Below are 142,993 nucleotides of genomic sequence, written 5' to 3'. Positions count from 1 at the left end.
CGAAAAAACACGTACGGTGCCACTTTCTGCCATCAAAAAGTGCTCTCAGCGGAACCCTTTGGGTACACCTGAACTCCCTGGGGGAGCCTTTACGCAACCCCACACTCAACAGGACTCTGCGTCTTCACTCTTTCCTAACAACCCTAAACATAACCCTAACCGCAACAAGAAGCTGAACCCGAGTTAGACCCGAAAAATCACGTACGGTTCCACTTTCTGCCATCAAAAAGTGCTCTCAGCGGAAGCCTTTGGGTACACCTGAACTCCCTGGGGGAGCCTTTACGCAACCCCACACTCAACAGGACTCTGCGTCTTCACTCTTTCCTAACAACCCTAAACATAACCCTAACCGCAACAAGAAGCTGAACCCGAGTTAGACCCGAAAAAACACGTACGGTGCCACTTTCTGCCATCAAAAAGTGCTCTCAGCGGAAGCCTTTGGGTACACCTGAACTCCCTGGGGGAGCCTTTACGCAACCCCACACTCAACAGGACTCTGCGTCTTCACTCTTTCCTAACAACCCTAAACATAACCCTAACCGCAACAAGAAGCTGAACCCGAGTTAGACCCGAAAAAACACGTACGGTGCCACTTTCTGCCATCAAAAAGTGCTCTCAGCGGAAGCCTTTGGGTACACCTGAACTCCCTGGGGGAGCCTTTACGCAACCCCACACTCAACAGGACTCTGCGTCTTCACTCTTTCCTAACAACCCTAAACATAACCCTAACCGCAACAAGAAGCTGAACCCGAGTTAGACCCGAAAAAACACGGACGGTGCCACTTTCTGCCATCAAAAAGTGCTCTCAGCGGAAGCCTTTGGGTACACCTGAACTCCCTGGGGGAGCCTTTACGCAACCCCACACTCAACAGGACTCTGCGTCTTCACTCTTTCCTAACAACCCTAAACATAACCCTAACCGCAACAAGAAGCTCAACCCGAGTTAGACCCGAAAAAACACGTACGGTGCCACTTTCTGCCATCAAAAAGTGCTCTCAGCGGAAGCCTTTGGGTACACCTGAACTCCCTGGGGGAGCCTTTACGCAACCCCACACTCAACAGGACTCTGCGTCTTCGCTCTTTCCTAACAACCCTAAACATAACCCTAACCGCAACAAGAAGCTGAACCCGAGTTAGACCCGAAAAAACACGGACGGTGCCACTTTCTGCCATCAAAAAGTGCTCTCAGCGGAAGCCTTTGGGTACACCTGAACTCCCTGGGGGAGCCTTTACGCAACCCCACACTCAACAGGACTCTGCGTCTTCACTCTTTCCTAACAACCCTAAACATAACCCTAACCGCAACAAGAAGCTGAACCCGAGTTAGACCCGAAAAAACACGGACGGTGCCACTTTCTGCCATCAAAAAGTGCTCTCAGCGGAAGCCTTTGGGTACACCTGAACTCCCTGGGGGAGCCTTTACGCAACCCCACACTCAACAGGACTCTGCGTCTTCACTCTTTCCTAACAACCCTAAACATAACCCTAACCGCAACAAGAAGCTGAACCTGAGTTAGACCCGAAAAAACACGTACGGTGCCACTTTCTGCCATCAAAAAGTGCTCTCAGCGGAACCCTTTGGGTACACCTGAACTCCCTGGGGGAGCCTTTACGCAACCCCACACTCAACAGGACTCTGCGTCTTCACTCTTTCCTAACAACCCTAAACATAACCCTAACCGCAACAAGAAGCTGAACCCGAGTTAGACCCGAAAAATCACGTACGGTTCCACTTTCTGCCATCAAAAAGTGCTCTCAGCGGAAGCCTTTGGGTACACCTGAACTCCCTGGGGGAGCCTTTACGCAACCCCACACTCAACAGGACTCTGCGTCTTCACTCTTTCCTAACAACCCTAAACATAACCCTAACCGCAACAAGAAGCTGAACCCGAGTTAGACCCGAAAAAAAACGTACGGTGCCACTTTCTGCCATCAAAAAGTGCTCTCAGCGGAAGCCTTTGGGTACACCTGAACTCCCTGGGGGAGCCTTTACGCAACCCCACACTCAACAGGACTCTGCGTCTTCACTCTTTCCTAACAACCCTAAACATAACCCTAACCGCAACAAGAAGCTGAACCCGAGTTAGACCCGAAAAAACACGTACGGTGCCACTTTCTGCCATCAAAAAGTGCTCTCAGCGGAAGCCTTTGGGTACACCTGAACTCCCTGGGGGAGCCTTTACGCAACCCCACACTCAACAGGACTCTGCGTCTTCACTCTTTCCTAACAACCCTAAACATAACCCTAACCGCAACAAGAAGCTGAACCCGAGTTAGACCCGAAAAAACACGGACGGTGCCACTTTCTGCCATCAAAAAGTGCTCTCAGCGGAAGCCTTTGGGTACACCTGAACTCCCTGGGGGAGCCTTTACGCAACCCCACACTCAACAGGACTCTGCGCCTTCACTCTTTCCTAACAACCCTAAACATAACCCTAACCGCAACAAGAAGCTGAACCCGAGTTAGACCCGAAAAATCACGTACGGTGCCACTTTCTGCCATCAAAAAGTGCTCTCAGCGGAAGCCTTTGGGTACACCTGAACTCCCTGGGGGAGCCTTTACGCAACCCCACACTCAACAGGACTCTGCGTCTTCACTCTTTCCTAACAACCCTAAACATAACCCTAACCGCAACAAGAAGCTGAACCCGAGTTAGACCCGAAAAAACACATACGGTGCCACTTTCTGCCATCAAAAAGTGCTCTCAGCGGAAGCCTTTGGGTACACCTGAACTCCCTGGGGGAGCCTTTACGCAACCCCACACTCAACAGGACTCTGCGTCTTCACTCTTTCCTAACAACCCTAAACATAACCCTAACCGCAACAAGAAGCTGAACCCGAGTTAGACCCGAAAAAACACGTACGGTGCCACATTCTGCCATCAAAAAGTGCTCTCAGCGGAAGCCTTTGGGTACACCTGAACTCCCTGGGGGAGCCTTTACGCAACCCCACACTCAACAGGACTCTGCGTCTTCACTCTTTCCTAACAACCCTAAACATAACCCTAACCGCAACAAGAAGCTGAACCCGAGTTAGACCCGAAAAAACACGTACGGTGCCACTTTCTGCCATCAAAAAGTGCTCTCAGCGGAAGCCTTTGGGTACACCTGAACTCCCTGGGGGAGCCTTTACGCAACCCCACACTCAACAGGACTCTGCGTCTTCACTCTTTCCTAACAACCCTAAACATAACCCTAACCGCAACAAGAAGCTGAACCCGAGTTAGACCCGAAAAAACACGGACGGTGCCACTTTCTGCCATCAAAAAGTGCTCTCAGCGGAACCCTTTGGGTACACCTGAACTCCCTGGGGGAGCCTTTACGCAACCCCACACTCAACAGGACTCTGCGTCTTCACTCTTTCCTAACAACCCTAAACATAACCCTAACTGCAACAAGAAGCTGAACCCGAGTTAGACCCGAAAAAAAACGTACGGTGCCACTTTCTGCCATCAAAAAGTGCTCTCAGCGGAAGCCTTTGGGTACACCTGAACTCCCTGGGGGAGCCTTTACGCAACCCCACACTCAACAGGACTCTGCGTCTTCACTCTTTCCTAACAACCCTAAACATAACCCTAACCGGAACAAGAAGCTGAACCCGAGTTAGACCCGAAAAAACACGTACGGTGCCACTTTCTGCCATCAAAAAGTGCTCTCAGCGGAAGCCTTTGGGTACACCTGAACTCCCTGGGGGAGCCTTTACGCAACCCCACACTCAACAGGACTCTGCGTCTTCACTCTTTCCTAACAACCCTAAACATAACCCTAACCGCAACAAGAAGCTGAACCCGAGTTAGACCCGAAGAAACACGTACGGTGCCACTTTCTGCCATCAAAAAGTGCTCTCAGCGGAAGCCTTTGGGTACACCTGAACTCCCTGGGGGAGCCTTTACGCAACCCCACACTCAACAGGACTCTGCGTCTTCACTCTTTCCTAACAACCCTAAACATAACCCTAACCGCAACAAGAAGCTGAACCCGAGTTAGACCCGAAAAAACACGTACGGTGCCACTTTCTGCCATCAAAAAGTGCTCTCAGCGGAAGCCTTTGGGTACACCTGAACTCCCTGGGGGAGCCTTTACGCAACCCCACACTCAACAGGACTCTGCGCCTTCACTCTTTCCTAACAACCCTAAACATAACCCTAACCGCAACAAGAAGCTGAACCCGAGTTAGACCCGAAAAAACACGTACGGTGCCACTTTCTGCCATCAAAAAGTGCTCTCAGCGGAAGCCTTTGGGTACACCTGAACTCCCTGGGGGAGCCTTTACGCAACCCCACACTCAACAGGACTCTGCGTCTTCACTCTTTCCTAACAACCCTAAACATAACCCTAACCGCAACAAGAAGCTGAACCCGAGTTACACCCGAAAAAACACGTACGGTGCCACTTTCTGCCATCAAAAAGTGCTCTCAGCGGAAGCCTTTGGGTACACCTGAACTCCCTGGGGGAGCCTTTATGCAACCCCACACTCAACAGGACTCTGCGCCTTCACTCTTTCCTAACAACCCTAAACATAACCCTAACCGCAACAAGAAGCTGAACCCGAGTTAGACCCGAAAAATCACGTACGGTGCCACTTTCTGCCATCAAAAAGTGCTCTCAGCGGAAGCCTTTGGGTACACCTGAACTCCCTGGGGGAGCCTTTACGCAACCCCACACTCAACAGGACTCTGCGTCTTCACTCTTTCCTAACAACCCTAAACATAACCCTAACCGCAACAAGAAGCTGAACCCGAGTTAGACCCGAAAAAACACATACGGTGCCACTTTCTGCCATCAAAAAGTGCTCTCAGCGGAAGCCTTTGGGTACACCTGAACTCCCTGGGGGAGCCTTTACGCAACCCCACACTCAACAGGACTCTGCGTCTTCACTCTTTCCTAACAACCCTAAACATAACCCTAACCGCAACAAGAAGCTGAACCCGAGTTAGACCCGAAAAAACACGTACGGTGCCACTTTCTGCCATCAAAAAGTGCTCTCAGCGGAAGCCTTTGGGTACACCTGAACTCCCTGGGGGAGCCTTTACGCAACCCCACACTCAACAGGACTCTGCGTCTTCACTCTTTCCTAACAACCCTAAACATAACCCTAACTGCAACAAGAAGCTGAACCCGAGTTAGACCCGAAAAAAAACGTACGGTGCCACTTTCTGCCATCAAAAAGTGCTCTCAGCGGAAGCCTTTGGGTACACCTGAACTCCCTGGGGGAGCCTTTACGCAACCCCACACTCAACAGGACTCTGCGTCTTCACTCTTTCCTAACAACCCTAAACATAACCCTAACCGCAACAAGAAGCTGAACCCGAGTTAGACCCGAAAAAACACGGACGGTGCCACTTTCTGCCATCAAAAAGTGCTCTCAGCGGAACCCTTTGGGTACACCTGAACTCCCTGGGGGAGCCTTTACGCAACCCCACACTCAACAGGGCTCTGCGTCTTCACTCTTTCCTAACAACCCTAAACATAACCCTAACTGCAACAAGAAGCTGAACCCGAGTTAGACCCGAAAAAAAACGTACGGTGCCACTTTCTGCCATCAAAAAGTGCTCTCAGCGGAAGCCTTTGGGTACACCTGAACTCCCTGGGGGAGCCTTTACGCAACCCCACACTCAACAGGACTCTGCGTCTTCACTCTTTCCTAACAACCCTAAACATAACCCTAACCGCAACAAGAAGCTGAACCCGAGTTAGACCCGAAAAAACACGTACGGTGCCACTTTCTGCCATCAAAAAGTGCTCTCAGCGGAAGCCTTTGGGTACACCTGAACTCCCTGGGGGAGCCTTTACGCAACCCCACACTCAACAGGACTCTGCGTCTTCACTCTTTCCTAACAACCCTAAACATAACCCTAACCGCAACAAGAAGCTGAACCCGAGTTAGACCCGAAGAAACACGTACGGTGCCACTTTCTGCCATCAAAAAGTGCTCTCAGCGGAAGCCTTTGGGTACACCTGAACTCCCTGGGGGAGCCTTTACGCAACCCCACACTCAACAGGACTCTGCGTCTTCACTCTTTCCTAACAACCCTAAACATAACCCTAACCGCAACAAGAAGCTGAACCCGAGTTAGACCCGAAAAAACACGTACGGTGCCACTTTCTGCCATCAAAAAGTGCTCTCAGCGGAAGCCTTTGGGTACACCTGAACTCCCTGGGGGAGCCTTTACGCAACCCCACACTCAACAGGACTCTGCGCCTTCACTCTTTCCTAACAACCCTAAACATAACCCTAACCGCAACAAGAAGCTGAACCCGAGTTAGACCCGAAAAAACACGGACGGTGCCACTTTCTGCCATCAAAAAGTGCTCTCAGCGGAAGCCTTTGGGTACACCTGAACTCCCTGGGGGAGCCTTTACGCAACCCCACACTCAACAGGACTCTGCGTCTTCACTCTTTCCTAACAACCCTAAACATAACCCTAACCGCAACAAGAAGCTGAACCCGAGTTACACCCGAAAAAACACGTACGGTGCACCTTTCTGCCATCAAAAAGTGCTCTCAGCGGAAGCCTTTGGGTACACCTGAACTCCCTGGGGGAGCCTTTATGCAACCCCACACTCAACAGGACTCTGCGCCTTCACTCTTTCCTAACAACCCTAAACATAACCCTAACCGCAACAAGAAGCTGAACCCGAGTTACACCCGAAAAAACACGTACGGTGCCACTTTCTGCCATCAAAAAGTGCTCTCAGCGGAAGCCTTTGGGTACACCTGAACTCCCTGGGGGAGCCTTTATGCAACCCCACACTCAACAGGACTCTGCGCCTTCACTCTTTCCTAACAACCCTAAACATAACCCTAACCGCAACAAGAAGCTGAACCCGAGTTAGACCCGAAAAATCACGTACGGTGCCACTTTCTGCCATCAAAAAGTGCTCTCAGCGGAAGCCTTTGGGTACACCTGAACTCCCTGGGGGAGCCTTTACGCAACCCCACACTCAACAGGACTCTGCGTCTTCACTCTTTCCTAACAACCCTAAACATAACCCTAACCGCAACAAGAAGCTGAACCCGAGTTAGACCCGAAAAAACACATACGGTGCCACTTTCTGCCATCAAAAAGTGCTCTCAGCGGAAGCCTTTGGGTACACCTGAACTCCCTGGGGGAGCCTTTACGCAACCCCACACTCAACAGGACTCTGCGTCTTCACTCTTTCCTAACAACCCTAAACATAACCCTAACCGCAACAAGAAGCTGAACCCGAGTTAGACCCGAAAAAACACGTACGGTGCCACTTTCTGCCATCAAAAAGTGCTCTCAGCGGAAGCCTTTGGGTACACCTGAACTCCCTGGGGGAGCCTTTACGCAACCCCACACTCAACAGGACTCTGCGTCTTCACTCTTTCCTAACAACCCTAAACATAAACCTAACTGCAACAAGAAGCTGAACCCGAGTTAGACCCGAAAAAAAACGTACGGTGCCACTTTCTGCCATCAAAAAGTGCTCTCAGCGGAAGCCTTTGGGTACACCTGAACTCCCTGGGGGAGCCTTTACGCAACCCCACACTCAACAGGACTCTGCGTCTTCACTCTTTCCTAACAACCCTAAACATAACCCTAACCGCAACAAGAAGCTGAACCCGAGTTAGACCCGAAAAAACACGGACGGTGCCACTTTCTGCCATCAAAAAGTGCTCTCAGCGGAACCCTTTGGGTACACCTGAACTCCCTGGGGGAGCCTTTACGCAACCCCACACTCAACAGGGCTCTGCGTCTTCACTCTTTCCTAACAACCCTAAACATAACCCTAACTGCAACAAGAAGCTGAACCCGAGTTAGACCCGAAAAAAAACGTACGGTGCCACTTTCTGCCATCAAAAAGTGCTCTCAGCGGAAGCCTTTGGGTACACCTGAACTCCCTGGGGGAGCCTTTACGCAACCCCACACTCAACAGGACTCTGCGTCTTCACTCTTTCCTAACAACCCTAAACATAACCCTAACCGGAACAAGAAGCTGAACCCGAGTTAGACCCGAAAAAACACGTACGGTGCCACTTTCTGCCATCAAAAAGTGCTCTCAGCGGAAGCCTTTGGGTACACCTGAACTCCCTGGGGGAGCCTTTACGCAACCCCACACTCAACAGGACTCTGCGTCTTCACTCTTTCCTAACAACCCTAAACATAACCCTAACCGCAACAAGAAGCTGAACCCGAGTTAGACCCGAAGAAACACGTACGGTGCCACTTTCTGCCATCAAAAAGTGCTCTCAGCGGAAGCCTTTGGGTACACCTGAACTCCCTGGGGGAGCCTTTACGCAACCCCACACTCAACAGGACTCTGCGTCTTCACTCTTTCCTAACAACCCTAAACATAACCCTAACCGCAACAAGAAGCTGAACCCGAGTTAGACCCGAAAAAACACGTACGGTGCCACTTTCTGCCATCAAAAAGTGCTCTCAGCGGAAGCCTTTGGGTACACCTGAACTCCCTGGGGGAGCCTTTACGCAACCCCACACTCAACAGGACTCTGCGCCTTCACTCTTTCCTAACAACCCTAAACATAACCCTAACCGCAACAAGAAGCTGAACCCGAGTTAGACCCGAAAAAACACGGACGGTGCCACTTTCTGCCATCAAAAAGTGCTCTCAGCGGAAGCCTTTGGGTACACCTGAACTCCCTGGGGGAGCCTTTACGCAACCCCACACTCAACAGGACTCTGCGTCTTCACTCTTTCCTAACAACCCTAAACATAACCCTAACCGCAACAAGAAGCTGAACCCGAGTTACACCCGAAAAAACACGTACGGTGCACCTTTCTGCCATCAAAAAGTGCTCTCAGCGGAAGCCTTTGGGTACACCTGAACTCCCTGGGGGAGCCTTTATGCAACCCCACACTCAACAGGACTCTGCGCCTTCACTCTTTCCTAACAACCCTAAACATAACCCTAACCGCAACAAGAAGCTGAACCCGAGTTAGACACGAAAAAACACGTACGGTTCCACTTTCTGCCATCAAAAAGTGCTCTCAGCGGAAGCCTTTGGGTACACCTGAACTCCCTGGGGGAGCCTTTACGCAACCCCACACTCAACAGGACTCTGCGTCTTCACTCTTTCCTAACAACCCTAAACATAACCCTAACCGCAACAAGAAGCTGAACCCGAGTTAGACCCGAAAAAACACGGACGGTGCCACTTTCTGCCATCAAAAAGTGCTCTCAGCGGAACCCTTTGGGTACACCTGAACTCCCTGGGGGAGCCTTTACGCAACCCCACACTCAACAGGACTCTGCGTCTTCACTCTTTCCTAACAACCCTAAACATAACCCTAACCGCAACAAGAAGCTGAACCCGAGTTAGACCCGAAAAAACACGGACGGTGCCACTTTCTGCCATCAAAAAGTGCTCTCAGCGGAACCCTTTGGGTACACCTGAACTCCCTGGGGGAGCCTTTACGCAACCCCACACTCAACAGGACTCTGCGTCTTCACTCTTTCCTAACAACCCTAAACATAACCCTAACCGCAACAAGAAGCTGAACCCGAGTTAGACCCGAAAAAACACGTACGGTGCCACTTTCTGCCATCAAAAAGTGCTCTCAGCGGAAGCCTTTGGGTACACGTGAACTCCCTGGGGGAGCCTTTACGCAACCCCACACTCAACAGGACTCTGCGTCTTCACTCTTTCCTAACAACCCTAAACATAACCCTAACCGCAACAAGAAGCTGAACCTGAGTTAGACCCGAAAAAACACGGACGGTGCCACTTTCTGCCATCAAAAAGTGCTCTCAGCGGAAGCCTTTGGGTACACCTGAACTCCCTGGGGGAGCCTTTACGCAACCCCACACTCAACAGGACTCTGCGCCTTCACTCTTTCCTAACAACCCTAAACATAACCCTAACCGCAACAAGAAGCTGAACCCGAGTTAGACCCGAAAAATCACATACGGTTCCACTTTCTGCCATCAAAAAGTGCTCTCAGCGGAAGCCTTTGGGTACACCTGAACTCCCTGGGGGAGCCTTTACGCAACCCCACACTCAACAGGACTCTGCGTCTTCACTCTTTCCTAACAACCCTAAACATAACCCTAACCGGAACAAGAAGCTGAACCCGAGTTAGACCCGAAAAAACACGTACGGTGCCACTTTCTGCCATCAAAAAGTGCTCTCAGCGGAACCCTTTGGGTACACCTGAACTCCCTGGGGGAGCCTTTACGCAACCCCACACTCAACAGGACTCTGCGTCTTCACTCTTTCCTAACAACCCTAAACATAACCCTAACCGCAACAAGAAGCTGAACCCGAGTTAGACCCGAAAAAAAACGTACGGTGCCACTTTCTGCCATCAAAAAGTGCTCTCAGCGGAAGCCTTTGGGTACACTTGAACTCCCTGGGGGAGCCTTTACGCAACCCCACACTCAACAGGACTCTGCGTCTTCACTCTTTCCTAACAACCCTAAACATAACCCTAACCGCAACAAGAAGCTGAACCCGAGTTAGACCCGAAAAAACACGTACGGTGCCACTTTCTGCCATCAAAAAGTGCTCTCAGCGGAAGCCTTTGGGTACACCTGAACTCCCTGGGGGAGCCTTTACGCAACCCCACACTCAACAGGACTCTGCGTCTTCACTCTTTCCTAACAACCCTAAACATAACCCTAACCGCAACAAGAAGCTGAACCCGAGTTAGACCCGAAGAAACACGTACGGTGCCACTTTCTGCCATCAAAAAGTGCTCTCAGCGGAAGCCTTTGGGTACACCTGAACTCCCTGGGGGAGCCTTTACGCAACCCCACACTCAACAGGACTCTGCGTCTTCACTCTTTCCTAACAACCCTAAACATAACCCTAACCGCAACAAGAAGCTGAACCCGAGTTAGACCCGAAAAAACACGTATGGTGCCACTTTCTGCCATCAAAAAGTGCTCTCAGCGGAAGCCTTTGGGTACACCTGAACTCCCTGGGGGAGCCTTTACGCAACCCCACACTCAACAGGACTCTGCGCCTTCACTCTTTCCTAACAACCCTAAACATAACCCTAACCGCAACAAGAAGCTGAACCCGAGTTACACCCGAAAAAACACGTACGGTGCCACTTTCTGCCATCAAAAAGTGCTCTCAGCGGAAGCCTTTGGGTACACCTGAACTCCCTGGGGGAGCCTTTATGCAACCCCACACTCAACAGGACTCTGCGCCTTCACTCTTTCCTAACAACCCTAAACATAACCCTAACCGGAACAAGAAGCTGAACCCGAGTTAGACACGAAAAAACACGTACGGTTCCACTTTCTGCCATCAAAAAGTGCTCTCAGCGGAAGCCTTTGGGTACACCTGAACTCCCTGGGGGAGCCTTTACGCAACCCCACACTCAACAGGACTCTGCGTCTTCACTCTTTCCTAACAACCCTAAACATAACCCTAACTGCAACAAGAAGCTGAACCCGAGTTAGACCCGAAAAAACACGGACGGTGCCACTTTCTGCCATCAAAAAGTGCTCTCAGTGGAACCCTTTGGGTACACCTGAACTCCCTGGGGGAGCCTTTACGCAACCCCACACTCAACAGGACTCTGCGTCTTCACTCTTTCCTAACAACCCTAAACATAACCCTAACCGCAACAAGAAGCTGAACCCGAGTTAGACCCGAAAAAACACGGACGGTGCCACTTTCTGCCATCAAAAAGTGCTCTCAGCGGAAGCCTTTGGGTACACCTGAACTCCCTGGGGGAGCCTTTACGCAACCCCACACTCAACAGGACTCTGCGTCTTCACTCTTTCCTAACAACCCTAAACATAACCCTAACCGCAACAAGAAGCTGAACCCGAGTTAGACCCGAAAAAACACGGACGGTGCCACTTTCTGCCATCAAAAAGTGCTCTCAGCGGAAGCCTTTGGGTACACGTGAACTCCCTGGGGGAGCCTTTACGCAACCCCACACTCAACAGGACTCTGCGTCTTCACTCTTTCCTAACAACCCTAAACATAACCCTAACCGCAACAAGAAGCTGAACCCGAGTTAGACCCGAAAAAACACGGACGGTGCCACTTTCTGCCATCAAAAAGTGCTCTCAGCGGAAGCCTTTGGGTACACCTGAACTCCCTGGGGGAGCCTTTACGCAACCCCACACTCAACAGGACTCTGCGCCTTCACTCTTTCCTAACAACCCTAAACATAACCCTAACCGCAACAAGAAGCTGAACCCGAGTTAGACCCGAAAAATCACATACGGTTCCACTTTCTGCCATCAAAAAGTGCTCTCAGCGGAAGCCTTTGGGTACACCTGAACTCCCTGGGGGAGCCTTTACGCAACCCCACACTCAACAGGACTCTGCGTCTTCACTCTTTCCTAACAACCCTAAACATAACCCTAACCGCAACAAGAAGCTGAACCCGAGTTAGACCCGAAAAAACACGTACGGTGCCACTTTCTGCCATCAAAAAGTGCTCTCAGCGGAACCCTTTGGGTACACCTGAACTCCCTGGGGGAGCCTTTACGCAACCCCACACTCAACAGGACTCTGCGTCTTCACTCTTTCCTAACAACCCTAAACATAACCCTAACCGCAACAAGAAGCTGAACCCGAGTTAGACCCGAAAAAACACGGACGGTGCCACTTTCTGCCATCCAAAAGTGCTCTCAGCGGAAGCCTTTGGGTACACGTGAACTCCCTGGGGGAGCCTTTACGCAACCCCACACTCAACAGGACTCTGCGTCTTCACTCTTTCCTAACAACCCTAAACATAACCCTAACCGCAACAAGAAGCTGAACCCGAGTTAGACCCGAAAAAACACGGACGGTGCCACTTTCTGCCATCAAAAAGTGCTCTCAGCGGAAGCCTTTGGGTACACCTGAACTCCCTGGGGGAGCCTTTACGCAACCCCACACTCAACAGGACTCTGCGTCTTCACTCTTTCCTAACAACCCTAAACATAACCCTAACCGGAACAAGAAGCTGAACCCGAGTTAGACCCGAAAAAACACGTACGGTTCCACTTTCTGCCATCAAAAATTGCTCTCAGCGGAAGCCTTTGGGTACACCTGAACTCCCTGGGGGAGCCTTTACGCAACCCCACACTCAACAGGACTCTGCGTCTTCACTCTTTCCTAACAACCCTAAACATAACCCTAACCGGAACAAGAAGCTGAACCCGAGTTTGACCCGAAAAAACACGGACGGTGCCACTTTCTGCCATCAAAAAGTGCTCTCAGCGGAAGCCTTTGGGTACACCTGAACTCCCTGGGGGAGCCTTTACGCAACCCCACACTCAACAGGACTCTGCGTCTTCACTCTTTCCTAACAACCCTAAACATAACCCTAACCGCAACAAGAAGCTGAACCCGAGTTAGACCCGAAAAAACACGTACGGTGCCACTTTCTGCCATCAAAAAGTGCTCTCAGCGGAAGCCTTTGGGTACACCTGAACTCCCTGGGGGAGCCTTTACGCAACCCCACACTCAACAGGACTCTGCGTCTTCACTCTTTCCTAACAACCCTAAACATAACCCTAACCGCAACAAGAAGCTGAACCCGAGTTAGACCCGAAAAAACACGGACGGTGCCACTTTCTGCCATCAAAAAGTGCTCTCAGCGGAAGCCTTTGGGTACACCTGAACTCCCTGGGGGAGCCTTTACGCAACCCCACACTCAACAGGACTCTGCGTCTTCACTCTTTCCTAACAACCCTAAACATAACCCTAACCGCAACAAGAAGCTGAACCCGAGTTAGACCCGAAAAAACACGGACGGTGCCACTTTCTGCCATCCAAAAGTGCTCTCAGCGGAAGCCTTTGGGTACACCTGAACTCCCTGGGGGAGCCTTTACGCAACCCCACACTCAACAGGACTCTGCGTCTTCACTCTTTCCTAACAACCCTAAACATAACCCTAACCGCAACAAGAAGCTGAACCCGAGTTAGACCCGAAAAAACACGGACGGTGCCACTTTCTGCCATCAAAAAGTGCTCTCAGCGGAAGCCTTTGGGTACACGTGAACTCCCTGGGGGAGCCTTTACGCAACCCCACACTCAACAGGACTCTGCGTCTTCACTCTTTCCTAACAACCCTAAACATAACCCTAACCGCAACAAGAAGCTGAACCCGAGTTAGACCCGAAAAAACACGGACGGTGCCACTTTCTGCCATCAAAAAGTGCTCTCAGCGGAAGCCTTTGGGTACACCTGAACTCCCTGGGGGAGCCTTTACGCAACCCCACACTCAACAGGACTCTGCGCCTTCACTCTTTCCTAACAACCCTAAACATAACCCTAACCGCAACAAGAAGCTGAACCCGAGTTAGACCCGAAAAATCACATACGGTTCCACTTTCTGCCATCAAAAAGTGCTCTCAGCGGAAGCCTTTGGGTACACCTGAACTCCCTGGGGGAGCCTTTACGCAACCCCACACTCAACAGGACTCTGCGTCTTCACTCTTTCCTAACAACCCTAAACATAACCCTAACCGCAACAAGAAGCTGAACCCGAGTTAGACCCGAAAAAACACGTACGGTGCCACTTTCTGCCATCAAAAAGTGCTCTCAGCGGAACCCTTTGGGTACACCTGAACTCCCTGGGGGAGCCTTTACGCAACCCCACACTCAACAGGACTCTGCGTCTTCACTCTTTCCTAACAACCCTAAACATAACCCTAACCGCAACAAGAAGCTGAACCCGAGTTAGACCCGAAAAAACACGGACGGTGCCACTTTCTGCCATCCAAAAGTGCTCTCAGCGGAAGCCTTTGGGTACACGTGAACTCCCTGGGGGAGCCTTTACGCAACCCCACACTCAACAGGACTCTGCGTCTTCACTCTTTCCTAACAACCCTAAACATAACCCTAACCGCAACAAGAAGCTGAACCCGAGTTAGACCCGAAAAAACACGTACGGTGCCACTTTCTGCCATCAAAAAGTGCTCTCAGCGGAAGCCTTTGGGTACACCTGAACTCCCTGGGGGAGCCTTTACGCAACCCCACACTCAACAGGACTCTGCGTCTTCACTCTTTCCTAACAACCCTAAACATAACCCTAACCGGAACAAGAAGCTGAACCCGAGTTAGACCCGAAAAAACACGTACGGTTCCACTTTCTGCCATCAAAAATTGCTCTCAGCGGAAGCCTTTGGGTACACCTGAACTCCCTGGGGGAGCCTTTACGCAACCCCACACTCAACAGGACTCTGCGTCTTCACTCTTTCCTAACAACCCTAAACATAACCCTAACCGGAACAAGAAGCTGAACCCGAGTTTGACCCGAAAAAACACGGACGGTGCCACTTTCTGCCATCAAAAAGTGCTCTCAGCGGAAGCCTTTGGGTACACCTGAACTCCCTGGGGGAGCCTTTACGCAACCCCACACTCAACAGGACTCTGCGTCTTCACTCTTTCCTAACAACCCTAAACATAACCCTAACCGCAACAAGAAGCTGAACCCGAGTTAGACCCGAAAAAACACGTACGGTGCCACTTTCTGCCATCAAAAAGTGCTCTCAGCGGAAGCCTTTGGGTACACCTGAACTCCCTGGGGGAGCCTTTACGCAACCCCACACTCAACAGGACTCTGCGTCTTCACTCTTTCCTAACAACCCTAAACATAACCCTAACCGCAACAAGAAGCTGAACCCGAGTTAGACCCGAAAAAACACGGACGGTGCCACTTTCTGCCATCAAAAAGTGCTCTCAGCGGAAGCCTTTGGGTACACCTGAACTCCCTGGGGGAGCCTTTACGCAACCCCACACTCAACAGGACTCTGCGTCTTCACTCTTTCCTAACAACCCTAAACATAACCCTAACCGCAACAAGAAGCTGAACCCGAGTTAGACCCGAAAAAACACGGACGGTGCCACTTTCTGCCATCCAAAAGTGCTCTCAGCGGAAGCCTTTGGGTACACCTGAACTCCCTGGGGGAGCCTTTACGCAACCCCACACTCAACAGGACTCTGCGTCTTCACTCTTTCCTAACAACCCTAAACATAACCCTAACCGCAACAAGAAGCTGAACCCGAGTTAGACCCGAAAAAACACGGACGGTGCCACTTTCTGCCATCAAAAAGTGCTCTCAGCGGAAGCCTTTGGGTACACGTGAACTCCCTGGGGGAGCCTTTACGCAACCCCACACTCAACAGGACTCTGCGTCTTCACTCTTTCCTAACAACCCTAAACATAACCCTAACCGCAACAAGAAGCTGAACCCGAGTTAGACCCGAAAAAACACGGACGGTGCCACTTTCTGCCATCAAAAAGTGCTCTCAGCGGAAGCCTTTGGGTACACCTGAACTCCCTGGGGGAGCCTTTACGCAACCCCACACTCAACAGGACTCTGCGTCTTCACTCTTTCCTAACAACCCTAAACATAACCCTAACCGCAACAAGAAGCTGAACCCGAGTTAGACCCGAAAAAACACGTACGGTTCCACTTTCTGCCATCAAAAATTGCTCTCAGCGGAAGCCTTTGGGTACACCTGAACTCCCTGGGGGAGCCTTTACGCAACCCCACACTCAACAGGACTCTGCGTCTTCACTCTTTCCTAACAACCCTAAACATAACCCTAACCACAACAAGAAGCTGAACCCGAGTTAGACCCGAAAAAACACGTACGGTGCCACTTTCTGCCATCAAAAAGTGCTCTCAGCGGAAGCCTTTGGGTACACGTGAACTCCCTGGGGGAGCCTTTACGCAACCCCACACTCAACAGGACTCTGCGTCTTCACTCTTTCCTAACAACCCTAAACATAACCCTAACCGCAACAAGAAGCTGAACCCGAGTTAGACCCGAAAAAACACGGACGGTGCCACTTTCTGCCATCAAAAAGTGCTCTCAGCGGAAGCCTTTGGGTACACCTGAACTCCCTGGGGGAGCCTTTACGCAACCCCACACTCAACAGGACTCTGCGTCTTCACTCTTTCCTAACAACCCTAAACATAACCCTAACCGCAACAAGAAGCTGAACCCGAGTTAGACCCGAAAAAACACGTACGGTTCCACTTTCTGCCATCAAAAATTGCTCTCAGCGGAAGCCTTTGGGTACACCTGAACTCCCTGGGGGAGCCTTTACGCAACCCCACACTCAACAGGACTCTGCGTCTTCACTCTTTCCTAACATCCCTAAACATAACCCTAACCGGAACAAGAAGCTGAACCCGAGTTAGACCCGAAAAAACACGGACGGTGCCACTTTCTGCCATCAAAAAGTGGTCTCAGCGGAAGCCTTTGGGTACACCTGAACTCCCTGGGGGAGCCTTTACGCAACCCCACACTCAACAGGACTCTGCGTCTTCACTCTTTCCTAACAACCCTAAACATAACCCTAACCGCAACAAGAAGCTGAACCCGAGTTAGACCCGAAAAAACACGTACGGTGCCACTTTCTGCCATCAAAAAGTGCTCTCAGCGGAAGCCTTTGGGTACACCTGAACTCCCTGGGGGAGCCTTTACGCAACCCCACACTCAACAGGACTCTGCGTCTTCACTCTTTCCTAACAACCCTAAACATAACCCTAACCGCAACAAGAAGCTGAACCCGAGTTAGACCCGAAAAAACACGGACGGTGCCACTTTCTGCCATCAAAAAGTGGTCTCAGCGGAAGCCTTTGGGTACACCTGAACTCCCTGGGGGAGCCTTTACGCAACCCCACACTCAACAGGACTCTGCGTCTTCACTCTTTCCTAACAACCCTAAACATAACCCTAACCGCAACAAGAAGCTGAACCCGAGTTAGACCCGAAAAAACACGTACGGTGCCACTTTCTGCCATCAAAAAGTGCTCTCAGCGGAAGCCTTTGGGTACACCTGAACTCCCTGGGGGAGCCTTTACGCAACCCCACACTCAACAGGACTCTGCGTCTTCACTCTTTCCTAACAACCCTAAACATAACCCTAACCGCAACAAGAAGCTGAACCCGAGTTAGACCCGAAAAAACACGTACGGTGCCACTTTCTGCCATCAAAAAGTGCTCTCAGCGGAAGCCTTTGGGTACACCTGAACTCCCTGGGGGAGCCTTTACGCAACCCCACACTCAACAGGACTCTGCGTCTTCACTCTTTCCTAACAACCCTAAACATAACCCTAACCGCAACAAGAAGCTGAACCCGAGTTAGACCCGAAAAAACACGTACGGTGCCACTTTCTGCCATCAAAAAGTGCTCTCAGCGGAAGCCTTTGGGTACACCTGAACTCCCTGGGGGAGCCTTTACGCAACCCCACACTCAACAGGACTCTGCGTCTTCACTCTTTCCTAACAACCCTAAACATAACCCTAACCGCAACAAGAAGCTCAACCCGAGTTAGACCCGAAAAAACACGGACGGTGCCACTTTCTGCCATCAAAAAGTGCTCTCAGCGGAACCCTTTGGGTACACCTGAACTCCCTGGGGGAGCCTTTACGCAACCCCACACTCAACAGGACTCTGCGTCTTCACTCTTTCCTAACAACCCTAAACATAACCCTAACCGGAACAAGAAGCTGAACCCGGGTTAGACCCGAAAAAAAACGTACGGTGCCACTTTCTGCCATCAAAAAGTGCTCTCAGCGGAACCCTTTGGGAACACCTGAACTCCCTGGGGGAGCCTTTACGCAACCCCACACTCAACAGGACTCTGCGCCTTCACTCTTTCCTAACAACCCTAAACATAACCCTAACCGCAACAAGAAGCTGAACCCGAGTTAGACCCGAAAAATCACATACGGTTCCACTTTCTGCCATCAAAAAGTGCTCTCAGCGGAAGCCTTTGGGTACACCTGAACTCCCTGGGGGAGCCTTTACGCAACCCCACACTCAACAGGACTCTGCGTCTTCACTCTTTCCTAACAACCCTAAACATAACCCTAACCGCAACAAGAAGCTGAACCCGAGTTAGACCCGAAAAAACACGTACGGTGCCACTTTCTGCCATCAAAAAGTGCTCTCAGCGGAACCCTTTGGGTACACCTGAACTCCCTGGGGGAGCCTTTACGCAACCCCACACTCAACAGGACTCTGCGTCTTCACTCTTTCCTAACAACCCTAAACATAACCCTAACCGCAACAAGAAGCTGAACCCGAGTTAGACCCGAAAAAACACGGACGGTGCCACTTTCTGCCATCCAAAAGTGCTCTCAGCGGAAGCCTTTGGGTACACGTGAACTCCCTGGGGGAGCCTTTACGCAACCCCACACTCAACAGGACTCTGCGTCTTCACTCTTTCCTAACAACCCTAAACATAACCCTAACCGCAACAAGAAGCTGAACCCGAGTTAGACCCGAAAAAACACGTACGGTGCCACTTTCTGCCATCAAAAAGTGCTCTCAGCGGAAGCCTTTGGGTACACCTGAACTCCCTGGGGGAGCCTTTACGCAACCCCACACTCAACAGGACTCTGCGTCTTCACTCTTTCCTAACAACCCTAAACATAACCCTAACCGGAACAAGAAGCTGAACCCGAGTTAGACCCGAAAAAACACGTACGGTTCCACTTTCTGCCATCAAAAATTGCTCTCAGCGGAAGCCTTTGGGTACACCTGAACTCCCTGGGGGAGCCTTTACGCAACCCCACACTCAACAGGACTCTGCGTCTTCACTCTTTCCTAACAACCCTAAACATAACCCTAACCGGAACAAGAAGCTGAACCCGAGTTTGACCCGAAAAAACACGGACGGTGCCACTTTCTGCCATCAAAAAGTGCTCTCAGCGGAAGCCTTTGGGTACACCTGAACTCCCTGGGGGAGCCTTTACGCAACCCCACACTCAACAGGACTCTGCGTCTTCACTCTTTCCTAACAACCCTAAACATAACCCTAACCGCAACAAGAAGCTGAACCCGAGTTAGACCCGAAAAAACACGTACGGTGCCACTTTCTGCCATCAAAAAGTGCTCTCAGCGGAAGCCTTTGGGTACACCTGAACTCCCTGGGGGAGCCTTTACGCAACCCCACACTCAACAGGACTCTGCGTCTTCACTCTTTCCTAACAACCCTAAACATAACCCTAACCGCAACAAGAAGCTGAACCCGAGTTAGACCCGAAAAAACACGGACGGTGCCACTTTCTGCCATCAAAAAGTGCTCTCAGCGGAAGCCTTTGGGTACACCTGAACTCCCTGGGGGAGCCTTTACGCAACCCCACACTCAACAGGACTCTGCGTCTTCACTCTTTCCTAACAACCCTAAACATAACCCTAACCGCAACAAGAAGCTGAACCCGAGTTAGACCCGAAAAAACACGGACGGTGCCACTTTCTGCCATCCAAAAGTGCTCTCAGCGGAAGCCTTTGGGTACACCTGAACTCCCTGGGGGAGCCTTTACGCAACCCCACACTCAACAGGACTCTGCGTCTTCACTCTTTCCTAACAACCCTAAACATAACCCTAACCGCAACAAGAAGCTGAACCCGAGTTAGACCCGAAAAAACACGGACGGTGCCACTTTCTGCCATCAAAAAGTGCTCTCAGCGGAAGCCTTTGGGTACACGTGAACTCCCTGGGGGAGCCTTTACGCAACCCCACACTCAACAGGACTCTGCGTCTTCACTCTTTCCTAACAACCCTAAACATAACCCTAACCGCAACAAGAAGCTGAACCCGAGTTAGACCCGAAAAAACACGGACGGTGCCACTTTCTGCCATCAAAAAGTGCTCTCAGCGGAAGCCTTTGGGTACACCTGAACTCCCTGGGGGAGCCTTTACGCAACCCCACACTCAACAGGACTCTGCGTCTTCACTCTTTCCTAACAACCCTAAACATAACCCTAACCGCAACAAGAAGCTGAACCCGAGTTAGACCCGAAAAAACACGTACGGTTCCACTTTCTGCCATCAAAAATTGCTCTCAGCGGAAGCCTTTGGGTACACCTGAACTCCCTGGGGGAGCCTTTACGCAACCCCACACTCAACAGGACTCTGCGTCTTCACTCTTTCCTAACAACCCTAAACATAACCCTAACCACAACAAGAAGCTGAACCCGAGTTAGACCCGAAAAAACACGTACGGTGCCACTTTCTGCCATCAAAAAGTGCTCTCAGCGGAAGCCTTTGGGTACACGTGAACTCCCTGGGGGAGCCTTTACGCAACCCCACACTCAACAGGACTCTGCGTCTTCACTCTTTCCTAACAACCCTAAACATAACCCTAACCGCAACAAGAAGCTGAACCCGAGTTAGACCCGAAAAAACACGGACGGTGCCACTTTCTGCCATCAAAAAGTGCTCTCAGCGGAAGCCTTTGGGTACACCTGAACTCCCTGGGGGAGCCTTTACGCAACCCCACACTCAACAGGACTCTGCGTCTTCACTCTTTCCTAACAACCCTAAACATAACCCTAACCGCAACAAGAAGCTGAACCCGAGTTAGACCCGAAAAAACACGTACGGTTCCACTTTCTGCCATCAAAAATTGCTCTCAGCGGAAGCCTTTGGGTACACCTGAACTCCCTGGGGGAGCCTTTACGCAACCCCACACTCAACAGGACTCTGCGTCTTCACTCTTTCCTAACATCCCTAAACATAACCCTAACCGGAACAAGAAGCTGAACCCGAGTTAGACCCGAAAAAACACGGACGGTGCCACTTTCTGCCATCAAAAAGTGGTCTCAGCGGAAGCCTTTGGGTACACCTGAACTCCCTGGGGGAGCCTTTACGCAACCCCACACTCAACAGGACTCTGCGTCTTCACTCTTTCCTAACAACCCTAAACATAACCCTAACCGCAACAAGAAGCTGAACCCGAGTTAGACCCGAAAAAACACGTACGGTGCCACTTTCTGCCATCAAAAAGTGCTCTCAGCGGAAGCCTTTGGGTACACCTGAACTCCCTGGGGGAGCCTTTACGCAACCCCACACTCAACAGGACTCTGCGTCTTCACTCTTTCCTAACAACCCTAAACATAACCCTAACCGCAACAAGAAGCTGAACCCGAGTTAGACCCGAAAAAACACGGACGGTGCCACTTTCTGCCATCAAAAAGTGGTCTCAGCGGAAGCCTTTGGGTACACCTGAACTCCCTGGGGGAGCCTTTACGCAACCCCACACTCAACAGGACTCTGCGTCTTCACTCTTTCCTAACAACCCTAAACATAACCCTAACCGCAACAAGAAGCTGAACCCGAGTTAGACCCGAAAAAACACGTACGGTGCCACTTTCTGCCATCAAAAAGTGCTCTCAGCGGAAGCCTTTGGGTACACCTGAACTCCCTGGGGGAGCCTTTACGCAACCCCACACTCAACAGGACTCTGCGTCTTCACTCTTTCCTAACAACCCTAAACATAACCCTAACCGCAACAAGAAGCTGAACCCGAGTTAGACCCGAAAAAACACGTACGGTGCCACTTTCTGCCATCAAAAAGTGCTCTCAGCGGAAGCCTTTGGGTACACCTGAACTCCCTGGGGGAGCCTTTACGCAACCCCACACTCAACAGGACTCTGCGTCTTCACTCTTTCCTAACAACCCTAAACATAACCCTAACCGCAACAAGAAGCTGAACCCGAGTTAGACCCGAAAAAACACGTACGGTGCCACTTTCTGCCATCAAAAAGTGCTCTCAGCGGAAGCCTTTGGGTACACCTGAACTCCCTGGGGGAGCCTTTACGCAACCCCACACTCAACAGGACTCTGCGTCTTCACTCTTTCCTAACAACCCTAAACATAACCCTAACCGCAACAAGAAGCTCAACCCGAGTTAGACCCGAAAAAACACGGACGGTGCCACTTTCTGCCATCAAAAAGTGCTCTCAGCGGAACCCTTTGGGTACACCTGAACTCCCTGGGGGAGCCTTTACGCAACCCCACACTCAACAGGACTCTGCGTCTTCACTCTTTCCTAACAACCCTAAACATAACCCTAACCGGAACAAGAAGCTGAACCCGGGTTAGACCCGAAAAAAAACGTACGGTGCCACTTTCTGCCATCAAAAAGTGCTCTCAGCGGAACCCTTTGGGAACACCTGAACTCCCTGGGGGAGCCTTTACGCAACCCCACACTCAACAGGACTCTGCGTCTTCACTCTTTCCTAACAACCCTAAACATAACCCTAACCGCAACAAGAAGCTGAACCCGAGTTAGACCCGAAAAAACACGGACAGTGCCACTTTATGCCATCAAAAAGTGCTCTCAGCGGAAGCCTTTGGGTACACCTGAACTCCCTGGGGGAGCCTTTACGCAACCCCACACTCAACAGGACTCTGCGTCTTCACTCTTTCCTAACAACCCTAAACATAACCCTAACCGCAACAAGAAGCTGAACCCGAGTTAGACCCGAAAAAACACGTACGGTGCCACTTTCTGCCATCAAAAAGTGCTCTCAGCGGAAGCCTTTGGGTACACCTGAACTCCCTGGGGGAGCCTTTACGCAACCCCACACTCAACAGGACTCTGCGTCTTCACTCTTTCCTAACAACCCTAAACATAACCCTAACCGCAACAAGAAGCTGAACCCGAGTTAGACCCGAAAAAACACGTACGGTGCCACTTTCTGCCATCAAAAAGTGCTCTCAGCGGAAGCCTTTGGGTACACCTGAACTCCCTGGGGGAGCCTTTACGCAACCCCACACTCAACAGGACTCTGCGTCTTCACTCTTTCCTAACAACCCTAAACATAACCCTAACCGCAACAAGAAGCTGAACCCGAGTTAGACCCGAAAAAACACGGACAGTGCCACTTTATGCCATCAAAAAGTGCTCTCAGCGGAAGCCTTTGGGTACACCTGAACTCCCTGGGGGAGCCTTTACGCAACCCCACACTCAACAGGACTCTGCGTCTTCACTCTTTCCTAACAACCCTAAACATAACCCTAACCGCAACAAGAAGCTGAACCCGAGTTAGACCCGAAAAAAAACGTACGGTGCCACTTTCTGCCATCAAAAAGTGCTCTCAGCGGAAGCCTTTGGGTACACCTGAACTCCCTGGGGGAGCCTTTACGCAACCCCACACTCAACAGGACTCTGCGTCTTCACTCTTTCCTAACAACCCTAAACATAACCCTAACCGCAACAAGAAGCTGAACCCGAGTTACACCCGAAAAAACACGTACGGTGCCACTTTCTGCCATCAAAAAGTGCTCTCAGCGGAAGCCTTTGGGTACACCTGAACTCCCTGGGGGAGCCTTTACGCAACCCCACACTCAACAGGACTCTGCGTCTTCACTCTTTCCTAACAACCCTAAACATAACCCTAACCGGAACAAGAAGCTGAACCCGAGTTAGACCCGAAAAAACACGTACGGTGCCACTTTCTGCCATCAAAAAGTGCTCTCAGCGAAAGCCTTTGGGTACACCTGAACTCCCTGGGGGAGCCTTTACGCAACCCCACACTCAACAGGACTCTGCGTCTTCACTCTTTCCTAACAACCCTAAACATAACCCTAACCGCAACAAGAAGCTGAACCCGAGTTAGACCCGAAAAAACACGTACGGTGCCACTTTCTGCCATCAAAAAGTGCTCTCAGCGGAAGCCTTTGGGTACACCTGAACTCCCTGGGGGAGCCTTTACGCAACCCCACACTCAACAGGACTCTGCGTCTTCACTCTTTCCTAACAACCCTAAACATAACCCTAACCGCAACAAGAAGCTGAACCCGAGTTAGACCCGAAAAAACACGTACGGTGCCACTTTCTGCCATCAAAAAGTGCTCTCAGCGGAAGCCTTTGGGTACACCTGAACTCCCTGGGGGAGCCTTTACGCAACCCCACACTCAACAGGACTCTGCGCCTTCACTCTTTCCTAACAACCCTAAACATAACCCTAACCGCAACAAGAAGCTGAACCCGAGTTAGACCCGAAAAATCACATACGGTTCCACCTTCTGCCATCAAAAAGTGCTCTCAGCGGAAGCCTTTGGGTACACCTGAACTCCCTGGGGGAGCCTTTACGCAACCCCACACTCAACAGGACTCTGCGTCTTCACTCTTTCCTAACAACCCTAAACATAACCCTAACCGCAACAAGAAGCTGAACCCGAGTTAGACCCGAAAAAACACGGACGGTGCCACTTTCTGCCATCAAAAAGTGCTCTCAGCGGAAGCCTTTGGGTACACCTGAACTCCCTGGGGGAGCCTTTACGCAACCCCACACTCAACAGGACTCTGCGTCTTCACTCTTTCCTAACAACCCTAAACATAACCCTAACTGCAACAAGAAGCTGAACCCGAGTTAGACCCGAAAAAACACGTACGGTGCCACTTTCTGCCATCAAAAAGTGCTCTCAGCGGAAGCCTTTGGGTACACCTGAACTCCCTGGGGGAGCCTTTACGCAACCCCACACTCAACAGGACTCTGCGTCTTCACTCTTTCCTAACAACCCTAAACATAACCCTAACCGGAACAAGAAGCTGAACCCGAGTTAGACCCGAAAAAACACGTACGGTGCCACTTTCTGCCATCAAAAAGTGCTCTCAGCGGAAGCCTTTGGGTACACCTGAACTCCCTGGGGGAGCCTTTACGCAACCCCACACTCAACAGGACTCTGCGTCTTCACTCTTTCCTAACAACCCTAAACATAACCCTAACCGCAACAAGAAGCTGAACCCGAGTTAGACCCGAAAAAACACGGACGGTGCCACTTTCTGCCATCAAAAAGTGCTCTCAGCGGAAGCCTTTGGGTACACGTGAACTCCCTGGGGGAGCCTTTACGCAACCCCACACTCAACAGGACTCTGCGTCTTCACTCTTTCCTAACAACCCTAAACATAACCCTAACCGCAACAAGAAGCTGAACCCGAGTTAGACCCGAAAAAACACGGACGGTGCCACTTTCTGCCATCAAAAAGTGCTCTCAGCGGAAGCCTTTGGGTACACCTGAACTCCCTGGGGGAGCCTTTACGCAACCCCACACTCAACAGGACTCTGCGTCTTCACTCTTTCCTAACAACCCTAAACATAACCCTAACCGCAACAAGAAGCTGAACCCGAGTTAGACCCGAAAAAACACGGACGGTGCCACTTTCTGCCATCCAAAAGTGCTCTCAGCGGAAGCCTTTGGGTACACGTGAACTCCCTGGGGGAGCCTTTACGCAACCCCACACTCAACAGGACTCTGCGTCTTCACTCTTTCCTAACAACCCTAAACATAACCCTAACCGCAACAAGAAGCTGAACCCGAGTTAGACCCGAAAAAACACGTACGGTGCCACTTTCTGCCATCAAAAAGTGCTCTCAGCGGAAGCCTTTGGGTACACCTGAACTCCCTGGGGGAGCCTTTACGCAACCCCACACTCAACAGGACTCTGCGTCTTCACTCTTTCCTAACAACCCTAAACATAACCCTAACCGCAACAAGAAGCTCAACCCGAGTTAGACCCGAAAAAACACGGACGGTGCCACTTTCTGCCATCAAAAAGTGCTCTCAGCGGAAGCCTTTGGGTACACCTGAACTCCCTGGGGGAGCCTTTACGCAACCCCACACTCAACAGGACTCTGCGTCTTCACTCTTTCCTAACAACCCTAAACATAACCCTAACCGGAACAAGAAGCTGAACCCGAGTTAGACCCGAAAAAACACGGACGGTGCCACTTTCTGCCATCAAAAAGTGGTCTCAGCGGAAGCCTTTGGGTACACCTGAACTCCCTGGGGGAGCCTTTACGCAACCCCACACTCAACAGGACTCTGCGTCTTCACTCTTTCCTAACAACCCTAAACATAACCCTAACCGCAACAAGAAGCTGAACCCGAGTTAGACCCGAAAAAACACGGACGGTGCCACTTTCTGCCATCAAAAAGTGCTCTCAGCGGAAGCCTTTGGGTACACCTGAACTCCCTGGGGGAGCCTTTACGCAACCCCACACTCAACAGGACTCTGCGTCTTCACTCTTTCCTAACAACCCTAAACATAACCCTAACCGCAACAAGAAGCTGAACCCGAGTTAGACCCGAAAAAACACGTACGGTGCCACTTTCTGCCATCAAAAAGTGCTCTCAGCGGAAGCCTTTGGGTACACCTGAACTCCCTGGGGGAGCCTTTACGCAACCCCACACTCAACAGGACTCTGCGTCTTCACTCTTTCCTAACAACCCTAAACATAACCCTAACCGCAACAAGAAGCTGAACCCGAGTTAGACCCGAAAAAACACGTACGGTTCCACTTTCTGCCATCAAAAAGTGCTCTCAGCGGAAGCCTTTGGGTACACCTGAACTCCCTGGGGGAGCCTTTACGCAACCCCACACTCAACAGGACTCTGCGTCTTCACTCTTTCCTAACAACCCTAAACATAACCCTAACCGCAACAAGAAGCTGAACCCGAGTTAGACCCGAAAAAACACGGACGGTGCCACTTTCTGCCATCAAAAAGTGGTCTCAGCGGAAGCCTTTGGGTACACCTGAACTCCCTGGGGGAGCCTTTATGCAACCCCACACTCAACAGGACTCTGCGTCTTCACTCTTTCCTAACAACCCTAAACATAACCCTAACCGCAACAAGAAGCTGAACCCGAGTTAGACCCGAAAAAACACGGACGGTGCCACTTTCTGCCATCAAAAAGTGCTCTCAGCGGAAGCCTTTGGGTACACCTGAACTCCCTGGGGGAGCCTTTACGCAACCCCACACTCAACAGGACTCTGCGTCTTCACTCTTTCCTAACAACCCTAAACATAACCCTAACCGCAACAAGAAGCTGAACCCGAGTTAGACCCGAAAAAACACGTACGGTGCCACTTTCTGCCATCAAAAAGTGCTCTCAGCGGAAGCCTTTGGGTACACCTGAACTCCCTGGGGGAGCCTTTACGCAACCCCACACTCAACAGGACTCTGCGTCTTCACTCTTTCCTAACAACCCTAAACATAACCCTAACCGCAACAAGAAGCTGAACCCGAGTTAGACCCGAAAAAACACGGACGGTGCCACTTTCTGCCATCAAAAAGTGCTCTCAGCGGAAGCCTTTGGGTACACCTGAACTCCCTGGGGGAGCCTTTACGCAACCCCACACTCAACAGGACTCTGCGCCTTCACTCTTTCCTAACAACCCTAAACATAACCCTAACCGCAACAAGAAGCTGAACCCGAGTTAGACCCGAAAAAACACGTACGGTGCCACTTTCTGCCATCAAAAAGTGCTCTCAGCGGAAGCCTTTGGGTACACCTGAACTCCCTGGGGGAGCCTTTACGCAACCCCACACTCAACAGGACTCTGCGTCTTCACTCTTTCCTAACAACCCTAAACATAACCCTAACCGCAACAAGAAGCTGAACCCGAGTTAGACCCGAAAAAACACGTACGGTGCCACTTTATGCCATCAAAAAGTGCTCTCAGCGGAAGCCTTTGGGAACACCTGAACTCCCTGGGGGAGCCTTTACGCAACCCCACACTCAACAGGACTCTGCGTCTTCACTCTTTCCTAACAACCCTAAACATAACCCTAACCGCAACAAGAAGCTGAACCCGAGTTAGACCCGAAAAAAAACGTACGGTGCCACTTTCTGCCATCAAAAAGTGCTCTCAGCGGAAGCCTTTGGGTACACCTGAACTCCCTGGGGGAGCCTTTACGCAACCCCACACTCAACAGGACTCTGCGTCTTCACTCTTTCCTAACAACCCTAAACATAACCCTAACCGCAACAAGAAGCTGAACCCGAGTTAGACCCGAAAAAACACGTACGGTGCCACTTTCTGCCATCAAAAAGTGCTCTCAGCGAAAGCCTTTGGGTACACCTGAACTCCCTGGGGGAGCCTTTACGCAACCCCACACTCAACAGGACTCTGCGTCTTCACTCTTTCCTAACAACCCTAAACATAACCCTAACCGCAACAAGAAGCTGAACCCGAGTTAGACCCGAAAAAACACGTACGGTGCCACTTTCTGCCATCAAAAAGTGCTCTCAGCGGAAGCCTTTGGGTACACCTGAACTCCCTGGGGGAGCCTTTACGCAACCCCACACTCAACAGGACTCTGCGTCTTCACTCTTTCCTAACAACCCTAAACATAACCCTAACCGCAACAAGAAGCTGAACCCGAGTTAGACCCGAAAAAACACGGACGGTGCCACTTTCTGCCATCAAAAAGTGCTCTCAGCGGAAGCCTTTGGGTACACCTGAACTCCCTGGGGGAGCCTTTACGCAACCCCACACTCAACAGGACTCTGCGCCTTCACTCTTTCCTAACAACCCTAAACATAACCCTAACCGCAACAAGAAGCTGAACCCGAGTTAGACCCGAAAAATCACATACGGTTCCACTTTCTGCCATCAAAAAGTGCTCTCAGCGGAAGCCTTTGGGTACACCTGAACTCCCTGGGGGAGCCTTTACGCAACCCCACACTCAACAGGACTCTGCGTCTTCACTCTTTCCTAACAACCCTAAACATAACCCTAACCGCAACAAGAAGCTGAACCCGAGTTAGACCCGAAAAAACACGGACGGTGCCACTTTCTGCCATCAAAAAGTGCTCTCAGCGGAACCCTTTGGGTACACCTGAACTCCCTGGGGGAGCCTTTACGCAACCCCACACTCAACAGGACTCTGCGTCTTCACTCTTTCCTAACAACCCTAAACATAACCCTAACTGCAACAAGAAGCTGAACCCGAGTTAGACCCGAAAAAAAACGTACGGTGCCACTTTCTGCCATCAAAAAGTGCTCTCAGCGGAAGCCTTTGGGTACACCTGAACTCCCTGGGGGAGCCTTTACGCAACCCCACACTCAACAGGACTCTGCGTCTTCACTCTTTCCTAACAACCCTAAACATAACCCTAACCGCAACAAGAAGCTGAACCCGAGTTAGACCCGAAAAAACACGTACGGTGCCACTTTCTGCCATCAAAAAGTGCTCTCAGCGGAAGCCTTTGGGTACACCTGAACTCCCTGGGGGAGCCTTTACGCAACCCCACACTCAACAGGACTCTGCGTCTTCACTCTTTCCTAACAACCCTAAACATAATCCTAACCGCAACAAGAAGCTGAACCCGAGTTAGACCCGAAAAAACACGTACGGTGCCACTTTCTGCCATCAAAAAGTGCTCTCAGCGGAAGCCTTTGGGTACACCTGAACTCCCTGGGGGAGCCTTTACGCAACCCCACACTCAACAGGACTCTGCGTCTTCACTCTTTCCTAACAACCCTAAACATAACCCTAACCGCAACAAGAAGCTGAACCCGAGTTAGACCCGAAAAAACACGGACGGTGCCACTTTCTGCCATCAAAAAGTGCTCTCAGCGGAAGCCTTTGGGTACACCTGAACTCCCTGGGGGAGCCTTTACGCAACCCCACACTCAACAGGACTCTGCGTCTTCACTCTTTCCTAACAACCCTAAACATAACCCTAACCGCAACAAGAAGCTGAACCCGAGTTAGACCCGAAAAAACACGGACGGTGCCACTTTCTGCCATCAAAAAGTGCTCTCAGCGGAACCCTTTGGGTACACCTGAACTCCCTGGGGGAGCCTTTACGCAACCCCACACTCAACAGGACTCTGCGTCTTCACTCTTTCCTAACAACCCTAAACATAACCCTAACCGCAACAAGAAGCTGAACCCGAGTTAGACCCGAAAAAACACGTACGGTGCCACTTTCTGCCATCAAAAAGTGCTCTCAGCGGAAGCCTTTGGGTACACCTGAACTCCCTGGGGGAGCCTTTACGCAACCCCACACTCAACAGGACTCTGCGTCTTCACTCTTTCCTAACAACCCTAAACATAACCCTAACCGCAACAAGAAGCTGAACCCGAGTTAGACCCGAAAAAACACGTACGGTGCCACTTTATGCCATCAAAAAGTGCTCTCAGCGGAAGCCTTTGGGAACACCTGAACTCCCTGGGGGAGCCTTTACGCAACCCCACACTCAACAGGACTCTGCGTCTTCACTCTTTCCTAACAACCCTAAACATAACCCTAACCGCAACAAGAAGCTGAACCCGAGTTAGACCCGAAAAAAAACGTACGGTGCCACTTTCTGCCATCAAAAAGTGCTCTCAGCGGAAGCCTTTGGGTACACCTGAACTCCCTGGGGGAGCCTTTACGCAACCCCACACTCAACAGGACTCTGCGTCTTCACTCTTTCCTAACAACCCTAAACATAACCCTAACCGCAACAAGAAGCTGAACCCGAGTTAGACCCGAAAAAACACGTACGGTGCCACTTTCTGCCATCAAAAAGTGCTCTCAGCGGAAGCCTTTGGGTACACCTGAACTCCCTGGGGGAGCCTTTACGCAACCCCACACTCAACAGGACTCTGCGTCTTCACTCTTTCCTAACAACCCTAAACATAACCCTAACTGCAACAAGAAGCTGAACCCGAGTTAGACCCGAAAAAAAACGTACGGTGCCACTTTCTGCCATCAAAAAGTGCTCTCAGCGGAAGCCTTTGGGTACACCTGAACTCCCTGGGGGAGCCTTTACGCAACCCCACACTCAACAGGACTCTGCGTCTTCACTCTTTCCTAACAACCCTAAACATAACCCTAACCGCAACAAGAAGCTGAACCCGAGTTAGACCCGAAAAAACACGGACGGTGCCACTTTCTGCCATCAAAAAGTGCTCTCAGCGGAACCCTTTGGGTACACCTGAACTCCCTGGGGGAGCCTTTACGCAACCCCACACTCAACAGGACTCTGCGTCTTCACTCTTTCCTAACAACCCTAAACATAACCCTAACCGCAACAAGAAGCTGAACCCGAGTTAGACCCGAAAAAACACGTACGGTGCCACTTTCTGCCATCAAAAAGTGCTCTCAGCGGAAGCCTTTGGGTACACCTGAACTCCCTGGGGGAGCCTTTACGCAACCCCACACTCAACAGGACTCTGCGTCTTCACTCTTTCCTAACAACCCTAAACATAACCCTAACCGGAACAAGAAGCTGAACCCGAGTTAGACCCGAAAAAACACGGACGGTGCCACTTTCTGCCATCAAAAAGTGCTCTCAGCGGAAGCCTTTGGGTACACCTGAACTCCCTGGGGGAGCCTTTACGCAACCCCACACTCAACAGGACTCTGCGTCTTCACTCTTTCCTAACAACCCTAAACATAACCCTAACCGCAACAAGAAGCTGAACCCGAGTTAGACCCGAAAAAACACGTACGGTGCCACTTTCTGCCATCAAAAAGTGCTCTCAGCGGAAGCCTTTGGGTACACCTGAACTCCCTGGGGGAGCCTTTACGCAACCCCACACTCAACAGGACTCTGCGTCTTCACTCTTTCCTAACAACCCTAAACATAACCCTAACCGCAACAAGAAGCTGAACCCGAGTTAGACCCGAAAAAACACGGACGGTGCCACTTTATGCCATCAAAAAGTGCTCTCAGCGGAACCCTTCGGGTACACCTGAACTCCCTGGGGGAGCCTTTACGCAACCCCACACTCAACAGGACTCTGCGTCTTCACTCTTTCCTAACAACCCTAAACATAACCCTAACCGCAACAAGAAGCTGAACCCGAGTTAGACCCGAAAAAACACGGACGGTGCCACTTTCTGCCATCAAAAAGTGCTCTCAGCGGAAGCCTTTGGGTACACCTGAACTCCCTGGGGGAGCCTTTACGCAACCCCACACTCAACAGGACTCTGCGTCTTCACTCTTTCCTAACAACCCTAAACATAACCCTAACCGCAACAAGAAGCTGAACCCGAGTTAGACCCGAAAAAACACGGACGGTGCCACTTTCTGCCATCAAAAAGTGCTCTCAGCGGAAGCCTTTGGGTACACCTGAACTCCCTGGGGGAGACTTTACGCAACCCCACACTCAACAGGACTCTGCGTCTTCACTCTTTCCTAACAACCCTAAACATAACCCTAACCGCAACAAGAAGCTGAACCCGAGTTAGACCCGAAAAAACACGGACGGTGCCACTTTCTGCCATCAAAAAGTGCTCTCAGCGGAAGCCTTTGGGTACACCTGAACTCCCTGGGGGAGCCTTTACGCAACCCCACACTCAACAGGACTCTGCGTCTTCACTCTTTCCTAACAACCCTAAACATAACCCTAACCGCAACAAGAAGCTGAACCCGAGTTAGACCCGAAAAAACACGTACGGTGCCACTTTCTGCCATCAAAAAGTGCTCTCAGAGGAACCCTTTGGGTACACCTGAACTCCCTGGGGGAGCCTTTACGCAACCCCACACTCAACAGGACTCTGCGTCTTCACTCTTTCCTAACAACCCTAAACATAACCCTAACCGCAACAAGAAGCTCAACCCGGGTTAGACCCGAAAAAAAACGTACGGTGCCACTTTCTGCCATCAAAAAGTGCTCTCAGCGGAAGCCTTTCGGAACACCTGAACTCCCTGGGGGAGCCTTTACGCAACCCCACACTCAACAGGACTCTGCGTCTTCACTCTTTCCTAACAACCCTAAACATAACCCTAACCGCAACAAGAAGCTGAACCCGAGTTAGACCCGAAAAAAAACGTACGGTGCCACTTTCTGCCATCAAAAAGTGCTCTCAGCGGAAGCCTTTGGGTACACCTGAACTCCCTGGGGGAGCCTTTACGCAACCCCACACTCAACAGGACTCTGCGTCTTCACTCTTTCCTAACAACCCTAAACATAACCCTAACCGCAACAAGAAGCTGAACCCGAGTTAGACCCGAAAAAACACGTACGGTGCCACTTTCTGCCATCAAAAAGTGCTCTCAGCGAAAGCCTTTGGGTACACCTGAACTCCCTGGGGGAGCCTTTACGCAACCCCACACTCAACAGGACTCTGCGTCTTCACTCTTTCCTAACAACCCTAAACATAACCCTAACCGCAACAAGAAGCTGAACCCGAGTTAGACCCGAAAAAACACGTACGGTGCCACTTTCTGCCATCAAAAAGTGCTCTCAGCGGAAGCCTTTGGGTACACCTGAACTCCCTGGGGGAGCCTTTACGCAACCCCACACTCAACAGGACTCTGCGTCTTCACTCTTTCCTAACAACCCTAAACATAACCCTAACCGCAACAAGAAGCTGAACCCGAGTTAGACCCGAAAAAACACGTACGGTGCCACTTTCTGCCATCAAAAAGTGCTCTCAGCGGAAGCCTTTGGGTACACCTGAACTCCCTGGGGGAGCCTTTACGCAACCCCACACTCAACAGGACTCTGCGCCTTCACTCTTTCCTAACAACCCTAAACATAACCCTAACCGCAACAAGAAGCTGAACCCGAGTTAGACCCGAAAAATCACATACGGTTCCACTTTCTGCCATCAAAAAGTGCTCTCAGCGGAAGCCTTTGGGTACACCTGAACTCCCTGGGGGAGCCTTTACGCAACCCCACACTCAACAGGACTCTGCGTCTTCACTCTTTCCTAACAACCCTAAACATAACCCTAACCGCAACAAGAAGCTGAACCCGAGTTAGACCCGAAAAAACACGTACGGTGCCACTTTCTGCCATCAAAAAGTGCTCTCAGCGGAAGCCTTTGGGTACACCTGAACTCCCTGGGGGAGCCTTTACGCAACCCCACACTCAACAGGACTCTGCGTCTTCACTCTTTCCTAACAACCCTAAACATAACCCTAACTGCAACAAGAAGCTGAACCCGAGTTAGACCCGAAAAAAAACGTACGGTGCCACTTTCTGCCATCAAAAAGTGCTCTCAGCGGAAGCCTTTGGGTACACCTGAACTCCCTGGGGGAGCCTTTACGCAACCCCACACTCAACAGGACTCTGCGTCTTCACTCTTTCCTAACAACCCTAAACATAACCCTAACCGGAACAAGAAGCTGAACCCGAGTTAGACCCGAAAAAACACGTACGGTGCCACTTTCTGCCATCAAAAAGTGCTCTCAGCGGAACCCTTTGGGTACACCTGAACTCCCTGGGGGAGCCTTTACGCAACCCCACACTCAACAGGACTCTGCGTCTTCACTCTTTCCTAACAACCCTAAACATAATCCTAACCGCAACAAGAAGCTGAACCCGAGTTAGACCCGAAAAAACACGTACGGTGCCACTTTCTGCCATCAAAAAGTGCTCTCAGCGGAAGCCTTTGGGTACACCTGAACTCCCTGGGGGAGCCTTTACGCAACCCCACACTCAACAGGACTCTGCGTCTTCACTCTTTCCTAACAACCCTAAACATAACCCTAACTGCAACAAGAAGCTGAACCCGAGTTAGACCCGAAAAAACACGGACGGTGCCACTTTCTGCCATCAAAAAGTGCTCTCAGCGGAAGCCTTTGGGTACACCTGAACTCCCTGGGGGAGCCTTTACGCAACCCCACACTCAACAGGACTCTGCGTCTTCACTCTTTCCTAACAACCCTAAACATAACCCTAACCGCAACAAGAAGCTGAACCCGAGTTAGACCCGAAAAAACACGGACGGTGCCACTTTCTGCCATCAAAAAGTGCTCTCAGCGGAACCCTTTGGGTACACCTGAACTCCCTGGGGGAGCCTTTACGCAACCCCACACTCAACAGGACTCTGCGTCTTCACTCTTTCCTAACAACCCTAAACATAACCCTAACCGCAACAAGAAGCTGAACCCGAGTTAGACCCGAAAAAACACGTACGGTGCCACTTTCTGCCATCAAAAAGTGCTCTCAGCGGAAGCCTTTGGGTACACCTGAACTCCCTGGGGGAGCCTTTACGCAACCCCACACTCAACAGGACTCTGCGTCTTCACTCTTTCCTAACAACCCTAAACATAACCCTAACCGCAACAAGAAGCTGAACCCGGGTTAGACCCGAAAAAAAACGTACGGTGCCACTTTCTGCCATCAAAAAGTGCTCTCAGCGGAAGCCTTTGGGAACACCTGAACTCCCTGGGGGAGCCTTTACGCAACCCCACACTCAACAGGACTCTGCGTCTTCACTCTTTCCTAACAACCCTAAACATAACCCTAACCGCAACAAGAAGCTGAACCCGAGTTAGACCCGAAAAAACACGGACGGTGCCACTTTATGCCATCAAAAAGTGCTCTCAGCGGAAGCCTTTGGGTACACCTGAACTCCCTGGGGGAGCCTTTACGCAACCCCACACTCAACAGGACTCTGCGCCTTCACTCTTTCCTAACAACCCTAAACATAACCCTAACCGGAACAAGAAGCTGAACCCGAGTTAGACCCGAAAAAACACGTACGGTGCCACTTTCTGCCATCAAAAAGTGCTCTCAGCGGAAGCCTTTGGGTACACCTGAACTCCCTGGGGGAGCCTTTACGCAACCCCACACTCAACAGGACTCTGCGTCTTCACTCTTTCCTAACAACCCTAAACATAACCCTAACCGCAACAAGAAGCTGAACCCGAGTTAGACCCGAAAAAACACGTACGGTGCCACTTTATGCCATCAAAAAGTGCTCTCAGCGGAAGCCTTTGGGAACACCTGAACTCCCTGGGGGAGCCTTTACGCAACCCCACACTCAACAGGACTCTGCGTCTTCACTCTTTCCTAACAACCCTAAACATAACCCTAACCGCAACAAGAAGCTGAACCCGAGTTAGACCCGAAAAAAAACGTACGGTGCCACTTTCTGCCATCAAAAAGTGCTCTCAGCGGAAGCCTTTGGGTACACCTGAACTCCCTGGGGGAGCCTTTACGCAACCCCACACTCAACAGGACTCTGCGTCTTCACTCTTTCCTAACAACCCTAAACATAACCCTAACCGCAACAAGAAGCTGAACCCGAGTTACACCCGAAAAAACACGTACGGTGCCACTTTCTGCCATCAAAAAGTGCTCTCAGCGGAAGCCTTTGGGTACACCTGAACTCCCTGGGGGAGCCTTTACGCAACCCCACACTCAACAGGACTCTGCGTCTTCACTCTTTCCTAACAACCCTAAACATAACCCTAACCGCAACAAGAAGCTGAACCCGAGTTAGACCCGAAAAAACACGTACGGTGCCACTTTCTGCCATCAAAAAGTGCTCTCAGCGAAAGCCTTTGGGTACACCTGAACTCCCTGGGGGAGCCTTTACGCAACCCCACACTCAACAGGACTCTGCGTCTTCACTCTTTCCTAACAACCCTAAACATAACCCTAACCGGAACAAGAAGCTGAACCCGAGTTAGACCCGAAAAAACACGTACGGTGCCACTTTCTGCCATCAAAAAGTGCTCTCAGCGGAAGCCTTTGGGTACACCTGAACTCCCTGGGGGAGCCTTTACGCAACCCCACACTCAACAGGACTCTGCGTCTTCACTCTTTCCTAACAACCCTAAACATAACCCTAACCGCAACAAGAAGCTGAACCCGAGTTAGACCCGAAAAAACACGTACGGTGCCACTTTCTGCCATCAAAAAGTGCTCTCAGCGGAAGCCTTTGGGTACACCTGAACTCCCTGGGGGAGCCTTTACGCAACCCCACACTCAACAGGACTCTGCGCCTTCACTCTTTCCTAACAACCCTAAACATAACCCTAACCGCAACAAGAAGCTGAACCCGAGTTAGACCCGAAAAATCACATACGGTTCCACTTTCTGCCATCAAAAAGTGCTCTCAGCGGAAGCCTTTGGGTACACCTGAACTCCCTGGGGGAGCCTTTACGCAACCCCACACTCAACAGGACTCTGCGTCTTCACTCTTTCCTAACAACCCTAAACATAACCCTAACCGCAACAAGAAGCTGAACCCGAGTTAGACCCGAAAAAACACGTACGGTGCCACTTTCTGCCATCAAAAAGTGCTCTCAGCGGAACCCTTTGGGTACACCTGAACTCCCTGGGGGAGCCTTTACGCAACCCCACACTCAACAGGACTCTGCGTCTTCACTCTTTCCTAACAACCCTAAACATAACCCTAACTGCAACAAGAAGCTGAACCCGAGTTAGACCCGAAAAAAAACGTACGGTGCCACTTTCTGCCATCAAAAAGTGCTCTCAGCGGAAGCCTTTGGGTACACCTGAACTCCCTGGGGGAGCCTTTACGCAACCCCACACTCAACAGGACTCTGCGTCTTCACTCTTTCCTAACAACCCTAAACATAACCCTAACCGCAACAAGAAGCTGAACCCGAGTTAGACCCGAAAAAACACGGACGGTGCCACTTTCTGCCATCAAAAAGTGCTCTCAGCGGAACCCTTTGGGTACACCTGAACTCCCTGGGGGAGCCTTTACGCAACCCCACACTCAACAGGACTCTGCGTCTTCACTCTTTCCTAACAACCCTAAACATAACCCTAACCGCAACAAGAAGCTGAACCCGAGTTAGACCCGAAAAAACACGTACGGTGCCACTTTCTGCCATCAAAAAGTGCTCTCAGCGGAAGCCTTTGGGTACACCTGAACTCCCTGGGGGAGCCTTTACGCAACCCCACACTCAACAGGACTCTGCGTCTTCACTCTTTCCTAACAACCCTAAACATAACCCTAACCGGAACAAGAAGCTGAACCCGAGTTAGACCCGAAAAAACACGGACGGTGCCACTTTCTGCCATCAAAAAGTGCTCTCAGCGGAAGCCTTTGGGTACACCTGAACTCCCTGGGGGAGCCTTTACGCAACCCCACACTCAACAGGACTCTGCGTCTTCACTCTTTCCTAACAACCCTAAACATAACCCTAACCGCAACAAGAAGCTGAACCCGAGTTAGACCCGAAAAAACACGTACGGTGCCACTTTCTGCCATCAAAAAGTGCTCTCAGCGGAAGCCTTTGGGTACACCTGAACTCCCTGGGGGAGCCTTTACGCAACCCCACACTCAACAGGACTCTGCGTCTTCACTCTTTCCTAACAACCCTAAACATAACCCTAACCGCAACAAGAAGCTGAACCCGAGTTAGACCCGAAAAAACACGGACGGTGCCACTTTCTGCCATCAAAAAGTGCTCTCAGCGGAAGCCTTTGGGTACACCTGAACTCCCTGGGGGAGCCTTTACGCAACCCCACACTCAACAGGACTCTGCGTCTTCACTCTTTCCTAACAACCCTAAACATAACCCTAACCGCAACAAGAAGCTGAACCCGAGTTAGACCCGAAAAAACACGTACGGTGCCACTTTCTGCCATCAAAAAGTGCTCTCAGCGGAAGCCTTTGGGTACACCTGAACTCCCTGGGGGAGCCTTTACGCAACCCCACACTCAACAGGACTCTGCGTCTTCACTCTTTCCTAACAACCCTAAACATAACCCTAACCGCAACAAGAAGCTGAACCCGAGTTAGACCCGAAAAAACACGGACGGTGCCACTTTATGCCATCAAAAAGTGCTCTCAGCGGAACCCTTCGGGTACACCTGAACTCCCTGGGGGAGCCTTTACGCAACCCCACACTCAACAGGACTCTGCGTCTTCACTCTTTCCTAACAACCCTAAACATAACCCTAACCGCAACAAGAAGCTGAACCCGAGTTAGACCCGAAAAAACACGGACGGTGCCACTTTCTGCCATCAAAAAGTGCTCTCAGCGGAAGCCTTTGGGTACACCTGAACTCCCTGGGGGAGCCTTTACGCAACCCCACACTCAACAGGACTCTGCGTCTTCACTCTTTCCTAACAACCCTAAACATAACCCTAACCGCAACAAGAAGCTGAACCCGAGTTAGACCCGAAAAAACACGGACGGTGCCACTTTCTGCCATCAAAAAGTGCTCTCAGCGGAAGCCTTTGGGTACACCTGAACTCCCTGGGGGAGACTTTACGCAACCCCACACTCAACAGGACTCTGCGTCTTCACTCTTTCCTAACAACCCTAAACATAACCCTAACCGCAACAAGAAGCTGAACCCGAGTTAGACCCGAAAAAACACGGACGGTGCCACTTTCTGCCATCAAAAAGTGCTCTCAGCGGAAGCCTTTGGGTACACCTGAACTCCCTGGGGGAGCCTTTACGCAACCCCACACTCAACAGGACTCTGCGTCTTCACTCTTTCCTAACAACCCTAAACATAACCCTAACCGCAACAAGAAGCTGAACCCGAGTTAGACCCGAAAAAACACGTACGGTGCCACTTTCTGCCATCAAAAAGTGCTCTCAGAGGAACCCTTTGGGTACACCTGAACTCCCTGGGGGAGCCTTTACGCAACCCCACACTCAACAGGACTCTGCGTCTTCACTCTTTCCTAACAACCCTAAACATAACCCTAACCGCAACAAGAAGCTCAACCCGAGTTAGACCCGAAAAAACACGTACGGTGCCACTTTCTGCCATCAAAAAGTGCTCTCAGCGGAAGCCTTTGGGTACACCTGAACTCCCTGGGGGAGCCTTTACGCAACCCCACACTCAACAGGACTCTGCGTCTTCACTCTTTCCTAACAACCCTAAACATAACCCTAACCGGAACAAGAAGCTGAACCCGGGTTAGACCCGAAAAAAAACGTACGGTGCCACTTTCTGCCATCAAAAAGTGCTCTCAGCGGAAGCCTTTCGGAACACCTGAACTCCCTGGGGGAGCCTTTACGCAACCCCACACTCAACAGGACTCTGCGTCTTCACTCTTTCCTAACAACCCTAAACATAACCCTAACCGCAACAAGAAGCTGAACCCGAGTTAGACCCGAAAAAACACGGACAGTGCCACTTTATGCCATCAAAAAGTGCTCTCAGCGGAAGCCTTTGGGTACACCTGAACTCCCTGGGGGAGCCTTTACGCAACCCCACACTCAACAGGACTCTGCGCCTTCACTCTTTCCTAACAACCCTAAACATAACCCTAACCGCAACAAGAAGCTGAACCCGAGTTAGACCCGAAAAAACACGTACGGTGCCACTTTCTGCCATCAAAAAGTGCTCTCAGCGGAAGCCTTTGGGTACACCTGAACTCCCTGGGGGAGCCTTTACGCAACCCCACACTCAACAGGACTCTGCGTCTTCACTCTTTCCTAACAACCCTAAACATAACCCTAACCGCAACAAGAAGCTGAACCCGAGTTAGACCCGAAAAAACACGTACGGTGCCACTTTCTGCCATCAAAAAGTGCTCTCAGCGGAAGCCTTTGGGTACACCTGAACTCCCTGGGGGAGCCTTTACGCAACCCCACACTCAACAGGACTCTGCGTCTTCACTCTTTCCTAACAACCCTAAACATAACCCTAACCGCAACAAGAAGCTGAACCCGAGTTACACCCGAAAAAACACGTACGGTGCCACTTTCTGCCATCAAAAAGTGCTCTCAGCGGAAGCCTTTGGGTACACCTGAACTCCCTGGGGGAGCCTTTACGCAACCCCACACTCAACAGGACTCTGCGTCTTCACTCTTTCCTAACAACCCTAAACATAACCCTAACCGCAACAAGAAGCTGAACCCGAGTTACACCCGAAAAAACACGTACGGTGCCACTTTCTGCCATCAAAAAGTGCTCTCAGCGAAAGCCTTTGGGTACACCTGAACTCCCTGGGGGAGCCTTTACGCAACCCCACACTCAACAGGACTCTGCGTCTTCACTCTTTCCTAACAACCCTAAACATAACCCTAACCGGAACAAGAAGCTGAACCCGAGTTAGACCCGAAAAAACACGTACGGTGCCACTTTCTGCCATCAAAAAGTGCTCTCAGCGGAAGCCTTTGGGTACACCTGAACTCCCTGGGGGAGCCTTTACGCAACCCCACACTCAACAGGACTCTGCGTCTTCACTCTTTCCTAACAACCCTAAACATAACCCTAACCGCAACAAGAAGCTGAACCCGAGTTAGACCCGAAAAAACACGGACGGTGCCACTTTCTGCCATCAAAAAGTGCTCTCAGCGGAAGCCTTTGGGTACACCTGAACTCCCTGGGGGAGCCTTTACGCAACCCCACACTCAACAGGACTCTGCGTCTTCACTCTTTCCTAACAACCCTAAACATAACCCTAACCGCAACAAGAAGCTGAACCCGAGTTAGACCCGAAAAAACACGTACGGTGCCACTTTCTGCCATCAAAAAGTGCTCTCAGCGGAAGCCTTTGGGTACACCTGAACTCCCTGGGGGAGCCTTTACGCAACCCCACACTCAACAGGACTCTGTGTCTTCACTCTTTCCTAACAACCCTAAACATAACCCTAACCGCAACAAGAAGCTGAACCCGAGTTAGACCCGAAAAAACACGGACGGTGCCACTTTATGCCATCAAAAAGTGCTCTCAGCGGAAGCCTTTGGGTACACCTGAACTCCCTGGGGGAGCCTTTACGCAACCCCACACTCAACAGGACTCTGCGTCTTCACTCTTTCCTAACAACCCTAAACATAACCCTAACCGCAACAAGAAGCTGAACCCGAGTTAGACCCGAAAAAACACGGACGGTGCCACTTTCTGCCATCAAAAAGTGCTCTCAGCGGAAGCCTTTGGGTACACCTGAACTCCCTGGGGGAGCCTTTACGCAACCCCACACTCAACAGGACTCTGCGTCTTCACTCTTTCCTAACAACCCTAAACATAACCCTAACCGCAACAAGAAGCTGAACCCGAGTTAGACCCGAAAAAACACGGACGGTGCCACTTTCTGCCATCAAAAAGTGCTCTCAGCGGAAGCCTTTGGGTACACCTGAACTCCCTGGGGGAGCCTTTACGCAACCCCACACTCAACAGGACTCTGCGTCTTCACTCTTTCCTAACAACCCTAAACATAACCCTAACCGCAACAAGAAGCTGAACCCGAGTTAGACCCGAAAAAACACGGACGGTGCCACTTTCTGCCATCAAAAAGTGCTCTCAGCGGAAGCCTTTGGGTACACCTGAACTCCCTGGGGGAGCCTTTACGCAACCCCACACTCAACAGGACTCTGCGTCTTCACTCTTTCCTAACAACCCTAAACATAACCCTAACCGCAACAAGAAGCTGAACCCGAGTTAGACCCGAAAAAACACGGACGGTGCCACTTTCTGCCATCAAAAAGTGCTCTCAGAGGAACCCTTTGGGTACACCTGAACTCCCTGGGGGAGCCTTTACGCAACCCCACACTCAACAGGACTCTGCGTCTTCACTCTTTCCTAACAACCCTAAACATAACCCTAACGGCAACAAGAAGCTGAACCCGGGTTAGACCCGAAAAAACACGTACGGTGCCACTTTCTGCCATCAAAAAGTGCTCTCAGCGGAAGCCTTTGGGAACACCTGAACTCCCTGGGGGAGCCTTTACGCAACCCCACACTCAACAGGACTCTGCGTCTTCACTCTTTCCTAACAACCCTAAACATAACCCTAACCGCAACAAGAAGCTGAACCCGAGTTAGACCCGAAAAAACACGGACGGTGCCACTTTCTGCCATCAAAAAGTGCTCTCAGCGGAAGCCTTTGGGTACACCTGAACTCCCTGGGGGAGCCTTTACGCAACCCCACACTCAACAGGACTCTGCGCCTTCACTCTTTCCTAACAACCCTAAACATAACCCTAACCGCAACAAGAAGCTGAACCCGAGTTAGACCCGAAAAAACACGTACGGTGCCACTTTCTGCCATCAAAAAGTGCTCTCAGCGGAAGCCTTTGGGTACACCTGAACTCCCTGGGGGAGCCTTTACGCAACCCCACACTCAACAGGACTCTGCGTCTTCACTCTTTCCTAACAACCCTAAACATAACCCTAACCGGAACAAGAAGCTGAACCCGAGTTAGACCCGAAAAAACACGGACGGTGCCACTTTCTGCCATCAAAAAGTGCTCTCAGCGGAAGCCTTTGGGTACACCTGAACTCCCTGGGGGAGCCTTTACGCAACCCCACACTCAACAGGACTCTGCGTCTTCACTCTTTCCTAACAACCCTAAACATAACCCTAACCGCAACAAGAAGCTGAACCCGAGTTAGACCCGAAAAAACACGGACGGTGCCACTTTCTGCCATCAAAAAGTGCTCTCAGCGGAAGCCTTTGGGTACACCTGAACTCCCTGGGGGAGCCTTTACGCAACCCCACACTCAACAGGACTCTGCGTCTTCACTCTTTCCTAACAACCCTAAACATAACCCTAACCGCAACAAGAAGCTGAACCCGAGTTAGACCCGAAAAAACACGGACGGTGCCACTTTCTGCCATCAAAAAGTGCTCTCAGCGGAAGCCTTTGGGTACACCTGAACTCCCTGGGGGAGCCTTTACGCAACCCCACACTCAACAGGACTCTGCGTCTTCACTCTTTCCTAACAACCCTAAACATAACCCTAACCGCAACAAGAAGCTGAACCCGAGTTAGACCCGAAAAAACACGTACGGTGCCACTTTATGCCATCCAAAAGTGCTCTCAGCGGAAGCCTTTGGGTACACCTGAACTCCCTGGGGGAGCCTTTACGCAACCCCACACTCAACAGGACTCTGCGTCTTCACTCTTTCCTAACAACCCTAAACATAACCCTAACCGGAACAAGAAGCTGAACCCGAGTTAGACCCGAAAAAACACGTACGGTGCCACTTTCTGCCATCAAAAAGTGCTCTCAGCGGAAGCCTTTGGGTACACCTGAACTCCCTGGGGGAGCCTTTACGCAACCCCACACTCAACAGGACTCTGCGTCTTCACTCTTTCCTAACAACCCTAAACATAACCCTAACCGCAACAAGAAGCTGAACCCGAGTTAGACCCGAAAAAACACGTACGGTGCCACTTTCTGCCATCAAAAAGTGCTCTCAGCGGAAGCCTTTGGGTACACCTGAACTCCCTGGGGGAGCCTTTACGCAACCCCACACTCAACAGGACTCTGCGTCTTCACTCTTTCCTAACAACCCTAAACATAACCCTAACCGCAACAAGAAGCTGAACCCGAGTTAGACCCGAAAAAACACGGACGGTGCCACTTTCTGCCATCAAAAAGTGCTCTCAGCGGAAGCCTTTGGGTACACCTGAACTCCCTGGGGGAGCCTTTACGCAACCCCACACTCAACAGGACTCTGCGTCTTCACTCTTTCCTAACAACCCTAAACATAACCCTAACCGCAACAAGAAGCTGAACCCGAGTTAGACCCGAAAAAACACGTACGGTGCCACTTTCTGCCATCAAAAAGTGCTCTCAGCGGAAGCCTTTGGGTACACCTGAACTCCCTGGGGGAGCCTTTACGCAACCCCACACTCAACAGGACTCTGCGTCTTCACTCTTTCCTAACAACCCTAAACATAACCCTAACCGCAACAAGAAGCTGAACCCGAGTTAGACCCGAAAAAACACGGACGGTGCCACTTTATGCCATCAAAAAGTGCTCTCAGCGGAAGCCTTTGGGTACACCTGAACTCCCTGGGGGAGCCTTTACGCAACCCCACACTCAACAGGACTCTGCGTCTTCACTCTTTCCTAACAACCCTAAACATAACCCTAACCGCAACAAGAAGCTGAACCCGAGTTAGACCCGAAAAAACACGGACGGTGCCACTTTCTGCCATCAAAAAGTGCTCTCAGCGGAAGCCTTTGGGTACACCTGAACTCCCTGGGGGAGCCTTTACGCAACCCCACACTCAACAGGACTCTGCGTCTTCACTCTTTCCTAACAACCCTAAACATAACCCTAACCGCAACAAGAAGCTGAACCCGAGTTAGACCCGAAAAAACACGGACGGTGCCACTTTCTGCCATCAAAAAGTGCTCTCAGCGGAAGCCTTTGGGTACACCTGAACTCCCTGGGGGAGCCTTTACGCAACCCCACACTCAACAGGACTCTGCGTCTTCACTCTTTCCTAACAACCCTAAACATAACCCTAACCGCAACAAGAAGCTGAACCCGAGTTAGACCCGAAAAAACACGGACGGTGCCACTTTCTGCCATCAAAAAGTGCTCTCAGCGGAAGCCTTTGGGTACACCTGAACTCCCTGGGGGAGCCTTTACGCAACCCCACACTCAACAGGACTCTGCGTCTTCACTCTTTCCTAACAACCCTAAACATAACCCTAACCGCAACAAGAAGCTGAACCCGAGTTAGACCCGAAAAAACACGGACGGTGCCACTTTCTGCCATCAAAAAGTGCTCTCAGCGGAAGCCTTTGGGTACACCTGAACTCCCTGGGGGAGCCTTTACGCAACCCCACACTCAACAGGACTCTGCGTCTTCACTCTTTCCTAACAACCCTAAACATAACCCTAACCGCAACAAGAAGCTGAACCCGAGTTAGACCCGAAAAAACACGGACGGTGCCACTTTCTGCCATCAAAAAGTGCTCTCAGCGGAAGCCTTTGGGTACACCTGAACTCCCTGGGGGAGCCTTTACGCAACCCCACACTCAACAGGACTCTGCGTCTTCACTCTTTCCTAACAACCCTAAACATAACCCTAACCGCAACAAGAAGCTGAACCCGAGTTAGACCCGAAAAAACACGGACGGTGCCACTTTCTGCCATCAAAAAGTGCTCTCAGAGGAACCCTTTGGGTACACCTGAACTCCCTGGGGGAGCCTTTACGCAACCCCACACTCAACAGGACTCTGCGTCTTCACTCTTTCCTAACAACCCTAAACATAACCCTAACGGCAACAAGAAGCTGAACCCGGGTTAGACCCGAAAAAACACGTACGGTGCCACTTTCTGCCATCAAAAAGTGCTCTCAGCGGAAGCCTTTGGGAACACCTGAACTCCCTGGGGGAGCCTTTACGCAACCCCACACTCAACAGGACTCTGCGTCTTCACTCTTTCCTAACAACCCTAAACATAACCCTAACCGCAACAAGAAGCTGAACCCGAGTTAGACCCGAAAAAACACGGACGGTGCCACTTTCTGCCATCCAAAAGTGCTCTCAGCGGAAGCCTTTGGGTACACCTGAACTCCCTGGGGGAGCCTTTACGCAACCCCACACTCAACAGGACTCTGCGCCTTCACTCTTTCCTAACAACCCTAAACATAACCCTAACCGCAACAAGAAGCTGAACCCGAGTTAGACCCGAAAAAACACGTACGGTGCCACTTTCTGCCATCAAAAAGTGCTCTCAGCGGAAGCCTTTGGGTACACCTGAACTCCCTGGGGGAGCCTTTACGCAACCCCACACTCAACAGGACTCTGCGTCTTCACTCTTTCCTAACAACCCTAAACATAACCCTAACCGGAACAAGAAGCTGAACCCGAGTTAGACCCGAAAAAACACGGACGGTGCCACTTTCTGCCATCAAAAAGTGCTCTCAGCGGAAGCCTTTGGGTACACCTGAACTCCCTGGGGGAGCCTTTACGCAACCCCACACTCAACAGGACTCTGCGTCTTCACTCTTTCCTAACAACCCTAAACATAACCCTAACCGCAACAAGAAGCTGAACCCGAGTTAGACCCGAAAAAACACGGACGGTGCCACTTTCTGCCATCAAAAAGTGCTCTCAGCGGAAGCCTTTGGGTACACCTGAACTCCCTGGGGGAGCCTTTACGCAACCCCACACTCAACAGGACTCTGCGTCTTCACTCTTTCCTAACAACCCTAAACATAACCCTAACCGCAACAAGAAGCTGAACCCGAGTTAGACCCGAAAAAACACGGACGGTGCCACTTTCTGCCATCAAAAAGTGCTCTCAGCGGAAGCCTTTGGGTACACCTGAACTCCCTGGGGGAGCCTTTACGCAACCCCACACTCAACAGGACTCTGCGTCTTCACTCTTTCCTAACAACCCTAAACATAACCCTAACCGCAACAAGAAGCTGAACCCGAGTTAGACCCGAAAAAACACGGACGGTGCCACTTTCTGCCATCAAAAAGTGCTCTCAGAGGAACCCTTTGGGTACACCTGAACTCCCTGGGGGAGCCTTTACGCAACCCCACACTCAACAGGACTCTGCGTCTTCACTCTTTCCTAACAACCCTAAACATAACCCTAACGGCAACAAGAAGCTGAACCCGGGTTAGACCCGAAAAAAAACGTACGGTGCCACTTTCTGCCATCAAAAAGTGCTCTCAGCGGAAGCCTTTGGGAACACCTGAACTCCCTGGGGGAGCCTTTACGCAACCCCACACTCAACAGGACTCTGCGTCTTCACTCTTTCCTAACAACCCTAAACATAACTCTAACCGCAACAAGAAGCTGAACCCGAGTTAGACCCGAAAAAACACGTACGGTGCCACTTTCTGCCATCAAAAAGTGCTCTCAGCGGAAGCCTTTGGGTACACCTGAACTCCCTGGGGGAGCCTTTACGCAACCCCACACTCAACAGGACTCTGCGTCTTCACTCTTTCCTAACAACCCTAAACATAACCCTAACCGCAACAAGAAGCTGAACCCGAGTTAGACCCGAAAAAACACGGACGGTGCCACTTTCTGCCATCAAAAAGTGCTCTCAGCGGAAGCCTTTGGGTACACCTGAACTCCCTGGGGGAGCCTTTACGCAACCCCACACTCAACAGGACTCTGCGTCTTCACTCTTTCCTAACAACCCTAAACATAACCCTAACCGCAACAAGAAGCTGAACCCGAGTTAGACCCGAAAAAACACGTACGGTGCCACTTTCTGCCATCAAAAAGTGCTCTCAGCGGAAGCCTTTGGGTACACCTGAACTCCCTGGGGGAGCCTTTACGCAACCCCACACTCAACAGGACTCTGTGTCTTCACTCTTTCCTAACAACCCTAAACATAACCCTAACCGCAACAAGAAGCTGAACCCGAGTTAGACCCGAAAAAACACGGACGGTGCCACTTTATGCCATCAAAAAGTGCTCTCAGCGGAAGCCTTTGGGTACACCTGAACTCCCTGGGGGAGCCTTTACGCAACCCCACACTCAACAGGACTCTGCGTCTTCACTCTTTCCTAACAACCCTAAACATAACCCTAACCGCAACAAGAAGCTGAACCCGAGTTAGACCCGAAAAAACACGGACGGTGCCACTTTCTGCCATCAAAAAGTGCTCTCAGCGGAAGCCTTTGGGTACACCTGAACTCCCTGGGGGAGCCTTTACGCAACCCCACACTCAACAGGACTCTGCGTCTTCACTCTTTCCTAACAACCCTAAACATAACCCTAACCGCAACAAGAAGCTGAACCCGAGTTAGACCCGAAAAAACACGGACGGTGCCACTTTCTGCCATCAAAAAGTGCTCTCAGCGGAAGCCTTTGGGTACACCTGAACTCCCTGGGGGAGCCTTTACGCAACCCCACACTCAACAGGACTCTGCGTCTTCACTCTTTCCTAACAACCCTAAACATAACCCTAACCGCAACAAGAAGCTGAACCCGAGTTAGACCCGAAAAAACACGGACGGTGCCACTTTCTGCCATCAAAAAGTGCTCTCAGCGGAAGCCTTTGGGTACACCTGAACTCCCTGGGGGAGCCTTTACGCAACCCCACACTCAACAGGACTCTGCGTCTTCACTCTTTCCTAACAACCCTAAACATAACCCTAACCGCAACAAGAAGCTGAACCCGAGTTAGACCCGAAAAAACACGGACGGTGCCACTTTCTGCCATCAAAAAGTGCTCTCAGAGGAACCCTTTGGGTACACCTGAACTCCCTGGGGGAGCCTTTACGCAACCCCACACTCAACAGGACTCTGCGTCTTCACTCTTTCCTAACAACCCTAAACATAACCCTAACGGCAACAAGAAGCTGAACCCGGGTTAGACCCGAAAAAACACGTACGGTGCCACTTTCTGCCATCAAAAAGTGCTCTCAGCGGAAGCCTTTGGGAACACCTGAACTCCCTGGGGGAGCCTTTACGCAACCCCACACTCAACAGGACTCTGCGTCTTCACTCTTTCCTAACAACCCTAAACATAACCCTAACCGCAACAAGAAGCTGAACCCGAGTTAGACCCGAAAAAACACGGACGGTGCCACTTTCTGCCATCAAAAAGTGCTCTCAGCGGAAGCCTTTGGGTACACCTGAACTCCCTGGGGGAGCCTTTACGCAACCCCACACTCAACAGGACTCTGCGCCTTCACTCTTTCCTAACAACCCTAAACATAACCCTAACCGCAACAAGAAGCTGAACCCGAGTTAGACCCGAAAAAACACGTACGGTGCCACTTTCTGCCATCAAAAAGTGCTCTCAGCGGAAGCCTTTGGGTACACCTGAACTCCCTGGGGGAGCCTTTACGCAACCCCACACTCAACAGGACTCTGCGTCTTCACTCTTTCCTAACAACCCTAAACATAACCCTAACCGGAACAAGAAGCTGAACCCGAGTTAGACCCGAAAAAACACGTACGGTTCCACTTTCTGCCATCAAAAAGTGCTCTCAGCGGAAGCCTTTGGGTACACCTGAACTCCCTGGGGGAGCCTTTACGCAACCCCACACTCAACAGGACTCTGCGTCTTCACTCTTTCCTAACAACCCTAAACATAACCCTAACCGCAACAAGAAGCTGAACCCGAGTTAGACCCGAAAAAACACGGACGGTGCCACTTTCTGCCATCAAAAAGTGCTCTCAGCGGAAGCCTTTGGGTACACCTGAACTCCCTGGGGGAGCCTTTACGCAACCCCACACTCAACAGGACTCTGCGTCTTCACTCTTTCCTAACAACCCTAAACATAACCCTAACCGCAACAAGAAGCTGAACCCGAGTTAGACCCGAAAAAACACGGACGGTGCCACTTTCTGCCATCAAAAAGTGCTCTCAGCGGAAGCCTTTGGGTACACCTGAACTCCCTGGGGGAGCCTTTACGCAACCCCACACTCAACAGGACTCTGCGTCTTCACTCTTTCCTAACAACCCTAAACATAACCCTAACCGCAACAAGAAGCTGAACCCGAGTTAGACCCGAAAAAACACGTACGGTGCCACTTTATGCCATCAAAAAGTGCTCTCAGCGGAAGCCTTTGGGTACACCTGAACTCCCTGGGGGAGCCTTTACGCAACCCCACACTCAACAGGACTCTGCGTCTTCACTCTTTCCTAACAACCCTAAACATAACCCTAACCGCAACAAGAAGCTGAACCCGAGTTAGACCCGAAAAAACACGGACGGTGCCACTTTCTGCCATCAAAAAGTGCTCTCAGCGGAAGCCTTTGGGTACACCTGAACTCCCTGGGGGAGCCTTTACGCAACCCCACACTCAACAGGACTCTGCGTCTTCACTCTTTCCTAACAACCCTAAACATAACCCTAACCGCAACAAGAAGCTGAACCCGAGTTAGACCCGAAAAAACACGTACGGTGCCACTTTCTGCCATCAAAAAGTGCTCTCAGCGGAAGCCTTTGGGTACACCTGAACTCCCTGGGGGAGCCTTTACGCAACCCCACACTCAACAGGACTCTGCGTCTTCACTCTTTCCTAACAACCCTAAACATAACCCTAACCGCAACAAGAAGCTGAACCCGAGTTAGACCCGAAAAAACACGGACGGTGCCACTTTCTGCCATCAAAAAGTGCTCTCAGCGGAAGCCTTTGGGTACACCTGAACTCCCTGGGGGAGCCTTTACGCAACCCCACACTCAACAGGACTCTGCGTCTTCACTCTTTCCTAACAACCCTAAACATAACCCTAACCGCAACAAGAAGCTGAACCCGAGTTAGACCCGAAAAAACACGTACGGTGCCACTTTCTGCCATCAAAAAGTGCTCTCAGCGGAAGCCTTTGGGTACACCTGAACTCCCTGGGGGAGCCTTTACGCAACCCCACACTCAACAGGACTCTGCGTCTTCACTCTTTCCTAACAACCCTAAACATAACCCTAACCGCAACAAGAAGCTGAACCCGAGTTAGACCCGAAAAAACACGGACGGTGCCACTTTATGCCATCAAAAAGTGCTCTCAGCGGAAGCCTTTGGGTACACCTGAACTCCCTGGGGGAGCCTTTACGCAACCCCACACTCAACAGGACTCTGCGTCTTCACTCTTTCCTAACAACCCTAAACATAACCCTAACCGCAACAAGAAGCTGAACCCGAGTTAGACCCGAAAAAACACGGACGGTGCCACTTTCTGCCATCAAAAAGTGCTCTCAGCGGAAGCCTTTGGGTACACCTGAACTCCCTGGGGGAGCCTTTACGCAACCCCACACTCAACAGGACTCTGCGTCTTCACTCTTTCCTAACAACCCTAAACATAACCCTAACCGCAACAAGAAGCTGAACCCGAGTTAGACCCGAAAAAACACGGACGGTGCCACTTTCTGCCATCAAAAAGTGCTCTCAGCGGAAGCCTTTGGGTACACCTGAACTCCCTGGGGGAGCCTTTACGCAACCCCACACTCAACAGGACTCTGCGTCTTCACTCTTTCCTAACAACCCTAAACATAACCCTAACCGCAACAAGAAGCTGAACCCGAGTTAGACCCGAAAAAACACGGACGGTGCCACTTTCTGCCATCAAAAAGTGCTCTCAGCGGAAGCCTTTGGGTACACCTGAACTCCCTGGGGGAGCCTTTACGCAACCCCACACTCAACAGGACTCTGCGTCTTCACTCTTTCCTAACAACCCTAAACATAACCCTAACCGCAACAAGAAGCTGAACCCGAGTTAGACCCGAAAAAACACGGACGGTGCCACTTTCTGCCATCAAAAAGTGCTCTCAGAGGAACCCTTTGGGTACACCTGAACTCCCTGGGGGAGCCTTTACGCAACCCCACACTCAACAGGACTCTGCGTCTTCACTCTTTCCTAACAACCCTAAACATAACCCTAACGGCAACAAGAAGCTGAACCCGGGTTAGACCCGAAAAAACACGTACGGTGCCACTTTCTGCCATCAAAAAGTGCTCTCAGCGGAAGCCTTTGGGAACACCTGAACTCCCTGGGGGAGCCTTTACGCAACCCCACACTCAACAGGACTCTGCGTCTTCACTCTTTCCTAACAACCCTAAACATAACCCTAACCGCAACAAGAAGCTGAACCCGAGTTAGACCCGAAAAAACACGGACGGTGCCACTTTCTGCCATCCAAAAGTGCTCTCAGCGGAAGCCTTTGGGTACACCTGAACTCCCTGGGGGAGCCTTTACGCAACCCCACACTCAACAGGACTCTGCGCCTTCACTCTTTCCTAACAACCCTAAACATAACCCTAACCGCAACAAGAAGCTGAACCCGAGTTAGACCCGAAAAAACACGTACGGTGCCACTTTCTGCCATCAAAAAGTGCTCTCAGCGGAAGCCTTTGGGTACACCTGAACTCCCTGGGGGAGCCTTTACGCAACCCCACACTCAACAGGACTCTGCGTCTTCACTCTTTCCTAACAACCCTAAACATAACCCTAACCGGAACAAGAAGCTGAACCCGAGTTAGACCCGAAAAAACACGGACGGTGCCACTTTCTGCCATCAAAAAGTGCTCTCAGCGGAAGCCTTTGGGTACACCTGAACTCCCTGGGGGAGCCTTTACGCAACCCCACACTCAACAGGACTCTGCGTCTTCACTCTTTCCTAACAACCCTAAACATAACCCTAACCGCAACAAGAAGCTGAACCCGAGTTAGACCCGAAAAAACACGGACGGTGCCACTTTCTGCCATCAAAAAGTGCTCTCAGCGGAAGCCTTTGGGTACACCTGAACTCCCTGGGGGAGCCTTTACGCAACCCCACACTCAACAGGACTCTGCGTCTTCACTCTTTCCTAACAACCCTAAACATAACCCTAACCGCAACAAGAAGCTGAACCCGAGTTAGACCCGAAAAAACACGGACGGTGCCACTTTCTGCCATCAAAAAGTGCTCTCAGCGGAAGCCTTTGGGTACACCTGAACTCCCTGGGGGAGCCTTTACGCAACCCCACACTCAACAGGACTCTGCGTCTTCACTCTTTCCTAACAACCCTAAACATAACCCTAACCGCAACAAGAAGCTGAACCCGAGTTAGACCCGAAAAAACACGGACGGTGCCACTTTCTGCCATCAAAAAGTGCTCTCAGAGGAACCCTTTGGGTACACCTGAACTCCCTGGGGGAGCCTTTACGCAACCCCACACTCAACAGGACTCTGCGTCTTCACTCTTTCCTAACAACCCTAAACATAACCCTAACGGCAACAAGAAGCTGAACCCGGGTTAGACCCGAAAAAAAACGTACGGTGCCACTTTCTGCCATCAAAAAGTGCTCTCAGCGGAAGCCTTTGGGAACACCTGAACTCCCTGGGGGAGCCTTTACGCAACCCCACACTCAACAGGACTCTGCGTCTTCACTCTTTCCTAACAACCCTAAACATAACCCTAACCGCAACAAGAAGCTGAACCCGAGTTAGACCCGAAAAAACACGGACGGTGCCACTTTCTGCCATCAAAAAGTGCTCTCAGCGGAAGCCTTTGGGTACACCTGAACTCCCTGGGGGAGCCTTTACGCAACCCCACACTCAACAGGACTCTGCGCCTTCACTCTTTCCTAACAACCCTAAACATAACCCTAACCGCAACAAGAAGCTGAACCCGAGTTAGACCCGAAAAAACACGTACGGTGCCACTTTCTGCCATCAAAAAGTGCTCTCAGCGGAAGCCTTTGGGTACACCTGAACTCCCTGGGGGAGCCTTTACGCAACCCCACACTCAACAGGACTCTGCGTCTTCACTCTTTCCTAACAACCCTAAACATAACCCTAACCGCAACAAGAAGCTGAACCCGAGTTAGACCCGAAAAAACACGTACGGTGCCACTTTATGCCATCAAAAAGTGCTCTCAGCGGAAGCCTTTGGGAACACCTGAACTCCCTGGGGGAGCCTTTACGCAACCCCACACTCAACAGGACTCTGCGTCTTCACTCTTTCCTAACAACCCTAAACATAACCCTAACCGCAACAAGAAGCTCAACCCGAGTTAGACCCGAAAAAACACGGACAGTGCCACTTTATGCCATCAAAAAGTGCTCTCAGCGGAAGCCTTTGGGTACACCTGAACTCCCTGGGGGAGCCTTTACGCAACCCCACACTCAACAGGACTCTGCGTCTTCACTCTTTCCTAACAACCCTAAACATAACCCTAACCGCAACAAGAAGCTGAACCCGAGTTAGACCCGAAAAAACACGTACGGTGCCACTTTCTGCCATCAAAAAGTGCTCTCAGCGGAAGCCTTTGGGTACACCTGAACTCCCTGGGGGAGCCTTTACGCAACCCCACACTCAACAGGACTCTGCGTCTTCACTCTTTCCTAACAACCCTAAACATAACCCTAACCGCAACAAGAAGCTGAACCCGAGTTAGACCCGAAAAAACACGTACGGTGCCACTTTCTGCCATCAAAAAGTGCTCTCAGCGAAAGCCTTTGGGTACACCTGAACTCCCTGGGGGAGCCTTTACGCAACCCCACACTCAACAGGACTCTGCGTCTTCACTCTTTCCTAACAACCCTAAACATAACCCTAACCGCAACAAGAAGCTGAACCCGAGTTAGACCCGAAAAAACACGTACGGTGCCACTTTCTGCCATCAAAAAGTGCTCTCAGCGGAAGCCTTTGGGTACACCTGAACTCCCTGGGGGAGCCTTTACGCAACCCCACACTCAACAGGACTCTGCGTCTTCACTCTTTCCTAACAACCCTAAACATAACCCTAACCGCAACAAGAAGCTGAACCCGAGTTAGACCCGAAAAAAAACGTACGGTGCCACTTTCTGCCATCAAAAAGTGCTCTCAGCGGAAGCCTTTGGGTACACCTGAACTCCCTGGGGGAGCCTTTACGCAACCCCACACTCAACAGGACTCTGCGTCTTCACTCTTTCCTAACAACCCTAAACATAACCCTAACCGCAACAAGAAGCTGAACCCGAGTTAGACCCGAAAAAACACGGACGGTGCCACTTTCTGCCATCAAAAAGTGCTCTCAGCGGAAGCCTTTGGGTACACCTGAACTCCCTGGGGGAGCCTTTACGCAACCCCACACTCAACAGGACTCTGCGTCTTCACTCTTTCCTAACAACCCTAAACATAACCCTAACCGGAACAAGAAGCTGAACCCGAGTTAGACCCGAAAAAACACGGACGGTGCCACTTTCTGCCATCAAAAAGTGCTCTCAGCGGAAGCCTTTGGGTACACCTGAACTCCCTGGGGGAGCCTTTACGCAACCCCACACTCAACAGGACTCTGCGTCTTCACTCTTTCCTAACAACCCTAAACATAACCCTAACCGGAACAAGAAGCTGAACCCGAGTTAGACCCGAAAAAACACGTACCGTGCCACTTTCTGCCATCAAAAAGTGCTCTCAGCGGAAGCCTTTGGGTACACCTGAACTCCCTGGGGGAGCCTTTACGCAACCCCACACTCAACAGGACTCTGCGTCTTCACTCTTTCCTAACAACCCTAAACATAACCCTAACCGCAACAAGAAGCTGAACCCGAGTTAGACCCGAAAAAACACGTACGGTGCCACTTTATGCCATCAAAAAGTGCTCTCAGCGGAAGCCTTTGGGTACACCTGAACTCCCTGGGGGAGCCTTTACGCAACCCCACACTCAACAGGACTCTGCGTCTTCACTCTTTCCTAACAACCCTAAACATAACCCTAACCGCAACAAGAAGCTGAACCCGAGTTAGACCCGAAAAAACACGTACGGTGCCACTTTCTGCCATCAAAAAGTGCTCTCAGCGGAAGCCTTTGGGTACACCTGAACTCCCTGGGGGAGCCTTTACGCAACCCCACACTCAACAGGACTCTGCGTCTTCACTCTTTCCTAACAACCCTAAACATAACCCTAACCGCAACAAGAAGCTGAACCCGAGTTAGACCCGAAAAAACACGTACGGTGCCACTTTCTGCCATCAAAACGTGCTCTCAGCGGAAGCCTTTGGGTACACCTGAACTCCCTGGGGGAGCCTTTACGCAACCCCACACTCAACAGGACTCTGCGTCTTCACTCTTTCCTAACAACCCTAAACATAACCCTAACCGCAACAAGAAGCTGAACCCGAGTTAGACCCGAAAAAACACGTACGGTGCCACTTTCTGCCATCAAAAAGTGCTCTCAGCGGAAGCCTTTGGGTACACCTGAACTCCCTGGGGGAGCCTTTACGCAACCCCACACTCAACAGGACTCTGCGTCTTCACTCTTTCCTAACAACCCTAAACATAACCCTAACCGCAACAAGAAGCTGAACCCGAGTTAGACCCGAAAAAACACGGACGGTGCCACTTTCTGCCATCAAAAAGTGCTCTCAGCGGAAGCCTTTGGGTACACCTGAACTCCCTGGGGGAGCCTTTACGCAACCCCACACTCAACAGGACTCTGCGTCTTCACTCTTTCCTAACAACCCTAAACATAACCCTAACCGCAACAAGAAGCTGAACCCGAGTTAGACCCGAAAAAACACGGACGGTGCCACTTTCTGCCATCAAAAAGTGCTCTCAGCGGAAGCCTTTGGGTACACCTGAACTCCCTGGGGGAGCCTTTACGCAACCCCACACTCAACAGGACTCTGCGTCTTCACTCTTTCCTAACAACCCTAAACATAACCCTAACCGCAACAAGAAGCTGAACCCGAGTTACACCCGAAAAAACACGTACGGTGCCACTTTCTGCCATCAAAAAGTGCTCTCAGCGGAAGCCTTTGGGTACACCTGAACTCCCTGGGGGAGCCTTTACGCAACCCCACACTCAACAGGACTCTGCGTCTTCACTCTTTCCTAACAACCCTAAACATAACCCTAACCGGAACAAGAAGCTGAACCCGAGTTAGACCCGAAAAAACACGGACGGTGCCACTTTCTGCCATCAAAAAGTGCTCTCAGCGGAAGCCTTTGGGTACACCTGAACTCCCTGGGGGAGCCTTTACGCAACCCCACACTCAACAGGACTCTGCGTCTTCACTCTTTCCTAGCAACCCTAAACATAACCCTAACCGCAACAAGAAGCTGAACCCGAGTTAGACCCGAAAAAACACGTACGGTGCCACTTTCTGCCATCAAAAAGTGCTCTCAGCGGAAGCCTTTGGGTACACCTGAACTCCCTGGGGGAGCCTTTACGCAACCCCACACTCAACAGGACTCTGCGTCTTCACTCTTTCCTAACAACCCTAAACATAACCCTAACCGCAACAAGAAGCTGAACCCGAGTTAGACCCGAAAAAAAACGTACGGTGCCACTTTCTGCCATCAAAAAGTGCTCTCAGCGGAAGCCTTTGGGTACACCTGAACTCCCTGGGGGAGCCTTTACGCAACCCCACACTCAACAGGACTCTGCGTCTTTACTCTTTCCTAACAACCCTAAACATAACCCTAACCGCAACAAGAAGCTGAACCCGAGTTAGACCCGAAAAAACACGTAAAGTGCCACTTTCTGCCATCAAAAAGTGCTCTCAGCGGAAGCCTTTGGGTACACCTGAACTCCCTGGGGGAGCCTTTACGCAACCCCACACTCAACAGGACTCTGCGTCTTCACTCTTTCCTAACAACCCTAAACATAACCCTAACCGCAACAAGAAGCTGAACCCGAGTTAGACCCGAAAAAACACATACTGTGCCACTTTCTGCCATCAAAAAGTGCTCTCAGCGAAAGCCTTTGGCTACACCTGAACTCCCTGGGGGAGCCTTTACGCAACCCCACACTCAACAGGACTCTGCGTCTTCACTCTTTCCTAACAACCCTAAACATAACCCTAACCGCAACAAGAAGCTGAACCCGAGTTAGACCCGAAAAAACACGGACGGTGCCACTTTCTGCCATCAAAAAGTGCTCTCAGCAGAAGCCTTTGGGTACACCTGAACTCCCTGGGGGAGCCTTTACGCAACCCCACACTCAACAGGACTCTGCGTCTTCACTCTTTCCTAACAACCCTAAACATAACCCTAACCGCAACAAGAAGCTGAACCCGAGTTAGACCCGAAAAAACACGTACGGTGCCACTTTCTGCCATCAAAAAGTGCTCTCAGCGGAAGCCTTTGGGTACACCTGAACTCCCTGGGGGAGCCTTTACGCAACCCCACACTCAACAGGACTCTGCGTCTTCACTCTTTCCTAACAACCCTAAACATAACCCTAACCGCAACAAGAAGCTGAACCCGAGTTAGACCCGAAAAAACACGTACGGTGCCACTTTCTGCCATCAAAAAGTGCTCTCAGCGGAAGCCTTTGGGTACACCTGAACTCCCTGGGGGAGCCTTTACGCAACCCCACACTCAACAGGACTCTGCGTCTTCACTCTTTCCTAACAACCCTAAACATAACCCTAACCGGAACAAGAAGCTGAACCCGAGTTAGACCCGAAAAAACACGGACGGTGCCACTTTCTGCCATCAAAAAGTGCTCTCAGCGGAAGCCTTTGGGTACACCTGAACTCCCTGGGGGAGCCTTTACGCAACCCCACACTCAACAGGACTCTGCGTCTTCACTCTTTCCTAGCAACCCTAAACATAACCCTAACCGCAACAAGAAGCTGAACCCGAGTTAGACCCGAAAAAACACGTACGGTGCCACTTTCTGCCATCAAAAAGTGCTCTCAGCGGAAGCCTTTGGGTACACCTGAACTCCCTGGGGGAGCCTTTACGCAACCCCACACTCAACAGGACTCTGCGTCTTCACTCTTTCCTAACAACCCTAAACATAACCCTAACCGCAACAAGAAGCTGAACCCGAGTTAGACCCGAAAAAAAACGTACGGTGCCACTTTCTGCCATCAAAAAGTGCTCTCAGTGGAAGCCTTTGGGTACACCTGAACTCCCTGGGGGAGCCTTTACGCAACCCCACACTCAACAGGACTCTGCGTCTTTACTCTTTCCTAACAACCCTAAACATAACCCTAACCGCAACAAGAAGCTGAACCCGAGTTAGACCCGAAAAAACACGTAAAGTGCCACTTTCTGCCATCAAAAAGTGCTCTCAGCGGAAGCCTTTGGGTACACCTGAACTCCCTGGGGGAGCCTTTACGCAACCCCACACTCAACAGGACTCTGCGTCTTCACTCTTTCCTAACAACCCTAAACATAACCCTAACCGCAACAAGAAGCTGAACCCGAGTTAGACCCGAAAAAACACATACTGTGCCACTTTCTGCCATCAAAAAGTGCTCTCAGCGAAAGCCTTTGGCTACACCTGAACTCCCTGGGGGAGCCTTTACGCAACCCCACACTCAACAGGACTCTGCGTCTTCACTCTTTCCTAACAACCCTAAACATAACCCTAACCGCAACAAGAAGCTGAACCCGAGTTAGACCCGAAAAAACACGGACGGTGCCACTTTCTGCCATCAAAAAGTGCTCTCAGCAGAAGCCTTTGGGTACACCTGAACTCCCTGGGGGAGCCTTTACGCAACCCCACACTCAACAGGACTCTGCGTCTTCACTCTTTCCTAACAACCCTAAACATAACCCTAACCGCAACAAGAAGCTGAACCCGAGTTAGACCCGAAAAAACACGTACGGTGCCACTTTCTGCCATCAAAAAGTGCTCTCAGCGGAAGCCTTTGGGTACACCTGAACTCCCTGGGGGAGCCTTTACGCAACCCCACACTCAACAGGACTCTGCGTCTTCACTCTTTCCTAACAACCCTAAACATAACCCTAACCGGAACAAGAAGCTGAACTTGAGTTAGACCCGAAAAAACACGGACGGTGCCACTTTCTGCCATCAAAAAGTGCTCTCAGCGGAAGCCTTTGGGTACACCTGAACTCCCTGGGGGAGCCTTTACGCAACCCCACACTCAACAGGACTCTGCGTCTTCACTCTTTCCTAACAACCCTAAACATAACCCTAACCGCAACAAGAAGCTGAACCCGAGTTAGACCCGAAAAAACACGGACGGTGCCACTTTCTGCCATCAAAAAGTGCTCTCAGCGGAAGCCTTTGGGTACACCTGAACTCCCTAGGGGAGCCTTTACGCAACCCCACACTCAACAGGACTCTGCGTCTTCACTCTTTCCTAACAACCCTAAACATAACCCTAACCGCAACAAGAAGCTGAACCCGAGTTAGACCCGAAAAAAAACGTACGGTGCCACTTTCTGCCATCAAAAAGTGCTCTCAGTGGAAGCCTTTGGGTACACCTGAACTCCCTGGGGGAGCCTTTACGCAACCCCACACTCAACAGGACTCTGCGTCTTCACTCTTTCCTAACAACCCTAAACATAACCCTAACCGCAACAAGAAGCTGAACCCGAGTTACACCCGAAAAAACACGTACGGTGCCACTTTCTGCCATCAAAAAGTGCTCTCAGCGGAAGCCTTTGGGTACACCTGAACTCCCTGGGGGAGCCTTTACGCAACCCCACACTCAACAGGACTCTGCGTCTTCACTCTTTCCTAACAACCCTAAACATAACCCTAACCGCAACAAGAAGCTGAACCCGAGTTAGACCCGAAAAAACACGGACGGTGCCACTTTCTGCCATCAAAAAGTGCTCTCAGCGGAAGCCTTTGGGTACACCTGAACTCCCTGGGGGAGCCTTTACGCAACCCCACACTCAACAGGACTCTGCGTCTTCACTCTTTCCTAACAACCCTAAACATAACCCTAACCGCAACAAGAAGCTGAACCCGAGTTAGACCCGAAAAAACACGGACGGTGCCACTTTCTGCCATCAAAAAGTGCTCTCAGCGGAAGCCTTTGGGTACACCTGAACTCCCTGGGGGAGCCTTTACGCAACCCCACACTCAACAGGACTCTGCGCCTTCACTCTTTCCTAACAACCCTAAACATAACCCTAACCGCAACAAGAAGCTGAACCCGAGTTAGACCCGAAAAATCACGTACGGTTCCACTTTCTGCCATCAAAAAGTGCTCTCAGCGGAAGCCTTTGGGTACACCTGAACTCCCTGGGGGAGCCTTTACGCAACCCCACACTCAACAGGACTCTGCGTCTTCACTCTTTCCTAACAACCCTAAACATAACCCTAACCGCAACAAGAAGCTGAACCCGAGTTAGACCCGAAAAAACACGTACGGTGCCACTTTCTGCCATCAAAAAGTGCTCTCAGCGGAAGCCTTTGGGTACACCTGAACTCCCTGGGGGAGCCTTTACGCAACCCCACACTCAACAGGACTCTGCGTCTTCACTCTTTCCTAACAACCCTAAACATAACCCTAACCGCAACAAGAAGCTGAACCCGAGTTAGACCCGAAAAAACACGTACGGTGCCACTTTCTGCCATCCAAAAGTGCTCTCAGAGGAAGCCTTTGGGTACACCTGAACTCCCTGGGGGAGCCTTTACGCAACCCCACACTCAACAGGACTCTGCGCCTTCACTCTTTCCTAACAACCCTAAACATAACCCTAACCGGAACAAGAAGCTGAACCCGAGTTAGACCCGAAAAAACACGGACGGTGCCACTTTCTGCCATCAAAAAGTGCTCTCAGCGGAAGCCTTTGGGTACACCTGAACTCCCTGGGGGAGCCTTTACGCAACCCCACACTCAACAGGACTCTGCGTCTTCACTCTTTCCTAACAACCCTAAACATAACCCTAACCGCAACAAGAAGCTGAACCCGAGTTAGACCCGAAAAAACACGGACGGTGCCACTTTCTGCCATCAAAAAGTGCTCTCAGCGGAAGCCTTTGGGTACACCTGAACTCCCTGGGGGAGCCTTTACGCAACCCCACACTCAACAGGACTCTGCGTCTTCACTCTTTCCTAACAACCCTAAACATAACCCTAACCGCAACAAGAAGCTGAACCCGAGTTAGACCCGAAAAAACACGTACGGTGCCACTTTCTGCCATCAAAAAGTGCTCTCAGCGGAACCCTTTGGGTACACCTGAACTCCCTGGGGGAGCCTTTACGCAACCCCACACTCAACAGGACTCTGCGTCTTCACTCTTTCCTAACAACCCTAAACATAACCCTAACCGCAACGAGAAGCTGAACCCGAGTTAGACCCGAAAAAACACGTACGGTGCCACTTTCTGCCATCAAAAAGTGCTCTCAGCGGAAGCCTTTGGGTACACCTGAACTCCCTGGGGGAGCCTTTACGCAACCCCACACTCAACAGGACTCTGCGTCTTCACTCTTTCCTAACAACCCTAAACATAACCCTAACCGCAACAAGAAGCTGAACCCGAGTTAGACCCGAAAAAACACGGACGGTGCCACTTTCTGCCATCAAAAAGTGCTCTCAGCGGAAGCCTTTGGGTACACGTGAACTCCCTGGGGGAGCCTTTACGCAACCCCACACTCAACAGGACTCTGCGTCTTCACTCTTTCCTAACAACCCTAAACATAACCCTAACCGCAACAAGAAGCTGAACCCGAGTTAGACCCGAAAAAACACGTACGGTGCCACTTTCTGCCATCAAAAAGTGCTCTCAGCGGAAGCCTTTGGGTACACCTGAACTCCCTGGGGGAGCCTTTATGCAACCCCACACTCAACAGGACTCTGCGCCTTCACTCTTTCCTAACAACCCTAAACATAACCCTAACCGCAACAAGAAGCTGAACCCGAGTTAGACCCGAAAAATCACGTACGGTTCCACTTTCTGCCATCAAAAAGTGCTCTCAGCGGAAGCCTTTGGGTACACCTGAACTCCCTGGGGGAGCCTTTACGCAACCCCACACTCAACAGGACTCTGCGTCTTCACTCTTTCCTAACAACCCTAAACATAACCCTAACCGGAACAAGAAGCTGAACCCGAGTTAGACCCGATAAAACACGTACGGTGCCACTTTCTGCCATCAAAAAGTGCTCTCAGCGGAAGCCTTTGGGTACACCTGAACTCCCTGGGGGAGCCTTTATGCAACCCCACACTCAACAGGACTCTGCGTCTTCACTCTTTCCTAACAACCCTAAACATAACCCTAACCGCAACAAGAAGCTGAACCCGAGTTAGACCCGAAAAAACACGGACGGTGCCACTTTCTGCCATCAAAAAGTGCTCTCAGCGGAAGCCTTTGGGTACACCTGAACTCCCTGGGGGAGCCTTTACGCAACCCCACACTCAACAGGACTCTGCGTCTTCACTCTTTCCTAACAACCCTAAACATAACCCTAACTGCAACAAGAAGCTGAACCCGAGTTAGACCCGAAAAAAAACGTACGGTGCCACTTTCTGCCATCAAAAAGTGCTCTCAGCGGAAGCCTTTGGGTACACCTGAACTCCCTGGGGGAGCCTTTACGCAACCCCACACTCAACAGGACTCTGCGTCTTCACTCTTTCCTAACAACCCTAAACATAACCCTAACCGCAACAAGAAGCTGAACCCGAGTTAGACCCGAAAAAACACGGACGGTGCCACTTTCTGCCATCAAAAAGTGCTCTCAGCGGAAGCCTTTGGGTACACCTGAACTCCCTGGGGGAGCCTTTACGCAACCCCACACTCAACAGGACTCTGCGTCTTCACTCTTTCCTAACAACCCTAAACATAACCCTAACCGCAACAAGAAGCTGAACCCGAGTTAGACCCGAAAAAACACGGACGGTGCCACTTTCTGCCATCAAAAGGTGCTCTCAGCGGAAGCCTTTGGGTACACGTGAACTCCCTGGGGGAGCCTTTACGCAACCCCACACTCAACAGGACTCTGCGTCTTCACTCTTTCCTAACAACCCTAAACATAACCCTAACCGGAACAAGAAGCTGAACCCGAGTTAGACCCGAAAAAACACGTACGGTGCCACTTTCTGCCATCAAAAAGTGCTCTCAGCGGAAGCCTTTGGGTACACCTGAACTCCCTGGGGGAGCCTTTACGCAACCCCACACTCAACAGGACTCTGCGTCTTCACTCTTTCCTAACAACCCTAAACATAACCCTAACCGCAACAAGAAGCTGAACCCGAGTTAGACCCGAAAAAACACGTACGGTGCCACTTTCTGCCATCAAAAAGTGCTCTCAGCGGAAGCCTTTGGGTACACCTGAACTCCCTGGGGGAGCCTTTACGCAACCCCACACTCAACAGGACTCTGCGTCTTCACTCTTTCCTAACAACCCTAAACATAACCCTAACCGCAACAAGAAGCTGAACCCGAGTTAGACCCGAAAAAACACGTACGGTGCCACTTTCTGCCATCAAAAAGTGCTCTCAGCGGAAGCCTTTGGGTACACCTGAACTCCCTGGGGGAGCCTTTACGCAACCCCACACTCAACAGGACTCTGCGTCTTCACTCTTTCCTAACAACCCTAAACATAACCCTAACCGCAACAAGAAGCTGAACCCGAGTTAGACCCGAAAAAACACGTACGGTGCCACTTTCTGCCATCAAAAAGTGCTCTCAGCGGAAGCCTTTGGGTACACCTGAACTCCCTGGGGGAGCCTTTACGCAACCCCACACTCAACAGGACTCTGCGCCTTCACTCTTTCCTAACAACCCTAAACATAACCCTAACCGGAACAAGAAGCTGAACCCGAGTTAGACCCGAAAAAACACGTACGGTGCCACTTTCTGCCATCAAAAAGTGCTCTCAGCGGAAGCCTTTGGGTACACCTGAACTCCCTGGGGGAGCCTTTACGCAACCCCACACTCAACAGGACTCTGCGTCTTCACTCTTTCCTAACAACCCTAAACATAACCCTAACCGCAACAAGAAGCTGAACCCGAGTTAGACCCGAAAAAACACGGACGGTGCCACTTTCTGCCATCAAAAAGTGCTCTCAGCGGAAGCCTTTGGGTACACCTGAACTCCCTGGGGGAGCCTTTACGCAACCCCACACTCAACAGGACTCTGCGTCTTCACTCTTTCCTAACAACCCTAAACATAACCCTAACCGCAACAAGAAGCTGAACCCGAGTTAGACCCGAAAAAACACGTACGGTGCCACTTTCTGCCATCAAAAAGTGCTCTCAGCGGAACCCTTTGGGTACACCTGAACTCCCTGGGGGAGCCTTTACGCAACCCCACACTCAACAGGACTCTGCGTCTTCACTCTTTCCTAACAACCCTAAACATAACCCTAACCGCAACAAGAAGCTGAACCCGAGTTAGACCCGAAAAAACACGTACGGTGCCACTTTCTGCCATCAAAAAGTGCTCTCAGCGGAAGCCTTTGGGTACACCTGAACTCCCTGGGGGAGCCTTTACGCAACCCCACACTCAACAGGACTCTGCGTCTTCACTCTTTCCTAACAACCCTAAACATAACCCTAACCGCAACAAGAAGCTGAACCCGAGTTAGACCCGAAAAAACACGGACGGTGCCACTTTCTGCCATCAAAAAGTGCTCTCAGCGGAAGCCTTTGGGTACACCTGAACTCCCTGGGGGAGCCTTTACGCAACCCCACACTCAACAGGACTCTGCGTCTTCACTCTTTCCTAACAACCCTAAACATAACCCTAACCGCAACAAGAAGCTGAACCCGGGTTAGACCCGAAAAAACACGTACGGTGCCACTTTCTGCCATCAAAAAGTGCTCTCAGCGGAACCCTTTGGGTACACCTGAACTCCCTGGGGGAGCCTTTACGCAACCCCACACTCAACAGGACTCTGCGTCTTCACTCTTTCCTAACAACCCTAAACATAACCCTAACCGCAACAAGAAGCTCAACCCGAGTTAGACCCGAAAAAACACGTACGGTGCCACTTTCTGCCATCAAAAAGTGCTCTCAGCGGAAGCCTTTGGGTACACCTGAACTCCCTGGGGGAGCCTTTACGCAACCCCACACTCAACAGGACTCTGCGTCTTCACTCTTTCCTAACAACCCTAAACATAATCCTAACTGCAACAAGAAGCTGAACCCGAGTTAGACCCGAAAAAAAACGTACGGTGCCACTTTCTGCCATCAAAAAGTGCTCTCAGCGGAAGCCTTTGGGTACACCTGAACTCCCTGGGGGAGCCTTTACGCAACCCCACACTCAACAGGACTCTGCGTCTTCACTCTTTCCTAACAACCCTAAACATAACCCTAACCGGAAAAAGAAGCTGAACCCGAGTTAGACCCGAAAAAACACGTACGGTGCCACTTTCTGCCATCAAAAAGTGCTCTCAGCGGAAGCCTTTGGGTACACCTGAACTCCCTGGGGGAGCCTTTACGCAACCCCACACTCAACAGGACTCTGCGTCTTCACTCTTTCCTAACAACCCTAAACATAACCCTAACCGCAACAAGAAGCTGAACCCGAGTTAGACCCGAAAAAACACGGACGGTGCCACTTTCTGCCATCAAAAAGTGCTCTCAGCGGAAGCCTTTGGGTACACGTGAACTCCCTGGGGGAGCCTTTACGCAACCCCACACTCAACAGGACTCTGCGTCTTCACTCTTTCCTAACAACCCTAAACATAACCCTAACCGCAACAAGAAGCTGAACCCGAGTTAGACCCGAAAAAAAACGTACTGTGCCACTTTCTGCCATCAAAAAGTGCTCTCAGCGGAAGCCTTTGGGTACACCTGAACTCCCTGGGGGAGCCTTTACGCAACCCCACACTCAACAGGACTCTGCGTCTTCACTCTTTCCTAACAACCCTAAACATAACCCTAACCGCAACAAGAAGCTGAACCCGAGTTAGACCCGAAAAAACACGTACGGTGCCACTTTCTGCCATCAAAAAGTGCTCTCAGCGGAACCCTTTGGGTACACCTGAACTCCCTGGGGGAGCCTTTACGCAACCCCACACTCAACAGGACTCTGCGTCTTCACTCTTTCCTAACAACCCTAAACATAACCCTAACCGCAACAAGAAGCTGAACCCGAGTTAGACCCGAAAAAACACGGACGGTGCCACTTTCTGCCATCAAAAAGTGCTCTCAGCGGAAGCCTTTGGGTACACCTGAACTCCCTGGGGGAGCCTTTACGCAACCCCACACTCAACAGGACTCTGCGTCTTCACTCTTTCCTAACAACCCTAAACATAACCCTAACCGCAACAAGAAGCTGAACCCGAGTTAGACCCGAAAAAACACGTACGGTGCCACTTTCTGCCATCAAAAAGTGCTCTCAGCGGAAGCCTTTGGGTACACCTGAACTCCCTGGGGGAGCCTTTACGCAACCCCACACTCAACAGGACTCTGCGTCTTCACTCTTTCCTAACAACCCTAAACATAACCCTAACCGCAACAAGAAGCTGAACCCGAGTTAGACCCGAAAAAACACGGACGGTGCCACTTTCTGCCATCAAAAAGTGCTCTCAGCGGAAGCCTTTGGGTACACCTGAACTCCCTGGGGGAGCCTTTACGCAACCCCACACTCAACAGGACTCTGCGTCTTCACTCTTTCCTAACAACCCTAAACATAACCCTAACCGCAACAAGAAGCTGAACCCGAGTTAGACCCGAAAAAACACATACTGTGCCACTTTCTGCCATCAAAAAGTGCTCTCAGCGGAAGCCTTTGGGTACACCTGAACTCCCTGGGGGAGCCTTTACGCAACCCCACACTCAACAGGACTCTGCGTCTTCACTCTTTCCTAACAACCCTAAACATAACCCTAACCGCAACAAGAAGCTGAACCCGAGTTAGACCCGAAAAAACACGTACGGTGCCACTTTCTGCCATCAAAAAGTGCTCTCAGCGGAAGCCTTTGGGTACACCTGAACTCCCTGGGGGAGCCTTTACGCAACCCCACACTCAACAGGACTCTGCGCCTTCACTCTTTCCTAACAACCCTAAACATAACCCTAACCGCAACAAGAAGCTGAACCCGAGTTAGACCCGAAAAATCACGTACGGTTCCACTTTCTGCCATCAAAAAGTGCTCTCAGCGGAAGCCTTTGGGTACACCTGAACTCCCTGGGGGAGCCTTTACGCAACCCCACACTCAACAGGACTCTGCGTCTTCACTCTTTCCTAACAACCCTAAACATAACCCTAACCGCAACAAGAAGCTGAACCCGAGTTAGACCCGAAAAAACACGGACGGTGCCACTTTCTGCCATCAAAAAGTGCTCTCAGCGGAAGCCTTTGGGTACACCTGAACTCCCTGGGGGAGCCTTTACGCAACCCCACACTCAACAGGACTCTGCGTCTTCACTCTTTCCTAACAACCCTAAACATAACCCTAACCGCAACAAGAAGCTGAACCCGAGTTAGACCCGAAAAAACACGTACGGTGCCACTTTCTGCCATCAAAAAGTGCTCTCAGCGGAAGCCTTTGGGTACACCTGAACTCCCTGGGGGAGCCTTTACGCAACCCCACACTCAACAGGACTCTGCGTCTTCACTCTTTCCTAACAACCCTAAACATAACCTTAACCGCAACAAGAAGCTCAACCCGAGTTAGACCCGAAAAAACACGGACGGTGCCACTTTCTGCCATCAAAAAGTGCTCTCAGCGGAACCCTTTGGGTACACCTGAACTCCCTGGGGGAGCCTTTACGCAACCCCACACTCAACAGGACTCTGCGTCTTCACTCTTTCCTAACAACCCTAAACATAACCCTAACCGCAACAAGAAGCTGAACCCGAGTTAGACCCGAAAAAACACGTACGGTGCCACTTTCTGCCATCAAAAAGTGCTCTCAGCGGAAGCCTTTGGGTACACCTGAACTCCCTGGGGGAGCCTTTACGCAACCCCACACTCAACAGGACTCTGCGTCTTCACTCTTTCCTAACAACCCTAAACATAACCCTAACCGCAACAAGAAGCTGAACCCGGGTTAGACCCGAAAAAACACGTACGGTGCCACTTTCTGCCATCAAAAAGTGCTCTCAGCGGAACCCTTTGGGAACACCTGAACTCCCTGGGGGAGCCTTTACGCAACCCCACACTCAACAGGACTCTGCGTCTTCACTCTTTCCTAACAACCCTAAACATAACCCTAACCGCAACAAGAAGCTGAACCCGAGTTAGACCCGAAAAAAAACGTACTGTGCCACTTTCTGCCATCAAAAAGTGCTCTCAGCGGAAGCCTTTGGGTACACCTGAACTCCCTGGGGGAGCCTTTACGCAACCCCACACTCAACAGGACTCTGCGTCTTCACTCTTTCCTAACAACCCTAAACATAACCCTAACCGCAACAAGAAGCTGAACCCGAGTTACACCCGAAAAAACACGTACGGTGCCACTTTCTGCCATCAAAAAGTGCTCTCAGCGGAAGCCTTTGGGTACACCTGAACTCCCTGGGGGAGCCTTTACGCAACCCCACACTCAACAGGACTCTGCGTCTTCACTCTTTCCTAACAACCCTAAACATAACCCTAACCGCAACAAGAAGCTGAACCCGAGTTAGACCCGAAAAAACACGTACGGTGCCACTTTCTGCCATCAAAAAGTGCTCTCAGCGGAAGCCTTTGGGTACACCTGAACTCCCTGGGGGAGCCTTTACGCAACCCCACACTCAACAGGACTCTGCGTCTTCACTCTTTCCTAACAACCCTAAACATAACCCTAACCGCAACAAGAAGCTGAACCCGAGTTAGACCCGAAAAAACACGGACGGTGCCACTTTCTGCCATCAAAAAGTGCTCTCAGCGGAAGCTTTTGGGTACACCTGAACTCCCTGGGGGAGCCTTTACGCAACCCCACACTCAACAGGACTCTGCATCTTCACTCTTTCCTAACAACCCTAAACATAACCCTAACCGTAACAAGAAGCTGAACCCGAGTTAGACCCGAAAAAACACGTACGGTGCCACTTTCTGCCATCAAAAAGTGCTCTCAGCGGAAGCCTTTGGGTACACCTGAACTCCCTGGGGGAGCCTTTACGCAACCCCACACTCAACAGGACTCTGTGTCTTCACTCTTTCCTAACAACCCTAAACATAACCCTAACCGCAACAAGAAGCTGAACCCGAGTTAGACCCGAAAAAACACGGACGGTGCCACTTTCTGCCATCAAAAAGTGCTCTCAGCGGAAGCCTTTGGGTACACCTGAACTCCCTGGGGGAGCCTTTACGCAACCCCACACTCAACAGGACTCTGCGTCTTCACTCTTTCCTAACAACCCTAAACATAACCCTAACCGCAACAGAAGCTGAACCCGAGTTAGACCCGAAAAAACACGTACGGTGCCACTTTCTGCCATCAAAAAGTGCTCTCAGCGGAAGCCTTTGGGTACACCTGAACTCCCTGGGGGAGCCTTTACGCAACCCCACACTCAACAGGACTCTGCGTCTTCACTCTTTCCTAACAACCCTAAACATAACCCTAACCGCAACAAGAAGCTGAACCCGAGTTAGACCCGAAAAAACACGTACGGTGCCACTTTCTGCCATCCAAAAGTGCTCTCAGCGGAAGCCTTTGGGTACACCTGAACTCCCTGGGGGAGCCTTTACGCAACCCCACACTCAACAGGACTCTGCGTCTTCACTCTTTCCTAACAACCCTAAACATAACCCTAACCGGAACAAGAAGCTGAACCCGAGTTAGACCCGAAAAAACACGTACGGTGCCACTTTATGCCATCAAAAAGTGCTCTCAGCGGAAGCCTTTGGGTACACCTGAACTCCCTGGGGGAGCCTTTATGCAACCCCACACTCAACAGGACTCTGCGTCTTCACTCTTTCCTAACAACCCTAAACATAACCCTAACCGGAACAAGAAGCTGAACCCGAGTTAGACCCGAAAAAACACGGACGGTGCCACTTTATGCCATCAAAAAGTGCTCTCAGCGGAAGCCTTTGGGTACACCTGAACTCCCTGGGGGAGCCTTTACGCAACCCCACACTCAACAGGACTCTGCGTCTTCACTCTTTCCTAACAACCCTAAACATAACCCTAACCGCAACAAGAAGCTGAACCCGAGTTAGACCCGAAAAAAAACGTACGGTGCCACTTTCTGCCATCAAAAAGTGCTCTCAGCGGAAGCCTTTGGGTACACCTGAACTCCCTGGGGGAGCCTTTATGCAACCCCACACTCAACAGGACTCTGCGTCTTCACTCTTTCCTAACAACCCTAAACATAACCCTAACCGCAACAAGAAGCTGAACCCGAGTTAGACCCGAAAAAACACGGACGGTGCCACTTTCTGCCATCAAAAAGTGCTCTCAGCGGAAGCCTTTGGGTACACCTGAACTCCCTGGGGGAGCCTTTACGCAACCCCACACTCAACAGGACTCTGCGTCTTCACTCTTTCCTAACAACCCTAAACATAACCCTAACCGGAAAAAGAAGCTGAACCCGAGTTAGACCCGAAAAAACACGTACGGTGCCACTTTATGCCATCAAAAAGTGCTCTCAGCGGAAGCCTTTGGGTACACCTGAACTCCCTGGGGGAGCCTTTACGCAACCCCACACTCAACAGGACTCTGCGTCTTCACTCTTTCCTAACAACCCTAAACATAACCCTAACCGCAACAAGAAGCTGAACCCGAGTTAGACCCGAAAAAAAACGTACGGTGCCACTTTCTGCCATCAAAAAGTGCTCTCAGCGGAAGCCTTTGGGTACACCTGAACTCCCTGGGGGAGCCTTTACGCAACCCCACACTCAACAGGACTCTGCGTCTTCACTCTTTCCTAACAACCCTAAACATAACCCTAACCGCAACAAGAAGCTGAACCCGAGTTAGACCCGAAAAAACACGTACGGTGCCACTTTCTGCCATCAAAAAGTGCTCTCAGCGGAAGCCTTTGGGTACACCTGAACTCCCTGGGGGAGCCTTTACGCAACCCCACACTCAACAGGACTCTGCGTCTTCACTCTTTCCTAACAACCCTAAACATAACCCTAACCGCAACAAGAAGCTGAACCCGAGTTAGACCCGAAAAAACACGGACGGTGCCACTTTCTGCCATCCAAAAGTGCTCTCAGCGGAAGCCTTTGGGTACACCTGAACTCCCTGGGGGAGCCTTTACGCAACCCCACACTCAACAGGACTCTGCGTCTTCACTCTTTCCTAACAACCCTAAACATAACCCTAACCGCAACAAGAAGCTGAACCCGAGTTAGACCCGAAAAAACACGTACGGTGCCACTTTCTGCCATCAAAAAGTGCTCTCAGCGGAAGCCTTTGGGTACACCTGAACTCCCTGGGGGAGCCTTTACGCAACCCCACACTCAACAGGACTCTGCGTCTTCACTCTTTCCTAACAACCCTAAACATAACCCTAACCGCAACAAGAAGCTGAACCCGGGTTAGACCCGAAAAAACACGTACGGTGCCACTTTCTGCCATCAAAAAGTGCTCTCAGCGGAACCCTTTGGGTACACCTGAACTCCCTGGGGGAGCCTTTACGCAACCCCACACTCAACAGGACTCTGCGTCTTCACTCTTTCCTAACAACCCTAAACATAACCCTAACCGCAACAAGAAGCTGAACCCGAGTTAGACCCGAAAAAACACGTACGGTGCCACTTTATGCCATCAAAAAGTGCTCTCAGCGGAAGCCTTTGGGTACACCTGAACTCCCTGGGGGAGCCTTTACGCAACCCCACACTCAACAGGACTCTGCGCCTTCACTCTTTCCTAACAACCCTAAACATAACCCTAACCGCAACAAGAAGCTGAACCCGAGTTAGACCCGAAAAAACACGGACGGTGTCACTTTCTGCCATCAAAAAGTGCTCTCAACGGAAGCCTTTGGGTACACCTGAACTCCCTGGGGGAGACTTTACGCAACCCCACACTCAACAGGACTCTGCGCCTTCACTCTTTCCTAACAACCCTAAACATAACCCTAACCGCAACAAGAAGCTGAACCCGAGTTAGACCCGAAAAAACACGTACGGTGCCACTTTCTGCCATCAAAAAGTGCTCTCAGCGGAAGCCTTTGGGTACACCTGAACTCCCTGTGCGAGCCTTTACGGAACGCCACACTCAACAGGACTCTGCGTCTTCACTCTTTCCTAACAACCCTAAACATAACCCTAACCGCAACAAGAAGCTGAACCCGAGTTAGACCCGAAAAAACACGTACGGTGCCACTTTCTGCCATCAAAAAGTGCTCTCAGCGGAAGCCTTTGGGTACACCTGAACTCCCTGGGGGAGCCTTTACGCAACCCCACACTCAACAGGACTCTGCGTCTTCACTCTTTCCTAACAACCCTAAACATAACCCTAACCGCAACAAGAAGCTGAACCCGAGTTAGACCCGAAAAAACACGGACGGTGCCACTTTCTGCCATCAAAAAGTGCTCTCAGCGGAAGCCTTTGGGTACACCTGAACTCCCTGGGGGAGCCTTTACGCAACCCCACACTCAACAGGACTCTGCGTCTTCACTCTTTCCTAACAACCCTAAACATAACCCTAACCGGAACAAGAAGCTGAACCCGGGTTAGACCCGAAAAAACACGGACGGTGCCACTTTATGCCATCGAAAAGTGCTCTCAGCGGAAGCCTTTGGGTACACCTGAACTCCCTGGGGGAGCCTTTACGCAACCCCACACTCAACAGGACTCTGCGCCTTCACTCTTTCCTAACAACCCTAAACATAACCCTAACCGGAACAAGAAGCTGAACGCGAGTTAGACCCGAAAAAACACGGACAGTGTCACTTTCTGCCATCAAAAAGTGCTCTCAACGGAAGCCTTTGGGTACACCTGAACTCCCTGGGGGAGCCTTTACGGAACGCCACACTCAACAGGACTCTGCGTCTTCACTCTTTCCTAACAACACTAAACATAACCCTAACCGCAACAAGAAGCTGAACCCGAGTTAGACCCGAAAAAACATGTACGGTGCCACTTTCTGCCATCAAAAAGTGCTCTCAGTGGAAGCCTTTGGGTACACCTGAACTCCCTGGGGGAGCCTTTACACAACCGCACACTCAACAGGACTCTGCGCCTTCACTCTTTCCTAACAACCCTAAACATAACCCTAACCGCAACAAGAAGCTGAACCCGAGTTAGACCCGAAAAAATACGTACGGTGCCACTTTCTGCCATCAAAAAGTGCTCTCAGCGGAAGCCTTTGGGTACACCTGAACTCCCTGGGGGAGCCTTTACGGAACCCCACACTCAACAGGACACTGCGCCTTCCCTCTTTCCAAACAACCCTAAACATAACCCTAAGCCTAAGCCTAACCCTAACCCTAACAATAACCCTAAACCCTAACCCTAAACCTAATGCCAACCCTAACCCTAACACTAACCCTAACCCTAACCCTAAACCCTAAACCCTAAACCCTAACGCCAAAGCCTAACCCTAAATCCTAAACCTAAACACAAGCCTAACCCTAACCCTAACCCAACCCTAACCCTAACCCTAAACCCTAAACCTAACCCTAACCCTAACCCCTAATCATAAGCCCTTACCCTAACTCCTAACCCTAACATTAATGCTAACACTAAAACCAAACCCTACTAAACCTAACCCTAAACCTACACCTAACCCTAACCCTAACCCTAACACTAACCCTAACCCTACTAACCCTAACTGTAATGCTAACCAAGACCCCTAACCATAAGCCCTAACCCTAACCCCTAACCCTAAACCTAACCCTAACCCCTAACCCTAACCCTAATCCTAACTCCTAACCCTAAACCCTAACCCTTACCGTAAACCCTAACCCTAACCCTTACCCTAAACCCTAACCCTAACCCTAACCACTAACCCCTGACCCTGACTCTGACCCTGACCCTAACCCTTTGCTTAACCCTAGGCCTAACCCTAGTCCTAGGCCTAACCCGAAGCCTAGGCCTAACCCTAGGCCTAACCCTAGGCCTAACAATCCTAACCCTAACCCTAACCCTAATGCCTAACCCCAACCCCTGTGACCCCTGACCACTAGCCCTAACCCTAACCCCTAACACTAACCCCTAACCCCTAAACCCAACCCTAACCACAACCCCAACCCCTAACCCTTAACCCCTAAGCCCTAACCCTAACCCTCTAACCCTAACCCAAGAACTCCCGGCATGCGCTGTGAACCCAAAATGGCCTCCCGGCAGTTTAGTGCCCGAGAACTACAGCTCCCGGCATGCTCTGGGCACTCAACATGGCCTCACGGATGTCCAGTGACCGAGAACTACATCTCCCGGCATGCTCTGGGCACCCAACATGGCCTCCCGGACGTCCTGTGCCTGAGAACTACATTTCCCAGCACTCCCTGGAAAATTGAGCCTCGCTGCTTGCCGGAGGACGCCATTATTTGCCCTCCAACGTTCCCCCTTCTGTTTTGCGTTTATGGGGGTTTCCCCCCCCAGTTTTGGGGGGTTTCCCCTCAATTTTGGGTTTTCACCTCTCCATTTCAGGGTTCTTCCCCACAATTTTGGGTTTCCTTCTCCTGATTTGGGGCTTTGCCCCATCCAGTTTTGGGGTTCCCCCCAATTTTGGGGATTCCCCCCCAGTTCCAGAGGTTCCCCCCACAATTTTGGCATCCCCGCCATCCTTTTTTGGCCTTCCACCCTAATAATAAGGTTCTTTACCCCAATGTTGGGGTCTCACCACATTTTTGGGGTTCCTTCCCCTAATTTGGGGCTTCCACCCCAATTTTGGGGGTCCCCCCAATTTTGGGTCTTCTCCCTCAGTTTTGGGGGTCTCCCCCTCAATTCTGGAGTTTCACCCTTCCATTTAAGGGTTCTTCTGCCCAAATTTAGGGATGCCTCCCACAATTTTGGGGTTCCTTCCCCCTAATTTGGGGCTTTGCCCACCCAGTTTTGGGGATCCCCTCCAATTTTGGGGTCCCCCACCATACTTTTTTGGGTTTCTCCCCTAATATTAGGGTTCTTCCGCCCAATTTTGGGGTTCCCCCCACAACTTTGGGGTTCCTTTCCCCTAATTTGGGACTTCGCCCTCACAATTTTAGGGGTCCCCCCCAAAATTTGGTGTCCCCCACCCTCATATTTTGGCCTTCCCCCCTAATGTTAGGCCTAACCTCTAAACCCTATTAACACTAACCCCTAACCCTAACCCTTACACTAACCCTAAACACTGACCCTAAACCTAACCCTAACACTAAACCCTAAAGCTAAACCCTAACACTAAACACTAACCCTAAGCCCTAACCCAAACCCTAACCCCAACCCAACCCTAACACTAACCCTAAACCTAACCCTGACCCTATCCCAATCCTAACCCTAATCCAAATCCTAAACCTAACCCGAACCCTAACAGCGGACAATAACCCTAACCCTAATGCTAAGACTAACCCTAACCCTAATTCTAAGACTAACCCGAACCCTAACCCGAACCCTAAACCTAACACGAACCCTAACCCTAATGGTGGACAATAACCCAAACCCGAACCCTAACCCTAACCCTTACCCCTAACCCTAACTTGGGGGTACCCTGGGGGTAAGTGCCTTGGCAGAGCTCTGCCCCAACATCTGAGCTCCTGTCCCCCTTACCCCTCCCTTGAGGCTGGAGAGGCCTTGCTGAGAGATCTTGACAAATTAGAGAGCTGGGAATTCACCATCTGCATGAAGTTTAACAACAGCAAGTGCCAGAGTCTGCACCTAGGACAGGGCAGCACTGGATAAACACACAGTCTGGGGGATGAGAGGCTGGAGAGCAGCCCCACGGAAAAGGAGCTAGGGCTCCCGTTCAGCAGCAAGTTGAATACAAATCATCAGTGTGTGCTGGCAACCAGAAGGGCCAGTCGTGTCCTAGGGTGCATCAAGCACAACAGTTAGCCGGTCGAGGGAAGGGATTGTCCTGCTCTGCTCTGCATGGCCTCACCTCAGGTATTGCACGCAGTTTTGGGTGCCACAATATCAGAAAAAAACTACTACAATATCAGAAAAAACTACTAGAGTGCCCAAAGGAGAGCAACAAAGGTAGTGAAGGGTCTAGAGGTGAAGATATGTGAAGAAGCAGCTGAGGTCCTTGTTTTGTTGAGCCTAGAGAGAGGGGACTGAGGTGAGGCCTCATAGCGGCCTGCAGCTTCCTCACAAGGGGGAGTGGAGGGGCAGGCGCTGAGCTCTGCTCTCTGGGAGCAGTGATAGGAACTGAGAGAATGACATGAAGATGTGTCAGAGGAGGTTCACGTTGGACATTACGAAAAGGTTCTTTACCAAGAGGGTGGTCAGGCACTGGAACACGCTCCCCAGGGCAGTGGTCACAGCACCAAGACTGCCAGAGTTCAAGAAGTGTTTGGACAATGCTCTCAGACACGTGGTTTAATATTGAGGTGGTCCCCTATGGAGCCAGGAGTCAAATCCAATGATTCTTGTGGGTCCCTTCCAATTCAGGATATTTTGATTCTGCAATGCCTTGATAGTATCTCTTTACTTCAGAGGAGATAAAGCCACCACGGCTTGCCCTTTCCTGGGATGTGCTGAAATGATTAGGCTGGGGAGGGCAGACAAAACTTACAGACTTCTCATGGCTCCCCAAAGACCCCCAGAATGGCGATGGCTGTGGCTCGTCTTTGACCCTGATCCTTTCCCTGAGTGTTGTCCCCATTTGCAATACGGGGCTTTGACCTGCTGTGTCTCATACCCTCTTCAGATTCCTTTGACCTGTGACACCCCTGGGCCCTGGCTGAGGCCACTGTGCTTCTGGCTGGGGCTGGTGCTGCTGCAGGGCCCTTGTGCAAGTAGCTGTCCCTGTCTGATGGGTAAGTGGGCACCCCCAGCTCCCTATATGATGCAAGGCTGCTGCGGCCCCTGGAGACTCTCCGCATCCCCTTTGAGCCCCTGTCAGGCTCAAAGTGGCAACTTCTGCCTGGGCAACATTTCTGGGGAGCTAAAAAGGATAGGAAGAGAGGCTGCAGCCTGCAATGCTGGGCAAAATGCTGCGGAGGGGGGTTATGCTGATGGTGTAGAGGGGAATTCCCCCATCTCCCCAGCATTGCTACTCTGCTTTAGTGTGGCAGTACCATGGGTGTGCACCCAGACTTGTCCCAGAGCACTGCATTGCAGGAACCGGGTGACCAAGAGAGGTACGAAGGTGAAAAGCATTTGTGAGCAGAATGAGGTCCAGGAAAAGTCTGGGATGGGCAGAGTGCAAGCCAGCACAGGGACGCAGATGGGGGTGTCCATCTTTACAGGGTACCCCCACACCATGGGACTGCAGCACTGTGAGGTCAGGAGTTGTGACAGGCTGGGAAAGCAGCATCCTAAATCCTGAACTAGGGTCCCCAAGCTGGGTGAAGGCAAGCTACCAGCTTGGTCTCTGCAGGGTGCAAGACTGGGACTGGTTATGGGTAAGATGATGCTAGGGAACAGCCTGTGTTGACAATCCTGCAGGGCACTCCAGAAAATACACCCTCCATAAAGGCTCCTTAGACTGTGCACTGGGGTAAGAGGAAGGATTTATGGCAGCGGTTCCACTTCCATAGATGCTTTCACAAACACAGGCATAGCCCCTCCAACATCCACCACCAGGCTCGGAGGAAAGCTGAGGCATTGCTGCCCTCAGGCGGCAGCACGACGCAGCAGATCAATGCCGGGCAGGCTGTGGGATCCCCAGAATGCCCTGGCTTTCCCCGCACTTCACATCCTGGGTGCCTCCGTCCTCTATGGAGGGGAGGGGAGGGGAGGGGAGGGGAGGGGAGGGGAGGGGAGGGGAGGGGAGGGGAGGGGAGGGGAGGGGAGGGGAGGGGAGGGGAGGGGAGGGGAGGGGAGGGGAGGGGAGGGGAGGGGAGGGGAGGGGAGGGGAGGGGAGGGGAGGGGAGGGGAGGGGAGGGGAGGGGAGGGGAGGGGAGGGGAGGGGAGGGGAGGGGAGGGGAGGGGAGGGGAGGGGGAATTGGCTTGTCCATATGGTGGCAAACATACCCCCACCTTGCCCTTTTTGCAGTGAAAAATTAAAGTGCAGAGAGGTGGGGGATCTGCCTAAGGCTGGCTATGAGCAGGTGTTGGTGGGTAGGTGTGACCCACCAGGCAGCCCAGGAGTTAGGCCTGGCTTCATTCTGCGTCACTGCATGAGTCCACATCCTCACCCTCCCCTGGGTGTATGATTCCTGCAGCACAGCGTGCCATGGTCCTCATCCAGCGCTGTTTCAGCTCCTCCGTGTCGGCCAGGAAGGTGTAGACCTGCTGGGACTGTTCCAGCTGGAAGAGGTGTTGGGCGTTGCCCTGTGGCAGGTCCCTCACCTGGTAGCCCAGCAGCGGAATGGAGGTGTGGGCTCGGACATCCTGCCAAGAGAGAACACAGCAATGAAAGGCAGGGAATCTAAGCACTGGGCTGTCCCTTGCAGATCGAGCTGAGCCCAGCCTTACCTGGGGGGCTGCATAAATGTACAGCACAAGGGGATCATCCCATGGGATAACAAACCAGCCCCTCATGCCTCCCTTGCCATTCCTGTCCAGCAGCTGCAGGGAACTGCACAAAAGACTCCTGCCTGATATCTCTGCGGCTCCTTTCTGCCAAAAAAAAACCAGCCAACAAATCTCTAAACACCCAGTGTTAGTGGAGGCAGAAAGAGCACTGATCAAAGGACTGGGCATGGCAGCAGAGCTTGGAGGAGCAGGGCACAGGGAGGATGGGCAGAGAGGGGTACAACTGACCTCCAGGATGCCTTTGTGCTTCCACTCCTGGTCTTCCAGCACTACATGGCCCATCAGGAAGACATAGCATTCCTGACATACACGGTTTAGGCGGTTCCCATCATACTGCAGCTTCACCTTGTGTTCTGAGCAGCGAGCGCACACCACCTACAACCATCAGACATGGACACTGATAGGGTTAGGGTAGGACTGGGACATCCCTGTGACTCCATGAGGAGCTGAGGGCCAGGAAACAGCCCCAAGCCCAGGTAAAGGGGTGCAGAGTGTACAAAGGCTGCATTCCTGGCCCAATTGCTCAGGCCAGAAGGGAAGGGAGGAGTTGGGGGACAGGGTAACCCACGTATCCACAAGCTCTACAGTGGTGTCTGCGGCGCATGATGGCATTGAAGGGCTCCTTGCAGCGCATGCACATGGTCACCAAGTTGTCCCGCACCCACTGTGGGGCTCGGCGGCCCAGCTCTTCTGTCTGAGGGTGGGAAATGGCATTGCTGGGGCTGGCTAGCCATGGTCAGGGTGGTCCTGCTCACACTCCTTTCAGCCTCCCCAGGCCCTCTGCACTTACTCGTCCCTCCCCAGTCTGCCCCCACTAGTCCTGTAGGGTTTAGCTTAGGAAACTGAGGCACAGCAAAGTGTGATCTCCCTGAGCTTCAGCGTAGGGGGATGCTGAAGACAGACAGGACATGGGAAGGGCAGGAGGGTTACCTTGAGCGTGGGGTTTCCTGTCTCCAGTCCACGCACAACCATCTTAAAGCTCTCACTCCTCTTCTCCTTCCTGTCAATGGCATCCTGGAAAGCCTAGAAGGGAAGGCAGGGCTGGAAGGACAGATAGGGGGGCTATCCAAACACTGACAGGTAGGGGATCAGCACCCTTGGGGACCCAGGCATCCAGCTGGTGTGAGATGTGCCACCTCTCACAGCACTCAGCAGTACCTTGATCCAGGCATTCATTTCCTCCCCAGACCTAAGTGTAAAAAGGGAGATGGATGAGCTGGCATCCCTCCTCCCTGAGGAGACATGGGGCCATCACACTTTCCCTTACCTGGCCTGCAGCTCCAGCGTCCGCTGCTTTCCCGAGACCAGGAAGGTGTGAGGGAATTGCATGTCATTCAGCTCCCGCACCTGAGAGACACCGAAGAGAACATGGGGAGCAGCTGAACAAATGTCCAGCTCAAAGGGACCTCCATCTGTGAAGTGAGGAACAGGGAGTTCCCTCAGGCAGAAGCCCTTCAGCCCCTCAAATCCATGCATGACATTGCAATGCAATCCCACAGGATCAGACTGCAACCAGTCCCCCTCCCCCACAAAGTCATCGCCAGCTCCAAATTCTTCCTCCCTTCCCAGGAAGTACAAGGTAGCAGCCACACTACACCCCAGAGAGGGCTACATTTGGAGGAAGCCTCTGAAACTGTTCCCCAGGGCCTTGGAGAAAGCACAAAGACAAAAGGCTTGTCTGACCTTCATGCCATCCATGTCAATGCGGAGGCGGACCTGGAACTCAGCGCCCACCTGAATGACCTTAGGCACGCAGTACAGCAGCATGTTGTTGAACTGTGTAGGAGAAGGAGAGTGTGGGTCTGTGCCCAGCAACCTATCTGCTCAGGGCTGGGGGGTTCCCTAGGATCAAGGGTCCCTCAGACCCTAGGAGCTGAGCTGGTCCCTGGGAAGGATTTGGACTAAAAAGTGCCTACTTCTGCCCCAGCCCTCTCCCACCCTGCAAAGGCAAAGCACTCCAGGATTCTGGCATCCCCCAGGGAATCAGAGGTTCCCAAACACATGGAGCCCTGAACCAGGGTGTTCAAACCCCCCAGATCTGAAATAATCCCTTCTACACAGAGATGAGCCACCAACACCCCTGGCCGAGCTGTCTGCCCCTCTCGCCATCCCTATCCCACCTGCTCCCTGCCCCTTCCCCCTGGCATCCTGGCTCCCACCAGGAACAGGTACTTCTCCGATGTGCTGTTGTTGCGGGTTGAGATTTTTTGGACTGGCCCCTCCTTGATCAGCTCGTTGGAGGGATCCACAATGTCATCCTCAAGGCCCAGTCTCTGGTAGACCTCCCAGAGGTTCTGCAGCCGCTCCTGGGGGAGGCAGGGGGACCTGTCTGGGAGGGAGCTGTACAGCCACCACCTTGTCACACCTGGGTCCCCTCCAGCCCCAGCCCAGCTACTGAGTACTGGGGGAGATGGCACATCTCACTCACCCCAGACTGACCTTCACAAGCAGCTTCCAGACTGGAAACAGCCTGTCACAACACAGCTGATGCTACAGGCATTACTTCCCCAAGCTCGGGGAGATGGGGGTCAGATACCAAAAGCAGATACCAAAAAGCATACCTCCCCTGCTGAACCCTGCCCCATTCTGGGCACGGTTTTGCTCTGAGTTGCACAGCAATGAGGCAATAAGGAAATCTGGCAGAGAGCCAGCAAATCACCATGCGATGACTTGCAAAGCACTGCCAGCTGGGACAGGCACTCACCATCTCGGCAATAGCTGAATTTGAATGCTTGGCCACCATGAAAATCATCTCCAGGGCCTCTGCAAGGAAAAGAGAAAGGAAGAAGGGTTAAATGCCTGCTGTGGAGAGGCAGGAGAAAACTCCTGCATCTGTCCTCACCAGGAACCACACATGCAGTGGCTGCTGTCCTACCCTGGACACCATCTGAATGGCCCTGAGCACCACACAGGTGCCTGGGTCCAGCTAGACTGTGCAGCAGAGACAGTCGTGGGGGGACACACAGGGTGCTAATTTATCCTCCATCCCAGCTGGACTGGGAACTGCTGTTATCCACATGGTTGTGATACCTCCCCTGGTTATCGCAGATCTCCCTGCAGGGAAATGCTCTGCAGCAGGGCATCTTGTCCTGAACCATCACCCACCTTTCCCAACAACTTTCACAAACCCTAAAGGGGTCAGAAAAGGGTCAGACTGAGAGGTTTATCCGAGAGCATCTGTTAAGAGGACCCAGGTAGCCTGATGCCCATGTACAACACCAGGAGCTGTCAATTCCCCTACCAACCCACCCTGCTGCTTACTACAGCAGGGAGCTCTTACTCTCTGCATCATGCCAATCTGGGGACTCAGGCGGCAGTTTTTGGACATAGTCTTTCAGGAGGAGTTCATAGCGTGGGATCCTCTGTACTGGTTCCAGCATATGGTGCTGCAGTGTTAGGTTAGCGCAGACCTTCCTCTTCTGACCCATGCACAGAGAAAGAAACAGTAAACACAGCAGTTCCTACTCTCCTCTGCTTCCTCCCTGGTGGGAGATTTTGGGAAGCATTGCTGTGGTCCCCCCACACTGCCATGGCCTATCACCTGGATGTCAGCAATGAGCTCCTGAAAGGGCAGTGACTTCTCTGTCCAGACAGTTATGAGCTCCATAGCCTTGTTGAAGTTCTTCACATATTCACCGTACATTTTCAGGAATGGTGCAAGCTTCTGGATCACATCCCCGATCCTCGGGTGGGAGCTCCTGCAGTAGGGAATCGCAGCTTCCTCAGACCATAGGGAAGATGGACAGCAAGAGATAAAAAAAGGGGGGCAGTTTGTGCATGACAGAGGACAGAGGTTTATGGCTGAGGCCTGCTACATCCCCATACAACTCCCCACTCTCTAGAACAAGTACATGGCCAGCCAGCCTTGGCATTCATTCCTGGGAAAACTCCTAAGCCACATGAGATGTCACTCCCCTTTTCAGAAATAGCTTAATCTGGGCTGGACTGTTTTAAGGAAGTGCTCTCCAGCACAAAGACGTCTGGAGCAAAACAGGCTTGAACTCTCTAGTCCTATTGGGAGGCCAAATTCACCACCACTCCCTTATTCTGGGAAATTAACCCAGACATCCTGCGCCCTCCCCTCCCACAGCTCACCAATCCTCCATACGCTTCTGCAGCTCTGGCAGGAAGAACTTGGCATGGAACTGGTAGATGGAGGAAATGTTGGAGAAGATCATTTTTACCACCTCCTCTGGGACTGTCTTCCCATTTTTGGCTTCTTTCATCAGCTCTGTATAGAATACCTGGAAGAAAGGTAGGAGAAGATCACATTTGAGATCATCCAAGGAACCTGAATATGCACAAGTCCAAGGGACCTGACAAAATGCATCCACAGGGCCTGATGGAACTGGTGGATGAAGTTGCTAAGCCACTATTTGAGAAGCTGTGGCAGTCTGGTGAAGTTCTCAGTGAATGGAAAAGGACAAACTTAAACCCCATCTTTAAAAAGGGAAAAAAGGAAGACCCAGGGAACAGACCTGGCAGGCCAGTCAGTCTCACCTCTGTGCTTGGCAAGATCATGGAGCAGATCCTCCTGGAAACTACGCTAAGGCACACAGAGAACAGAGAGGTGATTTGTGACAGCCAGCATGGCTTCACTAAAAGCAGATCGTGCCGGACAAAATTTAGTGGCTTTCTACAACAGAGTTAAAGCATTGGTGGATAAGGGAAGAGCAACTGATATCATCTACCTGGACACATGCAAAGCACCTGACACTGCACTGCACAACATTCTTTTCTCCAAACTGGAGAGACATGGATTTGATGGATGGACCACTCGGTGGGTAAGGAATTGATTGGATGGTCGCACTTAGAGTTGCAGTCAACAGCTTGATGTCCAGGTGGAGACCAGTGACGAGCGGTGTCCCACAGGGGGTCGGTATTGGGACCGGCACTGTTTAACATCTTTGTCAGTGACAAGGACAGTGGTATTGAGTGCACCCTCGGCAAGTTTGCTGATGAGACCAAGCTGCTTGGTGTGGTCAACACACTGGAGGGAAGGGCTGCCATCCAGAGAGACCTGGGCAGGACTGAGAGGTGGGCCTGGGCAAACCTCATGAGGTTCAACAAGGCCAAGTGCAAGGGCCTGCACCTGGGTCGGGGCAATCCCAAGCACAAACACAGGCTGGGCGATGAAGTGAAAAGAGACCAGCCCTGTGGAGAAGGCCTTGAGGGTACTGGTGGATGAAAAACTGAACATGAGCCAGCAATGTGCGCTTGCAGCCCCAAAAGCCAATTGTATCTTGAGCTGCATGAGAAGAAGTATGGCCAGCAGGTCAAGGGAGGTGATTCTCCCACCCTGCTCTGCTCTGCAGGAGACTCTATCATCCGCAGTGCTGCATTCAGCTCTGGAGCCCCCAGCATAAGAAAGACATGGACCTGTTAGAGCTGGACCTGTCCAGAGGAGGCTCAGTGTGCTCAGGTGGCCAAGAAGGCCAACAGCATCCTGGCCTGTATAAGAAGCAGTGTGGCCAGCAGGTCTAGGGAAGTGATTGTGCCCCTGTACTCGGCTCTGGTGAGGCCGCACCTCGAGTACTGTGTTCAGTTTTGGGCCCCTCGCTACAGGAAGGACATGGAGGTGCTCGAGCGAGTCCAGAGACGGGCAATGAAGCTGGTGAGGGGTCTGGAGAACAAGTCTTACGAGGAGCGGCTGAGGGAGCTGGGCTTGTTCAGCCTGGAGAAGAGGAGGCTCAGGGGCGACCTTATCGCTCTCTACAGTTACCTTAAAGGAGGCTGTAGAGAGGTGGGGGTCGGTCTGTTCTCCCACGTGCATGGTGACAGGACGAGGGGGAATGGGCGAAAGTTGCGACAGGGGAGTTTTAGGTTGGATGTTAGGAAGAACTTCTTTACCGAAAGGGTTATTAAGCATTGGAATGGGCTGCCCAGGGAGGTGGTGGAGTCACCATCCCTGGAGGTCTTTAAAAGACGTTTAGATGTAGAGCTTAGCGATATGGTTTAGTGGAGTACTTAGTGTTAGGTCGGAGGTTGGACTCGATGATCTTGAGGTCTCTTCCAACCTAGAAATCTGTGTGATACTGTGATAACGATGATCAGAAGCTGGAGCACTTCTGCTATGAGGACAGACTGAGAGAGTTGGAGTTGAGTTCAGCCTGGAGAAGAGAAGGATCCAGGGAGGCCTTATAGCAGTATTCCAGTACTTAAAGGGGGCCTACAAGAAAGCTGGAGAGAGACTCTATCAGGGAGCACAGGAATAGACAAGGAGTAATGGCTTTAAGGTAAAAGAGGGTAGATTTAGATTAGACGTTAGGAAGAAATTCTTTACTATGAGGGTGGTGAGGCACTGGAACAGGCTGTCCAGAAAAGCTGTGGATGCCCCATCCCTGGTAGTGTTCAAGGCCAGGCTGGATGGGGCTTTGGGCAGCCTGGTCTGGTGGAAGGTGTTCATGCCCGCGGCAGGTGAGTTGGAACTCGGTGGTCTTTGAAGTCCCTCCCAACTCAAACAATTCTGTGATTCTATGACTCTATGATTTTGTGATTCTCTGGCTGTGACAACCAGCAACCCAGCAAGGCTCACATCTGCACAGATTCATTCTTTCCATAACCTCCAGGAAACAGTTCCTGGCCTGTGCACACACTGAGCTGAGCCCAGGCACTGCCACAATATCCCAGCCCTGTCAAGGAGCACATGACAACTGCTAAGTGTGGCCTGTGCCTTGGTCCTGCCTGGTTTGTCAGCATGGGCTGCCCAGGCTGTGCTAGTGGGGGCTGGTTGCAGCAGGGCTATCACTTCCCAGGCTTGCATGTGCCTTTCTGCTCCCCAGCTCACCTGGTCGAGAAGGTGGAGGCGGTTGACATAAGCCTGCTCTGTCTCCAGCAGCTCCAGAGCGATTTTCTTTTCCTCTGGCTCCTACATAAGGAGAAGAGCTCAGTCTCATGGGCAGTGATGTGGGCTGTCCCTAACAGCCTGAGGGGATCCAGCTCTGTTCCGCAGGGTTCAGAGCCCACAGTCCAACTGGAAGTGGACCTTGCTCTGGGTCAGGGCAAAGGAAGGGCTTCAACACAGTGTGAAAACAAAGCTGTTTGCGGGCTGTGGGGAAGCTTGGCTCACATTCTCACAGGTCACTCCTTCCTCCATGCCCGTTTCTCCTAGGGCAATACAGGCCTAGTGATCTCATACAGTAGGGCAGCGTGGGGAGGGTTAACCCCATGGTCTGCAGTTCCACCAAGGCTTCTGAATGAGACCTGCAGAAATGCATCTGCAGTTGGCACAGGTGACGCTGTGGGACCAACCCAGCAGGGCCCACCTGAGCATCTGACCCGCATGCTATAGTTATATCAGAGCTAGAAGACACAAGCTCTGCCTGAATCTATCTGACTACAGGGAATTTGTGCCCAAAGCACCAGGAACAGGGCCACTTCTCAGTCACCCCCTGCACCAGACCTTGACGGGGCAGTGATTTGCTCAGCAGAGACCTCAGCTCTGATCCAGCACACACAACTGGGTGCGGGCACCCACCAGCTTACCAGGAACCACCTCCGGAGCTCACCTTGCTGCCAGCTTCGAGGCCTGGATCCTGCTGCTTCCTCCAGTTGTCCCCGCTGATCTTGTGTCGGAAAGAACGAAGGCATTTGAAGCTAAGCCCCTTCTGACCTTGCTGCTCTTTCTGCCCTGCTGCTGAGGCCTTCCTCTGCTGCTGTTCCTCCTCCTCCTCACTCTCTTGCTCTGCTTGGTGCCTGGCAGCCATATGGGAGAAGTTCTGGCCCTGGCTGGCTGAGGATGCTGGAAGCTGTTGGGGCTGGCTGGTCACAGGACAAGTCTGGCCATGCAGAGAGTGTTGGTCCCTCCAGGGGAATTTGCCAGCCCTGCAAGGGGGGGAACCAGCATGATCAGCTGCCCCAGCACAGTGCAGGCCTCCCGGCTGCCAACCCATAGGCTGGCTTTCCCACAGCACTGCCCTGAGCTGGCCTAGGATCAGGCTACCATCCTCAAGCAAGGTGGCAGGAAACGGCAGCACCTCAGTGCTGATGCTACCTTGCTCTGCCACAACCCTGCTGATACAATCCAGTGTCTGAAAGCCTATACGTAGTCTGAGGGTGACATGATCCAGTCTCTCCTCTCCTGGCTCCTCCTGCTGGTGTGGTTAATCCCCATCCTGCTCTGCAAGAGCACAGCTCAGCCATTTATCCCATCCACAGGCAGCATGAGCCATCTTAGCCTTCCAGACTTGCACAAGCCACACGTCTCCTTGGCACAGCCCATCACTTCCTCTCAGGCATCACTAGGTGGGAGCAATCTAAAATCTGAGGCTTTGCTGGGTTTCCTGCCCTGCCCCAGGCTCTTCTCCTCCCCACTCCTGATGTCTCCTTGCAATAGCACACAAACACGTCACCGTGTTTTGCTGAAGGTTTCCAGCCAAAATTCTGGGATGCAACAGACCACCTGGAGGTTTTCCCCTCCCACTTCAGTGTTTCTTCCCAGAGATGTGTCTCTGCCAACTTGTTCCCCATGTCTCCATATGCTCGACTTGGCATGATGCTCTTCAAGCCACTTCCAGTCTGGATCTCTAGTTTAAAACTCATTTTACTAATTGTGCTAGGACCTGACTTGAGAAACCTGACAGCCTCTGAATGCCTCTCACCAACACAACAACTTTCAAGGCAATGCCAGTCCTTGATCATCCCAGACCTTATCCTTTCAACCTTCCTCCCCAGGGACATGACAAATCCCCCATGAAGACCACTTCCATCTCTGGGCTCACACCACCACTTCGGATTCATGTCAGACAAAGCTTGACTGTACTGTTTATCCATGGAAGGGAATCATCCCTGTTCCCAGCAGGATCCTCTTCCACTTCAAGTCCACGCCATTTAGCTTTGGTGCTAGCAAATGGCACATCTGGATCTTTGCTTGCTCCCAGCTGTTTAATGCCCAAAGTGAAGACCTGTCCTTTGCAGCACTGGAACAGCTCTGGCTTTCTGTCTACTGCTGCCATGGAGCCAAAGCAGGGAACCAGCTGTCCTGGGCACGAGGCTTTAAAAGCCAAATAGCCAAGACGTTTCAGCCCTGAGGAAGGTTTGTGGTTTTGCAGAATGGTGATCTTTTAGTGACTTTCTCTCTTTTCTGGCAAAGACAAGGAAGACAAGTCCAGAGCAGCACCTTGAAGATGACAGCAGTGAGCTGTCTGTCACCTGAGAGCTGGTTGTTTAGTAAATTCCTCCAGGCAGAAACCAGTAAGACATCCAGTGGTGGCCTGCAGACAGGAATGGAATGAGGAGGAGAAAAGCAGGATGAAACTGGACATAAAACCATGAAGTTGCAGACAGGAAGTGACTCAATAGCAGACACTCATCTGAAGAGGAGGACAGATCTATCCCCACATGGACCAGCATGTGTCTGTGAGCTTGTGAGTGCATCCACAGCCACGCACACCTGTCCTTGGAGGCAGTCATAGTCCTTCATGTGATAGAGATGCTTTATCCATCACTCCGAGTGCCTCCCAGACCTGTGTCGGCCTAAATCCGCTGCTGAGATCCAACAGGGAACTTCTCTCTTTCTATTTGCAGTATGACTTGTGCTGACTTCGGCTAAGCTGTTTTCTGTTCCAGAAAACTTGTTTCCAGGTTCTACAGCTTCCTCCAAAAGCGATAAAAGTTACTTTTATTTCCCCTAACTCAAACATATGCAAACAACAAACACACTGCAGCAGCAAAACGGGGATAGATCAAAGACCACAAGTGGTTCCAACACAACATCACAAGACAAATTGTGACTGTAGGACCATGGGAACAACCATGCTAATCTGAAGCCATTCAGAGCACAAAGGTCAAGCAAAGCACATAATGCAGGCAAAGCACCTGGAGCAGAAGGAAATCTTATGTCTCGCCATCTTTATGAAGGGCTGCAAAACCAAGGCTCACTGACAGCACCTCACAGATATAAGAAAAGGCAATATTTGGTATCCCTATTTAGCAGATAGGAAAACCGAGGCACTGACAACAAACACGACCCACCCCAAGCCTCAGAACCACTTCACTGGGGCAAGGCACATCACCAGCCCTGACTGTGGCCTATGCTGTTTGTCATCCCGTGTGATCTGCAGGTCCCAGCTCATGCTTCAAGTGAAGATGCTGTTTTACAGAGCAGCCACACAGCCTGAAAGGCATTCACTCCCCCCCCACACACACACTCCCTTGCAAGATGCTTTCTGTTCCCTTTCCTAGGAGTCATACTGCTGCAAACAACTGGATGTCTGAAGCTGGTGTCTGAGGCTCAGGCCCTCCTAGACACTCAAGCAGCCGATTTCCAAGGACTGTGAAGTGCCCAGCTGTCTACCTTCTGGCCCAGAGCTCATGCGGCTGCTCTGGTCAGAAGAGTTGCAGAGGAAGCTGGAGGTGTACTGGTGGAGCTATGGCAGGAAGCGTGCACACCTACCGCTCCAAGCCGTACTTGCCACTGGGTGAGAACTGTCTGCATGTTTGCAAACCAAAATCCTCTTCTCCAGAAGCAGCAGAAAAACAACATTCAGCAGGCAGGCTAACTGCAAAGGTACTGAGCCTAAACCTGATCCTGGCACAGAAACCTCCAGCAAAGTCAGTCACCTCCTAGCTGAGGTTTTCAGACTTTTCTCCATGACCTGCAGCACGAGGAAAGCTGCAGGGCAAATCTGAGTGCTAAAGAAAAACAGATTACCCAATCGCCTTTCCCCACAGCCTCCAAACCACCTCCACCACGGGTCTTCTTTCCAAAACCCACAGCACGTGGAGCCCTAATGCACCTGCAGCGCCCCTGACGTGTGCTCCTTACCCACAGTCTTCAAACACAGCCACCAGGTTCAGCACGCTCCGCTGACTGCCCGCCTCCCCCTCCATGGCACAGGCTGTGTCAGCTGGGAGCAGAGCCCGGGTGTAACGATGGAGCTGCTGGGGCAGGTGACTGTGGCTCCCTGCCACAGCCCTGAGCCCTTCCCTCCCTTACTCCGCTTCGAGGTGTCCCTGGGACCCACAGCACGGACCAGCTCCTGTTGCTTCTGCAGCAGATGAGCTTTTATCTGGGGTGGCCTCAGAAAGGAAAAGGAAAGAGGAAGCGCACCAGGTTGCGAGGAGAAGCTCTCAGAAACACTGGGAATTTGTTCAGCCCGGCTCCAACCTGGCCGCGGCACCAAAGGCAGGGCAGCAGCAGGGCGGCTGCAACGCCACGAGCCCGCTTCCCGTGCCGGCCCGCGGCAAGCCGGCGGCGGCGGGGCTGTGCCGAGGCGGCCCCCGCGGGGCCCGGCACTGCGAGGGGCCGCGACCGGGCTGCGAGGGAGAGGAGCGGAGGCTCCCTGGCCCTGCAGGGCTGCCCTGGCGCGGGGGCACACGAGCCCGTGGGAGGACGGCGCGCTGGGGCCAGCCTCTTGCGGAGAGGCACCGTGCCCTCGGCCCGCCGCAGCCGCCCCTGCCCGGCCCCGTCACGGCCTCCCCGAGGCCGCACCTACGGCGCCAGCCCCCCCGCGGCGCTGTCGGGCCGCTGCCGAGCCTCCGCCGCGTTGCCCCCCCCACTCCCCCATGGTCCCGCCCGCGACCCCTCCGCCTCTCCTGCCATGGTCCCGCCCGCGCGCTCCCCCTCCCCCCTCCCCGCACACGTCCGCGCGGCGCACGCGCGGTGGCGGCGGGGCCATGGCGGACGCGGCGCCGCTGCCCCCGGAGGGGCGGACGCCCCCTGCCGGCGGCCCCGGGCCGGGGCCGGGGCCGGGGCCGGGGCCGGGCCGGGCCGAGGGCGCCGAGGGCCTGTTCGTGGTGCTGGGCGCCGGGCTCGCCGCTGCCAGCCACCCGCTGCTCTACGTCAAGCTGCTTGTCCAGGTCCGGGGCTGGCGGCGGGGCGGTGAGGGGCGAACCCCCGCGTGGAGGGGTCCGAGGGGGGCCTGTGTGAGGGGGGGGTGCCGGGCCCCCTGTGTGGCGGGGCAGGGGGTGCCCCGTGCACCGGGACCCCCGGTAACGGGGCAGGAGGGACCCCCGACACGGGGGGATGAGGACACCCCGTGTAAGGAGGGACGGCGCTGTACTGACCCAGCGGAGGCCTCCGGGCGACGGGGACCGCGGTGTGAACGGGAGCGGGGCGCTGGGCAGTACCCGTGTCATGGCAGGGCGCTCAGCGGGTGCCGCGGGAGGGCAAACCCCGCGGGTACCAGGGTTATAACGGGACCTCTGTATGACAGGGGAGGGGGACCGCTGTTTGACTGAGGGGATAAGGGCATCTTGTGTGTATAGTTAACCTAGATAATGGGGGAAAGCGGCACCTGTATAATGGGGTAAGGAGGGGTCCCCATCGCCCAGGGTCCACCTGTATAACAGAGGATGGCACCCTCTCTAAGGGGGATCCCTATGTTAGAGTGGGGGACCTACACATAATTGGGAGGATGAAGGTACCTATAACATAGGGAGCCTTATATGTTAGGAGGATGAGAATACTTTCAGTGACAGGGACTCTCTATAGGACAGGGAATAGAAAATCATATAGAATGGAGGGACAAAGACCCAAATGTGCAGTGGGGACTTCTTTAAAAGAGAGGAATTGAGACCTCTTTATATGACAGCAGGTGGGGACCCATATAAAATGGCACAGGTGAGGATACCCATGCAGTGGGGACTCCTATATAATAAAAGATGAGACATTCCTTTATAATGGGGGGTTGAGGATCCACAGTATCCTGAGAACCTCTCTGTAGTGGGAACTACTATAAAATGAGAGGGATGAGGACCCCCGTTCTCCAGAGACCCTGTTTAATGGGAAGGGGACTGCCCATGTCATGGGACCCCCATCTATCATATGGTAACTGAGTGGGACATGGCCCTTCAGCATCTCAGGAAGGCGGAATCAAGGCCATGTGGTCTGTTAGGTTCAGGAATGCCGGAACTGCTTTGGGAACCTGCTCATGGGGTTTCTCCTGCAGGTTGGGCATGAGCCACTACCTCCAACCATTGGAAGAAACGTGCTGGGAAAGAAAGTACTGTACCTGCCTGGCTTCTTCACCTACGGTGAGTGTTCCTCCAGGCCAGCCCACACACGCTGAGTGCAATGCTGGACCCAGCCTCCAGCTGCTCTTCCACCTTCCCAGCTGCACTCTTGGTCTCATTCTGAGGCTGCAGTGAGACATTATATGCTACCACCAGTTGCACAGCCATCAGATTTATGTACCTGTTGTTATGAGGCAGGGACAAGGAGGTGGTGGCCCAGACTGCATCCCACTCCTGTGGCATGTTGCACTGGCTTGTTTCCATAGCTGAGGGTGCAGTGGGGGTTTGTGTGGTGTGGGTTTGTTGGTGGAGGGTTTTGCATGTATTAGAGATAGTGCATTGTGTTTCTTTTCTACAAAACAGCACTGCAATAACTTGGCCTCCTGCCCAGCTCATTTGTATTGTAGGTGGAGCCCTAAAGGGACAAAAATACCATGAAAGGGGAAGGTAATATATTTCTCTCTTTGTGGCTGCAGCATGGGAGAGGCAGGTGAATACTGCCTGAAAGTAGGGCCTACTTTCACAGGTGTGCGGAGCTTTGGGGAAGGTGAGCCCTGAGAGTCAAATGGGGCCAATCCCAAAATCAGACAGCAGTACTTGAGGGTGAGGAGCCAAGAGCAGGAGCAGTACAAAAACACTGCAAGCTGGGACAACCAGAGCTAGAAAGTCTCCAGTGCTGTGCTTTGGAAGATGATGCATTTTCCAAATAGATTTACAGCACTGGGTGAGGGAGATGGGCACTGCCTTCACTCGGGAAAGCAGAAGATGGGGAGCAGGAACAGTCAGTACCTGCAAGCTCACAGTGGGTTGTATTCCACCCTGTTATACCAGGGACAGATCGGCTCCTTTGGCTTTTTTTTGTCTGGAAACCTGTCTGGGAGAAGGTGGCAGGGCAGGAGCAGAACCTTGCTTTGCAAGGTCTGTATTTACCCTGACTCTGACCCTTCAGGGCAGAGGGAGAAGGTTACAACACACAGCACAAGAGATTATCCCACCCTACCTTAGTTCAGTCCAGACTGCCGTGTAGCCCTTTCAGGTAAGCAAAAACAGTCAAAGGATGCACTCATCCTTCCAGTTTAGACAGATGTGACAAAGAATAGTTAAGGTTTCTTTGCAACCTATAAGAAATTTATTTAGAGCTTTTATAATAAAACAGTTATGGCAGGACCGCAGAGCAGTTGCTGTGACTTCCAGAGGTCCGGCGTGGTTTCAGCTGAATACTGAAGTGGGGCAGGGTGCTTTCCACAGGTCGGCTGTATCCCAGCTGACAGCAGCCTGGTCTTTTCTTACCCAGCCAGACACATTGTGAAAGTGGATGGGAGAAGAGGCCTCTTCCGCGGTCTTACTCCTCGCCTCATCTCAAGCACTTTATCGACCATCACCAGGGGAAGCGTGAAGAAGGTAAAGGTCGGCTTCTCTCTCCATAAATCATCTTGCTGGGGCAGACAGTGCTACTGGAGAAGAGCAACAGAGCCTGCATGTGCTTGCACCCAGCCGTGACCGAACATGGAGGATTAAAGTACCCATTCCACTCCACCACCTGATGGCTCTAAATAGTCCTCCAGGACAGAAGGAAAACAGTGTCCATATCCCCAGAACTTACTTTCTAAAGAATCTTACTTGAATTTGACCAGTCACTTGCCTTTTATCTTTTACAAGCAGTCTCATGGTAGTTTTCCTCGGTTTTACTTTCCATCCTTCCTTCTGCTGTCTTCCTCCTTGCCTGTTTTTCTCCTGTAGTTTAGAGCACAACTGCTCATGGTTTCCTTCCAGTCCTCAGAAATCAAGGGCTTGTGGGTCAGCATCTCTATCAGTTTTGGCCATATGTTTCTTCTCTCCTGCTCAGGCCTTTCCACTGGAGGACATGGAGCATGTTTCTAACAAGGATGATATGAAGACTTCCCTTAGGAAAGTGGTGAAAGAGGTGAGAAATGGATATTGCATGTTAATGAGTGATTAGGGAGATCACACTGGGAATGTGCCCAGAGAGCAAAGGAAGCTTAAACTGTGGCTTGTGGGTGAAATTACTTGGAGGGAAACTCTGGGTAAAAACACTGAAGTATTTAGTAGCCATTGGGTCCGGATGTGGAATATTTCATAGAAATAGAGGTTTACCATGAAAAACAGATTTAAAAACAGGTCTGGGACCTGAAGTGGGCTTTCCTACACTAAAGGAAAGGGCCTGATCTGTGCAGGTGGAGCTTTTCACACAGCTGTGGCGTTTTCTCCCTTTCCCAGACATCTCACGAGATGATGATGCAGTGTGTGTCTCGGGTCGTGTCACATCCACTGCATGGTGAGTCCTGTCCCTCTGCCTGGCTGTCCTCTCCAGATTGAGGAATCCTTCCCTGGCTGAGGATCACTTCCAAAATCCTGTGTACTTGATGTGGTTTTCTATCAGAAGTGGCTTTGTATGAAACCACAGAATAGATGTGGGTCCCAAGTGGTCTCTTGGGAAGGCTGATACTCAGACTGGCCTTCAGGGACTAACCCAAATGAGCAGTGAGGTGGTCTCTTCTCACTCATCTTAGAGTTTGTTATAGAGGTCCCATTGGTGTTGGGGCCAGAAATCCCTCCCTCCACTTAGAAACTAAGGGAAAGCACTGTTTTCTAATGAGCCTTGCAGTGATGAGGACCACTGAGAGGAGCTGATTTGAGAGGAGAAAAGGGGTGGCAGAAGGATCGGGTTGCATTTTCCTTCACCTCCATCACAACTCAAACTCGATTTGTTTGTCAGCTTATGTTTCTGTTCTCCTAGTGATCTCTATGCGCTGCATGGTCCAGTTCATAGGCCGGGAAGTCAAATACAGGTGAATGGCTGCAGCTCTGAATGAAGAGTGTGGGCACACAGAAGCACGAGTCCCGGAGTCAGGCATGCCTGATGTTCCCACACAGTGGGGGATATGGTGACCCAGGAGGTTTGGGAGACTGAAAAGTAAATCTGAGCTGTGGATAGAGGTTGGATGAGCATGGGGTGAAGGGATGTGGGAAGGCTGGACTTTGTCCCTTCACACGCCTCTCAGTTCAGCCTTGTGCCAATGGGTGTTTTGGTGGCTGCAGTGCACCTTGCTGATTACTTAGTGAGCTTTCTGCCTTTTTGCTTCATATGTTAATAGAAGGGGAAGCCATCAAAAAAACAGAATAGGGTGGAATACATAATACAAAGCATTGCTGCAGCCCTCCTGTAGTCCGCATGATTTTTCCAAGCCTTTTTCAGTAGTACCTGCCCCTCTGCAGGGCAGAACCATACATGCAGCCACCTGAAAGTGTACTGGGCATAACTGCAGCTAACACGTCACCAGCTCTCACCAGCTCCCAGGGGCACAGCAGAAGAATCAGCCTAATCAAAGCACTTTACATGCCATTGTTGTGGCACACTTACCCACTCACACAAAGCCAATCAGAGCTCTTCTAGCTTCAGCATTTAAACATAGATGTCGGCAAGTTGAGTCCTGGAGTTATTGCAGATTGGCAGAGCACAGACACTACTCTTCTTCATGAGTTGAGGATCAGAATGATGCTGCCTGCTACATTGATGGCAGGGTGACTTGTGGGGGGACTTTACTATGGCCACATGAAGCTGTGCAGGACAGAGACGGAGCAACCTCTGCAAGCTTGTTCTTTTCCTTTCTTGGCAGCGGTGTGTTCAGTGCCATCGTCAGGATATTTAAGGAAGAAGGGATTCTGGGATTCTTCGTGTACGTGAGTTGTTTAAATACCGTCTCCTGTAGTCAGAAGATGCCAATGGCTCTCCTGGCTATGATTCCAACTTCACTGAAAGGAGTTGTGCTGAGCTCCCTCCTCCCTGAAACCTTGTCTGACTGTAGGACTCTCACATCACTCCCATGAGCACAGATTAAATCTGTGGCTTTGACAGAGCTGCAGTTGGACCATTAAGTTTGCCTCAGACCTTATCTTCAATCAACTTTTCAGAGCCCAGGGAAAACTGTATTTTTTCTTACCTTTCTTTTTCCCTTGTACTTCTATGTGTTTCAGTGAAGGAGCATTTAAAGCATTTGTTTGTGCAACAGGCACCAAGATCAAGTGCAACAATGAGGCCCTTTGTTGAAATAAAAGCCAGGCCCTGGATAAGAAGTACATTCCTCAGCAGAGCACCATGGGTGCTTGTAATGAGTAGGTGCTTTGCTCTGGCAACAGGTTTGTCTGTACAGCAGGAGCAGGACACTGCATAGTGCGGCAGCATTACTGCCTGGACCAGCTTGCCTGAAGGAGCTCAGACTGCACTTACAAAGCGTGGTGAATTGACAGCATCACTAAAGTGAAAGCCTAGCAGACACCTTTTTTTAAACCCTTTATTAACACTTCTTGACTTTTTCTCACATCTATATAAACAGAACTACCTGCTGCCTCTGTTCCCAGTGGAGAGGTAACTTGCTTTATTATGTCAATAATAGTAAAGGCAGCTCCAAAATTTCAGGAGGGGCTTTCAGGCCTGAAATATTTGGCTTTGGAATCACAAAATCTGGGCTTCCAGATTAAATATAAATGCATCAGGAAAGGATGAGCAGTCACAGGGGGTCTCACTCTGTTCTTCCCCAAGGGGAAAGGGCCAGAGGTCTGTAGAGACCTTGTCAATCAAGTGTCACCGTATCTTTTGTGGTTTACAGCTATTCTTCAGGATCTGCAGCCCCAGATCTCCATTAAATACAGCTTCCTCCAGGATGTTCCATGTGCTCTTGCTGAGCTCCTCTTTCCTCCAACTCCCTAGAAAACAGTCTGTGAAAAGAGCCAGCTGTGTTCTCTTCCTCCGTATACAATAAACACTTGGTAGCCTAATTAAACTTAACAGTTAACAAGAAAGGCTTTAACATAACCCAGAATGTCTCAGGAGGGCTCTGAATTTATACATGCTCTACAACTCAGCTAGGTAATCACACTACAGTAAGAGGAACACAAACTACATTTGTAAGACCAAACTGTTGCTGTTCTGCTCTCAGCACTTCTAATTAAATCCAAACACGTCCATTCCCCTAAAATCATTGAGGAGCACTTATTTCTCATGGTCTGACAACCTCTACACAGCCATAGTATAATATTGGCACATTCTCATTCTGGGTGCTTGACCAGCTGGAGAAAGACATTTCAATGAGTGGACTTCTTAATTCCCCTGATATCTTAGCAGTCTCCTGCAGCCAGCAGACCAGAATGATGTTCTATGGACTCTGAAATGGGCACTGAAATTGCTGCACATGGTCAGTTCAAAGATGGCTTGTTCTACCCGGCCCCACACTGGAGTTTCTCCTGCTGGGTTGCATGAAGCAAGTAGGTCACGTTGCTGTACGTCATACAGGCTTCCTCATTGGTCTTCTGCTCTGAGCTTTTTAATGACTTGTTGTCTTCTAAGAATTTGTTCCTCATCCAAATGTCCTTGGACATCTCATCAGGTGTGAGAGCTGTAGTGCAAGTTAATTTCTTCTTGGTCCCCTTTTGCAGCTCTCAGACCCCTGTTCTCCAGCCATCCTTTAAGCACAAACCCAACATTCATCATTACTTGGATGACTGGGGATAGAGACGGGTATGATCCTTATTGCAAATGGAACAAGTGGTCTGATTCTGTATCAACAGATGGGTGAGGCTTTACTTACAAGCCTGGCATGGCACAATCCTGGACCACCCCTCTGTTTCTGGAGTTGCTTAAGTCTCTGTTGTATCAGTGGTAGTTCAGGAATCTTCTTAAGACTTTACTTTGAGTTAGATGAGGGATTTTTATTATTTTTTGTTGTTGTTACACAGGCTGAATGCAAAGCAGACAATCCCTGGGACCAGACAGCTTTGATTTCTTTGTCCTGCCTTTTACTGTCATGTATCAAGTCTGACTTAAATCAGCAGATCTGTTGAACATGTGTGCTGTGCCTGGTCCCAAGACCTTGGCTGCATCTCTAGAGCTGCCTGGGCCTTGGCAATACACAGGTTGTCTCCAAAAACTGTAAAAACCAAGCAGGCGGAGCAGGCTGGTTCAAGGCATGCTGTCCCAATTGCTGTTCTGCTGCTGCAGCAATCAGGGCAGGAAACAAAATTAATCCCCTGCCCCAAAGTCTCTAATAAGCCCCTATTAGACTTATTTTGAGAAGAACTGTCTTAATATATCTGGTGAAACACAGGTTTAAAACACACCTGGATCCTTTTGCAGTGTAACAACTGCAAAGCCAAAGTAGGAGGCCTGAGGTTTGGTGAATATGCTGGCAGAGCAGATGCTGCTGAGGCTCTGACAAATGCTCAGAAATGCTTCATTAATGTTTTAGTGCCAGAAGCTGGGGTGCTCATGCTGCTGGGATCTCAGTAGTGGGTTTTGAGAGGGATAAGCCAAAGCAGCAAGTCAACCCCTGTCTCTGTGCTCCCAGGTGGCAGCAGGGACCCAGCCTGGACTTGGAGACTAGGAAGATCAGAGGGGCTAAGGTGCTGCCGCCAGTTAATCCCACTTTGCACTAGAGCAGACTTGGTAGGAAGCCCCTCCCCTCCCCCCTACCCCCCCCATTTTAATTTCTAAAAGGAGAGGGAGGTGGTCATCAGAGATGACCTTCTAATTCTTTATCCAGAAGAGCATCTGCAAAATAAGCTTAACAGGAACCTGCTCCATCTGTGTTTTGCCTGGGTTTCAGAGCAGGAGCTGGGCTGAGAAGGTATTTGGGGTAGAACAAGGGGACTTGGCTGAGTCATACTCCAACAAGAGCTCCAAAACTTCCTAGTCATAGCATCCCCTGGCTGGAGCAGCTAGCAGCACAAACAACCGCTTCTGAAGGCCAGGAGAGCTCTTCCCTGAAGTCTCCCCTTCTCCCTAAATAAAAATGCATTTTGGGGAGCAGGGTTCCTTCATGCTGGTAGAGGAAAGGAGGGCTCAAAGGCAGCACTTGGACCCTTCTGCACCTCATGCCCATGTTTTTGCCATTGCAGTGGTGTAGTCCCTCACATCCTGGGGGATGTCATCTTCCTCTGGTGCTGCAATCTCTTGGCTCACTTCATCAACACCTATGCAGTGGACGATAATGTGAGTGGAAGTGCCCAATGGAGGGCTTGGGGGTCCGTACAGAGCGCTCGGAGTTGTAAGGAGTTATTGGGGAGGGGAGACTAATTTAATACAAACAGACAGTGGGTTTAGGATAAAGTCCTGTAAAAGTGCTATATATACCATGTCTAATCAGGGCACTGTTCTAGCTGCAGTTTGAGGTTCAGGTTTGATAGCAAATGTCTTCCCTGAGTCTCATCAGGGATGTAGTGTGGTTAAGCCATTGCTTTCTGTCTTGTTTCTGTGCCCCAGGCCCATCATCTCAGGCTCACAGAAATGTCTCATAGCTACAGGGACAGCTTGGTGGCATCTGCCTCCTCCACAATGCTTTTGTTTCTCTTTCCAGTTCAGCCAGGCATCGGTGATCCGGAGCTACACTAAATTTGTGATGGGGGTATGTAGGCAACTGCCATGTCATTGCTTTGCTTCCTGTTATCTATGGGGTGAGAGCTCATGGTCTGAGGACAAAGGCAGGTGCGTTTGAAGTCTGTACTTTGTATCCAGGATAACTTTGCTAACACACAAAATGTAGAACTACTGTTTTTGGCATGAACATGTAGAGATGTTACCAGTTTTTTTGTGCTTTCAGATTGCTATGAGCATGCTGACATACCCATTCCTTCTCGTGGGAGACCTCATGGCAGTGAACAACTGTGGGTATGTCTGTCACACTGAGATCTAACTCTATCCCTTCCTTTCAGCCCCTTGTTGTCTGAAGCCTTTGCTAATGATTGTAAAGCTTTCATGCAGAACCATAAACTATATGGTTTCCTGTCTCAGATTACTTAAAATTTTAGATCAGAGGGCACAGACAAGAGCAGGATAAAAGCACAAATGGAGAGGAATAGGGAGAGTTCTGGTGGGGCAGCCTGATCTAAACTAGACCAGAGGCAGAAGGGATCAAAGAGAGGATGCTGACTCCAGGGAGCAGCATGAGGAAAAACAAAACTCTTAATGCAGCAAGGGGAGACAGGCACAGGTGGGGCAGGACCAGACAGTAATACCTCCTTCACCCAACTTGCTTTCCCAATTCCACTGCTGCTTGTGTCTTCCTGTGTATGTGCTTATGGGAATCGGACTGGATCCGACCCACTGCAATAATGCTGTCTTGATATCTGCTCCTTCTTGAAGGTATAGATACAGCCCATAGTCCTGCACTCTTAATGTATCCAGGTAATGCACCTTGTTTGTACACTCCAGGGGTAATTAAATTAAAGAATCACAAAATGTTAGGGATTGGAAGGGACCTTGAAAGATCATCTAGTCCGATCCCCCTGGTGGAGCAGGAACACCTACATCAGGTCACACAGGAATGCGTCCAGGTGGGTTTTGAATGTCTCCAGCGAAGGAGACTCCACAACCCCCAGGGACAGCCTGTTCCAGTGTCACCCTCACTATGAAAAAGCTTCATCTCAAATTTAAGCGGAACCTCCTGTGTTCCAGCTTGCACCCATTGCCCCTTGTCCTGTCATTAGATGTCACTGAGAAGAGCCTGGCTCTGTCCTCCTGACACTCACCCTTTCCATATTTATAAACATTAATGAGGTCACCCGTCAGTCTCCTCCAAGCTAAAGAGACCCAACTCCCCCAGCCTTTCCTCCTAAGGGAGGTGCTCCACTCCCTTAATCATCTTTGTGGCTCTGCGCTGGGCTCTCTCAAGCAGTTCCCTGTCCTTTTTGAACTGAGGGGCCCAGAACTGGACACAATATTCCAGATGTGGTCTCACCAGGGCAGAGTAGAGGGGGAGGAGAACCTCTCTTGACCTACTAACCACACCCCTTCTGATACACCGCAGGATGCCACTGGCCTTCTTGGCCATAAGGGCAGAGTGCTGGCTCATGGTCGTCCCGCTGTCTGCCAAGACCCCCAGGTCCCTTTCCCCTACAGTGCTCCCCAGCAGGGCAGTCCCCAACTTATATTATACTGGTGTCTGGAGTTGTTCTTGCCCAGATGCAGGACTCTACACTTGCCCTCATTATATTTTATTAAATTTCTCCCTGCCCAACTCTCCAGCCAGTCTAGGTCCTGCTGGATGGCAGGGGGACCATAAATGACATGATCTGCTGCAGTATAAGTAACAAGCTGGTGATCTGGCCTTCAGCCCAGTGCAGACACTGTGTACTCATTTACACTCATCGCTGCTTGTTTTATCTCTGTCTGGATAACATGACATCTGCACAGACCATCTTGGCTATTTCTCTTTGCCATGCAGGTTGCGTGCTGGCCTCCCTCCCTACGCTCCTGTGTTCACGTCCTGGATCCATTGCTGGAGGTATCTCAGTGCCCAGGTGAGGGAGTGGGGTACTCACAGGCTTTGGATTCCCTCTGCTCTTTCCTGAGGGCTCTGGCACTGCCCAATGAGTACCTGTGCTGCACCCTTTATGTGCTCGGTAACTATCTCCATCCCTCCAGTTATGGCTCTGGTACCAGGCGTGACAGTGCTTAGTGTGCCTGTGTTACCTGAGCTTGCAGCCTGCAATCTTTTAGCAAAGGCATTGCACACAGCAAAGCCCCATGGCTCTGCCCCTCTCCATCAGCCATCCTTGCTGGAAGTACCTGACCTCAGTGCTCATGAGGCTGAAGGCCCACTTTCTCCTTCTTAGCAACCAGGGGTGCTAAGGGTTTGCAGCCATGCAGCAGGCACAACTCCGTCCCTGCTAGTCTAGCAGTGAGGCGACACTGCGGCGTGGCTGCCCTAACCCCAGTGCTCTCCTCCTCAGGGGCAGCTGTTCCGTGGCTCCAGCCTGCTATTCCGCAGAGCGCCTGTGCAAGCAGCCTGCTTCCCCATCGACTGACCCCAGCTTGCAGGGAGAGGCGATGAACCTGGATTCCTCAAAAGACCCTAAGATTTTTCCATATATATATATATTTGTTCTTTTTGATCCAAAGGCTGTGGTGCCAGAACAAGACACTCTTCAGCAAGGCCTGCAACAAGTTGACCTGCAGAGATCTGGTTTCAGGCTCCAGCTTGATCAAAGTCCCATCCTCATGGCTGCCTTGACCAGGGCGCATAGAAGAGTTGGTTCTTTGGTCTGGGCTGTGAGTCTGGAGTCACTGAGGAAGTCTGGGAAACCAGAAAATGCCCAGGTACTAAATGAGCCTGAGATGCTGGGACAAAAGACTGCTTTGTTCTGTGTGAGCTGAGAAGCAGCAAGAGATCAAAGGCTGCCTTGCTGAGAAAGCAACAGCACAGCCAACCTCCTGTCTCATCTCTTCTGGAGAGGGCAATTATTTGTTTGGCAGGTAGCTTATGCTGGGCAAGGTCAACCCTGAAACCCATACTTAAGGTTTAGAGGGTATCTGAACACTAGGGAGTACCCCTGGAAGGGAAGTAATATCAAAACAGAAGAGAGAAACAGCCCCACTACAAAGAGCAATGCAGTCCTTAAGAGACAGGTATGACTTATCTCAAGGACAGTGGCAGAACTTGAACACGGAGAAGGCACTGGGGGAGGGATGTTCACTGTACATGCTGACTACTTTGGGTAGGGCACATTCAGGATACATCTCCCAGCTGGCAGGACTCCTGCCGAACCTGAGCATCACCATGTCTCTGGTGGACACAGAGCCATGTGATAGCACTGGGTTGCTGTGTGGCATTGGCCTGGTGCTGCAAATGTAAGGGTTTGCCTTTTTTTCACTGTGGAGTGAAGGAGTAAACCTCAGGCTGGACAAAGGTTTGCAAGGAGTCAGGGGTCATGGACTCCTCACATGCAGGGCTTGCCTTTGCATATCAGAGTTTACCTGTGACAGCAGCGCAACATTCATTCTCAGCTCCCCTTTCAGAGGTTTTGTTGGGGGGGGGAGGGGTTGCTTTTTAACCAGTCTGTGCTGCTACCACGGCCAGGCAGATTTCCCCAACTCCAGCTCCCCATGAAGCAGTCTTTTGCACAGTTCAGTGTGTTACTGCACTCCCTGGGAAGAGGTTTTGGGGCCCTGAGCAAGCTCCCATGTGCTGCTGCTGCAGCTGGGGCATTGCAGCCTATCCTGGTCCCTTCGGGATGTCAACCTGCTGTTGCATGGGCATTTTCCTCTATCAGAGGGGCTTGATCTGTACCTCGAAGCTGAGGCCTGCAGGAGGAAGGGCCAGCACCAGTGCATGTGGGACCTGCAGTCCCCAAACTAGCTCCCTTTGGTGTTGTGGATTCAGTCCTGTCTGTCCTCCCTTCCTCATGTACAGTTTGTGTTACGTTAACAATACTCAATGCATGGCCCTATCTCCTAACACCAGAGATTATCTCAAAGAGTATTTAACTATACTCCAAAATACAGCTATAAAACATCTCTTCTTGATTGATTCTTTTTTTAGAAGTGTTGATTTCTTCTGTACAGTAGGATCCCTCACTTGGGAAAGGCTTCCAGTTAAGATAAGCAATCCTCTCCCCTCCCCTCCCCCCAAAAGTAGGGGCTGAAACAGCTGTTGCTAACTCAGATTGCCACTGATATTTCTCAGCTCCATGGAAGGTCAGCAATTTTAGGCTGAGCAAACCGCATTGGGTGCACCTGGACCAAGGGTGGAGACAGCAGTGGTCTTCCCAGAATGACAGAATGTTAGGGATTGGAAGGGACCTTGAAAGATCATCTAGTGCGATCCCCCTTCCAAAGCAGGAACACCTAGATTAGGTTACACGGGAATGCGTCCAGTTGGGTTTTGAATGTCTGCAGAGAAGGAGACCCCACAACCCCCGGGGGCAGCCTGTTCCAGTGTTCTGTCACCCTCACTGTGAAAAAGTTTTGTCTCAAATTTAAGCGGAACCTCCTATGTTCCAGCTTGCATCCATTGCCCCTTGTTCTATCATTGGGTGTCACCGAGAAGAGCCTTGCTCTGTCCTCTTGACACTCACCCTTTCCATATTTATAAACATTATTAAGATCACCCGTCAGTCTCCTCCAAGCTAAAGAGACCCAACTCCCCCAGCCTTTCCTCCTAAGGGAGATGCTCCACTCAGTTAATCATCTTTGTGGCTCTGCACTGTTTAGCTGTCATGGCTACTTGAAACGTGATAAAGCAGGTGTTTGTAGTTAAAACTGTCCCGGAGCATTTCTGGAAGGTACAGAAACCCTTTGCTCCTGGTCTGAGCTTGTCAGGTGGGCTCAGCCCCTCTATCCTCCCCTGTGTTGTTTACAGGGGCCTCACCCTCCTGTCTTAATGCGTTAGTTGGTTTCTTGCCTATTGCACCATTAGGCACTGCATCTCCTAGATCACACAACACCTGCTCAGGAACTTTATCCTTTATCCTCAAACTTAAGGCCACCATCTGCTGATGATATACCTCTAAAACCTGTAAAAGCCTCCTACACCTTCTACACAGCCTGGTTGCAGTCACTGCACTGAAAAGTACAATTTCCATTAACCAGTTCACCTAAATCTGCATTAGAGCCAGCCTGCTATTCCTGCTCAGTTCACTGAGCCCCACAACCTTTGCAGGACACACAATTCTTACTTGGTAAGCTTTTGGTCAATTAAATGAAAACCAGGTTTCAAAGGCCCAAGGTAGCACATACAAGGTAATGCAGATCCTCAGGCTTACCTTGGAGCAAGGGCTGTCATTCATACAATGATTAAATGTTTCCTTACTTCCTCTTTCTAACCCTAGTTTTTCTTGTCCTTTGCTTCGTTTGAGGTGTCCCACCACAGGGACAGTGCGTGTACCAGGAGCAGGCAATGAGAAAGCTCTGGCTTGGCACTCACACCCACCTTTAACTGCTGCCCTGTTGGTGGGTACCCAGCCCTGCAGCCATTGCCACTGCAGCACAGCTCACAGGAACTGGGGCCTTGCTTCTACAGGAGAGGGGCTCAGGGGTGAAACCTGCAGTCAGGAGAATAAATGAACTGGCATGGAAAGAAGCTTGGGTCCAGCACCCAGGATGGAGTCAGGCACTTGCCCATGCATGGTCCTGGCACTCCCCTATCTAGCCAGGAAACAAACCTGCATTTAAATATTGACACAGAAAGGGGATGGGTGGAGGTTGCATCCTCTCTGTGCCTTTGCAGTTTATCAGCCAACAGTGGAAAGCAGAGATTGACGGGACTTTGCCCTCATCTGCTCCCAGGTGTCAAGGGGAGAAGGGAAGCAGGGATCACAGCTGGGAGAGAGAAACTCAGATCAAAGCTGCCCTAACTCTCCTTGTGGCCTGGATGTGTGGGTCTTGCAGGCTTTGTGAAGCAGTGAGGTGCTAGTTAAGCCAGGGATGGCGCAGCTCAGTTCAGACCAGCTGCAATGATTTTACCTTCCTTCTTCCCTTGCCCCCTCCAGAGCTCTCCTGCTCTCCTAAAGACCCTTCAGTTAAGACAAAGCTCCCACCCCAGTGTTTGCTCTTCCCACTGTGGAGCCAGGAAGAGAGCAGCCAGGCACGCCTCTCCTAATGGCTGTACAGTGCCCTTCACCCCTGTGTCAGTCAGTAAAGTGGCTGCCAGCTCCATATAGGCAAATAATTGTTTAAAAATAATAATAATAACCCCAGCAGAGCCAGCTGGTGCTTCTCAGTCCTGCCAGGAAAGGCTCACTATGGGGACTCAGACCTAGCCCAGGTGCAAGTGGCATGGTGGCCCCTGACTTGTCCACTGTCTTAGCTCAGCTCTGGTTGGCACATGGACGGGGAGGAGCAGGGTAGCACTGGCAGGGCTTTCGCCCAAAGCAGGAGGTTACAGAGAACATGGAGCCAGGTCCTGCTCAGGGTGCAGGTGGAGCAGGCAAAGGTTGTAACAGGGGCAATCCCAGCAGGCAGTGAGGAGAAGAGACCACAAACAGCACAGATGGAGTCCTAGGTAAGAGAGCAGGTAATCTCTGGAGCTGTGGCCTGGCCTGCCAGGCTGGTCACGGTGTCTCCATCCATGGCTGGAAGCTTTGAAGAGGAGGAGAACTGCATGCGGAACCTTGGCTGTCCTGGGCAGGTGTGGAGCTGCCTTCCACACTTCCTCTTGCTTTGTGCAGAGCCTTTTTAGAGAAAATCCATGGACTGGGCCAGCCAAACCACCCCATTCCCTCCTGTATGCAAGGTCTGCAGCTGTGTTTCATCCCCTGTGAGGAGAACCTGGGTCTCAGAGGAAGAGGCCTGGAGCTGGCAGCAGTGGCAGAGGCTTGCCTGGGCAGACAAGATGCCTTTTTCCGCAGCTGCCTGGATCCACGTGCCTTCCTCCCACCCTGCTTATATGGTGCCGTGGCCCCCCCGCCCCAGGGGGAGGAGGGGCACTTGGTGAGCTGAGATTGTTAAAGTCTTTCCCGATTTTGATTCAGCTCCTCTCCCCCCAGTATGGCCCCACAGTGGGGTGATGGCACCGCCGTCCATGCAGCCACTTGCACGGGCACTGTCCCTCCCAGCCACCCACTGGCAGCCCCTTGTAGTCCCTTGATTAAAACGTCCTAATTCTCTAATCTTGGTGAATTGAGTTTCTTCCTTAAAAGCCGCCTGCGCTCTCCGATCCAGCAGCGTGGTTCTTGTCACGCTGCCAAAGGAGGCTGGGAGCAGCGTCACATGCCGCAAAGTTTTACAAGCCAAGCGAGCTGTCTCGGAAGAGGAACGCGAGAGAGACGGACATACACTCACGCTCAGCCGTGCATGCCGAGAAACCTCCTCTGGGCTCCCTCCGGGTTTATCTGAATGTTTTGTGTTTTTTTTTTTTCTTTTTTTGGAAGAACAAAGACTTTGGGCTCGGTTGGTGTGTTTGTTTTCCAGAGCCGGTGCTGGGGAGGGGGAAAGGAGGCCAGAGGTAGAGGGGGGAGCCAGCAGCTCCAATGTGAGAAAGTCCCAAATTGCCCTGGCCAAGTTGCAAAGACCTTGCCGTGAAACTTGGAAGAGGAAAGACAGGGGAAAAGGAAAAATACATATATATGATGACGTCACTTCGAGCAGGGGTGCCTTTCCTGCTGCCTGTCAGATGTGCTTGAAAAGAAAAGGGCAATAAAACAACAGCCGCCTCTGTCTCCCTTGTTAAACATGGCAGTAATTGGATGTTAATTTCTCTTTGCTCTTCTCGCTGCTCAATTGTGAGGATTCTGCCTTGCTCTCCCCCTCGCGCTTTCTTTCTTTTCTGTTGCAATGCTCTTGGCAGCTCTGAGGGACTCTGGACTGTGTGCTCCCTCCCGTTCATGGACTGGAATAATTCAGGAGCTGGGAGTATTAAAAAGATGAGGCGCAGGGGCGAATGGTTCAGAAACAGGGCGGGCAAGATGGATTTTGAGAGCTACGCTAATCTCCCCGTTTCCCATGCATTGTCCTGCCGATGTGAAGCTATTCTCTTCCCATTTGATTTCTTGCCCCCCTTCCCCTCATGTTGGGTCCAGGCTGCTGGGCAAAAAAATACATGGTCACAAAAAAAAGCATGATTCAATGACGACAAACCCCCAAACCTCCTCCCAGCTCCCCCCCGTCTCAGCGCACTGCATGGAAACAGGCATTTTAGGGAGCCGGAGCAGGAAGTTGTTGTTCTCAGTGTTGCCCAGGTCATCCTTAAAGGGTATGTGTGCAAGAGCGGGCGTGCATGCGTGTCTTGGCCAGCAGCCCCGTGGGCACCCGGCACGACGCGGAAGAGGCGAGTGGGGCGCACGGGTCTGGGGGCGCGCTGGGCCTTGGGGGCAGGATGGGTGGGGGAGTGGAGGGAGGGACGGGAGTGGCGGCAGCAGCAGCAGGGGAAGCAATGTGGGAGTCGAGTCCTACCTGGGATCGGTGCCAACTTCCTGCAAAGGGTTACAGACCCGCAGCTCGGAGAGCCCACCAGAGGCGAGTTGGCTCTTGTCACACGTCCAAGGCAAGATGAAGACAGCGGGAACAGGTACCGCGGAAGCTGAGTGGCCTTGTTTGCCCGCCGACTGGGGTGGCTCAGCCGTTTGTTTTGATTTAAACATGCTGAAGGGAGGCTTTGGCACACCCGGGGGCCTCACCAGCTCTGCGCAAGGCCGATGGGTGCCAAGGGTGGGGTGTACAGGCCGGGGGTGGTTGTGGGGGGGGGCTGGCGCTGCTCACTTGCCTTCTTGCCGTTTGGATTAACATGCAGAAGATGTGCCTGTCACTTTGCTTACTGTCAGTGCCTGCTCAGGGATGGGTGACGGCTTTGTTCGGAGCAGCCGGGGGAGCCGTGCCAAGACGGACTTGGCAGGCGTGCCCAGCCAGGAGGGCGCGGGGACGCAGCCGAGGCAGCCGCAGAGGGCTGGGGCTGCAGGCCCACTGGGGAGCACAGTGGCTGCTCAGCAGTGTGCATCTGCCGCTTGCCCCTCTCCCGCCAGGCTGATGCAGGCAAAATGAAAACGTGTTTTGTTTTGTGTTTTTGGCATCTCCCCAGTAGTGCTACCAACCCGTCTGTCCCCCCTCCCCACTGCCTTACCCGACCCACTGTGACTCCCTTTTTGTAATCAGCACAACCCATGTGCTCAAAGCAGCAAAAAAAGGCACAAAATATCCCCTGCAACCCAAACTACCCACAGTCTGCCCCCCTGAAGGCAACTGCTCCCAAGCTTCCTCTGTAGTGGGTGGGTTGTTTTCTATTTTCTTTTTTTTGCTATTTTATTTTTTTCTCCTGCTCTGGGTCTCTCTCACGTTGGGTGTTCGAGTCCCTGTTCAAGCACCCATTGCCTCCCATCATGCCAAACCTGGGCAGAAGGGCGCCTAGGGCGTAACCTGTGTGGATGTGGGTCGGCGGGTAAGGGAGCTGGCGACGGAGAGCATGAGGCAGGAGGATTGGGTCGGCGGGGGGGGGGGGGGGGGGGAGGAATTATATCCACATCCCCAGGCCTTTTGTTTAACCTGCATCTACATGAAGGAAGGTCTTAGCTTTTTTTTTCATCCTTGTGCCCCTTGGGGCATTTTGAAACCAAACAGGGCAACTTTTCAGGGTGGGCAGTGTCGGCAGCAATTTTTCGGAGTGGCAGGCAAGTGGGTGTGCGGCGCCAAGTGCAGGAATTCCTGCCAGTTTGCCTTTGTGCCAGCCTGGCCTTTGGTGTCTTGTTCGGATGGAGCCTGGCATCCAGGCACCGCCCATTTCTTGGCGTTGAGCTGAGAGGAGAAGGAAAGGGGAGAGAGCGAGCAAGAGAAGAGAGAAAAAAAAAAAAAAAAAGCTGTCTCACTCAAACTGGCCTTTCTCGGAAAAGGATCCTTCCCCGATGATTGTCCGGATAAGCAGAGCTAAATCCAGCAGCCACTCTACAACAAAACCACTCTCTTCCACGGTGCGTCTCTCTTGCTGCCTTGGTACGAAATCGAACCTCACTTTTGATTTGTTTTTGGTTTGGTTTGGTTTGCTTTTGTTTTTTTTTTGGTTGGTGGGTTGGTTGGTTGGTTGGGGTTCTTTTGCCTTTGATTTGAAATAATATTTAATTCCTCCAGTCACTCAGTCGTTTTGTTGTTGCTGTTAACCTGTCTTCTCCCCGAAACCCCTTTCCTTTGAGTCCCCCAGCCCTTGGTGCTAAAACATCTGACTATTAAATCAATCTAGAAAGAGGGATGTATAGCAGACATGCATCCACCTATGGGCAGTGCTTGGAGCAGGACTCGAGGTGTTTTTTCCTGCCACCCTAACCCTACTGCCTGGGACACTGGCATCCCCAAGAGCCACTCAGAGCTGGGTGTGTGTCACGCGAATGCTTTGTGCTTCCAAACCACTGAGGGGGGGAAAAATATGTTGAATCATGTCGGATTTGCAATTCAACATGGCAGCCGCAGCAAACGTGGTAGGAGCCTGTGCACTGAGCCCCAGCAGGCATGGGTGTTTTGTGCTGGCCACACCAGGCAGGCAATTGGCACAGGAAGAAAGAGCCGGGTGGGTGCCCAGGCTGGGGTGGAGGAGAAGATTTTTTTATTTTTTTCTTGTGGGTGGTGAATTAAACCAGGAGTGATCTGGGAATGAGGGAACCCCTGCAATTTGGTTTTGTCAGTGTTAACCGTTTAGCAGCGAGCTCATTTTTTTTCCACTGGCACAGTGCACTGGTCTGGGCGCATGGCCAGGGCAAACCCAGGAGTGGGGTGTGAGGCTCCACTGGCTCCAGCGGGTAAAGATGGATGAAGTAGTGCTCCAGTGTCCTCTGCAGGGAGGCTGTTTGTCATGCAGTGATGGTGGCATTCAGGCTTTGGAGATTGCTTCAGCTGGGCACCCTTGGGAAGGAGCTGCTTGGCAAAGGCACAGGGTGGTTGGAGAGGGCAATTTGCTTGACCACATGCACCCTCACAGGGCTTCATACCTCTCCTTGGTTGCCCAGAAAGGTTCTGCACCGCTGCAGCAAAGCTCTCCAGGTCTGCCTGAGCTTGGGGGCTTGTGCATAGTGACTGTGAATCTGCCCTCTTTCTGTCAAACTTAATTTAGGCCTATTTGGGATGCAACAAAAGCAGCTTGTTTGCAGGTCAGAGTTCCCCTGCCTCCTCCACAGCTGCTACACACTACACAGGTGCTTGGGAGCCATGGAAACCATCCCTCCTCTTTCACCAAATTTTTCCTCCTCCTTCCTTGCTCCTGGTTTCCTCCTTCTCCTCCCTTGTCAAAAAAAAAAAAAAAAAAGCTCTCTTTCAGTAAGTGACACGCAGCTCTACAGCAAAGCCTTTGAACTCAGCTTTGCCTCCATGAGCTGCTGTTTCAGCCATGCTCCAGGGGACATCCCCAAGATTGTCTCAGTTACCGCCCAACACCGCTGGGTGTTGGGTGTCTTGTGGGCCTAGCAGCAATCTTTGTGGCCCTGTGCACTGGGGTTTGGATGTTGGGATGCTTGGGTGCAGTTCTGAAACTTCCCATTCACTTGCCATTTGGCACAGCCATAGTGTGGCTCTAAGGTAAAGCATGCAATGGGCCAGAGCAGATGTAGGAAGATGCTGACAGGGGTTTTGAAAGCAGTTACTGAACACCTTTTGGGGTGAGTGCAGCCCCACAACGCCTCTGCGAGTTGCAGACCAGTGTTGCGGCCCTTGCCTGCAGATCTCATTTGTGAGGCCACTTCTTATGTGTCCGTGGCTCTCATGATGCACAGCAGTTGGTTTGGGAGTTGAAATGCCCACATTGCCATTAGCAGAAGCTCAGGGCAGTCAGTCATTCTTGGGATCTGGCCCCAAAATGTTTCAGGATGCCAACTGCAGTGGAGCTCACTTACACAACAGTTTACATCCAGACCTTTAATGCTAATGAGACAGGAACACTTTTTTGCTCATCAGTACAGCTTTCTCCTTGCATATTATTTACATAAATAGGGGCCGGGGTAGAGGCAGACCTTTCTTTCCTTCTCTTCTCTTTGTTCACAATCTCTATTGCTTCAGTGGGAGTTGCTGGCAGAGGGCTGCTACCAAAAAAAAAAAAAAAAAAAGAAAGAAAATTGCCAAAGCCGATGATGTGACTCCAGTGACTGCAGTGGGCAGCCTTAAAGCAGAGAAAGTCTGAACTCAGGAAGGACACTTCTGATGTGTCCTAAGCAAAACATCTGGCACCTCTGTAAGAGCCATCCAGCCAACGGACGCAGCTGTTTTGTTCCACATGGCTTGCAGAAAAATAGGGCTCAAGCTTCCAGAACATGGCTCAGCAAAAAGGACAAATTCTTGAAACTGGGAGGTGGATCTTTCTGCCACTATTGCCTTTGAATCTGGAGCTTGCTCTCTAGCTCTTCTGGCTTGAGCTCTGTGCCATCTCAGGGGGGAGACCAGGAACTTTTCTGCAAAGCTCAAGCCTCTCTTAGCTTCTATAAACACCCCCCCAGCAGCCATTAGAGCTGCTCTGGATTTTCATTGACATTCCTGAGAGCAGGATCAGGCCTCCAGGTTTGTCAAGTGTGGCTCTGGGAAATTTTCTTTCCTTAAAAGGGCTAGGTTTGGCCAAAGCAGAGTTTGGACTGTGTTTTCCTTTTCTTCTTCTTCTTCTTCCCCTCCTCTTTTTTTTTTTTTTAATTATTTTTCTTAACTTGGAGCAAAACTTGCACAGGTGAAAATTGCCTGATCTGCAGTTGCAGACAGTGCTGTGCTCTGTTTGTGCACAGGCCGGCCCTGTGGGGACTATCATCCCCCAGTTTGCACCATCCATGCAACCCGCTTCACCCCTCCAGTGACCACTTCTGATGAAGAAAAAGGGTGTAAAAGGCAGGGAGACTGAATTAAGTCTTTGTGGACTTCATCCTCAGCCTTTCCACTAATTGCCAGCTTGTTCCAATGGGTCTGTGGGGCACAAGCCTAATGGGATCCCGGTAAAAACACACCCAAGGGAAAGATGCTTCATGCACCATGGGGGAACACGGACTACCCAGAGGTACTCGATGCTGATTCACCCCTGTACCACCCCACATCTGGTCCTTTGAAGAATCAATGTCATTTATCTTCCTTGCTGCAGTTTTTACTCTCTGTCACCTCTTTCATTCCCTATTTTCCCTCCACTTTTTCTGTAGTTCTGGGTTGTTACTGTGGTGTTGCTCATGGCTTCTGTTTCTCTTTGATGTTACTTGGCTGCTGTGAAAGGTGAGGTCTAGGAGGACAAAAAGAGGCATATGGTTGTTTTTGTAGGGCTGCTTACAAGTTGTGTTGTCTGGGTCTGCAGTTGGAAAGATAGTGAGATAGGCAGGGTTTGGCACCGTAAGATCACTCATGAGTTACTGCCGGCTGCAGAACATGTAAGAGAAGAGGCAGTCCAGCAAAGGATATGACCAGCATGCCGCATAAAGTGAGGTTTGTGGAGACTAAGAGGTAAGTATTACATTATTGTGATGATAACAATGAAAAGTCACCCCGTATATAACACCCCATGGTTTGGTGAGGTCTGTACCAGGCAGCAGGGTGGCAGCTTCACGAGCATCTCCCCCAGTCACGCCCAACCGTGCTGTTGTGTACTGTGGCTGCTGCCAGCACATCAGAGTCACCATGCTGCTGGGCAGAGGGACAGAGGAATAGCTCAAGAGAGCTGTCCATACCCTGCAGGGCGACCCCTGCCCATGGGAGACAGGGCAGGAGGTTTCTCCTCACCTGCAAGCACCTGTTGTGCTTCCTCCTTCCTCCTCCTCCTGGCTGAAGGGGTCTGTGCAGCAGCTGTGGCCACATTCAGCTTGGTTGACTGCTCAGCCAGCATTTGTAGGTTATAATTTAAACTTGCAGGATGGCCTGTGCTGATGTTTTTGTGCCAGGTATGGTGACCCGAAGCAGCTCCGCATGGGCAGGGAGGTTCTGGGATCTACACCAAGAATGCATGGAGTGGTTCTCCTTTCCTTCAGTCTTGGCTTGCTCAGCACTGTGCACCAGCTCTGCTGAGAAGAGGTCACAGGAGAACTGTGTGGCATACCTGTGAACAATGCCAGGCTGATTTGCTTGTACTGAGTTTGTCAACAGAAGTCTGAGGGCTAAGAGTGGAGTCACCCACAGCATGCAAGGATAGAGGGTCCCCAAAAGCCCCACTCAGAGCAACAGCTTGGGTTGTAACATTTTTCAAGCAGGCTACACTCCTCATGCACACCACCAAAAATGAAGTCAGGTGCTGATAACAACATGATCAACAGCTTGAATATCTGTGCCTCTGCTCCCAGGGTTCCTGTTTGTGGGAGAAGGATTGAGTTGAGGCCCTGAGACCTGACTGACCCACAGGGAGGACACCTGAGACCATCCCTGCAGCTGTGCTGCCTTGGGAGCATGCCAGTGTGGTTGAAGAGAGCTGGGATGAATGCAGAGGGACAAAGATAAAGGGGCCAAGGAGGTTTTTACTCCTTTCTTCAAGGTGGTGCTGCTAAGCTAAGCAGGCTATGAAACCTGACCACTCAAGATGCTTCAATCCCACAGAAATAAGATTGCAGTTAAATTCTCCAACATCATCACCCAGTTCAGTCTGACAAGTCATCAGACAGCCTGCTAGGGGATTACTTCTGATGTTTTAAGTCTACTAAAACACCTTTATTCCCTGGCTTCACTGGATATGTGCCATTCACACACTGGACATCACCTCAGAAGTGGCTGCATCTCAGTGGAGGACATGGTGGCATATAATGTACTGGTCCCCAACACAATCTTTGTTGCACAGCTTGCTCTTGTTTGACCTGAATTCTTCCCTGCTCTTCAAAGAGGCAGTGGAGGAAGAGTCCTGCAATGAGCTCCCCAAGTAGAGAAACGTAAGGCTGGCTATGCCGGTGCTGACAGCCAGGATCAGCCCCTGGCCTGGGCCTGGATCCAGCCACAGGAGCACTGTGGGAGTTCCCATCTGGATGTCAGCTTTGCAGTCTGGGCCTAGGGGATTAGCTGAGATGTGGTTTCCAGAGCAGAGGAAAAGGGCTAATGAACAGAGATATGTTAAAGAAGCAGGTAAAAGCTTTCTGTCCTTCAGGGCTGAAGAGGAAATCCTGCAGCGGGTCAATCTGGATACAATTAGTGTCCATTTCTCCCTGTGTAATCAACCCATCTGTCTATCCCTGTGCATCAGCAGTGCACACCCCACTGCAGGCAGATGCCTCCCAGGCACTGTTGTTATCTGCATTTGCCATGGATGCTCCAGGTAGCCCAAGGACAAGGCTCACTCTGAGCCATGGATCCAACAACTGCACCTGTTCCCTCTGCCCTCCAGGCTCAGCAGGAGCTCTGGGAGAGCTGTGGACAACAAACCAGCTGCGATCACTGCAAATGGGAGGATCAAGCACAGGAGAAGGCTCTCCAAGAGGATGGTGGGTGGGTGTCTTCTCCAAAGTGCTTTACACTTTCTGGAGTGATCTTTGTAATGTACTGATAACTTCAGTTTTCCAGACACTGCCTACTCCCCTGAGCTCAACCTTATTGTAAGCAGGTAACGGTAGATTATGTTCAGGTGCCACACTGAGCTTGTAAAGTTGTGTTCATCACATGGGATCCTGAGTACTGGTTCAGGTGTCCGTGGTTCCGGTGTCCTGTATACTCAAACTGTATGAACTTGAACTTACATTAGCTCTTGCTTCTGTCGCATTTTGTCATCAGAGTGTCTTGAGGGATCAATCCACTGTACTAAGTGCTGTCCACACAGAAAATAAAGATGGTCCCAACCTGAAGCAGCTTACACAGTCAGCTCACATCTCTCCCGTGTATTAAGTGATACAGGCACCTAAACTTCTGCCACTTGCACAGAGAGACAAAACATCTTTACCAGCCAGAAACAATCTGAAGTATGCATCACAGGATTAAACATCTAATTTGCTTTCAAGGGGCACTTGTTGCTTAACTTCTAAATGCAACCTATTGTCATCCTCTATTATATTGTCCAGGATTGCAATTTGGGTCCTAAATCTTCTGATTTTTATTTGTTTTCCAATGTACTGATTTACCAATAAGGAATAATGGAAAAGCAAAAGAAAACAGCAGCACTTGTTTGCATAGGCCCTAAATTGTTCTGTGTTGTGCTGCTACTCAAACAGAAACAATAAATCCTACTCCCTGGACAGAGAGGGGGTTTGGGGTGGTGGCTGAGTAAAAACAAGGCCAGGGAAGATAAACAACCAGAAAAATACTGCTTCTAGGAAATAGCAATTGAGGATGGCCAATCAACTGATGGGTCAAAGCCAACACAACACCATCAATTAGCAAAGGCATACTGATATTATTTCTCCAAGGCATTTTTGCATCAATAAAGAGGAAAGAGAAATGGATTTGTGTTACAGTATCTGTGGTCAAACTTGGCTGCAATTAGGAATCTGTATAGTTTCTGTGTTGGAAAAGGGGAGTTCTGTAAAGAACTCTATAGAAAATATGTCCATGGTTCCAGAAGGGCTCTGCCAAATGGGTGCTGAAGATCTGTCTGTTGGTGTCATTGTCAGAACTGCTGGAGGTGGGAACATTTGCTAATACTCCTTATTTTAGAGGGCCAGCTTTCAGCAACAGTTCATTTCTGAAAATGCAGCTCTGAAAACTCAGCCCTCAAGGCTGTGTGTGACACTGCCTTGTGTTCTCTTTGCCAGATGGAAAGGAACACAGCTAAACTTACAAAGTTTCAGAGCTTGCAGAATGATGTGGAAAGAACTTAATCTCAGATTTGCAAATCAAACTTGACCTCAGTTCCTTGAGCAATCAAAACTGTCACAATTTCTTTTCCATCCAGCCCACACAGGATGGCCTGGAGGGAGTCTCACTCAAAATGGGTAACTTTTGGCATCCTGATGAAGTGCAGAGTCTAAATGGATTGCTGTGTTCATATCTAAGGAAGGCAAACAACCTCCATCAGCACCAGTGGTTACATCTTTGTTAGGAACTTTCCAAACTAGGTTACAGCCTCTGTTGTGGGATTCAACTTCAATGTTCAGTTGCCTCAACAGACACAGAAGGTGCTTGAAGATACTTAAAATGGTCTTTGGATGAGCTCAGGACTGGCCAACATACTAAATGGTTTGGTTTGTGGGATCACAGAAATCATAGAATCATTAAGGTTGGAAAAGACCTTCAAGATCATCTGGTCCAACTATCACCCTACTACCAATGTCACCCACTAAACCGTGCACCAGGTCCAACCTTTCCTTGAACGCCCCCAGGGACAGTGATTCCTCCACCTCCCTGAGCAACCCATTCCAATGCCTGACTACTCTTTCTGAGAAGAAATGCCTTCTAAATTCCAAACTGAACCTCCCCTGGTGCAACTTGAGACCATTCCCTCTAGTCCTATTGCTAGTTACATCTGAGAAGAGGTCAACCCCCAGCTCCCCACAACTTCCTTTCAGGTAGTTGTAGAGAGCAATAAGCTCTCTACATAGAGATAATGACGAGCAGCTGATTTCCACAGCTTTACAACATGGTAGGGAAAAAAGGAAAAACAAAACAAAACAACAACAACAAAACAGAGCTAAAGTACAAAGAGTTCTTTGGATTGCAAGACCCATGGCAGTATCACAGTTCCTGTCTCAAGAGCCCCAGTTACAAACAGAAATTGGCAGTCTTTTTCTCCCTACCCAGGTCTGATCCAAAGACAGACAGCATTCTTTGGTCTGTCTACCACCCAATGACCCTCCTGGGCAGCAAGTAAACATGCATTGAAGAATGAGCACCATCTCCTGCATTCAGTGATTATTTTCCTGAGGAAGAGAGTCTCCTGGGGCCTGAGTGTGGTCCCACATGACTTACCAGTGATGTGCTCCTGGTTTTTGACCAGCCTTTGCCCAGGTAGTAAACCCTTAATAACACTGAAAGAATGAACAGCAATGTCAAGCATGTTAATGGCATTCACGCCCCCCCCTCTCCTAATAGAAAACAACGTCCCAATTCTCTCAGTAGCTCACATCCACAAAACCTATGCATTCATGATCTCCTTCCCTTGCTTACATGGTCAGATTACCCTCCTCTTTCCCCATGCTAATAAGCCTCCAAAAACCAAGTGAGCACACCCTCTTGTTTACTCTTAATTTCTTATTCCCATCTCTCACTCCTTGTACACCCATTTGACTAAGTTATATTGAATAAGCAACAAGTGCTGAAGAGTTATGCGCAGTTTTTTGGAGGCTATAAATGTCTTCAATAATCCCAGTCCCATTGCATGTCTATAATCCACTCTCTCCAGCTCTGGACCACCAGGAGGGTGCTGCATAGCAGATCTAGCCTTGTTATTGGGAAAGGAGCACATCACATTATTTACACTATTTACTGTCCAGGGAAGTTCAGGAGTTTGACATTATTGCGTTGGTTTCCGTTCTCCTGCCCTGTTCCCTTTGGGAGCTTTATCAGAGAACAAGCCCCATGGCGCTGGCTATGGTGGGACTGGAGCCTGCTGGAAAGGAGGTGCCCACCAGGCCTAGGAACTTTGCGTAAATCCTTTCAGGACAGGCAATTTGACCTCAAGTGGCTTGGGTGAGCTCAAAGTCCCAACCCACGTCTGTCCTGCCACGTTGGTCTTGCTACAGGGCTGGACAGGGCCGCTCAGTCTGCAGCAGGAGGCAGGCAGGACGCAACCAGGCATCCTTGCCAAGTGTTGCAGTTCCTGTTGAATCCACACCCTCCCCTTTCCCTCCCTCTCCCCTCCCCGTCCTTCCCGGCCTGCGTCTCCCCTCCCTTCCCTTCTCCCTCCCATTCCCAGCAAACAAAATGGCTGCTGCAGGGCCATTTTGTTTTCTGCCTGGAAGGGGGAAGCAAGAACACTGGGACTTGGCTCTTTTTTGGAGGCTGCAGCCATGTTAGAACCCAACTCTCCCTTCTCGACGTGGCACCGGCTGTAGCGGGGGAAAAAAAGGACCTTCTGGAATGAGACCAAAGTCAGAGACAGAGAGTGGGTAGTTTTGGCATATGTTGAGCACTGAAAATGCCTGGAATTGCCAAATTGAGCTTTTGTACTAGCAGAGTAAGGCTACTCGGTGCATGCAGAGTCGTGGGGCTGCACGGTATAGCTGGATGGAAAGGTTTGTTCACTATATTCAATAAAACAGCCCTCCTTTCTTGTGTATTTATAAAGTACCAGTGAGCACTGTTGTCTAATTTGTTTTTGGACGGGCGGATGGTTTTACACATCGGCTTGGTATGATTAGAGCCAGTCATTGCCGGACAGTAGCATTTTAACCTGTTGTGTGTCCTCTTGTTTTTGGTGAATACAGGGTTTGACCATTGATCTGGCAGTGCCTGAATTTAGCTAACGGGATCTGGAGGATTTTTCTAGGTATTTTTGTTTTGTTTCCTGCCTTAAAAGCTTTCATCTTGGGAATAAAAATATTAATTTAAATATTAAAAGAAATAGATGCTCCTGGCTTTTTAAGCACTTGCTTTTCTTGCCTGGATCATGCAATGCTATGATAACAAGCTGTTTACTGCACCACTGTCTGCACGCATTAAGGTGTGGTACACATCAGATACACGATGAACAGTAAGGTGCCTTGAAAGTTTAAGGGAACTTGGTGGCATTACCATACAATGTTGCACAGAAACATGGCAAAAATATCAGAACATGTGCCAAAGAAAAGTTTTTTTGTTTGTTTGTTTGTTTTTTACTTTAAGTGATTCTGCATTACCCTCAGTAGCTAGGATATCTTCTCAGTTAGTAGTCATGACTCTTTGTTCCCGGACACTTGGAAAAACAGCTTTCTGTCCGGTGGCATAGGGGGATTGGGCTTTGATAATGTGTCAGTGGGGTGATAGTCTCACTTTTCCTGGAGGGACTGCTCAGACATCTGGAGAAATGCAGAGAGAAGCTGGGAAAGAGAACAGAAAGTTGGGAATTGCTGTTCTTAGATAGAAAAGGTATTTGTCGCCATATCTGCTTGGCTTTTCTTTTACAAAAGGACAGTGCAGGCAGTTGCACTGGAAACAGTGGTCTCAGAGCTGGTGCTGTGTGTGTGGACACTGGGCAGGTGGTTTGTGTAGCAAATTAAATATTTTGGTCAAAATATATGTTAGGGGTGGACATTACCTTTGTACCTTTTGTGAGCAGTTTTTGAAGTGAAAATCATGAAGGAAAGCAGTATGGATGGAAGAGTTTATAGAATATTACAGGAAGATATTACATTATCTTCTTTGTTTAGATTTTTGGGTTTTCCTATAGACTTGAATACAGAGCAGTTAAAAAATAAACATTTTTTTCTCTTATATCTCTTGATTTTAATTATTTTTAAGAAATCATGAAACATCAATAACATTTGTTTTTAATTTTATGACAAAAAATGTGTTTTTTTTTTTCTTTCAGGAAAGTATTGCTTATAGGCTAATTGACAATGAAAATATATTTACGTTTAGAAAAAGTATTACCTTTGTGGCCAACTCTAATAATGGATTTATAAAGGGTTAATAAAACATAAATAGTGTAACAAGCATGTTACAGATGCATATATTGTAGATAACAATACTGCATTGATTAATGATGATCCAGAAATTTAGAATCATCTGATAGGAATTGAGACAAGCCCTAGCACGAGTAGGTATTCATTAATTGTTAATTGTTTAATAATTCTTTATAAACAAATGCTGCAACATTGATATGAAATGCTATCTACATCATTAAAACAGCACGGAGAAAAAGCATTACTGAAACATGGGGTTGCTGAAAGAATTTTAAATATTTTTGCTTCCATTTCCCTTTTCCACTGTGCTTATTTATAGCACCTTTGATTAACTCTTCTGCAGAGTGGTGTTTTACAATCAACTCCAGGGTCAGGTGTCTGAGCAGTTGGATTGTCTTGCTTTTCTGACAGGTCGACATGGTTTGTGTGATGTTAAAATAAACTTGTCAGTATGGCTAGTTCAGCAAGTGTATTTTTTGCCTTCTGGTGGCACTGAGTGCTTCAAGAGATTTTTCTGGACCACTGCTGCTTTGCCTATTCCTTGCTGCTGGCAGTGTGGGTGCATGCTCCAGGGCAGTGTTTCCATCCAGCCCAGAGCAAATCCAAATACATTTACAGCAATATTGTGTCTAAAGCAAGCGAACAAGGCAAAAGAACTGGTGCAGGCACACAGCATTGCTGCATTCCAGCAACATTAGGGAGCTAGTGAAAACTTTCCCCAGCTTCTTTTTTTTTTTCTTTTTTCTTTTTTTTTTTCTTTTTCTTTTTGTCCACTTGCTTTTCATTTTCCCACCCTGGCAAGGTGGCAAGGCAAGGACATGAAGTTACTACAGGCTTCCCCACTGGCAAAGCTACGGAAAGAAAATGGCTGACAGTCAGCCATTTTGTGTCAGTGCAGGCAGCTGGCTTAATGTAGGTTTTGTGTTCATCAGGGCTGGTTCTGCCCCAGTTCATCTGTGACTCCAAGAGGCTGAAAAGGCTTTCAGAGCTTCAGGGCCATGATTTCCCACTGGGAAGTCCTGCCTGTCCCCGGCACATTTTGGCACCAAAGTACTGGACTGCATCTATACAAAGGCTGAAAGCAGCGTCTGCTTTTAAAGGAGTGACTTTGTTCTTTCATGGTTTCCTCCCCCTTCCTCCATTTTATTCAGTTCTCCTTAATAAGCCAGATCAGCACCTCAACGCTTCAGAGCTGTTCCAGCTACTTTCCGAGGCTCTGAGGCAAGCTCCATTCCTATCCATGCTATCAGTATTTTAAAGGCAGAGTTGGCCCTGCTCAGGCATCGTTTTTCTGCAGATGGACCAAAAGCTGGGGGATGCCAGCATGAGTTGTCTCCTGGGGGTCTGATCAGCTAGTTCATCATGAGCCCAGGTAACTGAAAAGCAGTGGTTTAGGTCGCCTCTCCCTCCCAGAAATTAGTAGGAAAGCTGGACGGGAGATGCCAATTTTTTTTCCAGCGTAAAGGATCTTGCTGTGAAGAAATATATTAATCCTTTACCTGCCAATTTCCCCTCACCCCTCCAAAGACACCTAGACAGCAGGACCATGCCGTGGCATACTCTGAGCATGGGGATGTTCTTGCAGTCTTTCTCAGAAGCTGACTGAGCTTTTTCCAAAAAAAAAAAAAAAAGAATTTGGCTAATTTTTAAGAACTCATGTGGATCTGGAAGGGGAAAACAGTGGTACCACTCCCTTAAACTTTGTGCACAGAAAATGGTATTTTTCAAAGTGGCGCAGCTCTTCACAGTAAAGTATCTAAAAATCTTCAGAAACTCTGGGCTTAAATAACTAAGAACTTAGTGAGTGGCTTAGGGTTATGGGCCCCTGACTCTTACAGACCCTTTTGGCTATTCTATGCAGAATTTTACATAGCTGCATCACATTTAGGCACTTGTACATCTAATGCAGCAGTGTGCTGGAAGGGAAGTCTTCATGTCTGGAAACCAGGGCAGAACTTGAACACAGTTCACTTTGGTGACTGCCCTGGGATTTTGCTGAGAATCTCAGCAGAAAGAGTTTGCACAAATCTTATGGCTGTATGCATATATGCATATGCATATATTGATATGCCTCTTTGTGAAATCCCAGCAGGTCTCACAAAGCTTGTGAGCATTCATTTCTATTTTACTGAGCTTTTTTCCAGTATGTGTGTAGTATTCTCTCTCCCAGGATCTGTGATTCTCCTGCAAATATTAGAATGGAGCACGACTTTTTCTATCTCTGTGAAATACTGTTGGTAGAGGTGGATATCAACCTATCCTGTCCTGGTTAGGCCAGCCCAGGCAAGCCATCTCTGTGGCAGTGTGACCAGAGACTAGAGCAGGACTTGACAATGACGGTTCCAGTATCAGCTTTCGTATGGACTTGCTGTGTGATCTTTGGCAAATTTGGTCACCTCTCTGTTTCTTCTTTCCCCATCTTTGGACTTCATGATTTAAACCATAAGTAATCCAGGAGAGGGGCTAGCTAGCCTTGCAACTTGTATAGCAGCTTGAACAATCAAGTGTGACAGCGATACAAAGGCTGGGATAGTCATACTGATCCCTACTGACCATAGCACTTCTAAATCTTCCTGTTTGACTGCTTTCCTCATGAGTCCTGGCAAGATCAGGATTGTAGTGTCAGCAGCTCAGTATTCCCAAAACCTGTACTCATTAAGACAATTATCATAATTAAATCTCCTGTTTTCAGGATTGCTTGTATAAGTCAGAAGGGATTTTTTTTTCCTCTCTATGTATAATTAGATCTATGTAAACTAGGAGTTACTTACTTAATGTAATTTCCCATCCACAGTTTGATATTGGCCCGAACTCCTATTCCCTGCAATGGTACCAAAAGTGACCTTTTAAATGCATGGCCTATACAACAAGTTTATATGTTTAAAATAATACAAAACACCAGAATGGGAATCAGGAAATGATTGTTTCTCTAATTCACTTGTTAAGGGCCTCATGGGAGAAGGTGAGCATCCTTTGCAATGGGCATTACCTGATGTGATCATCTGGGGCCATTCACCTCTTCAGTACTCAACCACTGCAACAACTTATGGCTTTCTTGCCACCACAATCCCTCTGGTTGCTGTCTGTGGCACTAGCTTAATCTTTGAGAAGCTGAAACACTTTAGAATAGAAAAATCTCAATTTGGAAGGATACCCGCAAGGATCAAGTCCAACTGCTAAACTTCTGACTTTAATCTAAACTAATACCCCTGTTCCTGATTGTAACTGCTATGAAGCTCTGACTGGTGTTGCATGCACTAAAGAGGCTTATTTAACCTTGGTGCATCGCTTGCTATGCCAATAAAACTGGAAGAATAATATTTCCCATCAGAAGGCTATTTGGGATTCAAAGTACTTGGCACTGTGGATGGGCTGGGTACTTAAATGCTATACGAATCAGTCCTGCAACACTGGTTTTCTGACATTACTTATATCTAATCATACTAGGAGAGGCCTGGCAAGGCTGAATTTGTCAAAAGAAATTAAGGGAAGTACCTGGACTGTGTTGACTGCCAGTGAGAATGACTTCTGGACATCTCTGCAAAGGAACAGGGGCACTTTACAAGCATCACTGCAGAAATATCCTTGTACCTACTCATCCTAAACTCTCACCTTAAGAATTCCGTCTAAAACAGACCTTTCAGAATCTCACTCATTTGGGCTATTGCCTGTTAGCTGTGGAAGCACAAAGCACAGCCTTCGTCCTTTTAAAAACTTCTGCCTTAGCCCCAGCATATCCCACCGCAGCAGTTAGCAGATGTTCAGGGAGGCTGGGGACCCCTCTTGCCTCAAGGTGCTGAGTTCCCATGGGAAGTCCTCCTTTGGGTCTCTGCTGTGCTGCACATGCAACCCCTTTATTGTGCTACTGATGGCTTCCTTTTTGTTATATCGTTCTTTAATATTTTAGGGGAACTCTTTCTCATTTCAAGAGGAACCTCAAATGATTCTTTTAAGTGGCCAACTTAATACCTTGCATCTGTGTTTAGGTGTACAAAGAATGAAAAATTCTCAGAAGGTGAGACAAGGGCTTGGGGAGAAGCCAGTCTGTCTCAGATCCATGCTAATATTGACTGGCTGTGCTATAGCATTAAAGGGACACCAAGCCTGCTGTACTCGTTTGTTTAGGAAATGAGATCTGCCTTAATCTACTCAATACCATTACATTTGCAGCCTAAAAGCTTCCTTGTACTCATTTATTTCTGATCTGCTCAGTTCCCTGGAGTGCACAGCAGCTAAATTAATGAATTATTTTATATGGTCTGTCAGGTTTGTTCTAGATATGCTTTGTGTTCAAGAGGTGAGGTCAGCCTGCCTGCATGTTATTTGGCATTACTGCAGTTTCAGGAGGCTTTACTAACTACATGCATGGCCCTGGGTTCAAAGGGTAGGGCTGCTGCTTCCATAAGGACATGGGTGCATAAAATTTGCAGCCAGCGTGATTGCCAAGGATACGTTATAGTCAAAGTGGACAGAAAGGGGTTTAAAGGAGGAAAGAGAGCTACAGGGCAAAGTTGGGTATGAGACTCAGTTCCCCTAACATCATAAAGTCTGATGAATTTTCATGCATTTCTCTTTACAGGAGCCACAGAGCAGCCAATTCCTGGATAATGGTCATCTCATTGCCTTAGATCACCATGGTCCCAAGCTGTCCTTGAGGCTGAGGTAGTAGATTGAATAGTTGTGGAGTCCTATCCTCCCTTTGAGCTAACTATACAATCTACTGTCTTTCCTAAGGAGACAGTCAGGTCTTCAGTTCTCATCATCTACTTCAACACCAAGCATGGAGACGGATGGTGCAAGTAATCCTATTCTTACAGAAAGCCAGTAATGTGGCTGTGAATCACACAAGACCTCTGTACTGCTCTGTGGAGGTGAGGTAGTAGGTTGTATAGTTTGGTGGGAGGGATTTTATCCCATTTCAGGTGATAACTATACAGTCTATTGCCTTCCTTAAAGAGCAGCAAAACCATTGGAGAACTGGCTCAGCCACAGAGGTCCAGAGGCATCATTTCTTTCCGTTGAGGATCCAAACCCAGAGCAGGGCATTGCTGACCAACTCAAGGGGTTTTTTCTTACAGCATCCAGGATTGCATTATTCCAGGGACTGCTCCATGCTTAAATCATATGAACAGGGAGCCACTATATATTTAAAAAAAAAAATGTGTCCCTCTGTTTAATGGGTGCAAGACAAACAAGGAATGAGCTGGTGCCTCAGCTCCTGGTGTTCGGTTCTATCCCTCCCCACCCCCACCCCCTTTTATTTTTCTGGAGATGAGCTCAAGTTGTGAAGGGTTTAAGTGTGTTGTTCTTTCCGGTCTATTCTCAAGTGTGGAGGGAAGTGTATTTGTACTTTTTGGTACAAAGAGGATAGATCTGTACTTGTGATTTAAGTTTGTTGAACTCAGTTCTGAAGTTTGGATTAAGAACTAGAGCCAAGAGTAAGTTTAGCCTGTGGACTCAAAGCCCCGCGAGCTGATAGATTTTGGCTGGTTGGCCTCTGCTCAGTAAGTGCATTCAGGTTTTGGACAAGTTCCCAGCTCTACCCTGTTGTAAAGTTAAAGGGTATTTCTTTCGAATTCGATAATCTATATCAGCTGAACTCACTGATATGCAAACCCTAGCGAGGAGATTAGGGCTCGTGTATTTACCTAGAATAAGCCAGCAATTTATACTAACACCCTGTCCTAGATGGGAGACAGGTGAAGAAGAGATGTGAGGCGAAGGCAGCAAGTCTAACACTTCTGGGTTCTCCCAGGTAGGAAGCACTGACATCTGACACTAGACAAATGAGAAGACAGCACACTACAGAGCTCTAGCACTTGACAACAGACAGAGAAGAGGTTTTTCCCTTTCCAAGAAGCAGTTGGAACTATCCCTCTGCCATATTCCAGAGTAAATAGGACCAAGATCATGAGTGGGACTGTAATATGATCAGGGCTACACCAGTTCTTCAAGACTGAGGGATGTCCCAGGAGATTATCACGGGCAACACGCTGTCAGGGAAATGTGAGATCTGAGACACTGGGGAGCAAGGGCAAACTGAGGACACCTTTGCAGATGAAGTGGGAGAATAAGAGATGCAAAAAGACGTTAGAGCCCTCAAATTTCAGCCTGGAAGCGAGAGATAGGGAGAATGAGACCTGTCTGCTTGGGCTATGGGACTCCCAGAAGTGAAGCAGTTTGTTTAAGGCTCTTCTGCTTCTTGGGATGGGGTGTAGCTGCAGTAAGGCTAAGATGTGATTTTTGCAGGCTGGGCAACAGCTGGTGGGTGGGGATGCTGCAGTGTCTAGCATCAGAGGAATGCAGCCCTCTCTCCATAAATCTGGCTTTTCAGCTGTCCTGGGGACCTGCCACACAAAACTACAGCTTGCTCCTCTTCTACACATTATTATCCTCTAGCTGCTTGCTAAGGGGCAGGCCTTTTCTACCCCCAAGATTGCTCAGAAGGTACCAAAGAAGAATAGAGCAGCACATCAACTTAAATATTTAAGAGGTATCCCCTAGAGAAGAATTAATCCTTTGTGTCCCAAATTGAATCAGTTCAGCTCCATCCATTGCATTGATGTTAATGTGGAGAATCTTAAGCAGCAAGGTGGAAGCCACCTTCTTAAGGTGGAAGCCAAGAATAAAATATTATTACTAGGGATACTCTCTTGTAAAAATAAACTTGTTTTGACTTTTTTTAAAAAAAAAAAAAAATACTTTTTACCGCCTTGAAATGAGCACAGCTGATGAACTGTGACTAGGGCTGGCCAGCGCTCCTGACTGTGTGTTCCCAACCAAATTCTCCATGTGACTGAACCCCTGAGCAGGAAGGGGAAACCACAGCCAGGACATTATAAGGGTGTGGGGCAGATGGGATTGGCCATGCAGCTGAGACCGTAGGTCTTTCTGTCAGTGCTCTCTAGCTGAATCCCACTGCAAAGCTCCGGGGCTGTAGCTCGGCTCCTCTCTGCTTTGGACAGCCATTGTTATAAGCACATTTGTAAATCTGATACAGATTTCCAGATATACCAATTATCCATAAACTGAGGTCCCCACCACGCTAGCAGGGCAGTGGCCATTTCATAGCTGGTGTCATGGCCCGTACTGTAAATTCCCGAGGACAGCACATATGCTGCCACCCACCCTTCCGATTCACCATCTTCAGGGGAGCTTCAGGAGCTAAATCCAGATGACCTTCTCTCCCCCAGCCTGCAGTGAGCACATCCACCTCCCCACTGGAACACAGGTCCTGGGGCTTCAGGGAAATGTGCAGGTGGGGTTCATGCAGCAGCCAGGTCTTGTAAACACCACAAATCCCCTGATTTCAACCCAACTGGCCAAAACTGATGGTTAAATGCCTTAAAGCGTGCTGAGACGCTATGTCAGTGAGCTCAGAGCCTGTGGGATGGAAAATTGTGGTGCTGTGTTGCCATGGTGATGGGCCCCCATGGCACAGGAATTTGTTTCCTGCCACCTCATAGCCTGCTGCCATGTAGCCCATGCTCAGACAAACATCAAAACCATCAACCCAGTGTCATGGGGCATCCTTCAGGGGTGTTGTGAGGGGATGATGGCAAATTGTCCATAAACAGGGCCTGGCCACCCTCAGCAGGCTCCACTATGGCCTGGTAGCTGCTGTTTTCCTTCAGTTGTCATGGCAAATGCCATCTGCTACCCTAAAATACCTACATTTTTCCCCAAGGACTTTGGTCACATGGGGAGGCCAGACAGCAAGAACATGAAGCACAGTCCTTTTCTAGCATGGTCCTCTTCACCACTGAAAGGATCGCCATATACAAACCTGCCACTTCTGCCACACACAACTGTGGGACTGCCAAGCACCGGCAGTATCTTTGACAGGTGCTTGGCTCCTTCCCCCCCTACCCTGGAATCTCCCACCAATTCACCTCAATGCCAGAGCATCCTTCATATCAACCCCAGAAATGGGGTGGAAATGTGGCAAAAGTCTCCCTTGAATGTTTTGCATCTTTCTGGTATACCCCACCATAACCCTGGCCCACCTTTACCATATAGACACCTTCTCTCCTTCCCTAAATCCTCCTAATTTGGGATTAAACCAAACCACTCCAAATCCCCTTGCTGGCAGGTCTCAGTCAGGGAACATGGGGAAAAAGAAAGGGAATTTTCTTCTGTTTTTTGAATTTTCTGTTAGAAATAACTCTGTAAATAGGTCTTTGCACAATTGCATGATTACAGAAGTCAAAACCTTAACGAAAACGAAACAGTTTACAGAAATCAGCAGCCTCAAAACCATGATAAAATACTTAAATTGTAGAATTATTTACATAGGCTCATGCCAGTGCTATTGCCAGCAGCACTATTATGTCCAGTTCCATAATGGATCCCAAGGCTGGGGATGGTGAAGTACCCAGCTTTGCAAAAAAACACAGGTGTTGACCCAATATCTTGATTTTTGCTGGAAAGAGGAATGCTTTTCTGCTCTTTTAATTGTTTGTTGGGAATTAATGCTGCACTGTCCTTTACCCAAATGGAAAAACAGTTACAGGCCTGAAATGCTCTGTCTCTGCCTTACCCTTTGTGAGGCTGCAGCCCCTTACAGCAGGTGAACAGCAGCTGCTCTGGCTGTAGTTCTATCATTGGTCTAGTGACCATCCAGACCCAGGCTGGATTTTTTTTCTCCCAGAAGCAGCTCCACAGCAGCTTGCAAAAGCTCAGCCTGCAACAAGACTATGTGAAAACCATGGCACCTGAGCAGGAAGCTATTTTTAATCTGATTCTTAACTATATCTGATGCTTCTGATTAAATTGAGCACTAGACTCTCCAGAGGGCTGTGCAGTGAAGTTGAAACTGCTCAGTTGTCCGTGGTGACTCTCCCACTGCCATCTGCTGGCCACCGTTCAGCAGGGCTAATGGTGACCATGATCTAAAAACAGCCCACAGGCAGCTGGTATCCTGTAAGGGATCTGGTGCTGCTGGGCTCCTGAACCAGGACTGCAGGAAGAGGTGAAACACAGAACCGCAGGGCAGCCTTGCCAGGCAAGGCAGGGGTGCAAGAATAGGGGAAAGCAAAAAGCAAAGGTCCAGTGCCACCATTGCTCCTGTGCAGCAGGTTTACTCCTCACAATAAGAACTCCATTCTTCGCACGCTCTTTGTGGCTGGGTGATGTTCTGCAGTGAAAACACTGCAGAAATGCAGAGTCTGGGGAAAAAGCAGGGGAGGACACTTGCATTTAACTTTTTTCTTTACTGCAAAGATGAAACAGTGTGTGTGGGTGGGAAGAAGCTGACTGTTGGGCCTCTCTAAATGCAGAACCAGAAGCACTCTAGCCCTAGGCTTTTGGTTTTTATTTGTTTGTTTGTTTGTTTTTCTCTGAGCGCTCTTCCTCTTTTTTTCCTTGCTCAAAAATTTGGGGACAAATTTTTTTTCTCTGCACTCATCTGGGAGCTAGGGGAATATTTCCTACATCATGCTAAATCTCCTCCTTCTGCTGCTTTTACCAAGGCTTAAAAACATAAAATTGCAACTTTACAGACACCAGCACCCAGATGCTTTAGGAAAGTCAAGAAAACGTTCAGCACTCCACAGGAGCTACACTGTCTTTTAGCAATTCTACTTAAACACACAAGCAAGATTGTTTTATAGATATAAGCTGGTCTTGGATACCCCAGAAAGACAGTGCAGACTTTCAGAACAAGATTTATTCAGTGCATGCTCTGGGGATGCACAGGACACAGCATCCTGGGGGGATAGACAAATATTGGACTTAAGGTCTTTCTCCACCTCATCTATTTACGAAACCAAATGATGCAACAACCAGAGAAGGGACTGGATCTTCTAGTCCCTTCTGCTGGTCTGCAAAACTTGTCACTTATTTAACCCACCTTACTGGGAATCTTCAGGTGAACAGAGCAGAAACATGGAGGGCTAAAACACGCAGCGCTCCGGAGAATGAATACCATCCTGCAACAAGGCCTGGAACCATTGGACCTCTAACATCATCCAATTGGCTCTCTCAAGCTGAAATTGTACCAGCACACCTGATTATTTTTTTTTCTTCTGGACCAGGTTCCACCACCCACAAAATATATGTTAGCTGGGATCTGTATCTATTTTCAAATACATCGTACACTTAAGTTATGCAAAGAAGGAAGCCATGCAGAAGAAAGCTGTATGAAGAAGCCAATAACTCCTCTCTAGAGCTGAAGGTTTGTCTTCTGTGCAGGCACATGCGTAAAATAAAGCCATGCCAATGGAGTAACTGTGGAATGGGTACATGAAGTGAGGAAGAAAGCAAAGGTTGCAGATGTGAGAAGGAGAAAGGAGTACATATAGGTACTGGCCATAACTATACCAGAAGCAGAAAGGAAATATAAATCCTCTTCTGTAGAAAAAAAAAAATGCCACTCTTTTGGAAAAGGAAGGAAGAGGTGATAAGTCCAAAATTGAGACAAACAGGCACATCGAGAGGAGAAAAGAGCATTTTTGTTAGAAACTCTTTCTGGTAGGCAGACACCATCAACCATGTGTTGTCTACAGCCTAAACACCAAAGCCAACAACCATGTCTCATTGCCATTCTGGTTTCCAAGGCATTCTGCTTTCCCTGGAGACACAGTGCGGCAGGACCTGCCAGCTGCACAGGGGGATGAGACACCTTATCATTTCCTGTTTGGAAACAGACCAGAAGCCCAGGCTTTCTGGGAAGAAAGGAGAAGCATTGGTGTCCAAGTTCACAGGCGTTATGGCAGACACCCTCCTGCCCTTGGGCCTCCTCAGAAGGGGACTGAGGGACATGGGATGGACAGTTGCCCTTGGTACATCAGAACCAGTCAGTGTAAGAAGAGAGTGTGTCAACCTGAACTGTCCACGGCGTCTCCCAAGTCTACCAGGGTTGTGGGACAACCAGTGCTGAAGAAAGGCTTGGTGACTGGTGCAGGGACAGCTGAGAAAGACTGTTCAAAGCAGAAGGCCCATCAAGATGACACTGGGTAGGAAGAGTGAAAGGCCCCAGCAGGTACGGGGGGCTCCAGCTGTGGGCTGATCCATGCTTTTCTGGTCTGAGTTTGCCTCCCGTTCTTCAATAGCCAGAGTATCTGCTGGCAGAACAACAGAAAACCAGGAGTTAGAGGGAAAGATCTGAGCAAAAGAGAAACTCCAATTCATGCAGGTCCTTCAGTGATGTGCACCAAGACACCCCGAGGTGCAAGGGACAGCAGTGCACAGATCCAGCAAAGACATGGCACAGCTGGTGGGTGTTAGTGAGGAGCAGGCTGTAAACAAAACCATGCTTCATGAACCAGACATCCAATCTGCCCCTTTCAGTGTTAGGGGAAAGAGTGAGGAAAAGGGTTGGTGCCACACATGAAATGAGGATCCAGAGGACCAGTCTGATACTAGTTCCTCCCAAACCATGCCCCAAGCTGCTTGGGGATCATTCAACATCTACACGTCCATGCCAGGACAGACTCCACAATTACCTTACCTGAGAGGGAGGACTGGAAAGCAGGGCTCTGACCCTTTTCTTTGGAAGATGATGTTAAACGCAAGAAGGTGGGTTCTTCAGGACTGAAGACCACTGACTTTGAGGAGGTTAGGCGCTCAGTTTTATTGAAACCTAACTTGATCTCTGGAATAACTTTGCTGAAGGATGGAGGTGGACTGGAAAAGAAGAATGATTTCTCTCCCCCATCCTCTTTCACACCTTTATTTGTTTCTGGGACTGATTTGGGGCTGAAGGCTGTGCCAATACTTTCTAATAAGGTAGGATCCTCTGTAGTTAAGCCAATGGGCTCTCCAGTGGCTAACTCTACATCTGGAAATATTTTATAATCCATGTCTAATGTGGGCTCAAAGGAAAGCGTGAGCCCAGTTGCCGCAGTTGGATTGGGTCTTTCTGTTTCAGTGTGTTCTGGCTTTGTGGTTGTGGTAGGTTTTGTTATCATCTTTGCTGTTGAGGTGGTGAGATTTGGCTTTGTTGAAGTTGTATAAGTGTGTGTTGGCTTGGTTAAAATGGTGGTAAATGTTGGTGAGGTGGCTGCTGGCTTGGCTGTAGAAGGTTTTGTCTTGGCCATAGTTGTGGTGGGTGCTGGCTTGGCCATAGTGGTGGTGGATTTTGGCATGGTAGGTACTGTCTTAGCCATAGTGATAGTTGTGGTGGGTTGTGGTGTGGTTGGTGATGGCTTAGCCACAGTGGTGGTTGTGATGGGTTGTGGTATGGTGGCAGGTGCTGGCTTAGCCATAGTGGTGTTTATGGTGGGTTTTGGCATGGTGGGTGCTGTCTTGGCTGTAGTGGTTGTTGGTTTTGACATGGTGGGTGCTGTCTTGGTCATTGTGGTAGTTGTGGTGGGTTGTGGCATGGTTGGTGCTGGCTTAGCTGCAGTGGTGGTTGTGATGGGTTGTGGCATGGTGTTGGGTGCTGGCTTAACCATAGTAGTGTTTGTGGGGGGTTTTGGCGTGGTGGGTGCTGGCTTAGCCATAGCGGTGGTGGGCCTTGGCGTGGTGGGTACTGTCTTGGCTGTAGTCATTGTGGGTTTTGACCTGGTGGGTGCTGCCTTGGCCATAGTGGCAGTTGTGGTGGGTTGTAGCATGGTTGGTGCTGGCTTAGCCGTAGTGGTGGTTGTGGTGGGTTGTGGTGTGGTAGTGGGTGCTGGCTTAGCTGTAGTGGTGTTTGTGGTGGGTTTTGGCATGGTGGGTGCTGGCTTAGCCATAGTGGTGGTGGGCCTTGGTGTGGTGGGTACTGTCTTGGCTGCAGTCATTGTGGGTTTAGATGTTGTGGGTGCTGCCTTGGCGAGAATGGTAGTTGTGGTGGGTGCTGGCTTAGCCATAGTAGTGGTTGTGGTGGGTTGTGGCGTGGTGGGGGGTGCTGGCTTAGCTGTAGTGGTGTTTGTGGTGGGTTTTGGCGTGGTGGGTGCTGATTTGGCTGTAGTGGTAGTTGTGGTGGGTTGTGGCATGGTGGGTGATGGCTTAGCCGTAGTGGTGTTTGTGATGGGTTTTGGCGTGGTAGGTGCTGGCTTAACAGTAGTGGTGGGGGGTTTTGGCTTGGTGGATGCTGGCTTGGCTGTAGAGGTTGTGGGTTTTGGCGTGGTGGGTGCTGGCTTGGCCATAGTGGTTGTGTTAGGTCTTGGCATGGCAGTTGTTAGTGTGATGGGCTTTGGCTTGGCTGTAGCTACAGTGGGTTCTGGCACAGTAGGTTTTGGCTTTGCCATGGATGTGGTGGGTACTTGTGTCTGGGTTGGGGGTATGGTTGTGAGTTCTGGCTTCGCTGTGGCCATGGTGGGTGATGTTGTAGTAGGTTCTAGTGTGGTTGTGGTGGATGGGCTTTTCTTTGTTGTCAGAGAGGTTGGAGTGGTCTCTTCTACAGTGGATTCTGGTAATAGATGAAAAACACCATGGGTTAGCACTGGGGTCAACTTACCCATTGCTGTCCAGGCCTCTTGTACTGAGGGGCCAAAACTAAACACAGTACTCAAGGAGCGGCCTCACCAGAGCAGAATACAAGGGGATGATCACCTCCCTGGTCCTGCTGGCTGCACTATTCCTGATACAAGCCAGGATGCCATTGGCCTTCTTGGCCACCTGGGCACACTGCTGGCTCATGTTCAGGCAAGTGTCAATCAATACCCCCAGGTCATTTTCCTCTGCACAGCTTTCGAGCCACTCTGCCCCAAGCCTGTAGTGCTGCATGAGGTTGTTGTGGCCAAAGTGCAGGACCTGGCACTTAGCCATATTGAACCTCACCCCACTGGCCTTTGCCCATCTACCCATCCTGTCCAGGTCCCTCTGCAGGGCCTTCCTACCCTCCGGCTGATCAACACTTCCCCCCAGCTTGGTGTTAGCTGCAAACTTAGGTCACTCTGGGCCATCTCCCACTCTTGGGTTCCCAACCTGGAGACATCTCATCTCCCTCACACAACCTCCTGCCCCTTGGGGATAAGGCAACAACTGCTGGCTAAGGGGGTTATGAGGTCTGTGTCCAATCCTCATCTAGTGGCAGCTGACCAGTCTCAAGGGCTTCCATCCCACGTGATGCCTCACAGTCCAGGCCTGGAGCTGCTGGTCCAGGTTCAGAGTTTGGACCCCAACCCAGGGGTCTCTGTCCCAATAGCCTGTCAAGGCACATACACTGCTTTGCTTCACTTACCGCACAAGGACTTGACACACACTCTGCCTTCGGGACACTGTGAGCAAGAGGGTCCTTCTTTGTATGGCTTTCGGCCTTTCACATTACCCCTGGAAGCAGAAGACACCAAGAAAAAGAAAGTGTAAGGAAAGAGGGGAAATGCCAACCCCAAAGAGGGGGGGTTTGATTCAACTGGAATATCCCAGCCAAGACAAAACTCAAAATTAATATAAAAAAAAAAAAACACAGGTCTTGGTCTCCTGCCACACACTTTCAATGCCATTTACTCAGTGGCCTGACACTAAGGTGGCTAAAACCAGGGAAGAAAGTTCCATGGACCAGGTCCTTCACTACCTCCTAGAAAAGAGCAGTTGGTGGACATTTGGACACATGATTTTTGTCTCCCCTCTACTAAACAACCCTAAGAAGGTCTGCTGTTGCTCTCCATCTCCAAGTGAGTGGTCCCCAAGGCTAGCCCCAGGGTTTCACAAGCAGGCACCCACCTCTCCTCCCATGTGTAACCCATCCTGCTGGTACAATACATGCTTCCTGACCCCTTCCCAGGCCATCACTGCTGCTATTGGGGAAAAACAAGGCACAGAGCAGGTAGGTGATGTTTGTACCCTTAGTTACTGCGACATCAACCTTGGGCAGCACTCTGGGGGAGTTCCCTCCCTGGTCTGTGGCAGGAGCTGAACCAGACCTCAGGAATCCTCATGGGCAAGAATCGACAGACAACCCTTCCTTCCTTCGTGACCAAACCAAGATAATAAAGGCCTTTCTTGAAATTGCCTTGCTTTTATTTCTGAGCAACGCCAAAAGCTTTTCCTGCTGTGTTATAGGGATTGAAGGAAGGGCATTTCCATTGCAGAAGCCCCATCAAAATGAACCAAGTCATGCAAGGCATAGGACTTACGGAGGATAATAGTTGCAAACAAGCAGGTACATGTCCTCTGTTTCGATTCCATCAATCTTCTCACAAAACTTTGCCCCACAGCCAATACGATGTGTGCTTGCCCACACCACCTAAGACAAAAACCAGGGGTGAAGGTGAGGTGATTGGATGAAGGCAGACGCCCTGTTGGCAACCCATCCCCTAGCCTTGAAGGCTGCTCCGTCATCACACCAACACCCCCCTTGTCTCAGTGTGTGCCCCAGAGACCACATGCCCATGTTGCTTTCACATTCAGAATCCCGCTACTTGCCTCTGTCTGGACCACCTTCCCAACGTAGAGCCACAGCCCACATACTCAAGTGCCACAGCTTTTCTACCCTATACTTCACCCAAGTAGAGCATCACTACCTCTGTTTTGGTCCTGGGGACCTCCACAGATCCATCCTGATATTTACCACCACCATCTATGCTCTTCTCCACTCTCACCCATCCACCCAAGCTGCAAAGACACACACGCATCTCATGTCTGCCTAAGACAAGCCAGCACCTGGCTCTGCTGTGTAGCCAAAAAGCGGTGCAGAGCATTTTTTTAAGAGAGGTCTTATCTAAAATGCTGGTTATGTTTGGCACCGTGCCCAGATTCCCCTGTATCAGTGATTCCTACCTGGTGCCCAGCATTGGTTCCCCATCTCTTTGCAACGACTCTGAGAGGACCCAGGACTCTGGTACTGCTCCTTTCCTGACAACCCTCTCCCTCTGCCCCAGCAGGCCAGTACCTGGGTGTAGTGACCACACATCTGCCCAGGGACACACATGGAAGTCGTCAGGTTATAGTATTTCTCTTCCCCGTTCCAGTCCTCCACGGCAAATTCCAGATCCAGTGTCGGAGCCATAGCAAAGAGGTTTTCTCCCCGTCGGCCCCTCTCCTTGTTGTGGTCCCAGATGCATTTCTCCGCGTAGGCTTGGGCAAAGGCCTCCAGCTCTGTGTCCCAACTCTGAAAGGACCTCAGTGTCAGCATACAGAGAGGGACACTGGGCTCTCCAACATGCACAAGGACATGTGCCCCTGGGCTCCCTAGTTGCAATCCCCCATTGATGAGTAAAACTAAAATTGCTAGTCAATACACGGGTATCCCTGAGTGCACTCTGAGAAGTCCTCAGGAGACAGGAGCTCCTCAGTCTATCTCAGCACAAAACAAACCTCAACTTACAGATCAAACTTGTAGGTCAGTGCTGCAGCATAACTCTCACAACCTTGCCTGGAGCACCCATAACATCAGCATCCTCAACTCAGCATGGAAAAGCAATGAAGAAGCAGTGAAGATGGAGGAAGGGAGGACGCTCACACTGGGTCGCACAGGAAGAAAGCAGGGGATATCCCTCTGACCAGGGTGGGGATGGGAAGAGAGCAGGACACGTCTGCCCTGGCAGCTGCACAGGTCCTGGAAGCACATGCTCCTAAAAGACATAATCTGTTCCCCTGGACCCAAAACGCAGCAGCTGCCTGCCTCCCAAGAGCCCCACTGCCAGCTGAGCCCCCAGGCCCTAGTGACCATGCTGCTATGCCTTGCAAGGAGACATATGAGGAACCCTGCACCACAGCTGCTTGGACTATTCTAACACTATTTGATGGAGACAGCAGCTTTGCTTCTGCAGCAGGTTGGAAGGCAGCCCAGCAAACAACAGGTCCTCAATGGGACCTTCCTGGCTGGAGCCAGAGCTGGATCTGGAGTGGGACAGAGCACAGCTCTGTTACAGGGCATTGCCACTGGGGTGTCAAGGGGACATGGACTGGCCCCCAAGCAGTAGCACTGTAGGTGAAGGAAACACTGAAATATCTGGGTGGGGGCACAGACAGCTAGTTGACCTTGCATCATGGCCCCAAGCCAGGCTGAGAGTGATGGCTGGAAACCCTGCTGGGGAAATGCTCACCCATCTTCCTCTGGCACAGAGCTGGGCTCCATAAACAGCAGGCTCGCACCTGCAGGATTTGCCTCATTTTTTAAAAAAAAAGTGTATTTAGGCTATGAATCCCCCCCAATGCCTAACTATTTCCACAGCAACAAGACCCATGTCCCAAACAGAAACACAGGGTGACATCAGCCAGGCATGGTGCCGCAGCAGCAGGCGACCTCAGAGACAAACACAGCACAAGCAAAGTCCCAGGGAGGAAGGCAAGAACGGCTCTTATGTAGAAAGCCTCTAATAAGAAATTGTTAGGGCTGCTTTATGATAAACATTTAATGTGCTTCAAAGAAAGCCTTCTGCTCTGCAGTGTCTGTAGGTCTTGTGTTTAAGCAAATCGTATTAAACTAAGAGACAACACAGCCTTGCAGAGGGGAGCATCTCGAAGCACGTGATCTGCCATCACTCCTACAGCCGGCAGCAGCACTCACCAGATCAGAATTGCCACCGACTTAAGGACCTTGACCCACATTTTAGGCACCTGAGAGATTGTTTCCCTCATGCTTTCCCTAAGAGTTTGGCTCCAAAGCCCGTATTTCCTGATTTTTCTGTGCCTTGCTGTGGTGGGCGTCCATGGAAATTATGGTGCTTAGGGTCTTCACACTATTCCCTCTGAACCTAAAGTCTCTGGTTAGCCCCCCCATTATGCCTTAACATCGCTTCTTTCTTCATTTGCTCAGCAAGCACCCACTTACCAGCCCACGAACGTTTAATTCAAGTGGTGCAACTTCAAGGCCAGACAAGAAGGTCTCCTCTGACTACACTGTGACCAAAAGAGCACAACACTCCAAATAGCTGTGATGAACAGCTCTCTTGGTCCTCTGCATGTGTTGTAAACAGCAAGGAAAATAACCGGGTACAGGATAAAGGGACCAAATAAGACAAAAACCAGCACCGGCTCAAGAGGTCATTTTTGCTTCCACTGCAGCCACAATTATTGGTGGGCACCTGACTCAGTTTCTTACAGAAAAATGGGAGATTCTTCACCTCCATGTCATCACGCACAGGTCATGGTAGGAAGTAGGAGCGTGATGGAGAGCCCAAACTGACCTGGTAGTCATGCTTGAATTTGATATTCCCTCTCATAAATTAAAACCCAATCACCTGCAAAGGCAAATAAAGCACACTAGGTGATGCTTCACACAGGTGGTGGAGCAGGATTCCTCCTCCAGCTGCAGGGCCCCACTCATTGCAAGGTCTCAGTGCAAGCACTTGCCTTTCCTATCCATCACAAGGAGCTCCAGCTCCTTGTGAAAGCTGCATTGCTCTCACAGAGCATCAGGGGACTCAGATCACACTCGGGAGCTTCCAAAAATCATCAAAGTCAACTCTGTAAGTGAAAGGAAACTCAACTCTTTAGAGGCAGTTTAGGGAACCTCTCCATTGATACCAAGTTGCAACCCTACACAATAATTGCTCTGCCTCCCAAATCCCTGCTAGCATTAAGATTGAAGCTTGCACTACACAAACTCCCTCTGAAATCCCCCCCACAATAAAAGCCACTTACCATCTTCAGCATATCCATAGCAGGAGGAGAGACCTGGGAGCGGTATTTATTATGCCCATCCAAGATTATTCTCTTTTCTTCATCAGTCAGGGACCAGCTTAGCTCCAGTGCAGTGAGCAACAGGAAAACAGGAAAAAAACCTGTGCTCAGCATCATGCAGCCAGCTTCTGCTCTTAGCAGCCCACGGCTCTGGCAGTCAGATTTAAAGCACCTCCCAAAAGCAAGGAACACCCAACAGCTTGAAGACTGGGGAGGAAATGTATTTATTAGAGGAGGATTTCAGAGCCACATGGAACACACCCATCTCACATATCAAACTTGATAGAGAAGCAGCAATGTCTAGTGCCAATGAGCTCGCAGGGTCCACTCCCTGAGACAGACCCTGTGCATGAATCGTAATTCCCTGCACTGGCGTTTTCATCCAAGCCCCTGCTACTCCAAATCTCAGACGCTGCCTTAACCATCAGTTATAGGGTTCCTTTTCCACGTTTTCTCCTAAACTGCAGTAATTCCCAAGCAACTAGCAAATAAATGCAAAGCTCCATTTTACACAAGGGTCTTCCCCTGTCACTGGGACACAGCCATTTCTAGAAAAGAAGGCAACGAGATGCAACTGCTGAGAACGGTTTGCAGCACTGTAACCCCCAGGCTGGGAGTCAGACCCCACCTTATCCAGTCCCTGCATCTGTATACTGATCATGCCACGGGAAAGCAGCAGGCAGCTGGAAAACAGCCCCTAGGCTCTCCCAGCCCATTAGGAAGGCAGGGGGTAGCAGAGAGCTGATGCCCCTTTGCCCCTTCCCCATGCCATCAGGAAGATGAGGGAAGGAAGAACAGGATGTGGAGCTGAAATTGCCCCCCAAAAGGGGAGTTAGCAGGCTCCAGGTCTGGCTGGAATACCAGACCATTTTCTCTGCAGGGACAGACTGCTCCATCCCTAGCCAGACACGTGGAGGGCTCAAGCTGAGGTGTCTCAAACTGCAAAACTGCATGCCACACCACCTGCCTTGGAGACTGTCTGGCAGAGACCATCCCACACGCCTGCCACCTCTTCCTCCCCATCTGCGATTGTGCAATCACTCCAGCTCTGCTCCTGGATCTGTCTTTGGGGATCACAGGCTATTAGAAAGGATCAGCGAGTGGGCAGCCCTAGCTAGCAGAGCCAAGTTAATCACGCAGTCTGCTCTGCCTCTCCCCCCCATCCTGCTTTGCACCGCTCTGATCACCTCTCTTGCCACAATTGCTCTCCCTACTGCCCGCCCCGATCTCTTACCTCTGTGCATTACCTTCTCCTTCATTAGGTCCAGGGTTTACCATGCTCTCAAGTAGCCCAACAATTTCTGCAAGAAGGGTCTGAGGCTTCAACTCATTTGTTCAAATGAGAGGTTCACATTTATTGCTAAGGTCAACTACAGGCCTGGAGTCTGGGTCAAGGCAAAAAGGCAAACCTGTCTCCATCACAAGACATCTCAGCAGCTCTGCTGCTGCAGCTCTGCTGCTGGAGAAACAGCTAGAAAGGAAAAACACTGGATCCCCTCTCCTACCAGCGAGCTCACTATGACCTGTCTGTGAGGAACAAGGCAGTGCTAAGACACCAGTGAACTTGCTATTGTCTCCAAGTGATGCAGAGATGGAAGGGCCAAGCAGCAAGTAGTCCCTGGCACTATAGCACCCTGACTAGGCCTTACAGAATATAGCATAGCAACAAGGAATAAAAAAAATCAGGGGACACAGTGCTCTCCAAGAAAGCAGGCCTGGAAGAGTCACAACCAGGGCATGTGGCTTATGGGGAGACAATTCCCAACTTCCCAATCTGCCCCAATGGCTCTTTTTGAAGCCAGCATCTGAAACATGGAGATTAACAACAAATGGTCCAAGCCCCACCCTGGAGCTGACAAGCTCGCGTCCAGACAGCATTAGGTAAGTGCAGGAAGAATGCAGATTTCCTACTGCTCACTCAAGGAACAGCCAGTCCACTGCACCCCCGGGAGCCAACAGCCTCAGCACAAGACAGGAGCTATGCGCTGATACCTGATGGAGTGTAAAGGGCTCAGCTCAACACTGGTGGACTCCAAAAAGGCACTGCAGAAGAAATGAAGCCTGGTTTCCTACTGATTCACATCCTGAGGGTCTTCAGCATGGCTTCTTGGGTGTCTAACAAAGCTAGCATATTATCCTGGTAGAAGTGGGATCTTTCTCTTCTACTTGCCTGCTTTTATCAGATCTGGAAGAGATTATCATCTTCTTCTAACTCTCTGTCAAGGTTTGGCTGAAATAAGCTGAATTGTGAAGGAGTGACAGAGGCTGTTAGCTAGAAGAAAGGAAGGACAGACGTAGCTGTTGCATCACCTTTGCTTAGGGAATCAGGTTAAAACTGGCAAATTGTTTTTAAAGCATTTCTTTTGACATCTTCCAAACAAAATTGTTCCAACTTTTAAGTTAAAATGACATTTCCACAAAGTGCCCTAAAAAGAGGTTAAATAACCCCTCAACAGCTGACACACAACATGACAAAAATCAGAAGAGGGAAAAGGTGCATTAACACTTGCATTTAATTGCAAAAAGTAAAAACTTTTTATTCTTCTTCCCTACATACAAATCTCATTTATTTACACACTTTACAGGCTTTTCCCAAGTATTTACAAAGTTTGCAATATATTAAATTACGACCATCCATAAAATTCTGCATTAATTGCATATTTACATTCTTTTTTTTTAATCCACCACTGAATTTATAGTGTACAGCATTGAAACAGTCTTTATGCATATATAGCTTTACTTCCTAGCACCCCTGAGCCTTTATAATATGCCTCCTCTCCCCATAGACAAAGAGAATGCTAAAAATAAATCACCTGTCATTTGTCTGAATCTTCAAAGGAAAGGGGAAGACCAGCATCTCCCTTGTTTAACTCAGCAGGACATTAAATATATCCTTTATGAGAAGTAGTTTCCTGAAGACGAGAATATATAACTCTACGTATAAAATTTAGGAAGAGGAGAAAGTTTGGTTTCCCAGAAGTAAAAGTTCTCTGTACACCCACCGCAAGGCCCACCAAAATGATCTGGCCCCAGAAAGTGCTCAGCTCTGTGGCTCACAAGGGAACCAAGTGGGAGCCAGAGAACCTGGACCACTGAGCCCAGGATTGGACAGATCCTGCAGACTTCACACTCCAGAGCAGCATTACCGGTGTGAGCAGGAGCATCACCTTGCTGAGATGCTGGCATTCACACCTCTAGGAATGTGCTTTGCCGCTCTCCACCTCATCTCACTCAGGGAGTTCCCACGCTGTGAGCAGGACTGCTGAGAAAGGCGTGCAAGGCTTGCTGCTGGAAAGTCAGGGAGGCCAAGCCAGAAGAGAAGGGAGGTGCTTTGATCCAGCCCTGTTCCTTGCAGTAAAACCAGCTTCCCTGACAGACTATTACAACAAGAAGACTAGCAGGGGAAGTTAACAGCCCAGGATACACAGGAAACTTGACCCTAGAAAGCTCTCCAGAGCACTGCAAAGGGAGTTTGGGGCTGGGATCTGCAGAGCTGCCTCAGAGGAATGTGTGTGCACAATGGCAATGGGGAGAGGAATAAAGACAGAAAAGAATCAACAGAAACTGGCAGCTTGCCCCCCACAGGGGATGCTGATTTCCTGGTACTGAAGAAAACAATACTCCTTTCTCCTCCTTTCAGTTACCCTGAGTTCAGGACTGACTAAGAGCAATGGTCAATGACCCCTGCTTTTGGAAACTAGCTTTAAAACACGATCCTCCTGAGGTCCAGATCACAGGTGGCAGCCCATCTCTCTAGCTTGACAAGCAGAAGAATGACCCCTCCACATCTCCACCCACTAGGTTCTTGGGTAGCACCAGTTTCAGGGTCTCACTAGTGTGATTTCAGAGCAGCTTTGCAGTCTGTGAGATGTCAGGTGTGCAGACATCCCTCTCCCAGCTTAGAGGTAAAGCGCTCTGAAGCATTTAAATAGAGTTTTAAAATGAGGATGCACGCATTTACTGGGCACCCCTCTGAGCTGGCCAGCACGTAAAGGGGGGTATTATGCAAAACAGCACACACACTTGGATACACAAGTGCCAAAGTGAAGCTAGTGGCAAGGGAGACTGTGATGGGACACACACCCTCTGTGACTCATCAAGATCATGTTTGTTGCCACAATGCCTTGATAGCTGAGAAAATAGACACATTCCCTCCAGCTCTACTGACTGAGCAGCTCATTAGGAGTTGCCTAGTTCTCTAGGGAGGTCACAGCCTTTGGTAAGTTTGTGTGAAGCTGAAGCCCCTGATGAGGAAGATGGCCAGGACTCACTTGCAGCCACTTGACCAAGATGTCAAAACCTCTTTTTTTTAATCTTAGTTTTCCCACTTTGGCCTCACCTCTGAGTTGTCCATACCCAGTTCCTTACCCATGTCACAATGCAGAAGGCATTAGCATTACCTTTCTGGCAGCTGATCACAGGAGCTACTCAACATGCTGCACTACAGATTGAGGCTCCACACTTGACAGCAGCAGCTA

At 50.5% G+C, this 142,993-nt stretch overlaps 3 protein-coding genes and 2 long non-coding RNA genes across 16 annotated transcripts; 2 read left to right on the top strand and 3 right to left on the bottom strand.

Annotated features, from left to right (window-relative positions):
* Positions 1-76,722: 76,722 nt before the first annotated feature.
* On the bottom strand, positions 76,723-90,866 carry FGD2 (FYVE, RhoGEF and PH domain containing 2). Of its 9 annotated transcripts, none has more exons than XM_083812866.1 (17): positions 90,175-90,866; positions 86,918-87,233; positions 86,197-86,277; positions 83,505-83,653; positions 82,951-83,107; positions 82,690-82,828; positions 82,114-82,172; positions 81,569-81,715; positions 81,093-81,185; positions 80,677-80,756; positions 80,568-80,598; positions 80,340-80,432; positions 79,978-80,103; positions 79,638-79,784; positions 79,350-79,493; positions 79,070-79,265; positions 76,739-78,647 (listed from the first exon to the last, which is right to left on the bottom strand). In XM_083812866.1, exons 1-17 carry the CDS (start codon positions 90,237-90,239, stop codon positions 78,571-78,573), a joined length of 2,100 nt encoding a protein of 699 aa, XP_083668992.1. In that variant the 5' UTR covers positions 90,240-90,866; the 3' UTR covers positions 76,739-78,570. The 9 variants fall into 9 exon arrangements, with proteins under 9 accessions (XP_083668999.1, XP_083668995.1, XP_083668994.1 ...); XM_083812872.1 differs by having other exon boundaries at positions 90,460-90,865; XM_083812869.1 differs by lacking the exon at positions 90,175-90,866 and having other exon boundaries at positions 76,730-78,647; positions 83,505-83,554; positions 86,918-88,424.
* A 33-nt stretch (positions 90,867-90,899) lies between these two features.
* On the top strand, positions 90,900-103,671 carry MTCH1 (mitochondrial carrier 1). Of its 3 annotated transcripts, none has more exons than XM_083812882.1 (12): positions 90,900-91,208; positions 92,300-92,384; positions 93,658-93,764; positions 94,210-94,287; positions 94,602-94,659; positions 95,122-95,173; positions 96,002-96,061; positions 99,276-99,369; positions 99,734-99,781; positions 99,977-100,044; positions 101,600-101,675; positions 102,108-103,671. In XM_083812882.1, the coding sequence occupies exons 1-12, from the start codon at positions 90,915-90,917 to the stop codon at positions 102,180-102,182; spliced, it is 1,095 nt and encodes a 364-aa protein (XP_083669008.1). In that variant the 5' UTR covers positions 90,900-90,914; the 3' UTR covers positions 102,183-103,671. The 3 variants fall into 3 exon arrangements, with proteins under 3 accessions (XP_083669008.1, XP_083669007.1, XP_083669006.1); XM_083812881.1 differs by lacking the exon at positions 95,122-95,173 and adding an exon at positions 98,726-98,780 and having other exon boundaries at positions 91,002-91,208; XM_083812880.1 differs by having other exon boundaries at positions 91,003-91,208; positions 95,101-95,173.
* LOC310887198 lies at positions 103,038-109,088 on the bottom strand. Its single transcript, XR_014575688.1, has 2 exons — positions 108,046-109,088; positions 103,038-107,673 (listed from the first exon to the last, which is right to left on the bottom strand). It is a non-coding gene; the product is annotated as an uncharacterized lncRNA (long non-coding RNA).
* On the top strand, positions 109,087-130,045 carry LOC310887197. Its single transcript, XR_014575687.1, has 2 exons — positions 109,087-109,572; positions 113,460-130,045. It is a non-coding gene; the product is annotated as an uncharacterized lncRNA (long non-coding RNA).
* Positions 129,673-140,863, bottom strand: PI16 (peptidase inhibitor 16). Of its 2 annotated transcripts, none has more exons than XM_083812863.1 (6): positions 138,477-140,863; positions 135,781-135,999; positions 135,026-135,135; positions 134,131-134,219; positions 131,473-133,356; positions 129,673-131,086 (listed from the first exon to the last, which is right to left on the bottom strand). In XM_083812863.1, the coding sequence occupies exons 1-6, from the start codon at positions 138,630-138,632 to the stop codon at positions 130,947-130,949; spliced, it is 2,598 nt and encodes an 865-aa protein (XP_083668989.1). In that variant the 5' UTR covers positions 138,633-140,863; the 3' UTR covers positions 129,673-130,946. The 2 variants fall into 2 exon arrangements, with proteins under 2 accessions (XP_083668989.1, XP_083668990.1); XM_083812864.1 differs by having other exon boundaries at positions 129,673-131,083.
* Positions 140,864-142,993: the final 2,130 nt, after the last annotated feature.

The sequence above is a fragment of the Anser anser genome (assembly GCF_964211835.1).
Source record: "Anser anser genome assembly, chromosome: 27".
Taxonomy (NCBI): domain Eukaryota; kingdom Metazoa; phylum Chordata; class Aves; order Anseriformes; family Anatidae; genus Anser; species Anser anser.
Note: the sequence above shows the minus strand (reverse complement) of the source record. Positions and strands in the feature narration are given on the sequence as shown.

Bases quoted from the DNA above. Each gene is read 5' to 3' on its own strand.
- FGD2 (XM_083812865.1), bottom strand. From the start codon at position 87,301: ATGGGTTGGCAGCCGGGAGGCCTGCACTGTGCTGGGGCAGCTGATCAT. The intron at 86,278-86,917 runs GTGAGCTCCGGA...CTCCTTATGTAG, and splicing joins GCCTCGAAGCTGGCAGCAAG to GAGCCAGAGGAAAAGAAAAT. The intron at 82,829-82,950 runs GTGATAGGCCAT...TGCATGGGTCAG, and splicing joins AGCTCATTGCTGACATCCAG to AAGAGGAAGGTCTGCGCTAA.
- PI16 (XM_083812863.1), bottom strand. From the start codon at position 138,632: ATGATGCTGAGCACAGGTTTTTTTCCTGTTTTCCTGTTGCTCACTGCA. The intron at 136,000-138,476 runs GTAAGTGGCTTT...AGGTCCTTTCAG, and splicing joins CTATGGATATGCTGAAGATG to AGTTGGGACACAGAGCTGGA. The intron at 131,087-131,472 runs GTAAGGTAATTG...TTGTTCTGCCAG, and splicing joins TTTCCAGTCCTCCCTCTCAG to CAGATACTCTGGCTATTGAA.
- MTCH1 (XM_083812882.1), top strand. From the start codon at position 90,915: ATGGTCCCGCCCGCGACCCCTCCGCCTCTCCTGCCATGGTCCCGCCCG. The intron at 94,660-95,121 runs GTGAGTCCTGTC...CTGTTCTCCTAG, and splicing joins CGTGTCACATCCACTGCATG to TGATCTCTATGCGCTGCATG. The intron at 100,045-101,599 runs GTATGTCTGTCA...TTTGCCATGCAG, and splicing joins ATGGCAGTGAACAACTGTGG to GTTGCGTGCTGGCCTCCCTC.